General features: G+C 41.5%; 1 protein-coding gene across 4 annotated transcripts; it reads right to left on the bottom strand.

The window, feature by feature from the left end:
• Window positions 1-12,396: 12,396 nt before the first annotated feature.
• SRPX (sushi repeat containing protein X-linked) lies at window positions 12,397-86,229 on the bottom strand. 4 transcript variants are annotated; one of them, XM_023202666.2, is made up of 10 exons: window positions 86,004-86,177; window positions 42,543-42,602; window positions 37,967-38,158; window positions 35,383-35,559; window positions 28,244-28,370; window positions 24,103-24,224; window positions 23,182-23,361; window positions 19,971-20,104; window positions 17,489-17,610; window positions 12,401-12,953 (listed from the first exon to the last, which is right to left on the bottom strand). In XM_023202666.2, the coding sequence occupies exons 1-10, from the start codon at window positions 86,095-86,097 to the stop codon at window positions 12,770-12,772; spliced, it is 1,392 nt and encodes a 463-aa protein (XP_023058434.1). In that variant the 5' UTR covers window positions 86,098-86,177; the 3' UTR covers window positions 12,401-12,769. The 4 variants fall into 4 exon arrangements, with proteins under 4 accessions (XP_023058437.1, XP_023058436.1, XP_023058435.1 ...); XM_023202669.1 differs by lacking the exon at window positions 17,489-17,610 and having other exon boundaries at window positions 12,397-12,953; window positions 86,004-86,229; XM_023202668.1 differs by lacking the exon at window positions 35,383-35,559 and having other exon boundaries at window positions 12,397-12,953; window positions 86,004-86,229.
• Window positions 86,230-128,459: the final 42,230 nt, after the last annotated feature.

The following is a 128,459-nucleotide window of genomic DNA, read 5'->3' as shown; positions in this document are numbered from 1 at the left end:
TCTGGCATTAATACAGCAGTCACAGGTCAGAAAATTTTCTTAAAGGACTACATAATAAATAGTTCAGATGTCCCTTGTCCTGAGAACATGAGATTTTTATTCAAACAAAAGAAAAGAGTAGATGCTGAGAGTAAAAGGGATGAACTGAGATGGGACACAGAATTTTCCTATTATCTACTTCAGAAGTCAGCAAACTACAGCCCACAGGCTGGTCATCTGTTTTTGCAAGTTAAAATTTAATTGGAATGTAGCCATACGTAATCTTTTACATATTGTTTATGGCTGCTTTTGTGGTACAGTGGCAGAGATGAGTGGTTGTGACAAAGACCACATGGTCCATAAAGCCTGAACTATTTATTATCTAACCCTTTAAGAAAATTTTCGATCTGTGACTGCTGTATTATTGCCAGGTAATATTAGTTCCATTATATTCCCACATGAGACATAAAGCTTTAGTTACCATTAATTACCTTAACATAAGATAGCTATGTTCCTCTGCCACAGCTCCTCTCCTGTGACCTCTCCTAAAATTATACCTACAGTTCACCCTAGGTTCTAGTATTCACTGCCTCCCCTTGCCCTTCAGGCCTATGGTAGAAAATGTCCCCTAATGCTGGTAACTTTGAAGTCCTTCAACACCACTTATTGAGTTCCTTTTACCATGCCCACACCATTATAGATAATCCTTTCAATCTGTCCTCCTCAATTCCCATTTGAGTCTGTCATGTTTCCCACCAGGACCTTAACTGAGAAGGATGTCGTTAATTGTAAGACACTGTCCATTTCAGAGATGTTAAAATGTGAACAGAAAATGTGCACCTTAGGATCAATGAATTATGCTAATTGGCAATATACTCCTGGGGAATGAATGAACGAGTGATCAGCATTCACAGGACAGTTCATCTCAAAGACCAACATAGTGTAGTGGTGTGATAGATTATGCATTTTTCAGAAATCAGCATCAATATTTCTTCTTCCTAAGTACCTAGATGCTCTTTCTCAGGCTTGATTCTGGTGACTAACAAGAAAGCCATGGCCTTGCCCGGAACTCCTAGTTGTTACACTAGGGTCAAAACATTAAAATGCTATTTAGGCATTCCATTCTTATGAAATGAGATAATTCCAAAGCAAATGCTAGCAACATGGGTACAATCCTGTTTTCTGCAAAGCAGGACAGGTTACTGTTGTTTTTGACCCTTCACAAACCTATTTCAGAGCTTTCTGCAAGAAGAGAATGATGCACCAATTTGGGAACACATCAGATTCCTCTGGGGTTGCAGTTTATTCACATTCCCTGCCCTAGGGACAACCACCACATACTCTGGCCAAGATAGAATATTAATAGACATCGGTTTTTCTTATCACTTTTATTTCTAAGATATTATTTAGTCTAGGCTCACTGTCTACAACTCACCAATCCTTTAGCAAAACTGCCAATCAAAACTGCATGGGCTCTCGACTAGTAATGACTGAGACTACTCAGTCTGGAATAAAAGCTACTGTGGCTTTGGAAAAGTACATTGCATTTTCCTTCCTAATTTCTAATTTACTAATTGGTCTCTATAGAGACAAAGGAACAAGTGTCTCACCTCTGGCCCTCCTCTAGGGAAATGCTACTCAAGGTGCTGGCCCATGATAAGACAGGGAGCTTGCATCAGAATGTAAATCAGTGTGTGGCTTCCTTCATGGAAAGTTTTGCAATCAAAAACATCAACTGAACTAAATAACAAATTTGTTGACATTGTTGATTTCCAGTCTTGGGCAAACTCCTTATCTCCTTGTGAACAAGTAATAAATGGTGCAGGGACCAGCAACTAATACAAGGACCACATTCTGAGGAGCATTGCTCTAGAGGGTCTTGGAACTCAGTCCCTTCACAAAGTTCACCTTCTAAATTGTTGCCACTTGTTGAGAAATAAAACTATTTCTTCTCTTTCTGGTTTTTCAAGAGAGAGAGAAGTAACTTCTCTTTCCAAGCCTGGAAGTTCATGCTTAGTCTCAGAAAGCATCAGAAATCCACTTAGCCTGCCCAAGAGTCAAGTGGAATAGCATGAAACTAAGCGACACATTGGAAGATGCTCAAGAGAGAAAGATTCAGATTTGATCTGTGACCAGATAATGGCATTTCAGTTCCATTTGAAATCAATGTGTTAGTCTCACAGCACTGCTGCCTAAGCACAGCACCATCCTTCACAGAAACTTGTTTCTGATGTAGAGAGAGACAATACAACATTTCAAACATGATGCAGAGAAATTAAACTTTCTTCAAGCTCCAATGCAGCCATAGAGCAAACAGAAAAACAAACCCTTAAGCTGTTGAGCATCTTCAGAAATGACACCATAGTAACAGAAATGCATCCGTACACTACACATTCATCAGTAAAACTGATTCTGATGAACAAAGCTAGGTGCTTTGCAACATTCTTGTGGCTTTGTCCTAAGGAGAAACAAGTGCCATGTTTTAAATGAGTTAAACATAAGTTTAACTTTGTAATGCAAACACTGAAAACATTGGCTAAAGGCAGAGAAACAATAACAAGTGTTTCTCCAAAGGGGGAGGTGTATTCCCATCATTGGTTATACCTGGCATCTTTCTCACCTCGCCCAAAACGGTGGTTCTCACCCTTGGCTTCACATGAGAATCCCCTTGGAAGCTTTTAAAATCCCTCAAGTCCTGTCTGCACCTAGATCAATTATATCATAATGTCTGGGTGTGGCACCAAATCATCAGTATTTTTTAAAGTTCCCCGAGTAATTCGAATGCATAGCCAAGGTTAAGGCATAAAGTGTATTGAGAGGACTGGTAGGCCAAGGTTGTCATGCTTGCAGTTTTGCTAACAAAGGCACCCGCCTTACTGCAGCAACCCTTAGGAAACAGCTGTACAAGAAGCCCTCAGTGTCCCTTCTTCAGTTACTATAAGTTCCAGCTTTAATACTGTTAACAAGCAAGTAAAGCTGGGAGGAGATGAAATATTTGTGACTTCTTGTGAAGATTAAATGAGAGAATTTGAATGCAGTGTTACAGTTTAGATTTTTTAATTTAATTTTAAGTTCTTGGATACATGTGCAGCACGTGCAGGTTCGTTACATAAGTAAACATGTGCCGTGGTGGTTTGCTGCACCTATCAACCCATCACCTAGGTATTAAACCCTGCATGCATTAGCTATTTATCCCAATGCTCTCCCTCCCCCACAGTTTAGATTCTTGATGAGCCAAAAGGGTCCTACTCATCCCTGCTATTCATTTCTGATTAACTGAGCTAAGGATATAGAACCTATCAAAAGAAAGATGGCTGCAAAGAACAAGAGCAGATGCAGCACACGTGGAGAAATGTTCCCTTAAGTGTGGGGTCTCTACAAGGCACACAGCTATTAGGAACAGTCCCCACAAGACCTACCAGAGTTAAGAAAGATGCCAAATTTTGAGTTTTTTCCATTCCTTTCTATTCCAGGTTCCATCACAGTTCCAGAATTATATTAACAATAGGGGTTCTTCAGTTTAAGGCAGTACAATGTTTGGTCTTCGGGCTCCTGGGTGTCCTAAAACTTTTTCAAGGGGTTAGCAAGGTCAAAACTATCTTCCTTACTTGCTCTTTTCACTGTGCAAAACTGTAGCACTATGGCTATGAATCAAGGCAGTGCATATTTTTATCTTCATGTTTTCTTAGTAAGAAAAGTAAAATACTAGTTTTATTTAAGAATGTCCCCGATGAAGCAGTAAAAAATAATGTTATTAAATCTTGACTCTTAAGTACACGTTTTAAATATTTTCTGTGCCTACCAAAGTACGATGCATTTTTTTTTCAGCATTCTTTTTACTTTAAAGAACAAATAACGAGTTATTCAGGCTTGAGAATTTGGCAGACATTTTTTCAAAATGAACAAAGTGAGCCTGTCACTTCAGGGAAAACAAATGACAGTACTTGTTGCCAATAATAACGTTCAAGCTTTGAAGCAAAAATTAGAATTTTAGAAAACTGGTATCCACCATTGTGACTGTGACAGCTTCCTAATACTTACACACTTTTCTGATAAGATTGGTGATGGCATTAACTAATGTGATATTCCAATATTGTGTAATGAAATTTATCAATCTTTGGAAAAGCTACTTGATTCAGTGAACCAGTGTTTTCTAAGTGACCGATGCATGAGTTACAAAATTGTGCATAGATAAAAGATACATTCAAAGCTCAAGCTAGACCAATGAATTTTAAAGCAATAGAGTACAAAAAGTTTTCATATCACCATTAATCTTTACGGAACTACCACTTGTTGACTTTCGGTGAAGAAAAAAAGTATTCACAGTTATCTAAATAGGCTATTAAAATACTCCTCCCTTTTCCAAATACATATATGTGTGTGCGTGTGTGTATATATGTGTGTGTGTGTGTATATGTGTGTGTGTGTGTGTGTGTGTGTGTGTGTATCTGTGAAGCCAGATTTTCTTCTTATATTTCAATCAAAACAACATATTGCAGGAGACTGAATAGGAAAGCATATATGAGAAACTAGCTATCTTCTATTATGCCAGACTTTGAAGAGACTTGCAAAAATGTAAAATAATGCTGCTCATCTCACTTTTTTGTTTTGCAAAACAAACTTAGGTTTTCTCACAAATATGTTATCTACATCATCATGCAATAAATTTATTTTTTGAAATGCATAGAAATACAATTTTTAAAATTTCTCTGTTTTGATTCCTAGCCTGGTAAATATTGAGAGATGTAACCCACATAAAGAAAAGTACTTTGGAATCCTTCAAAGGTTTGAGAACTGCTGGTTTAAGGCAATTTTTATAGACCTAGGCTGTTCACATTTTTGTTTTTGCAGACAGTTAAATTACTAATTCACCCAGCTTGATATTGTGGAAGCTTGATTTTAGGCTTTGTTGAGGAGGTCTACTTTGATTTAACTTAATCCTGAGCCTTGTTCTTTACTTTTGAAGAGTAGTCTTGGATTTTCGGTGGAAGCTCAACCTGTTCACTGAGCTCCTTTAACTTGAAAGGATTTGACCTCCAAACTATCTCTCCAGCACAAATTAGCTGCTGAGATCACTGCTCAGCTCAGGTCTTTCCCTTCAGCTATTTCGTTTTCCTCCTAGACTTCTTGTAGCCTTACTCTGTGCATGCACAGCTCAGGGGTCAGTAAAAGATTTGAGGGGAATGTATACGCACATTTGGGTTCTCCCTCCCAAATCCCACCCACTGGCTTTCTCCTTTCTCATATCTCCTCCATTTCCACACTCTCTGGTCATCCTGCCTTCATCCTCTGAATCCTCAGCCCAGTAAGAGTACAGCCTTCTGCTTGAGTTTCACATCCAGTACACTAGCAAATGGAAAAGTCTTCAAGGGAAAAGCCAACCAAATGTGCATCTTACCCAATGTGCTTGCATTCTTTCAAGGTCATAGTGCTTTCAGTCTCTGCCTGCTTTTGATTGAGTGTTAATGAGTTCCAGTAACTTCTCTTTCTATATTTTGTCCAGAGTTATAATTGTCATCAGCAGAGAGGTTAGTGTGATATGGGATAGTCTGCCATTAAATGAAATTTAATTCCTGTCTCTTCCCATTTTGAACTAAGATTAGCAAGGCCACGTTCTCATCTGTGGGGTGACAGCAGAGCCATACCAGATCCTTGAACAATATATCCTCCTCCATCTGTGCAGTGTTCTATAAAATCTATTTCCCCACAATCCACTCAGTAAGTCTGGCTTAATATCCTCTTGCTGGGGTGGTTCTGATGTTAGGCCTAAGGCCATCATAACACATCCAATTGTCTCACAATCTTTTTTTTGACAGGGTCTCATTCTGTCACCCAAGCTGGAATTCAGTGGCGTGATCGCAGCTCACTGCAGTCTTAGCCTCCCAGGCTCGAGTGATCCTCTCACCTCAGCCTTTCAAGCATCTGGGACCACAGTTGTGTGCCTCCACACCCAGATAATTTTTAAACATTTTTTATAGAGACAGGGTCCTGCTATGTTGGCCCAGGCTGGTCTTGATTTCCTGGGCTCAAGCAAACCTCCCACCTTGACCTCCCAAAGTGCTGTGATTACAGGTGTGAGCCACCACACCTGCCAATTGTCTTACAATCTAGTAAAATCAGTGTGTTGAAGACATATCTGCACTCCCATGTTTATTGTGGCATTATTCACAATAGCCAAGATAAGAAACCAAATGAAGAGTCCATCAAAAGATGAAATTTTTTAAAATGTTACATCTGAGAATATTCTTGCCTTTTGACAACAGCAACAGGCTCTTTTTGAGTTTCCCTGCCCCACACATAGAGCCAAATACTCTCTAGGAAGTCCTGTCTCCTTGTGGAGTTCAGGATGATTCCTGTGTAACCTATGCTAGACCCTTCAAGGCAGGAAGAACCAGGCCCAGCCTCCACCATAAGGTCAGTTCTGGCCATGGTCGGGGCTGGACCTGACTCTTCCTGTCTTGGTGTCTAAGATAGGTTACCCAGGAATCACAAGGAATGTCAGTTATGGCACTAAAACAATTGTCCTCTGAAAATGGGAACCTCAAGGCCTATCAAGTTCATCCATGTCTCTGATGTCTATAATCCTCCAGTTACAGACATGAGCTATCTCCCTCACTGGTCTTGTTGTTGTCTCATTCTCATACTGCTCTGAGTGTCTCCCAGCTCAACTCTCTTCCAGACTTTGATGCCTCTGAACTATTGCCACACACACACACACACACACACACACACACACACACATACACATTTCATAGTAAAGTGACCTTTTGTCTTAGTCCATTTGTGTTGCTATAAAGGAATAGGTGAGGCTGGGTAATTTATAAAGAAAAGAGGTTTACTTGGTTCATGGTCCTGCAGACTGTACAAGAAGCATACAGCTAGCATCTGCTTCTGATGAGGGCCTCATGCTGCTTCCACTCATGGAGGAAGGTAAAGGGGACTTGGTATGTACAGAGAATACATGGAAAGACAGGAAGCAAGGGAGAGGGGAGTGCAGTTGGAGGCTCTTTTTGATGACAAGTTCTCAGGGGAATTCTCACAGGAACTAACAGAGGAACAACTCACTCCTTACTGCCAGGATGGCACCAAGCCATTCAGGAGGGATGTGTCCCTATGACCCAAACATCTCGCATTAGACCCCACTTTCAACACTGGGAATCAAATATCAACATGAGATTTAGAGGAGTCATATATCCAAACCATAGCACCTTCCTATAGCTTTAGTATCTTTTCAAAATATTCTTGAGTAAATGCTTGTTTTCCTCTTTGTCTCTTTTCTTACAGCAGGTTGCTCTTTCATACTCTAATATCTCTTGGTTGAGAGGTAATGTCAACATCTGCTCAATTCCCCACAGCTCCTTCTAAATTGATCATTCTTTCCTAATCTGAGCAAAAAACCTTCTCTGAGAATCCTGCCATCTACCGTATCACTTTCCATCATGCTCTCCTTACAGTCACCTATCTATACACAGTTATCTCCTCCACTGTATATATCCTTGGAATTTGACTCTCACTTATCTCCTTTGCCTTAACTCTTGCCAGTATCCACATCACCCATATGGATAATTTATTCAACTTCCAAACATCACAATTTCAATATTTTCTTTCTCTCTTCCAAATCTCTCATATCTTTATACTGATTATATTCACTCTTAAACCACATTAGGATCATTAGCCTTTCCCTATATTCTTTGAATATGTCAGTGCCACTACTGTTTTTTTGTTTTGTTTTGTTTTTGTTGAGATGGAGTCTCGCTCTGTCTCCCAGGCTGGAGTGCAGTGGCGCAATCTCGGCTCACTGAAAGCTCCACCTCCCGGGTCCACGCCGTTCTCCTGCCTCAGCCTCCTGAGTTTCTTTTTAGACTAATTCTTGTCCTTGTGTGTAATCGCACAATCCATTTTGTCAATACTACAATCAACTCCCTCCCCTTGTCCTGCCACCATACCTTTGTCACAACCATCTACCCCTAGATTAGTCTTTCAGTATGCCTTCTCTCTTCCTCAATCTGTGTGACTAAGCATTGCTGAAGAAAAATGGTCAGTTGTACTGAATGATTTTATCATGACTTATAAGATATGTCTTCAAGAGGTGCTTGATATTACTATTAACTGTGGAATTGCAAGGAAGAGAAGTCCAAGAAATCCAGTGTTTCAAGACTACATTTTTAATTTTATTGTCTGTATCATTCAGGACTTAATTACAGAGAATAGAGTCATTGCAAGCTAGTTCAAAGAGAAAGGATTTTGTTCTTATCTAGAGTGGAAGGCTAAAGAAATAGACTTTATGCTGACTTTCCATAAAAAAGTCCCTAAACCACCTGGGACTCCCAAGGGAGCTGCTAAGAAGCTGTAAAATTGGGAATTTTCCTACCAATTTGGGAAGCCACAATTATATTTGTTTGTTCTAGAACTACTCCATGTTTTCTACCATAAAGAAGCCATGTCCCTCATTATTAAAATGTCAAAAAAATAAAAGATGTTAATGAGGATGTAGAGAGAAAGGAATCCTTATACATTGTTGGTGGAATTGTAAATTAGTCCAACCTGTATGGAAAACAATATGGAGATTTCTCAAAGAACTAAAAATAGAACTACCATTTGATCCAGCAATCCCACCCCTGCGTATATACCCAAAGGAAAAGAAATCATTATACAAAAAGACACTTGCACTTGTATGTTTACAGCTGCACTATTCACAAGAGCAAAGATATGGAATCAATCTAAGTGTGCATCAACAGATGATTGGATAGAGAAAATGTGATCCCCCCCGCCCACACACACACAAATGGAATACTACTCAGCCATAACAAAAATAATGAAATCATGTCCTTTGCAGCAACATAGATGGAACTGGAGGCCATTAAGTAAACTAACTCAGAAACAGAAAGTCAAATACTATATGTTCTCATAAGTGGGAGCTAAATAATGTGTACACATGGACATAGAGTGTGGAATAATAGTAGAGTTTCAGAAGGGTAAGGGTGTGTGGGGATGAGAAATGAGAAATTACTTAATGGATATCATGTGTACAGTATTTGGGTGATAATGATACCAAAAGCCTAGACTTCACCCCTATGCAATGTATCCATGTCACAAAATTTCACTTGTACCCTCTAAATTTATACCAATAAATAAATAAATAGCCATGTCCCCAGTTAAGAAGTTGTCAGCAGCTATGGGAACCAGCAGAAGCTAGCCTTCAAAATAGGTCCCAGTGATCTTTATCGCTTAGTATCCATCCTATTGTGTTGTCCTCTTCCCCACTGAATAGGGCTGATCTGTTGGATCAACAGGATACTGCGGAAGTAACAGTGTGTGTCTTTTGAGACTATGTCATAAAAGATGTTGTCTCTTCCACTTTGCTTTTTCTTGGATCACTTCTACCAGAGGACGCCAAGTACCATGTTATGAGAACATTCCTGCAACGCTCTGCAGAGAAATCCATGTGGAGACAAACAGAGATCTCTTCCAACAACCAGAACCAACTTACCAGTCATGTGAGTGAGCCACCATAGAAGCAGATCCTCCAGCCCCATTCAATCCTTTGACTGCAGTCCCAGCCAAGACATGACAGCAATCTCAAGAGACTCCAAACCAGAATAGGCCAGCTAAGTTGTTCCCAAATCCCTGACCCACAGAAATTGTGAGAGATAATATGTTTGTTGTTTTAAGACACTGATTTTTTTTACTGCAGGAATAGTATAGGTATCAACATCCTGAGCATTAATCTTTGCTTCAGTGTGCACTGCCTTTCCTCTCCTTCATTGCCCACGCCAATGATCTAAGCTCAGGAGTTGAGAGTTTGTAGAGGTAAATCTGCAAAAAAAAAGTTATCTGTGAATGGATTACACAGACTCTTCCACCTTCTAGTTCATCCTTCACTACTAGATTTCTAATAACAGTTCCTATTGGACTAACCTCCCACAGACAACAACTATATCTGGATATATATATATATTTGTGTGTGTGTGTGTGTGTGTATACACTACAATCTGCCCTTAGGCAAAAATTTTTAAAATACATTTATATAATGTATGTATGTGTGTATATATTATATATAAATAGATAGGTATATATTTTTGTATGCACACACTACCTGAAGACATTGGAGAGAGGCCAAAAAGCAGACAGATACCGGAGTGCAGTCATCACTTGGAAGGCAAATAAACTTGATTAATCATCAGTTTTTTTAAAAAAATTTTGCCTAAGGGCAGGTTGTAGTATGCACCATGCTGCAGTTGAAGGTAGAGGAGGCTTAAATGAAGACAGAAAGTCTGCAGTCTTACTGGCTTAACAAACCTGAGGAGACAGGAAGGGCAACCATAGCAACTGAAGAGTGAGAAGCAAAATCTCAGAAGGGAGAGAGTCTGACAAGGGGAGCCCTAAATTCTGTATGTAGGCTGCCTAAATTTCTGATTGATCACCGAACCATACATGTGCAGACTAGGAGTGGAGGCAGATTCCAAGCAGTCCAACTAAGTTTAAAAGAACTGAACTGAGATTTCAGCTGTTATCTACTGGAGACAGTTTTCCATTTGAGTTCAGCCCATTTAACTGCCTCCCTCTTCCCTACACACACACACACACACACACGCACGCGCGCACACATGCATGGTAGAAGTTCTGCAGTACCAAACTGTGAGCAAGCAGAACTAGGAATTGTGTTTTTGTTTGTTTGTTTTTATGAGGTCCAAAAGGTGCATAGAAAAGTTCTGCAAGATTTCCAGTGGGAAACTGGTTCTCTGGAGAAAGGCTATTAATTAATCTTTAGAAATGTCCCCAAATTTTGATGCAGGGTATTTATTTTTAAAATACCATAGTGCATTCATTGATCTTCAAATAGTCTGTTGATCTTATTGGGAAAAGTGCTTGCAATATTCCAAGTCATCAGGTAAATTGGTTTGAAGAAATCCAAGTAGTTCCTTAAATGTCAGCTCATCTTCAAGGCTTGAACCTTTCAGGATATGGGGCAAAGGGCACAGGCTGACTTGTCAAAGACAAGAGAGCTTTAACACAGGTAGAGGCAGATATATGCTTGCTTAATTGCGACAAATGACCTCTTGAACTTTTCTTTTTTCCTTTTATTTCCATAAGTTTTTGGAGAATATGTGGTTATTTGGTTACACGAGTAAGTTATTTAGTGGTGATTTGTGAGATTTTGGTGCACCCATCACCTGAGCAGTGTATACTGAACCCAATTTGTAGTCTTTTATCCCTCACCCTCTTCCCACCCCTCTTGAACTTTTCATGGTTTCCAATTGCTCACTATTTGACATTCCTCTATGAGCCATGCCATGACGTTTCTGATATATCTGAAGAAAACAGAAGTCAAAAAGTGGCTTCTAGTATGCTTTGTGAACAAAATCAAGCTTGTAAATAGAGTGTAAACCTATTGGCAGTTCAGCAATCGCCCTGCCTAATATTTTTTAAAAAAGAAATTGTTAAATCTGCTTTCTGTGTTAAATCTCTGTATGTTAGAATTTATCTATTGTTTCTATAAGGTCCAAAAGGTACACAGAAAACTTCTGCAAGATTTTCAGTGGGAAATATCATTCACTTAGTTATTTTGCTTAGGAATAGATTGTGAACCAAACTGATCTTCTGAAAATGGAGGAAAAACTTCAAGGTTTGCATGGGAGAATTGAGGAGTCTGGCTACTGGTTAAAAACCAATATGTGATTTTTTCAGGCCTGACCATAGGTGATGACAAACACTTTACCTGGCAGGCTTCACCGGAAAAGCTGCCCTCCACATACCAGACTTGGTGCATAACCAGTCATATGGCAGTCTCTGTGGGGTGTTGCAGTCAAAGACTCAGACCCCCTGGCCAATCACACTGTTTCATATATTTACATTCCTAGCCCTGTGCTGTCATTTCTAGGCCCTTTATCTGAGGCCTTGGGCAAGAGGTCTTCAGGTTCCTCTGCTGAGATCTTATGGGGTAAGGAAAAGGGGAAAAATTTGAAGATACTTTCCTTCTTTCTGCCTCAGTACCCAGGACTTTTCCACTCCTACCCCACCACATGACTCCAGGGTCCGTAAAACTGCCAGAGCCTTTTGTTCGGCGCTCCCTCAATAGAAAGATGATCCCACATCTGTGCTGCTCCACTTGAATCTTGACCAGTGTGCTGTCCCACAGGGGAAAATGGAACAGTGAAGTTGATGCCTCCTCTGGTTTTAAACTCTTGCTTGTTCCATCACTGTGACTGAAGGCTTAACTCTTTCATTTTCAGCTTGTGGCTTTAATTGGCTACTTGAACACCCAACAGCTCAGCTCTCTCCCAGCTCAGCAGAGCTCCTTAAAAGACTAATTAAATTTTTTTCCATTCTTAAAACACCACTAAGAATCACAACCCTGAAACCACTGACCACACTGAACAAGTATGGCTGGTGCTTGATAAACAAAGTGAGTTCTACTAAATTTGCTCCAAAACATTTTATTAATAAAAGTCTTATTTAAAAAACAAAATAGAAAAGAGTTAGGTATCACATTGAATAACATGTTGATAGCCCGTGTATGGTTATGGGTTCTAATTGCTCTACAAAATCAACCGGCCATGATGGAGTAAAGAAAGTTAGAAAGAGTAAATACAGCCATATAAGTTTTTTGAAACACTTCCAAGTACAAAAAGCAGCATGCTAATTTTTAAGTGCAAAGAAAGCTCATAATAAAATAGACTTTAAAAATTACAAATAAAAATCTGTACATCAAGGATATTTTTAAGGCTTTCCCATGTGCATGTCACTATGTAGACAATGAAGAGGAACTGCCAAGAGAGGAACCATCATGTCAGGTGTTACAGGTCTGGCCCATTTCGGCTTGTAGGACCATCTCTTCTTTTCTCAAGGGAAAAGTGTCAATCAGGTTGAACAGAGCCACAGGCATCACCAGGGAGACATAGCGCTCTTTGTCCATGCCATGCTTATCCACTAGCACCATACTGAAGGAGTAGAGTGGGATTCGCAGCAACAGCCTGCGGCAGACAAAGAAAAGAGGAGACTAAGTCAAACCGTGACTCCCAAGGGTCCTGGTGGGTCAACCAGAGCCCTACTGTGACCGTGTGCAGAGAAAGCTTTGATACCATGAAGGACTGAATCATCCTTTAGACCCTGTCTACTCAAACTGTGACCCTTGGACCAGCAGCATCACATGAGAACTTGCTAGAAATGGAGACTCACATGCCCCACCCCAAACCTACTGAATTACTATCTGCATTATTATCAAGATCCCCAGATGACTGGTATGTATATGAGAGTTTGAAAAGCACTGCTTTAGTTTTAGATTATAGTCAGGAAGACTTCCGGCCTACAATGGTGCCATATACCAACATTTGGTACAAGGTGCATACAAGGCTAACAGATTTTTTTTTCATTAAATTGGAATCAACCCCAAGTTTGGAATCAACCCCAAGCCCACATTTGCTGACTAGTGTTGCATGACCACATACACACTAGGACTAAGTCAGTGATCATGAACAGGGGTGATTTTGCTCCCCACTCCCAGGGGAAATTTGGCCATGTCTGGAGATATTTTTGGTTGTCACAGTGGAGAGTGAAGATGTGACTGGCATTTAGTGGGTAGAGGCCAGGAATGCTGCTAAACATCCTGCAATGCACAGCCAACTCTCCCCGCCAAACAAAGAATTATCTATCCCCATATAGCAATAGTGCCAAGGCTGAAAATCTCTGGGCTAGGTAAAGCTGATTGACATAATTTCCCAGCATGATAGTTCTGGCCTATTCAGTGGCCAGCTCAGGACTGCAGAGTTATAAGGGATTGAGCTTGGTCTATACCCCATGTATTCTGACTTGGTTAATCATAATTTGTACCCCAAATAATTCCAAAAAAGAATATGAAGTGGTTTCAAGTGTCTGGTGTTCTTTCTGCTCTACCACGCTAGAATTTAAACTAAAAAATATGATTTTCGTATCAACACAAACATATTTAGATGAGAATAGCTAGAGAAAGCAAACAAACAGATAAGTTGAGCCCAATGAACAAATGAGCCCACTCACGCTCTTCTCCAGATTTTTTTTTTTTTTCAGTTTAGATATTTTGAGATTGTGTATGAGGCAGAATATACACTGCCATCTGGATTTAAAGTGAAATACGTTTTCCTCATACAAACAGATCAAGGTTAAAAAATCATTACATAAAACACAAACTACATTCTTCTGCCTTTTAAGAGGGAGTTTCAAGGAAGAAGGGAATAATTTGTATCTTATCCCAGTGGGGAGCTAAATCGCAAATTCACTCCCAGTGACTAGAAATGAAAAAAAGAGGACATGACAATGCCTCCGCCAGGTTTCCTGCAGTGCTGAGAGGGGAGCTCAGAAGTAGATGACTGCAAAGTGCATTAATGAGTTCCGAACACGCGAATATAGGCTGCAACGTAAGGTGTGAATGAAGAGATAAAATGCTCTGCATCTTTAAGAGGAAGGGTATTGAGTTTACTTTTGGGAGCATGGAGGAGTTCTGGCACAGGGAGCTCTCAGGAAACAGAGGAATAGGGAATATGGTGGCTGATGCCTGTGGGAAAGGGTGACCAATAAGAAATTGGAGCATTCATTTTTTTTTTATAGTGCTTGTGAGACTAGGATGGGAACCCCCCGCCCCCACACCACCACCACGGTGCCACCATCTGCTACCACACACATTCCTGTGTAAGTCTTGTGCCTTGACTGACACAGAATGTAAAGGGGGAAAACTGTCATGGGAAGAGCTGAGTGGTTGGATCAGCAGGCTAGCAGCAGCCACAGGAATGCATCCCACTAGGGCCGAAAGACCACAGAAATCTTGGGGATGAATGATCAAACACCACACAAAATCGGGGATGAGGTGTGATGCCGACAGTATGTCTGAGCTACATACGTGTCTGTCGTCAGATTGGAAGGAGTTCTTCCTGGAAAATCTTCCAGGGAACACTGTAGACTCAAAGAATAATGTGGGTATAGAAATTATGGCTTTCTTGGTCCCTGTCTTCCTTGAGATTGCTGGAAAATTCCTCTGGAAAGCATGAATCAGATCATACCTCCAGATAAAAAAGAAATGAGGGCAAGAAAGAAGGCAGGTGGTGACCCTGCCACCCCAGGGACCCAGTCTCTTCTTTCTGTTGACTCCCTTCAAGGGTTTTATCATGGCCTCAGTGCTATTTGAAAATAGTCTTATAGCCAGACAAAAGAATTTTTAGATTATGCAGGCATTATGCTTTTCCTTCTCCTCTTTCGCTTCCTATTCTTTGCCTAAACCATCTTTTTTCCTCTGCACTAGACTCCAAGGTGTCTAAAAAAACCTTTCCAATTCAAAGGGAAAAAGTTCTTCCAAGCTCTTTGTTTCTCACTGATATGTCTGATAACACAGGCAGGCCGGCCTGACACAGAATCCATTAGGTAATGCACCTGAGTGATCATTTCTGCATGACATTTACCTGGACTATCATCCAGCTGCAAAATAGAGATTGGCCCTTTTCTTGAAGGCTGCTGGGCAAAAGTTCTATTTCAAAACTGTAAAGCCTTTGGTAAAAAACTAGGCCAGTGGTCCTCACCATGTGATCTCTTGGGAGCTCATTAGAAATGCATATTATTGGGTATAACCAGAGACCTACTGAATCAGAAACACAGTTTACAGCCTACAGTGTAGACTCCAGCAATACGTATTTTAACAGGCCCTCCAGGAGATTCTGATGGAGGCTAAAAGTTTGAGAACCACCATATAATGTATTTAAAATCATCTTCTGCCTATAGAAGTCTATGGTAGCCCCAACATACACAATCTGAATGGCAAGTATTTTTTAATCGCATTTTTCTGTTCTTCAAGTAGATTCAACAGTTTAAAAACACATCAAGATTTTATGAAGATGACACACATACAGACACATTCAATCCAAAACCCATTCAGAAAATTCTGCAACAAGTTTTAAAAAATCATTGACACAGGATATGAGCAAGTAGTACTAAATAAGCAACAGCTTCATAAAACCTACTTTGAAAATATTCACCATAAATATTTAGATATCAACACAACTCTCTGTCTTAAGTTTTGTACAGTTCAACTTGAAGTATTTATACACGAACTGTAAATATACAATATACTTTTAAAAGCTGTTATCAACTCTGGAAATAGTAAGGCTGTTTCAATGAAATTTTGAGTCATTTACTCCACTTAGCGCCAACATGGTGCCAGGTACCGTGCTAGGTACCGAGTAGCAAACATTTGAAAGCTCTGCTACTGATGTGCTACTGAAGTCGGTATGGGGAGGTGCTACATGCAAATGCAGTAAAATATAACAAAAACAAAAGCATATGAGTGTACCCAGCCTTCTCCATTCATCAGCCGACTAAAGAGAACTCATGAATCCTCTTATTTCAAGTTGAACGGTACAAAACTTAAGACAGAGTTGTGTTGATATCTAAATATTTATGGTGAATATTCTCAAAGTAGGTTTTATGAAGCTGTTGCTTATTTAGTACTACTTGCTCATATCCTGTGTCAATGATTTTTTAAAACTTGTTGCAGAATTTTCTGAATGGGTTTTGAAAAGGCTGGGTGAGAAAGGAAGATTTTAAGGAGTTTTGCTTTAGTCTAATTATCCATTTCACAGTGGTCAAGAGATGCAAGTAGAAATTTGGGCTATTCTGAAACTATCTTTTGGTTGTTGAATTCTGCTTCTTTAATACATCATTATTCAGAGACTAAAATCCACGGCTCCAACTTTGTAAGGGTTATGAAAGTAAAATATAATTGTTAAAATAGAGGTATGAACAAGTGTTCTGGAAGAATGGAGAAAAAAGAGACCAAGCCTGGAAAGACTAATTGGATGCGTGCTCTTCTAGTAAGACCAAGGATTGCTTAATTCTTTTTTTCAGGTCCTCCTCTCTTAGCCATCCTTCCTCCACCAACCACACACACACACACACACACACACACACACACTCACACACACACACACGTGCACGAAGCAAAAACGGTTGGTTGGAGGGGGTAAGAAAGAAAACACTGGGCCGGGCACGGTGGCTCAAGCCTGTAATCCCAGCACTTTGGGAGGCCGAGACGGGCAGATCACAAGGTCAGGAGATCGAGACCATCCTGGCTAACACGGTGAAACCCCGTCTCTACTAAAAAATACAAAAAAACTAGCTGGGCGAGGTGGCGGGCGCCTGTAGTCCCAGCTACTTGGGAGGCTGACGCAGGAGAATGGCGTGAACCCGGGAGGCGGAGCTTGCAGTGAGCTGAGATCCGGCCACTGCACTCCAGCCTGGGCGACAGAGCGAGACTCCGTCTCAAAAAACAAACAAACAAAAAAAGAAAACACTGGTAATTACCCATTGCACAATTTATTTGAACAAACAGCAACATGCTGATTAGCATGGTTATAACACTCCCAGAATAAAAGCAATTAAACATTGAAGGCTGCCTGAACTCCATCCTGAATAGAAAGAAACCAGTGAACCTAATCAGTTAAAAGTGCATTCATAGGGGATAAGATTTAAGAACAGAAATTTCCCCTACCTGAGCTGCAGCGCTAGGGCTGGAGGCATAATCTTTGCTCCTATCCTGCCAATGAGAGTCGGGAACACACCCACCAGCTCCACCACGGTGATGTGTCGAAGATCAAGGCCACACTGTGCTTGCTGGGAAAAAGAAAACCCAACGGGAGATATGAGCGTGGCTAAAAAAGACATCCTTATCAAACTAGAAACCGACAGAAGTAGCACTGGCCTGTCTCTGGAAGTTTATTTGCTCACTCTGAACTGTACTGAAAACAGATGAGAAATTGGGGTTAAGCTAGTGGCTATAAAACCTAAATACCTTTCCTAGAGGAATCCTTCCGATATGGCTTGACAGTGGGATTTTGAAAACCTAAGCAAAAGGGCAGTCTATGTATTTCCAGACAGAGTGAGACCTTGAGTGAGTCAAATTTCCTAAAGAGTGTCCAAGACCACCCCAGAGGATTCTAACTTTTTCTTTGCAGGAGAGAAGACTACTCTATTTCCAGAGTCCACTTCTCTGCCCTGTTTCCACTCTCCACACTCCCCTGCCCTATGCCCTCCACACCCAATCCCAGGGGAAAAGAGGATACAAGGTTCCAAGCCTCTAAGCTGGCTCTTGCCAAGAACCTTGGGAATGTGGCCCAGTCAACCACGTGTCAGCAGGGCTCATCAGGAATGGCAATGGCAATAAAAATAAAAAATACCAAAAAAGTAATGTAAGACAAATTAGATGAATTTGGCTAAATGGGAAAAGAAATTTTGAGGTCTTGAAAGATGAAAACATCAAATACGTTTTACCAAAATTCCACTGAAATGTCCCTGCATAAGGTTACAGAACTGGTTGAAAAGCTTAAAAAGTTAGAAATAGGCTTTTGTATTACTCTCACTGAAATGCCTAAGTCAACCAAACCTTTCTTTGAAGGCTCTGGTTAAAATGCAAATGTAAGTATATTTGGAAGAGGAGGTCACACCAAAACATCTTGATATTAAATATCTTATCCAACCAGTTGTTAAGTTAGCAAGTGTCTGAAGGGATGACGGCAATCTTTCTCTGTAAAGGGCCAGAGAGTATTTCAGGCTTGGCAAGGTTGGATGGCCTCTGTCCTAATCACTTCACTCCATCATTGTAGTGCACAAGTAGTTATAGATCATGCACAAATGAATTAGTGTGACTGTGTCCAATAAAAGTTAATTTACCAAAACTAGCCAGGGGTCACCATAGTTTGCTGACACAGAGGAAAAGCAAGTTGTTTGGCTTAATTCATTTTCCTATGGAATAAGAACAGATGAGGAAATGTATGATCATGGAATATAGCCTGCAATGCCAATTTCCCACAAAAGAGAGAAGTATAAGCTTGTCTTTTCTGAAGAGCAGGCCCCTGGCTTGGACAAGGAGATACAAGGGGAGGTAAGCTGGTGGGGACCGGGGGTAAAGATGCAATGAATTTGGTTACTATTAAGGGAGCTCACAAAAATCTTATATGGCTCTTCAGAGTTCACAGGCAATTCTTCAAGTATGTGGGAAGAGTGAAAAGAGAATTCTTATTATACATTTTGTTAATGCTGACATGAGAAGTAAATTGTAGCCCTTGATTAAATCAAGACTGTTTTAAGCACTTAGTTCTATCCACTGTAACAAATGAATAAAATATTCTCAAAAACAGTGTGCAGCACTGTATCCATGGCACAGCATACATCCTGCCTCTTTAGTATTCAGTGAAGTTGGCCACTCTTTTGCAAACCAGCTTCAGGACAAAAGCAAGCAACTTCTAGTTTGATCCTTATAGTTTCTAGTCATCCTTCCCCACACACCCAAGATGCTGGTTGCTCATTTAGTAGCTACAAAATTTACATAGTTGAGAAGGACATATTTCCCAGAAAAGTGCCCATCAAACTTTAGAGTGCTTAGGAATCATCTGGAGATTTTGTTAAAAGTGTAGATTCTGACACAGTAGGTCTGGGAGGGGCCCTGAGAATTGGCATGTCTATCAAGCTCCCAGGTGATGCTGATGCTGCTGGTCCAGTCCATGGATCACATGTTGAGAACCAATGTGCTAAAAAAAAGGGCTGTCACCCTCTGAGAGTCAAAGAAATTCCCTGGGGAAAAATGTGGGGACCGAGGGCTCCTGGATTCCTTTCATCTCTTGGGCCAGCCTTTTGGGCAGGCAGCTAATTGATTGCTTTCAGCCAGGCATATCCTGAACAGGTTCAGCAAAGACAATTGTTCTGTGGCTAGGCCTGGACAGTATGTCAATTAGACTTATTGGTGAAGACAGGCAAACCTCATTAGTTGGAAAACGATTGGGTTAACTCTAAGGAGTCAATGTTAATCAGGTTACGGCCCAGAACCAGAAATGAATGGTGGTAGCTCTAAAGTGCCAGTTCCTGAAACTCACTGTAAGTGGATTAGGCACTGAATCTGGTCTTTGCTTTTAGTGAAATGGCTGGGCCCTTCCTGTTAAAGGTCTCCCTGCCACCTCGGCCCTGCCTCGAGGACTCACCTGCAGCATTCCCAGCTGGAGCCGGTAAAGGAGGTTTCGGGCTGTGGGTGTGGACACAATGAGGAGTCTCCTTTTCTCATAAAACTGATCCAGAAGTGCAGCTGCCGTTCTGACACCCACATTGACGTTCATGGCTGTAATCAGAAATGGCCACATGAGTCAGAAACCTTCTACTTGTTCTGGCTCAACAGAGCCTATGATGACACACAGGACCATTTGTGTAAGAAGTAAACCCTAAGATAAGGATTCAAGTGTAAGTAGTTTATTTGGGAGGCGGTCCCAAGAAGCACTTGTGGAGGAGTGAGGAAGTATATTCATTTCCTCTTACTGCTGTAACAAATCACCGTAAACCTAGTGACTTAACATAATACAAACTTATTTTAGATACTGCAGGTCAGGATCGAAAAGATCCTAGCCTCACGGAGCTAAAATTAAGGTGTTGGCAGGGCTATGCTCCCATGGAGGTTCTAGGGGAGAATCTGATTTCTTGTCTTTTTCAGTATCGAGAGGCCACCTTCATTCCTTGGCTAGTAGTCCCTTCCCCCATCTTCAAAGACAGCACTGTAATATCTTCAAATCTCTCTTCTCTCTGATCTCTCCTTCCATCATCTCTTCCTATGACTCTGACAGCAGTTCTGCCTCCTTTATATAAGAAGGCTTGTGATTATATTGGGCCCACTGGGTATTCCAGGATACTCTTCCCATCTCAAAATCCTTAACTTAATTACATCTGTAAAGTCCCTTTTTTCATGTAAGGTAACATATTCTCAGGTTCTGGGGATTAGGATGTGGACATCTTTGGTGGACCATTATTCTGCTTATGTCAGGAAGTGAGACAGTGAAGGAAAGAAAACAATACCAGTTGGTTATCAAGCAAGTTGTTGCTGTGGGCATTTGGAACTCACTCCCACTGGGGAACCCTAGAAGATGATATACAACATACCTCCAGAATTAACCCACTGGAGGGAACTGGAGTATTTATACAATTGCTCCATCATTGTTGAGGGCTGCTTCTAGGGCACTAGCTCTCCATCACTTCAGGCTGGCTCTGTGCATGGGCTGACGGTGCTTTCATAGCCAGGGAAGAAACGCTCTCAGACAGAGAGACCCACTTAATTGCAGTAAGTAGCCTTTTGAACATAGATGCGAATGTGAAAGGCATATGGGCCAAGCACCATAGTATCTTCTGGGGAAAGGGGTGCAGAGAGGCAGAAGTGTAAGAGAATGGGCAATGGCCAGGCTGGCTTTGGAATGGCTCAGAATCTCTGAAGTCTACCTCCTTGGTGCAGAAGGGACAAAGCAATGTGGGGCACAAAGGCCACAGAGCAAGCAACACAGGCATAGAGGGCATGGGACAAGGCAGTTTTATAATAGGTCTTCCCTTTAAGCAAATAAATGACAACTAATTCTAGCTGTTCAAGGTCAATGAAGGATGTTATATAGATAGGCAAACAAAAGGCTTAGCTCCAAAGAAGAAATAATATGAGAGTAACTAGTAGACGCCATGCATGATTTATAATCTTGGTTTTCATATTTCACATTTTAGGTTTGCATTGAAGTATTTGTTCATTCACACATTAATTCATTCAGCCATTATATACTGAGTGCCTGCCATGTGCCAAGCTCTACACTAGGTACTAGGATGTCACACTGAGTGATACACAGTTCCTGCCCTCTTTCCTGCCCTCTTCCCTGCCCCAGGGGCTCAGAGTCTAGGATAGCTCCGGTCAAGAGAAATACAATGTAAGCCACTATGTTTAATCTTAAATTTTCTAGTTGCCTCATTAAAAAAGTGTAAAGAGACTGGGCGCAGTGGCTCACACCTGTAATCTCAGCACTTTGGGAGGCCGAGGTGGGCAGATCATGAGGTCAGGAGATCAAGAACATCCTGGCTAACACGGTGAAACCCCACCTTTACTAAAAATACAAAAAATTAGCCAGGTGTGGTGGCACGCACCTGTAGTCCCAGCTACTCAGGAGGCTGGGGCAGGAGAATCACTTGAACCCAGGAGGTGGAGGTTGCAGTGAGCCAAGATCGCACCACTGCACTCTAGCCTGGGCGACAGAGTGACATTCCAGCTCAAACAAACAAATAAAAGGAAAAGTATAAAGTGACAGGTAGAAATGATTTTATGTTTTATTTAACCCAATATATCCAAAATATTTCATTTCAACATGTAATCAATATAAAAAATTAAGATACTTTACATTCTTTTTCACACTAAGATTTTGAAATTGGTATATATTTTACACTTATAGCATATCTCAATTCAGAATAGCCTCATTTCAAGTGCTTAGTAGCCACATATAGCTAGTGGCTACCATGTTGGACCACATAGGTCTAGCAGCCTGTTAGACGCCACACCCCAGGCCTTAATGCCAACATGGTGGGCATGAAGTCCTTAGGTAGGGAGTCTATAATAGGTGTGTTCTTTCTACTTTAACACATGAAATTGAAGAATCTCAGGCATTTAGCTGATGGTATGTATGTCTCGCTGTCACTTAACTCTAAATGGGGGCTTCAATTAAAAGAAAGGGATAAAGATGAAAGGGTACCAGGAAATGAGAAAAAGAGAAGTCTACAAACAAGAGATACATCCATAATTTTCTGGCTAGCCCAAGTTTCAGACTCATTACCCACCCAATTTTTGTTCATCAGGAATAAGAGCTGGCATAAGGCTTTACCTGTACCAGGCACTGCTCTATTCCACTGTTCCACAGATGACCTAATTTAATCCTTACAACAACTCAAGAGGTAGATGAGGTATTATTTTCTTCATTTTACATAGGAGGAAAGATTCCAAATGCCCAAGGTCTATGTGACTTTCATGCCAGTGATGCGAAGCAGGTATGATATTGTCTCTACATGACAGTGTACTGGCTTTAGAAACAAGATCCTTACATTTCTAGAACAAAGGAAACTACAGCAAATTTTGCTGATTCATAATGTCACCAAAGGCTGGCCCTAGGTTCCTACCTTGAGCTTCTTCCTTAGAGGACATGAAAGGGAAATTCGAGGATAGGCAGAAGCAAGATGGATAGCAGATGAGATGAGCTGCAGCAGGGATCTAGGGACCATGTTCATCCACTCAGATAAAGAGGGATGGCCATGAACTTCTCAAAGTCTATGAAGGGAAACCTCTCTTGCACTGGAATCAAGAACCAAGGGGTTTACAGGTTCTGCTGCAGGCTGGAGGGGCTGCATACATACCTGCACAGGTGGGCTCTGTGCCAGACCAAGCCAGGTTGGATTGACATACTCGGGCAGGGCTACCCTGGAGCTCATAGCCGCCGATGCAGGAGAACTCACAGGTGGCTCCATAATTATCCCCATCGCTGGAGCACTTCATGTAACCATTCTCTGGGGCATTGAGTTTGCCACAGCGTTTGACTGTAGGGACACAAGTCCAGAGGGGTCTCAGTGCTGAGCTCCCATCCACAGAGTAAGCAGAAAAGGTGAGGATGCAGAGGCATCAGTTTTGCAATCAGGCTTCTACATCAGCCTGTGAAATGAGTGAGGGAGGAGGGATGACTATTTGGTCAGTGGGTGAGCCTTGCAATGGTCACCCATCCATACCAATGAGACCACTGATATCAACTGGTTTAGCTCCTAGTGTTATAGATGAGGAAGTGAAGTCCAGAAGAGTAAGGAGTAAAGATGGTTAGCAATTAGTTGCCCAAACCATCAGGCATAAAATAATCCTTAAAAACATTTTCTTTCATACCAATGGTTCTAGAACACTAAGAACATGTTCTCTTGGTGGCCCAAATTAGGGGGCTCCTATTCACCCTAGTTGTAGATGGACTCACAGGCTTTAGCTGGTCACCTAAGCTCAGGGATGGAAAAATTATTGAATAATATTCTTCCGGGACAGTCAGCTATGGGCTCCTGTAAGACTAGTCCTGGGAACTCCTTAAATAATCTGGCAACACTGACGCCCATCCATATGTGTATCATGAAATTCAGGCATTAAGATAGGGCACTTCCCCAAGCCTCATTAGAGGCTAATCTAAAGCTGGCAAGTCTCCCACTACAGTAGGCACTTGAGAGAGTTCTGGCTTGAGGACCTGCTTCCCTTTGCTCTTCTAAAAGGGGCGGGGAGGGGGGGCGGACAATAAGCAGTATTCTTACCTCTTACTTTAACTCGAAATTTGCAAGTGCCCTTATTCTCAGCTCTGTCATAGACTGTGTACTGGATCTTGTGGTCTCCTTCTGGAAAGTTGGAGCCTGGGGGGAGGCCTTTTAGAATGACACTTAGAGAAAAAAAAAAAATCAGAAACAGGAAAGATGACATTATGGATCTGACAAGCAAGCGATGACCCCCCACTCTTTACAGGACATGGAGAGACTGAGGGGCAACAATTAGACTAGTTTAAGTAGAACAAAAATTTCTTGAAGAATAGAATCTCCTAAGCTTTAGTCTGTTTTAGAAGAGCAGTTTGTGACCAGAAAATGGAAGACCCAAACTACTGGGAAGCTTAGACTTTTTTCCGGCTGTAGGGTAGAATGGTATGGAAGTGGGTAGAGAGGGGAGGGAGGATGAAAAATATAGGGCTCAAGTCTCTTCCTTCAATCTCACTCTTGTTCCAGGTGGGACCTGAATTGCCTCACTGTTGGGAAGACAAGGGAATTTTCTGTGAGGAAAATCATTAGAGAATATAGTCCAAGCAGTCACTGGCAATTTGGGCCTACAGGGTGTACTAGAACTTTCTCTGTTCTTTCTATCTGGGACTGTGGAGACCTAAAGGCAAGTTCTCTGTGATTCCTTGGTTATCCTGATAACAATAATAATGACTAAAAGTGTTCTTTGCACTTACATAAATCTTACATGTTAGGCATGGTTCTAGGCATTTTGCATATATTTATTTAATCCTCCTCATTTAATCCAACAACCCTATTAGGTAGGTAGTATTATCTCTATTTCACAGATGAGGAAACTGAGGCACAAAAAGGCTAAAGAATTTGCCCAAGGTCACACAGCTAGGGTGACTTCATCTTTTTTCTTGGCTGCCTAATGAGAACACCAATAAGTATAGCATGATCAAAATTCATGTTCTGTTTTTCAATATACATACAAATTCCCCATCTCCCTACAGTTCAAGGAATGATGAGAATACGTGCCAATAATGAACATGTGGTATTATCATTGTCACCATTGAGGAAAGCCTTACATGTAGGTGGGTGAGGTGGCTGTTTACCAGGTATGAGAGAGGGGTCGTGGGAAAATTTTGAGACATGCTGCTGTTGGCTTTAGATGCTTTAAGGTCTTTAGAATGCACAACTTAAATTCAGATAAACCTGAGAGGAGTGATACTTCAAATATGAGTAGACGTAACCTCTCTGAGACTTTGTTTCACCGGTGGCATGCAAACAGCAGAAGGAGTAAATAAGGGAACTCACAAGAAGCACTTATCTCAGAGTTTGACACTAGAACCTTCTCCCTCACAAGGGAGCTATAGAGCAGTGGCTTGGATAGGAAATGGTGGAAGGGGTCATAGGAGAAATGCCAGGGCAGCAAGGAGCCCAAGTGAGAGCTGTAAAGGGAACAAGACAGCCTTCTCTGAACTCCGCATCCTGTTGGAGTGCATTCCCATCGCATCCCTGTAAACCTTTCTGGCCTCTGGGCTGTAGAACCCTGGAAGCAGACAGCTGCTTTGAACAAAGGGACAGGAGAGTACTGAGATGCTGTTTTAAAATGTAACAATCCTGCCAGGTGCAGTGGCTCATAAATGTAATCCCAGCACTTTGGGAGGCCGAGGCGGGCAGATCACCTGAGGTCAGGAGTGCAAGACCAGCCTGGCCAACATGGCAAAAACCCATCTCTACTAAAAATACAAAAATTAGCAGGGTATGGTGGTACACACCTGTAATCCCAGCTACTCAGGAGGCTGAGGCAGGAGAATCGCTTGAACCTGGGGGGTGGAGGTTGCCGTGAGCCGAGATCATGCCACTGCGCTCCAGCCTGAGCGACAGAGTGAGTGAGACTCTGTCTCAAAAAATTAAAAAATCAAATAAAATGTAACACTCCTAACCATATTACACAAGTTACCCACAAAAACAACAAAGTGAATATTCTCACAAAGCTTGTAGACAAATAGAGTCATCTGATGGCTTGATGTTTTGTGTTTATTACACAGGGTTTCAACAGCAGTCAGAGTTGCAAAAATCTAAAAACCTACTATGTGGTAGGGGCTGGGACAGGCATTGTGCTAGACCCTGAAGAGTCAAAGGTAAATAAAACCCAATCCCTGATTATGTCAACTTACTTTTCAATTCTGATTGCCTACATTTTCTCCAAAGGGATTCATGGGATGTGTATGTGATAGTGAATACTTTTGTAATGGTCAAACTTTATCTTTGAGAAGTTACAATGGGAGAGCATAACGAGTAGTATTACTTAAGCTAGATGAGGCACTGGGGGAAGATGATTGGAATGTAGGAACAAAATGTCCTGCCTCCTCTCACTAGAAAATGTACTGTTATTGCCTAATCATTGTGTAAAAATGTTTTGTCATGCACAGCCTGGGTTGATAGGATTCTAGAAAGTCTTTTCTTGCTTTATGGATCACCAGGAGATAAATTAGAGGTATCCTTTTATCTACAGATGAAAACTCAGTGGGAAGCTCTAATATGCCTGTAAACTTTAAGGCACAGATATGAACAAGCTAACATGAAGTGGTGGTCTCCAGGGAATATGAAGGCCAACCAAACAGTTGCAGGGATACAGGTCCAAATGCTAGGTTAGAACAGCACATAGCTAACCCTCACAAAGGGATCCACCCATTTTTAAAAGCTTCTTAACAGTGCCTCTCATTGTGGTTGGTAAAATAAACATACCAACAAAAAGCAACTCAGATATATGTCAAACTATGAATGAAATTGGTCCAGGAGAATGGGGTAGAGGTGGGGAAGAAAGCAGAAGATACCTTCCCTTTTTTCTCTTTTTTTTTTTTTTTTTTTTTGAGACGGAGTCTCACTCTGTCGCCCAGGCTGGAGTGCAGTGCAGTGGCCGGATCTCAGCTCACTACAAGCTCCGCCTCCCGGGTTTACGCCACTCTCCTGCCTCAGCCTCCCGAGTAGCTGGGACTACAGGCACCCGCCACCACGCCCGGCTAATTTTTTTTTTTTGTATTCTTAGTAGAGACGGGGTTTCACCGTGTTAGCCAGGACGGTCTCGATCTCCTGACCTCGTGATTCGCCCACCTCGGCCTCCCAAAGTGCTGGGATTACAGGCTTGAGCCACTGCGCTCGGCCGACACCTTCCCTTTTTTTAAATAAGCATCTGTAAGCGTCTGATATGGTCAGGAGTTTTAAAACTAAATTAAAAAGCTTTGAAAGAGATAAATACAGCCAAAAAACAAGGGGTGAAAAAGTTTCTGCACTAAACTGTACTCACAGAGCACAAGAGCGGCAGCCTCTGGCCCCACCTGGGACACACAGATGGCTTCCCAGTGCAGGTAATGGCCTGGGGGCATGAGTAGGGTCTGCCTGGGCAGGCAATGCGGGTTACTCTATCCCTAAATTAACCAACTGGCTTCCTCTTTCCCCTTCTGTTCCTCTTCCCTTCTCACCACCCCTTCTTTTAAATTTTTTTTTATTTTTAATTTTTGTGAGTATGTAGTAGGTATATGTATTTATGGGGTACACGAGATTTTTAAAAATTTTTTTGAGATGGCGTCTCACTCTGTCACCCAGGCTGGAGCACGGTGGCACAATCTTGGCTCACTGTAACCTCAGCTTCACGGGTTCAAGTGGTTCTCCTGCCTCAGCCTCCCGAGTAGCTGGGATTACAGGTGTCACCACACCTGCCTAATTTTTGTATTTTTAGTAGAGACAGGGTTTCACCATGTTGGCCAGGCTGGTCTCAAACTCCTGACCTCAGGTGATCCACCTGCCTCGTCCTCACAAAGTGCTGGGATTACAGGCATGAGCCACCACACCCAGCCAAGATGCTTTGATACAGGCATGCAATGCATAATAATCGCATCATTCACCACCCCTTATTTATCTTTTTTCCTTCAGTAAGGATTTACTGAGTGCTAACTACGTGCTAGACACAGTTCTGGGCATTAAGGACATAGCAGTGAACATATTATAATAGAGACAGGCAATCAACAAATACATAGGTGACATATATAGTATATTAGGTAGTGACCATGGGGACCACATCTGAAAGCATAAACAGACCAGCATATATACACTCCCCTACTCTGGGTAGCAAACATCTCACATAAAAGAGACAACATCATTTTATCTGCCAAGTTTCACTTACTCAGTAAGAATGCCATCTGCTGTGTCTCTTCCTTCGGGTGTCTCCCAGGACACCCGGACTGTCAGTTTGTTGGGTTCTGCAATGCGTTCTTTCACACTTGGGCACTTGATTCTAGGAGGTTCCATATCTGAAAATATAGCCAAAACATTCTCATCATCATCAAGAAATATCTAGTCAAACTAGGGTTCAACACCCAAAGTTTAAAATACCAAAGCTTCTGGGTATTCTCCACTTTCAAAGAGTTTGTTCACCCTATATATTCCCCTTTTCTCCCTTCATAATGCTTTTACTCTCCTGCTAAGTTTTGAAGATTGTTTAAATATTCACATGTGCAGGACTAAACCTGCAATCAACTGGCCTTGCGAGGTGTCCTGTGGGTAATTCATTAGCTACAGCCTTTCCTCCCCATGCTTCCGAACTCTGCCTACTGATGGCCACGTGGCAGTTACTCAGCTGAAACTAGAAGTCATTTGGTTTTAGTGAGTACTTCCTGCTTTGAGGACAGCATCATGGAATATTAGAGAAAGGCACTCTAGCTATCATCTAGTCAGATTCAATTCAAGGCAATAAATTTTTCATGAGTACCAATCTCATCCAAGGCTTCATTCCAACTGCTGGGGTTGGGGGTGCACAAAGGCAAGAGAATCATGTGCTCCTGACATTTCAGGGAATTTGCCATGTATTGGGGGGATTACATTACCACACATGAAATATAACATGAGGTAGAAAATGGCAATGCCCTAGGCAAGGTAAAAGTGAATGCTATGGAGGTATAGAGGAGCCGCCCAATTTTCTCATTTTACAGATGTGCTAACTGAGGCTCAAAGAAATTCAGTGATTTATTTAAGACCACACATGTAGATAATGGCACTGTGAATTATAATCTAAGTCAGGGCACTTGTCACCAGAACAAGTTCTCTCTCTCTTTCTGCTATCTATTATCAACATATTGTTTAATATCTTAAAATAGGCAATGGTCTGTCTGGGTCCATTCTCGCCTTGAACTGCTACTGAACTACACTTATGGTTTTGTGCTCTGGGACAGCAGTTTTACTGTGGCTCTGGACCTCCAAAAGCCTCCCAAATTTCTTCAAGTAGTTTCTCTATGTGGTAACAGGAATTCTGCCTCGATAGTCATAACAAGGATGGGTGGTTAATGAGGGCTCAAAGTAAATGAGATGTCAACTCTACACTGGGTTGTATTTCATCTCATAGCTGAAGTGAAATCACAGGAGGAAGTTCAAATTTCCGCAAATTCTACTTAATGTTTCTGAACAGGTAGAGAATGTATTTAAAGAGGGCATAGCAAATTAAGGACATTCAGCTTCACGTTACTTTACATATCAACTGATAAGTATTAAGTGCTATTACGGCCTTAATGAAAGTTAAATGTCCTTTTGATTCTGAATGACAGATGTCTTTGAGAGACTAAATGCACGAAGCAAAATTCTTTATATACTTTCTCCTGTGTCTTGTCTAATAATTTCTCATTTTATTTAGGGTAAGAAGTTATGAATAACTTATTAAACAATTTCGCCTTCAGCTATCCAAATTCATTTTCATTCTATGTCATGCTTCAGTGGGGTGTGAACTTAACAGCTTTAATGCACCAATCCTAAATTGAATAACCACCACATTTTGTTGAATCTAAGTCACTCCTAATTGTGAAATGCATCCATATTTCGGGGATATTAAAAGGTAGAAAAAATATGCTTCTCAGAATTGATAAAATAAAGTATACAAATACTATGATGAAATGGAAGATGCCTTAAATGCATTCAAGATGTCTATTCTCAGTTGCTAAGTTTTTTGAAAAATAATTTAATTTTTTACTATGATAGGTGAGAGAAGACAAACTTATAATTCAGATGAACATTTCACAGAAAGACAAGTATTTAATGACTGCCCCCTGCTGGTCAAATATAGCTGGCAATTACATTATAGAAAGTATATTTATTAGCATATAGATTTCACTGTAAAATTACATTGTGTTACCATATTTTCTTGGAGCAGCATGGTCAGAGTGAAAAGCAACTTAGTCTCTGTCAGGTAAACTAAATGTCTGGGTGATACATTGTTGTTTGTTTTCTGTATCTAGATGTACTAACAGTGTAAGCACACAGGCTCCAAGATAGGTTATCTGGGTGAAGAATCTCAGAGTTTCCCAAAGCCAGCTTATCTCTAGCTAATAATGATCAGCTGAACTGGCCAAGCTTTTCAGAAACAGTGTTCTTCCAAAGAAGAAACAAGAAGAAATAAATCATTACAAATAATAACTAATGTTGGAGGAATCCTTCCTACATGCCCACCCCATGCTAAGTATCTTCCCTATATTAATTTACTGAATTTGCACAACCATCCATTAGACTAAGCAGTGTTATTAGCGTCCCCATTTATAGATTGGGAAGAAGCATTTCCTCTCTTTTGGAATTTCTTTGTGGTCTGGGATTTTTAAATGCCATTACATATTTTGAAGTTATTTTAATAAACCAAACCCTTTTGTGTGTCTGCCTGCTGCTGACCTAGTGTTTTCCGCCAACCTTTGCACACATACGATTTTGTGATGGCCTGTCATAGCTTCCCCATGAACCCTTGAAGAGCCTCCACAGGACTTGATCCTGACACATTCTCAAGCAGCTGCCTTCTCTCTCAGCTGATGAGACCAGCTGGTCTGCCCTTCAGCTGATGCCCCAGAGACCTAAGTCTGTTATTACCCAGATTTGGCCCCGATAGCATTTTATAAGTTATACATTTCCATGAATGAAAGGAACAAAGTTACTATAGAAACATAATTACTATTCCCTGTTGAATTAGGATGCCTGCAATTTATAAAAATCTTGAAACCTTCAGTGAAAATTCTGGCCTCTGTGCTCTGCCTTATTCATTGAAGACATCTGACAAACGGTCTCCCTTCTCTGTGCTCTAGTTTTCTCTGTGCATATAAAATATGAGAAACAAATATATTGCATTGTTATCAACTACTATTTATCTAAGAAGCTGGATTTTTTTTTTTTTTTTTTGAGACAGGGTCTCACTCTGTCACCCAGACTGGAGTGCAGTGGCACAATATCAACTCACTGCAGCCTTGACCCCCCAGACTCATGTGATCCTTCCGTTTCAGCCTCCCAAGTAGCTGGGATTACAGGCATGCACCACCATGCCTGGCTAATTTTTTTTATTATTTATTTATTTATTTTTTTATTTATTCACTTATTTTTGTAGAGACAAGGTTTTGCCATGTTGCCTAGGCTAGTCTTGAACTCCTGGGCTCAAGCAATCTGCCTGCCTTAGCCTCCCAAAGTGCTGGGATGACAGGTGTGAGCCACCAGCACCCAGCTGAAGCTGAACTATTTACTTGGAAATCCTTGACACATCTAACCAGGTAGGTAGTGGAAAGAAGGAAGAGGTTCAAAAGGACAATGTCTTGGCCAACAGATAACAATAAAATGCAAGGGAAGCGACCCTGTGCCAGTTCCAGACCCAGGCCCTCAAAGAATCTGGTGCCTTCTGCTTTCACTATGTTAAAAGTCAGCTGCCATCTAAAGAAGTCCAATTGACTGGAGAGGCCATGTAGTCAGGATGAGAAATTATAAATGAGAGAGAGAGAGAGAGAGAGAAAGAGAGTCAGCCAGACCCCAGTCAGTACAACTTTTCCCAACTGAGGTACCAGACCTGTGAGTGAAGCCATCTTGAATCCTCCAGCTCCACTTGGTCACCTCAGCCATTACCACACACAGCAGAGATAAGCTGTCCCCACAAAGCTCTGCCCAACTTTCCAACCCATAGAATCTTTGAGCAATAACATAGTTGTTTGGAACCACTAAGTTTTGGGTGGTCTGTTGTGCAGCAACAGATCACTGATGCAAATATAAAATAGTTTGAGTTTGGTGACAGAGAAAGAAAGAGTTCTTTTCAAGGGGGCATAGGAAGCGAGTGACTGCCAAATTCAGAACAAATCTGGCCATTGAAAAGTCACCCAGTTGTTTGCTTCCCCCAGCCAGAGTGTAATCTCTGTGGATGGCTCTGGGAAGTGGTTTCCTCTGTTTGGCACCATACAAAAATCCAGAGAACTTTCCAAAACAGACAAAAGAGGCAAGACGGGAGGCAATGAAATCCACATTTAAAAGTCATGATCATAGCCGGGTGTGGTGGCTCATGCCTGTAGCCCCAGTTACTCAGGAGGCTGATGTGGGAGGATCACTTGAGCCCGGGAGTTCAAGACCAGCCTGGACGACATAGCAAGAGGCTAGCCTGGGCAACATAATGAGACCTCATCTCTAAAAGTCAACATCTTCACAAGAAAGAAGCCCAAATAAAAATTCATTGGTGATACATTTATATTAGAGAGGGCCACTAAAAGTTGACCTGTTCTGTTCGTACTAACAAATCATGTAAGGGAAAAAGTGAATCCGTATCTCAATCAATCAAGTTGCTTTGACACTGAAACTAGCCTCTGAAAGTTTGCAAAAGAATGTGTACTTGTCAACCCAGGAAGAATTTAGCACAATTTAACATCATTTGCAACAATGCATGGATACATTTATTCTTAGCCCTACTGATGTTTGCATCAACTGAACAACGCAATGCAGCCCAGCAATAATGCAATGATCCCATTCCTATGGGTCATTGGGTAAACCAGCTGTGAGACAGCTGGGACACGAGACACGTATGCCATCAATTTCCATATATTACATCTCTGAAATTTTTTATTCCAGGATTTCATTTGTGTTAATAAATCTCCACCTATTCTACTGTGTAGAAAACAAAAAAATAAGGGAGCATATATATTTATTAGAAAATATGTTTTCCTCGATAGAGAATTAGAACTTAAATGTGTTGTCTGGTTACTTTATTACAATCCGTTCAGCGGGGCAAAAAGGAAAGTTTGTACATTGTCTTTTGTTAAAGCAATTTTAAATGGATACTCTCTGCATGTCAAAAGACCTTTGCTGGTTTTTCATTGTCCATGGTTTTTAAAGTATCTTTAATTTGTTTTCTTCCTGTTTTGGCCTAGGAAGAAGTGTTGGTCTAAAGGAGAGATCATGTGTCTACTCAAAATATGGTCACTACATGAGGACTTGTGATTCCAAGTATCCATTGTTCTATCTAAATGCCAACATAACCAAAAATAACTGAAAATGGAAAGAAAGAAAAATATCCCCCCAAAACAATAGTGGTTACATTCTAAGGTTTATTTTCTTCCAGATCAATGGATGTTGTGGCTCTTCAAAGAGTTTACCCTCCTGCAATTTGCAGTATTTTTTTTCCTCCTACATTGACTTATTTTTATCTATATCTGTTTCTGAAATAACCATGAATTTCAGCCCATTGCCAGAGTATGGTCGGTGTAAGAGAATTAATTTTAACTTGTGGCACCTTCAAATTAGCCAGACCACAGAACTGACCACCTCAGAGTCAAAAGTAAGCCCAGTCTTCTCTCTTCCCTCGCAGGCTAGAAGAGAACTGGGACAACTTTCTCACCACTCAGCATAGCTCTGGCCAAGACTGTTGAAGGCTGTGTGGAAATCTGGGAACTACTTAGCCACTATGTGTCAGCTCCTAAAATAGGTTGAAGTTCTGAGTTACACTCAAGGACCCCCTACTCCTGCCAACACAAAAACAAATTTATTAAACTATTTTAATATATTAAAGCCAAAAAAATAAATGATACCCCTAGAATAAAATCCACTGGGGACAAACCTCAGCTTGTTTGTCATGAAAATCAAAGAAAGAACTGCCTGCTTGCTTTGCCCATTTCTCTCTGTTTTCCGGGGAGCTCTAGGCTCTCTTGTGGATCGCTCTACCCCTTTTTGTCACTCCTACCTAATTGCATGTATAATCCTCCTTCTCCCAAATATGCCTGAACCTTGTCCTGACAAACTGTAATATGAATCTCCTGAATTCGGGGTTCATTCTCTCTCCCTCTGGGAAGGTTCCAGGCCCATCTGGTCCAGCTTAAGACATGCTGTTGCTTTTTTAGAACAATCAGCATTTTCTTTCCATTGTTGCACACAATCTGGAAATTTCAACAGTATGAGCCCTAGAGTACTCTGCCAAAGCTTGCTTAGCAGAAAGATTTTAGAGCTTCTCTCCTCCCACCATCACCTCTGCCCCTTCCAATATGAGGGAGTAGATTCCATTTTCTTTTTGGTTTGTTTTGAAGAGCTATGCACATACCAAATCACAGGGAGGACACTGAAAGCAACATCTGTGAGGTGCCCCCTGTGGGCAGTGTTACTGGCAGTTACTGAATAAAATCCAAGGATTCTGCTAAACATCCTGCAAACAAAAAAACAGGGCTCCACAACGAAGAATTATTTGGCCCCAAATGTCCATCATGCTGAGGTTCAGAAACTTTGCCCTAAAGCATCGTTTAGCCGAATCCTAGGCCCTACCCCAGACCTGCTGAATTTAAATCTGCATTTTTCCCAAGGTCCCTGGAGGACTTCGCTGCACAGTAAAGTTTGAGAAGCAGTGCCTTAGGTCAGTGGCTCTTTATTTGAGTGCTTCACAATCCCTGGAATGCTCATTAAGAAACAAAGTGCTGGGTCGGACCCCTAAAGTTTCTGACTCAGCAGGTGGTAGGGGTGGGTTGGTGAAAATTTGCATTTCTAAACAGTTCCCAGGGGATGCTACTGCTGCTTCTGCTCCCAGGACCACACCATGGGAACCACTCACTGCCCAACAAACCCAGAGGCAAAATATCCAAATCCCTTCCAGCTGAACAAATTGAGTGCTTACTGACCACCAGAGTCAATGACAAAGGAAGTACACTGGGGCTGAAAGACACATAGATGTTCTCTACTGGACTGTCCCTATAGTGTCAATAACTTTGCTCAGGCCCCCGAACTAAAATCGGCAGGTGTATGCCACATCTCTGCCAGCCTGTAGTTGCCTCAATAGCAAACCAAGAAAAAGACAAAAGTCAGATGGAAACCATCCGCTATGAAGTCAGCTCCAGGATAAACACTGAGGTTAGATCTAGGGCTGAGCCAGAGAACCAGTGATGCTACTGAAAGCAAAGTTGCATGCTTAGGCCTTACAGGAGGAATAGTGATGCTCCCTTTACAATCCACGATACGAACACCCCCTGCTCCTCCCAAAGCAAGTGCCTCTTGAGGGCTGTGGCATTTTCTTACCCACACAGGAGGCTGGCCGACCGCTCCAGGCCTTGTTGTCCATACATGTAACGGTCCGCTCCCCTTTCAACGTGTATCCTGGTGAACAGTAATACTCACAGCGGGAGTTAAAGTAGGCACCATCTATACACTTAAACCCTCCATTTGCTGGCATGGCAAGGGTAGGACATCGCTTTTCTGAAAATGAGAAAAATCAGATATTCAGCATTTCTTAGTTTTGTCTATAGAGCTTCGTTTCAGAGTCTAGAAACTGAAAGCATGGGATGAAAAGTTAATTTAAATATAACAAGGCCGGGTGCAGTGGCTCACGCCTGTAATCCCAGCACTTTGGGAGGACGAGGCAGGTGGATCACCTGAGTTCGGGAGTTCGAGACCAGCCTGACCAACATGGAGAAACCCCATCTCTACTAAAAGTACAAAATTAGCCAGGCATGGTGGTGCGTGCCTGTAATCCCAGCTACCCGGGAGGCTGAGGCAGGAGGATGGCTTGAACCCAGGAGGCGGAGGTTGCGGCATGCCGAGATTGCGCCATAGAACTCCAGCCTGGGCAACAAGAACAAAACTCTGTCTAAATAAATAAATAAATAAAATGGAATTTAAGAAACAACAGATGGTTTTATGTCACACAGAAGAGACAAAGTTTCATATCACACTGGCTTGGGTTGGCAACACAGCTAAGCCACTATCTTAGGTTGAGCTTCCCAGAAGCTGATTCTGAGATACAGATTTATGTGCATGAGGTTTAGTAAGAAAGTGTTCCCAGGGAGACTAGTGAGGGGGTGAGGAAAGGAGAACAGGGAAGGGGAGAAAGCCAGGCAACATGAGATCTCAGGCAAAGTCAGCAGCAGCCTGATCCCACAGGGAAGCTCTGGAGTGTGAATGACAGCTCATTCTGCCCTGCCCCCAGGCAAGGAAGCTGGGCTTTCAGAATTCTTTACCAGTCAGTCATTGGGCAGCTACAGGCTGCTCGCAGGAGATGCTCTCTCTTGTGAAAAGAGAACTAGAGTGAGAGAGAGAGACAGAGAGAGAGCGGGAGCAGTCGTCTGAAGGAGCAGTCTTCTGAATAGGTTGAAGTTGCAAGTCTTTAAGAGCAAAGTACTCAGAAGCTGGGTACTGGATACACACAACTAGGAAAAGGCATTGAGGAGATCTGGGTAGAGCAGATTGTCCACTACAGTCACCCAGTTGCAGAGTTTGCATAGTCTTGATGACATGGCTGCAGCCTTGAAACCTCGGTTTCCCCGATAATGAAATTAACATAATGGCACCCATATTGATAGTGTTACTGTAAAAATCGAATGTATGTGAAATTCTTGGCAAACCATAAGTGCTCAAAAAGTGGTGGCTGTTTTGAATACCAAAGACATCTAAAGTGTGCTTCAACAATGCTGTACCGCTTGCAGTTTTCCAAATGAGGTATGACTTGTCATGAAGCTAAAAGCCAGCCCCTGAAACGCTGCTCCTCTAATCTTCTCCCCTGAGGCACACTCACTTTCATAAATAAGCATCACTTCTTCTGTGACTCTTTCCTGCCTCCCTCAGCCCTACTCCTTGGAAGAACACTTTTTTTTTTTTTTTTTTAAGAGACGGAGTCTCCCTCTGTCACCCAGGTTGGAGTGCAGTGGCGCCATCTCGGCTCACTACAACCTCCGCCTCCCGGGTTCTAGCAATTCTCCTTTCTCAGCCTCCTGAGTAGCTGGGATTATAGGCCCATGCCGCTACACCCGGCTAATTTTATGTATTTTAGTAGAGACAGAGTTTCACCGTGTTGCTCAGGCTGGTCTCGAACTCCTGAATTCAGGCAACCCACCCGCCTCAGCCTCCCAAAGTGCTGAGATTCCAGGCATGAGTCACCACGCCCGGCCGGGAGAGCACTTCTTTAATCTGCTACTGACTTAGTACCCTTCTTGTACTTTTTTTTTTTTCTTTTTTTTTTTTGAGACAGAGTCTCACTCTGTCGCCCAGGCTGGAGTGCAGTGACTGGATCTCAGCTCACTGCAAGCTCCGCCTCCTGGGTTCACACCATTCTCCTGCCTCAGCCTCCTGAGTAGCTGGGACTACAGGCGCCCGCCACCTCGCCCGGCTAGTTTTTTGTATTTTTTAGTAGAGACAGGGTTTCACCACGTTAGCCAGGATGGTTTCAATCTCCTGACCTCGCGATCCGCCCGTCTCGGCCTCCCAAAGTGCTGGAATTACAGGCTTGAGTCACCGCACCCGGCTCCTTCTTGTACTTATCTCTCAGTTGACACCTCTGCCTTGCTAGAGCCTCTTCATGGCAGGACCCATGTGTGTCTTATTTGTTTCTAAATCCCCAACACCTCTTCAGGATCCAGCACTAACTGAACAAATGTAACTCATTTTCTGAACAATGATCTTCTCTCCCCTTTTCTCAAACAGCTGATCATATCATCCTCTCTGAGAGGAGCCATCTCACTTCCACCATATCTTTAGAATCCCCCTGTTGTCCCCCTGCTCATAAAAAGAATTTTCCTCATCAATGTTCGGTGAAAATCCTCAGTCTTGGAGCAAAAGAACGTTGGCTCTGGTCATCCCTGAGGACCCAACACAGAGCTGGCCTACTTACGTTTGCAGATGACCTTGTCAGACCATCGTTTGTTTGACTGGCAGATCAGTAGCGAAGAGCCATGCAGCTCGTAGCCCTTCTGGCAGCGAATGTCACACCTGGTTCCCAGGGCTGTTTTGTAGTATCCTCCTTGAGGGGCCCTGCAGTACACATCCCCATACTTCACCTTGATGGGGGAGCACCACGGGGTATCTACAAGTAGCAGAAACAAAAGAGGAGATAAATACGAGTAGCAGAAACAAAAGAGGAGATAAATACGAAATGACACTTTCAGAAAATGTGTCCCCTTACTCTCACTGTCCCAGGCTGGCTACATTCCAAATTGTGGACCTTCAATTAGTGCCCCATGTTTTCTTAGGTGTCTCTGGGTAGGGAGGTTATAATCATGGGACTAAGTGTCGGATATATCTGAACATGAATCTGAGTTCCTCTATAACTAACTGTGTGATCTTAGACAAGTTAGCTAACCTCTCTGAATCAATAACTACATTTATGCCACAGTGCTGTTATAAGGACTAAATAAAAATTGCATATCAAGCAGCTAGCCCAGTGCCTAGCACATAGTGTATGTTCAATAAATGCTTGTTCTTTTTTAGTATTTCCCTTAACTAGATACACAAGATTTTTTATTTTTATTTTTTTAGATAAATAATTCTTTCAAGAGCAATTGATGTCATACATAGTGGCGGGGATTCAATAATTGGTTAATTTGCATTTCTTCTAAGCTGTATGCACATTCTCTCTAAAATGTTGTAATACTGGCATTAATCTAAATGATGCTACAATTTCCAGGTTTTTGCAATAATATATAAATTTGGCCTAAAGTCAAAGAACAATTGCTCTCCATAGGGAAGTGTCCCCAGTTATGCCCCATTTAGGTAACAGGGTGACACCCTCCCCAGATGACAAAGTTGCAGGTGTTTTGATTTTGGTCTCATAGTTGCCCAAAGCACAGCTAGGATGAAATGAATAAATCAGAACCTGCCTGCTGTGCTTTTGAAATGTTATCTTTGAGATCCACAAAATATAAGGGCAACACTAACTCCTTGGTGGATAAGTTCCTACAGTAGCCACTACCCCAATGTCCCACAGTCGATGGGGAACAGTGAGGAGTTCACTAAAGTCTGCCAGGCTCTCAATGCCATGAGTAGGAGCCACTTCCCTGCAGCTGCCTGGCTCATCACTCCACCCAGCACCTGAGCTGTCAGTGAGTGAGGTAAGACCGCCATCATGTGGCCAGGAAGGAGGACAGACCCTGTTTTACTTTCCCAGGAATTCTCTTCTGAGGATATGCCTCCAACTGCCTCTCAGTTACAAAAACCAACAGTTCTGGACACGTCTTATGCATAGACCACTGTGTTACTTTTGCCTTCACATTTCCTTCGGCTAATACTTTCTCTTTTTTTTTTTTTCTTTTTTAGAAACAGGGTCTCACTCTGTCACCCAGACTGGAGTGTGGTGGCATGATCATTGCTCACTGCAGTCTCGGCCTCCTAGGCTCAAGTGATCCTCCTGTCTCAGCTTCCCAAGTAGCTGGAACTACAGACACGCACCACCGTGCCTGGCCTGGGTAATACTTTCATCATATAATGTTTTGCAGACAGCTGCAAGTGAGTCCTAAACTCAAGACTCAAGTAATCTTCCCTGGACTTTCTAGGTAAAAGTGATGTCCTGAAGGCTTAACTAGAGCTGATTAAATTTGACCGTGTGGATATAAACTTGCAGGAGCTCACACAAGGCCTAAAGAACTTCCTTGAATAAAGTTTCCTTCCTCTAAGGGTTTACAGATATAATCTGTATGTACTACACATATTTGTGATATACAGTACTCCCCCTTTGCCCACGGGGGATATTGGATACCTGAAGCCTTAGATAGTACTCAACGCTATATATACTCGTTTTTTTTCTTATACAAATATACCTATGATGAAGTTTAATTTATAAATTAGACATGGTAAAAGATTAACAACAACTAATAATAATATAGAACAATTATAACAATATGCTATAATGAAAGTTATGTGAATGTACTGTCTCTCTCTCAAAATATCTAATATTTTTGGGCTGAGGTTGACTGAAGGTAAGTGGAACCTTGGAAAGTGAAACCGCAGATAAGGGAGAACTACTGTATGTATATATATGACCTGCTTATACATACATCACAAATTCACTCAATCAGTATGAATATATGATGGTATTCCAAGCAAAATAATCAAAAGCCATGATTGCCACATACCAGGAGCATCGTAAATGTTGGTTACATTTAATTTTCTTTCCTATTTTACTTTAATTCAAAAACACTTTGTGCTGGACACTGTGCAGGGGCCTCAGGATCTAAAACTAAACCCTCAGTTAATAATGGCTTGCCTCTAGTTTTTAAAATTAAAAAAACTTGGCCAGGTGCGGTGGCTCAAGCCTATAATCCCAGCACTTTGGGAAGCCAAGGTGGGTGGATCACCTGAGGTTAGGAGTTCGAGACCAGCCTGGCCAACATAGTGAAACCCCCGTCTCTACTAAAAATACAAAATTAGCTGGGCGTGGTGGCGTGTGCCTGTAGTCCTAGCTACTCGGGAGGCTGAGGTAGGAGAATTGCTTGAACCTGGGAGGCGGAGGTTACAGCGAGCCGAGATCGCACCACTGCACTACAGCCTGGGTGACAGGGTGAGACTCCATCTCAAAAAATAATAATAATAATAAATAAAACTTAAATTTTACTATATAAAGTGTACAACATGATGTTTTGATATGCTTATACATGCTGAAATGATTGCTACCAGTAAGCAATTTAACTGACAATAGAAACAATGCCCCAAGAAAATTTATTCTTAAACATTCAGGGTAAGTTCTAGGGCAAGCACACATTTTGGCCATCTGGTCTACCTGTCACAGTTGCAATGCTGTGAGGTGAGGATGGACGTGAAAAACAATGACCTGAGGGTACTAGGCAACCCCTGCTGTAGATGTGAAGGGTCATCTGTGTATGCATGTGTTTCAGGAAGATTTTTCAACAAGGGACTCAAAGAAAAAAAAAAGTCTAAATCCATAGTTAAGAAGTTTTGTGAATTAGAACATTTCTTTACCACAAACATCTGATTAACATATTGGTGCTTTGCTTGATTGGTTAATTTCTGAGGCTATGAAGATAGAAACTATAGGTAGGAATGAGTATTTGCATTCAGATGTCACAAACAAATGTGGTAGGTGGTGGGAAGCACACCTGGACATGGGTGCGGGGGATTCAATATTTGAATATTCAATATTCAATTGATATTCAATATATATCAATTATATTGGAAGTATTGTTGACTTGTATAGAAAACAACTGAAGGACATCTCCAGCCAAAAGCTGTCCAGTCCTACCCTGATTCTCCTGTATCTGAGACACATCACAACAAACAAGGGCCACGTCCTCATCCCAGGAATTAGGAAAAATTTCCAGGGCAAAATGCCACAGTGGAACTTTGTTCATCTTTTTTTTTTTTTTTTTTTTTTTTTTTCAAATTCTTCCTCCACTGTACGAGGAACTAGATTCAGAGCGAACGCATCTCTAAATTTACCTTCATTTCTCCCAGGTTTCCCTAAACTTCAGAGAAATGTTTCACCAGTAGAAATATTTGTGGACCTACTTACCTGAGTCTGCATAGAAGGTTCTTGTTTAGGCTTTTTATACCTGCTGGGGAGTGGATTGCTGCGAATATGTAGAGATGGAGTTCTTTATCATTAAGTTAAGTTTCATTTGAGCAACATACTTTAACATACCGTTTCAGGAGCCATGCTGGGCTCAGAAAGAGCACGATGAAATGAGCTTATGAAAATCAAGTTTTCTCATTCCCCATTCATCTTAGTACATTATCAGCACTTGGTCCAGATTTGACCTTGGGTGGTTTACTCTGGATGATTCTGGCTGTAATGTGTGAATTAGGCAGAACTCATGGCTTGATTTTCACTTTCATCAGCTACAGCTGCCTTTGCAGAAGTGAGGACAGTAAAGAAACTTATGAGAATAAAATGACCATTGGGATGCTGAAAGACAGCATTTCAGAGATTTCCAACGCATTTTGTTTTATTTCCTTTTTTAAAAAAGGGAGTAGCCGGGCGCGGTGGCTCAAGCCTGTAATCCCAGCACTTTGGGAGGCCAAGACGGGCGGATCACGAGGTCAGGAGATCGAGACCATCCTGGCTAACACAGTGAAACCCCGTCTCTACTAAAAAATACAAAAAATTAGCCGGGCGATGTGGCGGCGCCTGTAGTCCCAGCTACTCGGGAGGCTGAGGCAGGAGAATGGCGTAAACCCGGGAGGCGGAGCTTGCAGTGAGCTGAGATCCGGCCACTGCACTCCAGCCTGGGCGACAGAGTGAGACTCTGTCTCAAAAAAAATAAATAAATAATAAAAAAATAAATAAAAATAAAAAAGGGAGTATACATATATTTTTTTTTTAAATACTTTTTCCTTGATAGATAATTAGAACTTAAATGTGTTGTCTGGTCACTTTATTACAATCTGTTCCGCAGGGCAAAAAGGAAAGTTCTCCTGGCATCAGCAGGTCCTCATTAGCACACAAGCAAAGCATTCACCTTTATATCTAGGGTGTGAATACCCGACTTCATCGTCTTCTAGTGGTGAGTCTCCCGATCCTACAATAAAAAAGAACAGAAACTGCAGCAAGAAAAGCCACATAGTATGGATGCATATTTCAAAGCATTGCTTGGCCACAGACCATGCAGGAGATGCTATTAGAATGCAGAGCCAAGAGTAAAAGCTTCTGTGGCCATTCATGAAGGAACAAACAGGGGATCTCTCAGAGTAAAACTGGCTGAGCTGAGATTGCCAAAAACCAATCAAAATGAGCCTCAAACTGTTTTGGAATCACCATATGCCAAGTGAAATTCTGGAAGAGGGAAATAGAGTCAACTTCACTCTGAGAAGATGCCAATGTATATGAATCTCATGCCAGGGGAGATGCAATAAAATGTGTGCATCAGACACAGTCCACAGCTTCCCCAGCAGTCAAAGAAAACCCAGTAGAACTGGGTGTTTATGGTACCTGAAAACAGGTCCATCTTGTGAAATAAATTTAAATGGAAGATAAGGAGGTAAATCAAATGTCTTATCTTAATGACAAAAGAAACACAAAATTGCTTCTACATACAGTATTTGTAGGAATTGAGATCTGAAATAGACTGTGTGCTTATTTAGAACTTCTCATGAAGGTATGGCTTAAGTAAAATTTCTTTTTTATTATTCTTTTTTTTTTTTTTTTTTTGAGAGAGACAGAGTCTCGCTCTGTTGCTAGGCTGGAGTGCAATGGCGTGATCCCGGCCCACCGCAACCTCCGCCGCTTGGGTTCAAGCGATTCTCCTGCCTCAGCCTCCTGAGTAGCTGGGATTACAGGCACGTGCCACCATGCCTGGCTAATTTTGCATTTTTAGTAGAGACAGGGTTTCTCCATGTTGGTCAGGCCGGTCTGGAACTCCCGGCCTCAGATGATCTGCCTGCCTCGGCCTCACAAAGTGCTGGGATTACAGGCATGAGCCACCATGCCCAGCCAGTAAAATTTCTTCATGAGTGTTGCTACCAATAAAAACCACAGCCTCAGAGAGAACGTCTGTGTATTATTTTAATTTAACTCATTTGCAAGTTGGAGCTGAATGGTTTTTAGAATATTAAATATTGAATTCCAGTGAGCAGTAAATCCTTAATCCTTGAAGTAGTAGCAGGTGCCAAACTTCAAAACTGTAATCTTAAATTCAGAGAACTTCCCTCCAGACTTCACAGTCTATTCAACGACTAGAGTTAGCTCTATCTTGGTCACGCATTTAGCTGTAGTTACCTGCCACCACTCCACTGTGAGGTTATTCAAATCCCCATGCAGCTAATGAGTAACGGTCCCTGTTCCACTTGTGTTCTGGATGAGAGATGTAGAGTGTGGAATCTGAAAGTGGGGAGGAGATGAGGGCTGGCCTGTGTCCATTAGGAAAAGACCCACAACTACACAAGCCCAGTTCTGTGTTCTCCTTTGCTGCAGATTTCCTCACCTTGTCTCTGCACACCCAGACGTGTACCAAATTACAAACTATTCATTATTGCATATTAAAAAAAATGAGCACTGGAGCCAGGCACAGTGGCTCATGCCTGTAATCTCAGAAACTAGGGAGGCTGAGGTAGGAGAATTACTTGAGCCCAGGAGTTCAAAAAACAGCCTGGATAACACAGGGAGAACCTATCTCAAAAACAAAACAAAACAAAACAAAACAAAAAACCATGAAAACCAGGAAACCTAACAACATGAATCAAAAGCCTATGCTCAAACCCTTTGATCAAGTCATTCCACTTTTAGGAATCTACCCAAGGAAATAGTTGAACTGCATGTCTGCATGTGAACCTTCAATCATTCCAATTAAAAAAAGAGAGAGAGAGAAAAAACAAACAAACAAAAAACCAGATACATGAGAAGCAAACTTCCCCACCCCCCCGCCCAGCCCTCCAACACACATATACACACACACATACATTTTGCCCTCAGTTGTCATCCTGGTTAACTTGTCTACAGCATTTACAGCATTTACTATGAACGACTACCCATTCATTTCATGAAGCTCTCTTCTGCAGTGGCTTCCAAATGACGACAGTCTCCCGATTTTCTTCCTCCTTTCTAAACAGACTCTCTGGACAGCACATCTAGATCAGCCTGCCATTTGGACATAAGCATTTCCCAGGAATCCAGTATTGGTCCTTTACACATCTCCAGACTATTTTTCTGGACCATCTCACTCCCATACTTGCCTCAAACCATTCCTCATGTACTGATGACAAATCCATTGTTTCTAGCCTTGAACTGTCTCCTTAAAAGGCAGTCTAGAATCTTCAACTGTTGTCTGCGTATCTCCATACTCACACTCAACCTGCTCAAAACCAGATTCCTTTTCTTATCACCAAATCTGTGCATCCTCCAGTGTTTCCCATTTCAGCAAATAACCATCTTCCAGCTAGTCTGCCACATGGAAAATCTCAGCCGTTTTTTCTTCTATCTTCTTCATCTACCACATTCTAAGATAGGAATTAACTTAAATATCCAACTACAAGAAATGGTCATATTATGATCCATTCATAACATAATAATGTTCATTTTGAAGAGGTTTCTTAACATGGGAAAATATTATAGACTGCTGAATGAATAAAGAATGAAGCATAACCCCCAAAATGCAAAAATGCATTAAGAAAGATTTTAAAAGATGGCAAAGCTCATTTGTGAGAACAACAATATGGATGAATAAAACTAAAATAATATTGTAAGCAAAGTTGGTCCCAGAAGACTATATACTATATATATGATTCCCTTTTTATAAAGTTCAAAAACTTCTAACACTAAATTGTTGGGAAATATAAAGATACATATGGTAATTTTTAACAAAGCAAGGAGATCTCTTACCCTTTCCTAACCCTCTATTCTTGAACAATTGAGTTCTAAGACCTTTAGAGCAAGGCAGACATCTGTACCAGAAAGGATAGGGAGGCATGGTAGGCCAGAACAGGATGTCAGAGCCCAAACAGGGCACAGAGGGAAAACAGGGGAGAAGAGAGAATGCACATGGGCGGATAGCCCAGCAGGAGAATCACAGATGAATAAGATAAGGAGGGCTTTCACATGGGTAAGGCGGAAGAAAGCCTGGCATTGGGTTGAAAAGTACGATTTCTAGATTCCCTTATCCCTAGGTTGTGAAAGGGTCTACTTTTAGTGATTTGGAAGGAATCAAAGGGAAGGAACTCTTTTCTGCAGTTGTTCATGCAGAAAATAGGCTTCAGCAGATGTGAGTGTTATCAACTCTGCCCACTGTCCCCTCATCAGTTTTGTGTGGTAGGGAAGATGGTGATGTTGGCAGTGGTGATATTCACGGCAGCAACAGTTTCCTAGCCTGAGTGATAAGAGGAGTTTCTGGCACCTGGACTGAAGTCATGGTGCCATTTGACCTTTAATGCAGACTTCTTGACTTCCATTGCTCCAGCCCTTCCAATTTTGTGAGTACCTTATTTCCTGCATTAAATGTTTTTTTGTGTAAAATACCTAGAGAGGATTCTGTTTCCTATACTAAACTTAAGAGATATTTAAGCAAATCCAATTAAGAAATGAATACACGGTTTTATAGTTTTCTCTTAGTAACTGCACACTACCCTAACACAGGGCACACTGCTTTCTACTCACAAGACTTTTGTAGATAAGAGAGGGAACTTTTATGTGAACATAGATGAGTAAGGAGGAAAAAAGGAAAAAAAAAACCTGCTAAAGTCAAACTTACTCTTTTTCTGAATTGGTCTATCTACTAAGCTAAATGCAATCTGATTTCTGTGCAACTGAATTCACATGGGAAAGGAAATAACACACACTAAGTGCCTTTGATATGTGTACTATGCTAGGCAATTTCTATGCACTGTCTCATTAAATCTATACAATAACATTGGCCAGTTGGTACTATTTTAGATTTATCAATAGGGAAACCAAGTCTCTAAGGTCTTTAACTACTTGTCCAAGGTTATGCAGCCAGTAAGCGTTAAATCAGGGATTCAAATCCTGTCTGCCTGGCCTTCAAATCTGTCATTCTTTTTTCACTAGGCCTTACTGCCTTCTGCTCCTACAGTTTCAAAGAAATGAGATAGCTGGCTTTGGGATCACTGATAGGCAAACAGCAAATGGCTTCTTCAGTAGTGTGAGAACAAGTATACCAAGAGTGGGTCCCACAGAAGCAAAATGAAGAATCCATGTGTAGCAGAAGCTGCTGGTTGCCTGTCCAGCAGCCATTCTCCCCTTCCTTCTTACTAAAAGATCACAGGTTGTGTTCAGCAGCAATGTGTCCCTCCCCAAAAGATGAACCACGATGACTCTAAGTCAAAAAATTAATTCCCCTTTGCCAGGAATTGCTCCAGGGATAAGCGTGTAACCCAGTATTGGACAATGGCAAGTAAAACGAAGTCTGTTTAGGGGTGGGGGGAGGGAGCTTATGGGAAAGATTTTTCTTCCTGATAAAAGAGAAAACTGCACAAGGAGAAGACTTTTCCCTCTTTTCTCCCTTTCAGCTTTGGAGGCTACTGTGTAAGGATAAACGTCTGAAGCTGGAGCAGCCATTTTGCAACCACAAGGTAAGATGTCACAGGACTAAAGATTTTCAGTTGAGGATGGCAAAGTGGATAGATAAAAACAACCTGGGATCTTGGATGACCTCACTAGACTACAACATCAACCTAGACGTCTTACCTCCACAATTCTTGTTAGGTCAACAATAAATATCCTTTCAATTTAAGCCACTGTGAGTTGCATTGTTACTTGCAACTGTATGCATCTAAACTGGTCCACAAATGAATAAAAACTTTCCTGCGTATTCTTGATACACACACACACACACACACACACACACACACACACACACACATATATATATATATATATTTGAGACAGGGCCTCGCTGGAATGCCAAGGCTGGAATGCAGTGGTGTGATCCCAGCTTACTGCAGCCTCCATCTCCTGAGTCCAAGAGATTCTCGTGCCTCAGCCCCCTGAGTAGCTGGGATTACAAGTATGCACCACCATGCTCAGCTAGTTTTTTTATTTTTACTAGAGACAGGGTTTCACCATGTTGGCCAGGCTGGTCTCGAACTCCCGACCTCAAGTGATCTGCCCGCCTCAGCCTTCCAAAGTGCTGGGATTACAGGCGTGAACCACTGCTCTTGGCCTTGATAGATGTTTTTTAAGTGAAAAGAAAATAAATGGATATTAGCTGCCACTCTCAGAAAATTTCCAGTTTATTTTCAGCCTGAGCTCATATATTAACTTCTATAAAAATATGATGGGCCTGGCGTGGTGGCTCAAGCCTGTAATCCCAGCACTTTGGGAGGCCGAGACGGGAGGATCACGCAGTCAGGAGAGCGAGACCATCCTGGCTAACACGGTGAAACCCCGTCTCTACTAAAAAATACAAAAAACTAGCCGGGCGAGGTGGCGGGCGCCTGTAGTCCCAGCTACTCCGGAGGCTGAGGCAGGAGAATGGCGTAAACCCGGGAGGCGGAGCTTGCAGTGAGCTGAGATCCGGCCACTGCACTCCAGCCTGGGCGACAGAGCGAGACTCCGTCTCAAAAAAAAAAAAAAAAAAAAAAAAAAAAAAAAAAATATGATGACTAGTCTGCAAAATAGACACCCTGAAAGATACAATAAGTTCAGAGACAGACTCACTTATGTTCAGTAGACTGTACTTACTAAAGCAGCAGAGATTTATGTACATTGGGGAAAGATTTTCCCCACCATTAAAATTTTTCAAAAGGAAAGAAAATAGAGAAAAAAGTTGGGGAGGAGGGGAGAAAGGAGGTTTCCTAGTAAACTTTTCTTTATTTACAAAAGGCTGTCCCTCTAGAATTCTGCTAATTGAGGTTTTATTATGACATAACTATTAATCAGTCTACATATGGTTCGGATTACCACTCTGGAAAGAATGCTTCAGTGCTTCTTCCACACAAATACAAATTGTACGTTGGCTCAGAAATCAGAAACTCAGAGCCATGTAGGATTCTGTCTCTCAGCCATACCTGGAGCCAACTGCATTTATAATTCTGCTCTCCTTGCAAAAACTTTCTCTAATTCAACAGATTTTCAAAGAAATAGCCACTCTTTTTTTTCCAAAGTTCAAAGAAGGATCTTCCTGGCCTACGGAATCCCACCCATTCATTCTGAATGTCCAGGTAGATAAGATCATTGAGGCACCAAAGTCACTCTTAAGTAACACTTATTATATGTATTGAAATTACATCAGGAGTCTAGATTTTTGAAGGCTACTAGAATGTTCCTGCTATCACACCATAAGGTTTCTCACTGTAAGGTGGGGATGTGGTAGAGATTTAAGACTAATGGAAAACTTTGCAAATTTGCTAAAACTACGTATTTCTTTATCGATTATAATACCTGATCCAAATTGGTAGATTTGCTGGCTCTGTATTATATTTTTAGCTCAAAGTGTTGGGTTTCTTAGTCATTTTGAAGACAGTTCTTCATTCTTTATATTTTGTTTCTCCCCTCATCATTATTCTAAATGTAATTTTAATATTGTCAGAAAGAAGCATATTTAATAGTAAATTGCACCATCAATTTTATACTGAAAGTCAATGGGAAAATAAAATTCACTTTGCAGCAAGGTTTCTTAACCTGAGGATCATGGCCTACTACAGAATTAATGAAAGGGCTTTGGAGGTCCCACGAACCCCTTGTAATTGAACATGTTTTTTGGTACACGCTTTTGATACATGTCTTTTGGTAGTACTAGCATCCTTTTTCTAGGAGAAAAAGATGCTAGCTTTCAGTAGATTTTAATAAATGTTAAGAGCCATGATCTTACAGCATTCTTTATTGTTAAGCATGTTAGAATATTTACTGAAGAAGCATGTGGTGTCTTTCTTTTTGATATTTAACTCATTTTAGTGTGGGGGAGAGAGAAGCAAATATGATTTTAAAAAGGATAAATGCTTATCATACTGGTTTCCTCTAGATTAGTGCTGTCCAATGGAACTTTCTGCAATGATGGAAATATTCTTTATCTGTACTGTCAAATAGGGCAGCCACTAGCCCCATGTGGTTATTAAGCATTTAAAATGTGGCTAGTAAAATAAGAGAAGTGAATGTTTTTATTTCATTTAATTTTAGTTAATTTACATTTACATTTAAATAGCCACATGTGGTTAATAGCTACCATACTGGATAGCACAGTCCTAGACCTAACTTTTTAAAAGTATTCTGTAGAGATAAATCATGTCTATAAATTGCTCAGTGGTGGGAACCATGTCTAATTTACCTTGTATACCCAGCGTATGATTCAGAATTGGTAGAAATGTTGGAGAAAAGGAGAAAAATCTGCCTTAAGTTTCTTGCGACACATAAACTGTGGCCTCATGCTTATAATTTTGGATGGTTTTATTCTAATCAGTCCAGCTTCAGTATATAAATTTAAACTGTGACAATACTGCAGATTTGGATGTTTGGAAAATGGCATTTTGTACTACTGGAAGCCATAGGGTGTTTGTTTGTGGGAGCCAGATGATTTAGTGCTAACAAATGATCTGCCAACGGATTACAGAGCAGCTGTGGTACAGAACAGAGGACATTTGAATAGCTTCTGAACAAAGATCAAATCCAAGGCACTGCCGGAAAAACATGATTTAAAGATGAAGGCAAAAATATGGCTGTAAAATCGTTTGTTAAATCATGGTAGTGCCTTAGAGTACCTTCAGTCTTACAAAAGGCCCTTTAAGATCTCAAGATCCTCTCAATTAAACAACAGAGAAGGCCGGGCGCAGTGGCTCAAGCCTGTAATCCCAGCACTCTGGGAGGCCGAGATGGGCGGATCACGAGGTCAGGAGATCGAGACCATCCTGGCTAACTCAGTGAAACCCCATCTCTACTAAAAATACAAAAAACTAGCCAGGCGAGGTGGCGGGCGCCTGTAGTCCCAGCTACTCGGGAGGCTGAGGCAGGAGAATGGTGTGAACCCGGGAGGCGGAGCTGGCAGTGAGCTGAGATCAGCCCGTGCGACAGAGGAAGACTCCGTCTCAAAAAAAAAGAAAAAGAAAAAAAAAAACAACAGAGAAGAGTCTATGTCTATGAGATTTGTTAGGTGGCTAACAGAGTGAATTTTTGTCTAATAGAGTGAACTCTAAGAAGATTCACAGGAGACCCACAAAATTCTTAAAAGAGTTATATATGCTGAAATATCACTAGCTTGACTTAGGAGGGCAGAGACATTATAGAACAAGCAGAGGCCTTTGATCTCCTAAAATTATACTGACAGAAAGCAGGCCCAGTGAATTGCTTAGCTGTGAATAGGTGCTATCTTTCTAAACAAAAGGGGAGTGAGTATATTTTGCATGTTGGGGGGAAATAATCACTGGGTGCCAGAGGGTAGACTCTGATATGCAGCTTCTAAGATGGCCCCCAGTTATCCCTATCCCCTGGCATTCATAACCTTTTGTAACTCCCCACTTTAAGTGTGGAATGAATTTATTAACTTGCTTCTAATGAATACAATTTGGTAGAAGGGACACCATATCTCTTCTGAGGTCAAGTTATAAAAAGACTGTGGTTTCCATCTTGAATATTGTCTCATGCTCTCTCTCTTGGATCACTCATTCTGGGTCAAGTTAGCTGCCAAGTCATGAGGGAGCCCTGTGGAGAGGTCCATGTGTTGAGGGACCAAAAGCCTGCCAACAATCACATAAGTAAGGTTATAAGAAGATCTCCCCAGCTACACACACACATAACACCCACAAGTCGAGCCTTCAGATGAAACTGCAGGCCAAGCCAATAACTTGCTGGCAACCTCATGAGAGACCTTGAGTCAGCTAACAACAACTTGCTTGCAACCTCACGAGAGACCTTGAGCCAGCTAAACCATGCCCAGATCCTGACTTCTAAAAATTCTGAAATAATAAACAGTATTTGTTTTTAAAACAAAAGGAGGAAAAGCTGTAGGAAGAGTAGAAAGTACAAAAGGAGGAAGGGCATTTGCCTTCAAGTCAGAAGATTCTGATGTACCTCTCAGCCTTGGTTTAATAGCCTTCTCTTAGGTCACTATGGCAGATACTGCTTATTCCTCAATCAGATTCCCTCTACTCAGGCTGGTGTGCCCATCTCCTAGCTGCTGGGAGCCTTTGACTGCAAATAACTCACAGTTGCCCTCTTCTCCAGAGAATTGTCCTCAGCTGATAGGAGCCACTTCATCCTCCCCATCTGTTTCCTGGAGGCAACCAATGTTTGACGGATATGGAGAAACATGAAGCCAGACTTCTAGCCTCCAAAGATGAGGTGGAAGTACAGCCTTGCAGTACTTATGTTTGTAAGCACCCTATGGTGCTAGACTTTACCTGAGACTCTATCCTTGCTTAGCTCTTTCTTGCTTCCCTTCCTCAATTACAGGTTTTTTTCCTGAGAGTACTCCCTCAACAAATCATAAGCTTTGCTTCTAGGAAACCAAGCTAAGAGAGCCACTGAGTCTCTCTAAGCCTCAAATACCCCAATTAGGCATGCCTCAACAGGGTTGCCATAAATTAAATGGCATAATATATATGTTTTAGTTTTACAAGTTTCTAATTTGAGGGTTCATAATCACATTTTCTATTTAATTCTGTGAGTATAAACTGAAGGCCTCCACAACCCTGAGCTGCTGTGTAAATGAGTTTCTTGAAAAAATGTAAAAATATGACAAACTTATATCTAGCATGATATACTTTTTAAAGTTTAAGCATGAAGCATAGTCAAGAATCTCAGTGCTTCCAAAGTTTTCTGTGTTTTTAAAAATTCCTCTAACAATCCTGTATGATTTGTGATTTAGAAAATCTTTCATACACATATGTATATATATTCATCTTAATAACCACCAAGAAAATCCATATAGTCCATCTTTTTCAGTAAAATAAACTGTTGTCAAGTTTAGTCTATGAATTCAGATGATCCAGATAATAAAATTTGCTTTAGGAAAAAGTGATTTTTAGGCTCAAGACATGACCATAGTTTATACTCTGAGGCAGGAAAAATCCTGTGGTTCCCTATATGCCTTTATGACTTAAAAACATTTACAAAATGGGGGCTCACCAAAAGTTATTTTATTGCTGAGAGGTGCTATTGCCGGGTCTCTTGTATTCTTGAAGCTCTTGTTAACATAGGTGAGTGTACAAACATTTCTAGTGACAGAAATGGGCTAACAAAAGGGCCTGTCCATAGCTTGTGTGGACACAGGTACAGTGGTAACCCTTCTCTCCTCCACAGCTAAATCTGCAGGAGCTGCTTTTCTGGAAAGTCCTAATTTATAGGGATTTTTGAAGAAGCCTAGAAGTCAGTTCTGCATGCCTGACTAGCAGGCAAGATCCACTCTGTTATACCTTGGCAAAGTTTCAACAGAGGAGAGATGTCCAGGAGATGTGTGTAAAGGTGTGTATATTTGAAGGAGTAGAGCAGAGCAGAAACTTTAGCTTTTCAGAGCACCAGCTTCCACCCCAAGATGAAGGCTCAGAACAAGTACACAGAGAGCCAGAATCTGTAAATGAGACATTCTTCCTTGGATTCCTTACTTCTCTAAATAAGTGGCAGATTAACAGATAAAAGCCCAAGGGTAAGAAAAGAGGGGAAATACACAGAGGAAGATCCTTGTTCCAAATGGAACAAAGGGATCCAGAAAGATTAGTCTAAACCTTTTGTTAATCATGGGGAATAAACTGAAGAAAATGTTTATTACCAGTGCTTTTCTTGGGGCAGAAAATTCAACAGAATGTTCAGATGAAACAAGTTTATAGGACATATCAGACATTCACCTTACCAAATCCCTGTCTTTACTACCATCGTAAGTGCCTAAGCGATACCAACAATCAACTAAGAATCGTATGTTTCAAACTGTTGACCCCATTTAGTAGGACATGACTAGTATTTTTGTAGTGAAATAAAATTGAAAATGTCAGGGTGCACTGCACATAGAAAGAATAAACCTTACTTTGTACAATTTTTGTTTTTATATAGGTGTATGTATGGTAGGGTGTCCCCAGTTTGCATAGCACAGTCCCATTTTATGCCTGCTGTCCCAGCATTACTTTTTCCGCTTTACTGGGCTACAGTGGACAAAATTATATATATTTAAGGTTTCCAACATGATGTTTTGAAATACGTATCCATTGTGATATAATCACCATAATCAAACTAATTAACATATCCATCACCTCACATGGTTACCATCTAACATTATTATTAATAGCGTTCTCTTTCACACTCAAAACCTTCCTGATTTGTACAATAAATACTATATTCACTCTAACAATAGTTCACAGTAGAATATATTTTTTCCTGTGGGTCTTGTCAAAAGTATTAGAAAAACAGTGATTTAAATACTTTGAAAACCTACATTTGTTAAGTTAATTCTATTTCCTCCCTCAGAATGAAGGAATCTGAAAATCTGAGAAAGCCTTTGGGGGATTGGTGGTGGAAGTCTACTTTTCTCCGATTTGTTCAGGGCATAGATGTTGTGTCCCACGAAACAGCAAGCAGATACTGAGTTTCCTCAACTGCTCATGGCCATCCTCTCTGGTAGGATGTAATCATAAAAGCCTTGGGATTAAGCTCCAGTGCCATCCTGATTTGGGAAGCCACTTTTCTTTCCTGAGCCTCAGTTTGCTCATCTGTAAAATGGGGCAGCAGTAGTGTGTAGAAGGGCATAGTACATGTTTTCAAATTATGTTCCCCTAGTACACTCCCATCCTCAATCTCTAGCTGGAACAACAGCAGTCAAGCAAATCAAATTGCCCTCCTCCTTCTCCACCTGGCAATAAACAAATCACCATGGCACATCATTTAAAAAATCTGCCCGGCTCTTTCATTTCCATTGCCTCTTTAAGTCCGCAGTGCAACCTTCTGAGGCAAGTATCATTCAGTGACTAGAATGTAAACCTGGGGAGAGCAACAACTCTTTGCCACTTTGTTTATGATTGTATTATCAGCTCAGAGAATGAAGTGATTATCAGTTATATGAGAACAAGGACTGAACATTTCTGATCCTAAATCTCATGCAATTTCACAACTCCTTGTTTCTGTCTTCACGACTCAGAAACCTACCTGAAAGCCCTTCCCCTCCTCTCAGTTCCTTTCTCGTGTTTAAAGCTATTTCAAAGCCTAGCTCTCCCAGTTTAGCTTTCCTAACCACTCCATTCACATCGATGCACTCTGTTCACATTTTTAAATTAGCACTGATTTTATGTTGCTTTGGATTTTCAGAAGTCATTTCAAGTTCTTTCTTCCCAGCTAGACATCAAACTCTTCAGGGAATACAGTCAGGGTTTGTTTCCCCTTACTGCCCCTGTGAAACTAACAAAGGCTCTCAAAAGTTTTCTTCCCCTTGAGACTTTAGTCTACACGTTACTGATATGCTCAAGCTGTTCCATCAGTATCAAAATGAGACATCCATCTCCCTCAGTGAAGGCTGTACTTACAGAAACAGATACTGTATTTAAGCCACAAAAAAGCTGCCCAAATAAAGCTGTGACTGGTACGTCGTTCTTGGCAGTAACCCAGCAGTATAATTTACAAAATTCTGGCACATCATGGCAAAACTGAGAATAACTGAATTCAGAAAAGACAGAGTCTAAGAAAATAAAATAACATCACCACAGTGTGTACTGATAATTGTAGGCAGTAAACTTTTAATTGCCAGCTGTAGATTGATATTTTAATATAGTACATTAAATGGCAGAAAGAGAGAGAGAACAGAGTGTGAAGAAAGATATTTCCAGAAAACAGCACTGAAACACTGAAATGAACATCATAAGAATGCTTGGAAGTGACAGGCTGCAGTCTGCTCAGCGGAAACCTAAGGCTTCTTCCTTATAAAACATTCTCTGGTTCCCCAACAGGGAATAGAACACGAGCACCCAAGAACAAAAGCCTGGACTTTACTTGAAGTCTTTTACAGATGGCTATTTTGGCCAGTTCTGCCTGTGGTGGAAGGTAGAATCATTTCTTTTCTGGGTAGCTTCTCTCTTGAAAGCACCCATTTTTCCATTCGGTGCCTTTGAACTGATAGTCACACAGTGGCTGTTGTCAGTTATTATCTTCTCTGGGAGATTCAAGCTCTAGTGGGAAAATGAAGGTGCAACTAAGCTGATGGCAATTCTAGTTTTCAAAATGGTCATCTGCAGGCTTTTGGCAATACCTGTTGTGTGAGGCTAAACCCCAGCACACAATGCCTGGTGCTAGCACTTCCTAGGTGTGATGGACATCTATTATGTTCCTCTCAAAGAAACAAGACCCTTTCTTTGGGAAAACTGCATTATTCCTCATGACACCTATGTGATTCTAGTAGAGGTGAGTTTATCTTATCCCTTGACTACAGGAGCAATCATATGAACCAATTACATGAACCAATGAGAATCTTGGAAGGATTTTTTCTCTGGTGGTAAATGAGGAAGAGGTGAGCCCTGAAGCTGCCAATGACAAAGATTAAGTCTCATACAGAATGCTAATTCGAGAGAATGAAACCATCAAAGAAAAGTGGAGACAAAACAGAGAAAGTTAGAGAGAAAGAGAGATCCCACAATATTTGAGCCCTTGGTTCCAGTATTGCTTGGCCCCACCAGCATACCTCTGCCTAACATAAAATGATAAGCCCATCCTTTCTTCAAAGCTTTTTTGAAACTGGTTTCTGTCATGTGCCATCAAGAGTCCTGACTTAAAGAGCAGACCATCAATTTACATTTGAATGAAATAAATGACTAAAACATACAGCATGACATCTGGTTTGGGATAAGAAATCAGTCTCGGCGTATCATTTCCAATTCCCTATTTCAAAACAATACTGTAGCTCAGACTTACCACATTAAAATTAAATTAAAACATTAGTGAGCCATTCCATAAATTTAGTAGGACCAGCTTTATTTGCAATAAAATACATTAGATTAGAATAGGGGAAAGTGGTAGATACTCATAATACACCATACATAGTAAAAATGAGCATTGTTTCATGACACTTTTGTTTCAATTATACACAGACACACACACAATACACACACACACACATACATATATAATATATATATTTTTTATTAACTCTAAAACACTATTTTTACATTTTAATTTCCCTGAACCCAAGATGAGCTCTATAATAAACGGAATGGCATAGTTTAATTGGTATCATTTTTCTTTTTTAGTGATACCTAAAATAATGGTGACTGATGACTGATAGAGTTTTGGATTTGATGACATACTGTGTGCATAGTATAGTGTGTTTTGGATTGTGATATAAAATATATTTATTACTGCAGGTAGGAATCAAAAGACTTTGAAAACAATTGTATTACACAACTTATCTAGAACTCCCAAGGTGATAATCAGAATAATCTTTGCTGTACGTATCAGTTAAGTCATTTATCTACTCTCATATTTACATAATGCCTTAACACTCTAGTTTTATACAGGGTTCTCCAAATGGCTTCCTTCTCATTGTGGAAATTTCCTGATCCTCATGGGGAAACCTCAGGCAGCAGAACAGGCAAGTGGAGATAATATGTTGCATGGATAGGCATCTGGTGCTATCCAACGAATACCACATTTAGCCCACTGTCCAGCTAAAGAGAGCCCCACAAAGAGGCACAGGGTGGCTTGTAACCCTGCCAAAGTATCAGGGCACTGATGACAGGGGAGTCATGTGGCCTCTCACCTATGGATGGCAGCGTCCCCAAAGTGCATTTATAAATCAGTTGCTCATAATTTGAAATTGGTTTTTCCTTGGAAACAACATTATCAGTGGTGATCAGGTCCCCTAGAGAATCCATAAGAGCTGTTTTAAGCCATAATGTAGTCAAGCTCTAGATGTCCCTGGGGGGATGGCTCAGGGTGCAATAAATGGGGAGGCCACTCTCCTCCCTCTTATGCCTGCTGCCCCCTGCCCTGAAACACAGCATTCAGGTTCATTCTACTTCTTGTACAATCATCCTGCTACTTTTCAGTCTCGAGCTGCTGACCCAGAGTCTAACAAAGAGGCTAATATGGATATGGATATTTATATGTGTGTCCTGTTTTCTGTTAATGAGAGTGCTGTGATCCAAGATTTTGAAGCTCAGAAATTCCAGATGCAAACACAAATTACCATTTTATTTCTTGGCTGCTCTTAAGGATGCTGCAACTTGTCAATACAGGAGCCTGCAGGCATGTTGGCCCCTTCCCAGTCCCTTGCTGGAGAAGGGCCTGCAGTGACAGGCTCCCTTGTCCTTCCCCCAGGACCAAGGAAGGCTGTCTGCAGGGAGGGGACTGGAGGGACTGGTGAAGTCCTCATTTGCAGGGATGAGGCCAGTTCTCAGAAACCATGGGCCAGTGAAAAAGGCAATATGTGCCCTAAAGGGAACTTTGACAAAAATTGAGTCTTTCTGAGCAATTTTCCAGCATCCTGGTGTACAGATGAAAGTCCAGGGTAAGAAGGAAATAAAAGGTAAATTAAATGAAGTAGCAACTATTTCTCCAGCCTCTTACCATGCAGGAGCAGCTTTGTACAGCACCATCTTATCTGGTGTTATTGGCCAAGGTAGACACCAATGAGTCCTAACACAGTCCTTACAGTCCTAGCTTGTAAGAGAGAAGAAATACCTACTGTTTAGTTAACAGACACTACCTCAGGCACTGCCTTGAGCGATTTACATGAATTATTTAATTCAATCAAGGTACTCACATGAATTCACATGAAACTTATCAAAAAAAGGGGGGGGGGGAATGTACAAACACACTATTTTGCAGCCCTAACAACAACTGTCAGTAATTGTTTTGTTAGTATGGGTCTTTTAATGTTTTTCCATGTGTAGTAGTCAAGTCACATTCAAATTTTACACAGCACAATCAAACTGGGTATGGGATCTTCATCATCGTTAAGGCTGAATTAGGGAAGTTAGGACAGGGCATTTTTAGAGCACGAACGCCAATGCTTCCTAGAAGTTTCCCCCTTCAGTGAAATTCTGAGCAAGGAATTGTAAATGAAAAATTAAAGCAGACAGCAAATGGGAAACACTCTAGGCAGGTTTTTTCTCTCCTCCCTTGATGAACACAAAAAAAAATTTTCTCAAATGTTTGCAAATGGCAACTTTTTGTCTTATTGTAAAATCTTGAACAAGTGGTGGGTCAGCCATCTCCACTGAGAATTTTCTAGTTTGTGAATCTGAAGAGGATAGTTTGAGGAGGTACATATGTCCTTAAAACATCAAATTACAGATTGCTCTAGCATAATATCATGAAATACATTTGAAAGTAACTAAAGGTTGAAAATGGAATCAATTTCAAAGTCAAGCAATTAGGATCCTATTTCAGGCAGTATGGTGAGCCATGTAGCCTGGCTGTGCTTACATGAAAATCAATGAAAAAAATCCACTTTTAGCTTGCAAGAAAGTAAGAAATACTGTGAAGGCAGGATCATGATTAGGTACCAGATATTAAGGCTCACCTTTTATTCTGAGGACAACTGCCAAAACTAAGCTTTAATTTCCATGGACTGGTGAGACCTTGGATACAGAAGACAAACTCCAGGGACTATTCATTCAAGATCATCAGTTTTAGAGGAGACTGCCTACATCCCCTCACCCTCACCTCCTACACAAAGCTGATATACCAACAGCCTATACTCTCAGTGTAAAGAGTGAAATAAATCCATCCCGTGTATAGGGACTGCAAAGAAAAGTTCTCATCTTGTATCCTGGCACTGAGTGAAAGAAGGAAAATTCTTCCCCTGAGAATTAATAGCCATATTATTATTACTATTATATTATTACTAAAATATCACTAACAATAATTAAAACCACAGTGATACCATTTCCTACTCATCAGTTTGGAAGAACTCTAAAAATATAACAAGATCAGGCCGGGCGCGGTGGCTCAAGCCTGTAATCCCAGCACTTTGGGTGGCCGAGATGGGCGGATCACGAGGTCAGGACATTGAGACCATCCTGGCTAACACGGTGAAACCCCGTCTCTACTAAAAAATACAAAAAACTAGCCGGGCGAGGTGGCGGGCGCCTGTAGTCCCAGCTACTCAGGAGGCTGAGGCAGGAGAATGGCGTAAACCCGGGAGGCGGAGCTTGCAGCGAGCTGAGATCCGGCCACTGCACTCCAGCCGGGGTGACAGAACGAGACTCCGTCTCAAAATATATATATATATATATAACAAGATCAAGTGTTAACAAGGATGTTGAGCAATGGAAATACACATTGGTGCTAGACGTTTAGATTGGTATAACTTCCTTAGTAAATAATTTGGCATTATTGAACAAAGTCAAAGATATGTATGCATATTATCCAGCAATTCAACTCCTAGGTACTTAGTCTAGAGAAATTCCTGCACATTGTTCAAGGGAGATAGAGAATAATCTTCCCAACAGCACTGTTTACAAGAACATAAAACTAGCAACAGCCCAAAATGCACATCAAGAGTAGCATGGATAAATGATGGCATATTTACACAATGGGATCTTACAAGGCAACGTGAATGAAAAAACACAACTGCATGTAACAACATGAGCAACTCTTAAGAATCTAATGTTAAGTGAAAAAAAAGCAAGCAAGTTGTATAAGAATATATTCAGCATGTGTCCATTTATACACAAGTCAAAAGCATGTAAATGTAAATGATGTTTTTGTTTTGTTTTGTTTTGTTTTGTTTTCGAGATGGAGTCTTGCTCTGTCACCCAGGCTGGAGTGCAGTGGCACAATCTTGGCTCACTGCAACATACACCTCCTGGGTTCAAGCAATTCTCCTGCCTCAGCCTCCTGAGTAGCTGGGATTACAAGCATGTGCCACCACTCCCAGCTAATTTCTGTATTTTTAGTACAGATGGAGTTTCACCATGTTAACCAGGGTGTTCTTGAACTCCTGACTTCAGGTGATCTGCCTGCCTCGGCCTCCCAAAGTGCTGGAATTACAGGCATTAGCCACCGCACCCAGCCATAAATAATGTATTTTTAGGGACAAAAACATATTCAGTAATACTACAAAGAAAATGATAGGAATGATAAATACAAAATTTAGGACATTGGTTACCTCTGAGGAGATAGGGAAAGGAAAAGAATCCAGAGGAAAGAATTGCAAGGACTACAGGGTAACGATTTTGCTCTTTTCTTGGTAAGTTCTTATTAAACTGGCTGGTAAGTAGAGGTGTTTGTGTTTTGTTTTGTTTGTTTACCATATCCATATTATGTAAATATTCTTTTGTTCTACTCATTGCTTAATTTAAAAATTTTCAAGCAGAGCAATTAAAATATATTTGATGCAAAAAGCTTGTTAGGTTTGTTTCTCATTTGTTTGCAATGATAAGAACATGTTTATCCGAGAAGTTCTTAAAAATTACCATTTGGGTCTCCAACTAAAAGATATGCTTTGCCAATAAAATTAGAGAGTCTTAGATCTGGAAATACTCTTGGAAGATAATCTGATGCAGGCACCAGCCTCACGTACTGAGAGTGTCCCAGTGAAAACTCAAAAGTTTGGAGACAGCCTTCCCAGCCTACTCCCAAGCTGTTCTCAACATTTCACTTTTAGGAAAGTTGAAATTTCTTCCTTAAAGTCCACCTAAATATCTTTCTTGCTTTAATATTATATGTGGAAAAAAGTCACAGCTTAGGAAGAGGGGCTCAAGAGTAATGAGACCCCAGCTGGCAATTTTACCTGAGCTCAAATTTCCAGATATCCAGGGAAACTACATCCCAGGGCCTTAAAGAATATAAAGGGTGGACAGTGAAATTATTTTTCATAATCACTGAAAAATTAAGGGAAACCAAAGAAGTGTCAAAGACTGTGGATAGACAGTTTTCAAACCAGTAAAAATATGGAGTATGGAAACTGTAGACACGAAAAGTTTCAATTTTATCCTAAGTGTTATTTTAGTACAGATTATTAACAAAAAAAAAAAAAAGGAAGAATTTTTTAGAATAGCATTGGAATCAGCATTGGTTCAAAAAGAGCAAATCAGGCCAAAGTAACCTCATTTCTTTGGTTTACCCAAGAGAATGCCTCCTCTAGTAAACCTAGTTTACATAAAGGTCCATTTAGAGAAATACTGATTTATGAATTGTATTCACAGAAAGCAACTACTTTTCACTTTTTTGAATATAATCCACAGAAAATGTTTCATTTTGTGACTCAGTACACACATACATTTATATGATCGAAAAATAAGTTTCATGGAACAATCTTTAAGGCATGATGCCCTCTCATATTTGCTATTCTATTACATTTTAGTTTTTAAAAAGTGCTGATCATGACCACTACAAGAATTTCACAACCCATTAACAGGTAACCTCCTCTCAGGAGATGTGCTGTAGGGCTCTGTGTCATTCTACCAGTGAAGGAAGAATTAAGAGGAATAAATCTGGAGAAAATAACCAAGCTGGAGACGACAAGATCTTAGCTTTGTTTCTCCCAAAGCAGAGTCTAAAACAAGGACTTGGGTGCTGTTGGAAGGTGATCCCAGGAAGCACAGTGAGAAAGTAGGGGAAATGAGAAAGGAAAAGGGGAAGAGCCCATAAAGATATACTAATGAGCAGGTTACTTCTGGGGGCAACCTGGATTCATTCCCACTGAGGAGCCTCTGAGGAAACACAACCCAGGGACACGAAAGATCAGGTATTTACCCACAGACTCCTGTCCTTTTTGGCTAAGAGCTGGTGGGGTGTTACGTCTCCTACTCTACCAGAAATTCTTGCTGAGCGAGCTCCCACAGGACTGGAGAAAATCCAAAGGTAAAGCCTCTAAGACATGTGAACATCTAAGGTGAGAAACTGTCAGTATGTTTGAGAACTGTCTACCTCAGCTGCAGATGAATCCAGAGATGGGATGAGGGGAGATGGCACAGGGCATCAACAATGTTGGCTACAGATGGGCAAAACCAACAGATGACGAAATCATAGGCCATAGCTAGTTTGAAACCTACAAGGAAGAATTTAATAGAGATTATAAACGTGAAGTCTTGTATTTCTCTCCCTACACTAAGCTGTACACCCAGCAAGCGGGGAGACCTTCCCTGGCAGGTTTGGGAAAGAGCAGCCAGCTAGCTGTCCACATTGTGAGCCAGCAGGTGAAATAGTTTCTTAAAAAAGAGCAACACTGGCCTGTAAGAGGACAGAGGCTAAACCAAAGAAGTCTGGCTTATCCTGGACTGAAGCAACCACACTGGAATAACAGACCATTTGGGCCAATTCTTTTTTTTTCTTTTCTTTTTTTGGACATGTTATAATTGTACATATTTATGGAATACAGAGTGATATTTTGATATGTGCATACAATGCATAATGATTAAATTGGGGTAATTTACATATCTATCACCTCAAATATTTATCACTTGGGGCCACACTTTGAGAAGGACACAGAAATGCCAGAAGATGCTAGAAAGGAAAAACAAAAATGACCAACAGAGGCTAGCTTTCAGAGCAAATAAATAAGTAAACAAATAAATAAAAAGTTTGTTGAATGGTGAATAAACTTTAGATTTGTAGCCTGAAGAAAATGAGACTAAAAGGAAATAGAATCCTTGTGTTCTGATTTCTCAATGGCCATCCCATGGATAAAAATGGAGAGAGACTTACTTTGTGCAGTACCAAAAGTGAGAAATAAGGACAATGGCTATATGTTACGTAGAGCTGATTTTAGTCTAGTGTGAGGCAGGGTATTCTAAGACTTCAAGACCATCTTGAGATTCCATCAAAGCTTACTGAAGCTGGAAGTGTTCCCACGAGGCCAAAGGATGCTGGCAAGAGGGGTGAGATGAGGGAAGTAGGGTGGGGCTCTATGGCCCTTTCCAAGATTAAGATTCTATGATTCTGTGAAATTGTAGTACCAAATAATGTCTTGCATACAGACTCAGGATCAACTTTTATGCTATGAAAAAACAACCTTTGGGGAGGCAGTGGTGTACAGAAAGGTGGAGGACAGGACAAAATAAGACCCTAAAGTAAGAGAGAGAAATAATAAAAAGACAGAGTGATGAACGCTCACAAAAGATCATTTCTTTATCTCTGGAGAGGAGAGAAGGATCTACGGCTTTCAATCCACTGCCAATTACAAACTTAGGTTTCTGCCTTTTCCCCTGCTGTAAAAGAAAGGTGAGGAGGGGGAAGAGAGAAGCCTCAGAGAATACCAATTTCATGTGTCTCCGATTCAATTCAAAGAAAGAAAAGCAGGAGGTTTCACTGCTGTCATTTAGAAAATAAGCTCCAGACTATTTATCACACATATTGTTGGAGATTTGGAGCACAGATGTGCAGGGAAATGATGAATCCAGATATGCCCTGGCTTGTTAGGAACACTCACAGTGACTATCAAACAAGCAAGCACCCTGGGGTGGGGGCTAAGATCACTGCATGATCACCGCTACGATTCTGGGCTGTAAGCAAATGCTTCTTTTGAAGTAGGATTCTACAACACTGATGGTACAAACATTAGGCAGGCGCCAGGAAGAAAAAGTATACTGGAGAGCAGAATAAAAGAATGTTAAGAGGAAAATTAATTTTTAAGCTGGATGAGAAAGGTGACTCGTTGCATAATAAAGGACATTAATAGCATATTAAGTTCTGGGGCCCAAGCAAAACTCAGGGATAATGCCATAAGCCGCTTGTAATAAATATTTTATTTTTTTAAAAGTATACAATTCAATGAATTGTTATAAACTGAACACACCCATGTAAGAGAACTCAGATCAAGAAACAGAACATGATCAGAAATCTGCCACTATCCTGACTTGCATAGGTTGGTGCAAAAGTAATTGTGGGTTTTTTTTCCATTGCCATTGGCAAAAACCACAATTACTTTTGCGACAACCTAATAACATCACAAGTTGGTTTTCTTTCATATACTTATAAGGTATTAAAAACATTTGTGAGTGAATTAAAAACTTAGTGTGATATTTCTGAGGTGAGACTCTGAGAACAGCACAGAGTCTTTCTAGAAGACCAGGAGTAAAATAATGGAGTGAGATGCTAAGAATCCTCATCTAGCTCTGCTACTAGCTAGCCATGTGACTTTGGCCAGTCCCATCACCACCCAGGAGCCTTAGTTTCTTCCTGTTTAAACATGGAGTTGGTATATTCTATTAACTACTTTTGAAATTAAGATGCAGGCATTGCATCTGAGGGAAAGACTTGATTTCTAGAGCGTGAGCAGGATACAGAAGAGGAGGGAGATGAGATTGACAAAATAACAGAGTGGCTGGGAAATAAAAAAGGACAAAAGATCTTGGATACCAGGTTTGGATGCCCTAATTGAAAGCAGAATGGCTTGTAGACTTCAGTCCTGATTTATATTACTGAAGTGTTTTTATGACTTAATGATGAATTACATGTCAACACTGTTTATTCAAAAGAGAAGACTTCAAAAGAGCCTATTAATTTGGAGGATTTGGCTTTCGTTGATGTTTTGAACAGAACGTAGATGTTAACACAAATGTTTTCCAATCCTTAACTTTATTGCAATTAAGCTGAAGTCAATTTCAGATGTCTGCTCAAAATAAGAATGTGTGGCTGGTTCATCTGTGATTAGAAATAGCTTGGATAGAATAGGAAGCTGAGCCAAACACCTGAGCTATGGCCACCTTTCATGTGACTTGTGTGGCTCATGGGTCTGCTGCAGAATGTGGAATCACTTGTCTCTACTGGGAAATAAGCCACATAATTCCTCACAATTCACTCTTTTGTAGATGACTGGATATCATTTCACTTTTTAAGGCTGTTTAATGTTTGATGATACCAATACAAGGGCCAAAATAAAGGCAATTTAATGAAAAGTTTAACAATAGCCTCATCTGGGTGAAAGATCATCCCTTACTGAATCTCCCTCCACTCCACAATTTCCATTCCTCAGACTACAAGCAGGATTGCTCGTTCACTTTTCAAATAAGCCATCTAATAAAGCAGAAGAAGGACACTGTCCTAGTCTACCATCTGTTGTTAAAATACCACAGAGAGGCAATTAATAAGGAGGAGAAGTCTATTCAGCTCACAGTTCTGGAGGCTGAGAAGCCCCAGAACATGGCACTAGTATCTGGTGAGGCCTTAATGCGGCATAATCTCATGACAGAAGGACAGAAGAGAGTACATGAGACAGAAGGGGAAAGAGGGGGCAAACTCCTCCTTTTTATCAGGAACCCATTCTCGAGATAACTACCAACCCACTCCTGCTATAATGGCATTAATCCATTCATGAAGGCAGAGCCCTAATGGCCCAATCACCTCTTAAAGGTCCCACCTCTTAATACTGTTATTATAGCAATTAAATCTCAACATGACTTTTGGAGGGGACAAACATTCAAACCACAGTAAACATATAGCATTTGATGCATAATCATTCTGCATTGTTAGGTTTCTTTCATTATTAACATATTTATTGATATTAGCTCATTTTAAAAAGGCTTTCAAAAATGAGCTAATGTCAATAAATATGTTTTTGGATGGGACTAGATTTACTTAAAGGAACAAACGTAACATATTTGTTCCTGGTACAAATATATCATCCCTCTGAACTTTCACAGTGACTCTATAAGACTATTACTCCCCACTTTTTAGATCGTGATTTTTTCTTCTCTCATCTTAGTAGATATATCTTTAGAAAACAAAGTGTTTTCCAATGATAAACAATCCAATCCTTTCTCTAAATTGTAATGACTATAAAACCTCACCCAAAAGACTTTTCACCATCTGCAACGAAGTCAAAAGTTATTTATCCAGGTCTAACAATATACTAGGCATCATGGTGAAGAAAAAGTAGAAAATAAAGAAAAGAAGAAACAAAGGGGGAAAGAAGGAAGGGAGGAAGAAAATTACCTATTTGACTACCATGAAAAGGATAATGTAATGTCAAAAAAAATAGGTCACAATATTCCAATTCTGGGTAAGACATAGTAATCGTACTTCACCCTGTCTTTCCTACTGAATGCAGCTGAAAAACCTGAACAAGGTGCATCTGAACAGCTATTTGATGACTGTGAAAAAGTAAACATTAGCAGGCAGACTAAGAATTTGGGGTAACACTGAATTGGTGTTACTTTGGTATCCCAGGACTAGACTAAAATCAGCCCAAACACAGAAGTAGGACACTGGGTACAGAGAGAGTTCCAGGAGAAGCCCTCTATCTCTGACTCTAAGAGTGCAAAAGAAGACCTGTAATACTTCAGAGAGAATGAAGAAAATTCCCTGGTTTTCTTTTAATGCTTCAGAGAGAATGAAGAAAATTCCCTGGTTTTCTTTTATGTTCATTTTCTCCATTATCTCATGACCCAGCCCCCATATAATCCTGTGGTGACAGTGGGCAGGAGTGACAGCAGTGGCAACTATAGCATTTGCATAGCAAACTCTAGATACCTAAAACTCTGGGAATTAGGAATTTTTCTCTCTAGAAAAGATGTGGTCTTAAGAGGGTAGGAAGATGCCCTATGACTTTTTGTCTTTCTTAGTCTTCCCCTTGCTCAATAAACTTTTTTTTCAATCTTCTTTTTAATCTTGGTTTTTTCAGGAAGCTGTGGGACAATATCAAAATGTTTAACATTTCAGTCAATAGAGTTCAAAAAGGAGAGGAGAGAGAGTACAGTGGGATAAAACAGTTCTCAGAGGGGAATTTATAGCATCAGATGCTTATATCAGAAAAAGGAAAAGGCCTCAAAACAATACCTTAAGCTTCCACTTTAAGAAACTAAAGAACAAAACAAACCCAAAGCATGCAGCAGGACATAATAAAAATAATAAAGGCAAAAGCTGAAATTAATGAAACAACACAATAGAAACAAATCAATCAAACCAAAAGCTGTTTTTCTGAAAATATTCATATCGTTGACAAAACTCAAGCAAGATTGACAAAGAAAAACAAAGAAAATAAACAAATTACCAATATTAGGAATGAAACAGAGGGTATCATGGCAGACACTATATATATAAATCTACACATAAGTTTGACAGCTTAGATGAAATGAACCAATTCTTCAAAAAGCACAATCAATCAAAATTCACTCAAGGTGAATAGATAATCTTCCTGAAAATAAATCTCCAGGCACAGTGATTTCACTGGTGAATTCTATCAAATATTTTTAAAAGAATTCTACAGAATGTCTTCCACAAAATTGAAGTGGAGAACACATGTCCCAACTCATTTTACAAGGCTAGCATTACTCTGATGCCAAAACCAGACCACGACTTTACATGAAAATAAAGCTACAGGACAATATCAGTCATGAACACAGATGTAAAAATTCCCAATAAAGTATTACCAAATAAAACACAACACTACATAAAAAGAATAATATGCTAACACCAAATGGTACATATCCTGACAATGGAAGCCTAGCTTAATATTCAAAAATCAATTAATCAATGCAACCCACGACATTAACAGACTAAAGAAAATCCAGATGATCATATCAATTAATACAGAAAAGGAATTTAACAAAATTTAACATCCATTCGTGATTAAAAAAAAAAAAAAAAAAAAAAAAACTTACAGCAATCTAGGAAGAGAAGAGAATGTCTTCAACCTGATGAAAGGGATCTACAGCCACAATTAACATTATACTTCACGGTGAAAGACTGAAATGCTTTCCCCCTAAGATTGGGAACAACACAACACCCAGTCTCACTACCCTATTCAGCACTATACAGGTAGTCCTAACCAGTGCAATAAGACAAGAAAGAAAAGATACAAAGATTGGAAAGGAAGAAATAAACCTGTCCCTGGCCAGGCCCGGTAGCTCACGCCTGTAATCCCAGCACTTTGGGAGGCTGAGGAGAGTGGATCCCCTGAGGTAAGAAGTTCGAGACCAGCCTGGCCAATGTGGTGAAACCATGTCTTTACTAAAAATACAGAAATTAGCCAGGTATGGTGGTGTGCGCCTGTAGTTCCAGCTACTCAGGAGGCTGAGGTGGGAGAATCACTGGAACCCAGGAGGCGGAGGTGGCAGTGTGCTGAGATTGCACCACTGCACTCCAGCCTGGGCAATAGAAGGAGAAGGAGAAGGAAAAGGAGAAGGAGAAGGGAGAAAAGAGAGAGAGAGAGAAAGAAAGAAGGAAAGAAAGAAGGAAGGAAAGGAGGAAGGAAAGAAAGAAGGAAAAGAAGGAAAGGAAGGAAAGAAAGAAAGGAAAAGAAAATAAACCTGTCCCTATTCACAGATGACATGATTGTCTATGTAGAAAATCTCAAAGAATCAACAAAACAACACTTGAGGGTAGCGATATCACAAGATACAAAGTCAAACCACAAAAATCAATTGCATTTCTATATACTTGCAATTAACTATTAGAGAGTAAAATTTAAAAAATAAAAATATTTCCAGTAGTCCCAGAAAATGAAATACTTACAAATCTAACAAAACATGTATGGAATCTATATACTGAAAACTAAACAATGTTTGTGAAAGAAATCAACTAAGACCTAAATAAATGGAGACATGTACAGTGTTCATGGATTGAAAGATTCAAATATTAAAGATATCAATTCTCCCCCAAAGTGATCAGCAGATGTGACATAATTGCCATCAGAATACTAGCAAGGTTTTGCAGATATAAATAAGCTGATCCTAAAATTTATATGAAATTTATAGCCAAAACAATTTTGGAAAAGAAGAATAAAGTTAGAGGAATCACACTACCCAATTTTAAGACATATTACAAAACTACAGTAATCAAGACAGTATTGGTATTAGTGAAGAAATAAGCACATAAACCAATGGATCAGAATAAAGAATCCAGAAACAGATCTGCACAAAAATTTCCAATTAATTTTTGAAAAGGGTACGAAAGCAATTCAGTACAGTTTATTACATGGCAAGTACACCTCAAGTATAAAGTCGTTTTTAAAAACCCTGTGGGTTCTTCTCACAATTTTTTCTTATTCCAGAAATTTCAGGAATGTTGAATGCATGAAGAGGGGCCTTTGGGATTCACAAAAGTGGGAAATTGTTTGGCACATTGCAGCTGTTCATCCAAGCTTTTTTTTCTCCCTAAATTTAGAAACTAGATGGAAACTGTTCTGTTACTTACTTCTCATGTAATCAGTATCCTTATTAAACACTCAGCATTGAATTTAACATTAGGTCCTGAGAAAAAACAATGTATGATAATGTGTAGCAATACATTTCAAACTTTACCATTGCTTACAAATGAATTCAAAGAAAAAATCAAAGTCAAAGTACATTTCTTGCATATCGATAGTACCAAGGAAGACTAAAAGCCCCTTGTTATAGGCTCAAATGATGCAAGTTCCTTGAAATGAAAGGACATCAGGACACTTGAGGGCAGAACAAGTAGGCAGTGGGAGATTTTTTTAGGGAGGCCTAAAAACCAGCCTGGCTTGGAAAAGCATGGTAGGAGACACCCACGTCCACTTGAGCTTACAGTAAATGATCTGCCTCAAATTGCCAGTGGCCAGTGGTTACTTAACGGCCATGGCTAGCAATTTGTGGGTGTCTGTCACATAAAGTCCAGTGAGAGAGACAGAGAAAATGGCTAGTCAGCCCTCTCCAAGGAGCAGAAATGTGTGCAAGTTGTTTTGTGGGAGGTATAACCATACCTTACATTTGCACTGTATATTACAAATCACTTCCCTAAAAGAGCAAGTGGTTTTGTTCACAGTTGGCAGACGAAAGCAGAAGTTAAGTTGCGTGAGTTTAATCCAAATAACAGGTGGATAATAATATCGAACATCTTTGGTTTAAGTATCTGTTCAAATATTTTGTCTGTTTTAAAAATTAGGTGGCTTGTTTTCTTGTTGTTGAGTGTAGAGAATTCTTTATATGTTTATTTTTACTCTCTTAGTGGGGTCTTTGGATGAGAAGTTTTTAATTTGAATAAAGTAAAATGTATCAGTTACACCTTTTATAGACCATGGTTTTTGGTGTCATATTCAAGAAATCTTTGCCTAACTCAAGTTCACAAAGATTTTCTCCCATGTTGTCATCAAGAAGTTTCATATTTATAGGCTTTATATTTAGGTCTATGTTCTATTTTGAGTTCATTTTTGTTTAATAAAGTCTTTGCCTTTGATAGAAGGAAGAGAGAGAAGTCTGAGATAGTTAGGGAGGGAGGTCGTGCTAATATCAATAAGCATTGGAAAATGAGCCTTTGATATTCCCAGGGATGCTGATCTACTCACTTCTATGAACTTTCAATGAATCTGTATATGCCACATTCTGTAGCTAAACAGCCTAATACACTTAGCTAGCAACCTGGGGTCCAGCATTTAATCAGAAGGCACCCAGCAAACATCCTGGAAAACTAAACGCCCATCTCCTATATGCCCTCACAAACCAGCTCTGTAGTGGATTGCCTGTATAGTGGCCACTGACAATTCCTCCCACCCCGCACATGCATATAAGAGGTAGACTCCATCCACTACCACTACCATCCCAAATATGGGCCTGCCTTGTGATTTTCTTTGATGAATAGAATGTAACAGAAGTGATGCTGTGACAGTTCTGGATCTATGCCTTAAGTGTCCTGGTAGCTTTGGCTTTTGTCCACTGGGAGGCCAGCTGCATGTAATGACAGCTTCCTGCTAGAGAGTAAGGCAACATGGGGAGATGGAAAAGAGCTAAACTATGCAGACTGCACAGAGGCAGAGAGAGGGACCAGCATTCCAGCGATTTCAGTCATCCCAGATGAAGTGTCAGACACAGACACATGAGTGGAACCATCCTAGATCCTCTAGACTCAGATGAGTCACCCCAGACAACATCATGTGAATCAGAGATGAGCCGTCCCCCAAAGTCCTGCCCAAACTGCAGCATCATGAGTAAATACATAGTTGTCACTTATTTAAACCACTGAGTTTGGAGTGGTTCCTTATGCATCAAAAGATAAGTGAAACAACCTCCAAGTGTCCATCATAGAAGCCTTCTTTACAGTTCATTCAGTGACCTAGGGAGCTCTATTCAGCAGCAGTCAATTCAGCAGTACAAAGAACTCTGGACCAAAAACCAACATCCTGGATTAAGTTCCAGCTTAGCCATTGTCTGAGTTCCCCCAAAAGCATACTCTAAGACAAAGTACAAGTAGTTCATTTGGGAAGCAATCCCATAAAGCATAGTGATGGACTAGAGCAGAGACAGAGAAGGGAAGAAAGACAATAAGCATACTGCTCACTGGGCAACTGCTGAGTCACTGTTGTGGGCAATTGGGGCTCCATCCTACAGGAGACTCTTCCTCCTTCTCTGGCATCCAAACACTGCCTTTATATAACTTCTTTCCCCATTGAGGCTACTCTGAAATGTTCATTTTAACTTTATTTCATCCAGAAATAAACGGCAGTAGAATGGCTGCCTGGTGAGAGAATGATCCCTGCCAGACATGAGCTGCCAGAGACAGCCTTGCTTTCTGCAGCTGTTTCATCAGAGACAGTATTAGACAATATTCCATCCTCTTATTCAAACTCTTCTGTGCAGACCCCAAAAGGAAGACCCCAGGGAGAGTCCATGGCACCCATAATCCCCAGGCACTCTGCCTTTAATTAGCCAAGACAATTAAAACAGCATGTGGCTTGTGAAATATCAATTGTGGTCCCACTTTAGAGAGCCAACAAAAATAAACTGAAAAGAAAGGCTTTATAAATGAAGGCATTACTCTGGTCCAAGGGAAAAATAATATTTTTCCAATTTAGTCTCTTTCTATTGTTTAATACTATGAAGGGCCAAAGTGTGTCCCTGCCCATTGCCCAGAGATGGGAGAGAGGAGAAACAGAAAAAAGACAAGCACCTAAATCTGAGGAGGTCAGCCCAGAGCAGGGGACCTCAATAAATGCCAAGTCCTGTTCTCACCAAGGGGCATTTGCAAAGCTCTGTAGCCTGACTGTCCCCAGTCAACACAGACAGACAAAAAGAGGGCTAGCCTTTAAAGTAAAACCAGAGAGTGGAACAATAGCAATTTGTGATGTGGCATGTGGTCCTTCAAATGCTTAACTCTCCTCTATAGAGATCAAATGGGACACAGAGAAAATCCAAGAAAGGAAAGGAGGATGCAGTAAGACTTTCAGCAGAAGACTCCAGACCAAGACACTGGCAGAGGCCACATGGCCTCAGAGAGCTATGAGCATGGGAGGGAGACACTGAGCTGGAGAAGAGCTCTCTCTTGCATCAAGTTCACATTTGAGGGTTATCAAATTGCCTCTGTTCCCTGGCAAAGGAGATGATTCCATTCCTTTACAATTTGGTTCAGAAGGCAAAAACAAATCAAGAACCCATCCATCCACATCAGCTCTTGAGGCTTCACCTCCATTTATTTTATTTTATTTTATTTTTTTTCGAGACAGGGTCTCGCTCTGTCGCCCAGGCTGGAGTGCAGTGGCGCAATCTCAGCTCACTGCAAGCTCTGCCTCCCGGGTTTACACAATTCTCCTGCCTCAGCCTCCCGAGTAGCTGGGACTACAGGCGCCCGCCATCTCGCCCGGCTAGTTTTTTGTATTTTTTAGTAGAGACGGGGTTTCACCGTGTAGGCCAGGATGGTCTTGATCTCCTGACCTGGTGATCCACCCGTCTCGGCCTCCCAAAGTGCTGGGATTACAGGCTTGAGCCACCGCGCCCGGCCTCACCTCCATTTAAATAAAGACAGAGTAAAGATCTAGGCAAGACTATTTCAAAGGTCTACCCAATGTTCTGAACACCTGCCTGATAGAACAGTCTGCAAACTTTTAAAGCAGTGTTTTTCAATGTGGGCGCTATGGGCATTCTGAGGGAGTCAATTCTTTATTGTGCAGGCCTGGCCTTCTCTATCACTTTGACAACCCAAATCACTACCATGTATTTCCAAAGTCCCCATAGGCAAAGGCATGGAAATCTAACAAAGACATCTTAAATCCATTTATGCCCCATCCACACATACATTTGTGGGTATTTTTTTCTTTATAATTGAGGTAAACGTATATAGTAAAGTGCACAAATCTTAAGTGTATACAACTCAATACATTCTATGTATGTGCATACCCATGAGACCTCCCAACCCAGATGAAGATATAGAATACTGCTGGCACCCTTGAAGACCCCCTTGTGGCCCCTCCCAGTGGCTACCCTGTAAAGACAACTGCTATTCTGACTTGTAACACCATGGACTAGTTTTGCACATTGTTGTTGAACTTTGTATAAATGGAATTGCCATGTGTACTCTTCTGTGTCTGGTTTATTTGATTGAACATTATGTCTGTGTTGTTGTTACATGTAGCAATACGTTATTTTTTTACCTTTTTTGTTTAAGAATCATAAGCATAGAAAACTGTCCAGAAGCTTATATCAAACTACTGAGTGGCAACTTCAGAAAAAGAGAATGGAATCAAGAGGAAAATGGAGGGTGGGCCTGCTTTCAACTTTTTATGCCTCTATTTGAATATTTTCATAATGAGCATGTTTTACTTTTATAATTTTATTTTAAAGAAAGGGACTCACTCCATCACCCAGTCTGCAGTGCAGTGCATGATCACGGCTCACTGTAGCCTTGACCACCTGGATTCAAGCGATCCTCCCACCTCAGCCCCTGAGTAGCCGGAACTACAGGTGAGTGCCACCACACCTGACTAATTTCTTTTCTTTCTTTCTTTTTCTTTTTTTTTAGAGAGATAGCGTCTCACTATGTTGCCCAGGCTGGTCTTGAACTCCTGGGCTCAAGCGATCCTCTCACCTAGGCCTCTCAAAATGCTGGGATTACAGGCATGAGTCACTGTGCTCGGCCTGTAATTTTTTTTTTTTTTTTTTTTTTGCAAAAAATTTTGGAAAAAAAGTGGCCAGCCTATAATTTTTGAAAACTTTGTTAAAATACATTCATCAGAGGATACTTTCAGCTCATCTGCAATACCAAATGGGCCATTTCATAGATATGTGTAACATTCAGACCACCAAGCCAAGAAAAGTAAACTACAGTATCTATTTTCTGCCCACCAAAAATGTATAGAAATGGAAGTTGTCAGTTGTCTCATCTATTTTCACTGAAAATCAAGGTCTGCATAGCTTTCTCAACCTTCATTCCTCTCCTCAGCGGCCAACCCATGGAGGAAATAGAATAACTTAGTGCTTTCTCCCAACTCACCCTCAAGCCTCACTATCACTGAGAATTTCAAACTAAGTGACAACACAGCAGTTACATATCCTCACAGAGTAAACACCAAAAAGTGTTCAAACACAGGCCCATGGCTGTGACACCACTAGCCCTGGAAGGCAAAGGAAGAAGGTCTGGAATGAGAGGGAGTGAGCTGAGCTTTGAGAAGGAAGGCCCAGCCTCCTCATGCTGAGAGCCACAGCTTCCCTCCTATCTGAATGTGTCCTGAGGCTTCCCATGGAGAAAAGGGTCACTCGCTCAAATGAGAGCCATTTGGACTTGGCTGGCCTGTAAAGATGAGTTTGGAATTTGCATGAGAAAATTTTACAGAAGAGAGTATTCTGAAAGGAAGCAACGTGAAGAGAAGAGAGAAACACCCCAAGGGCTGTCCCCAGCTTTCTTTATATTTTAATACAAAAAAAAAAACACATTTTAAACAACATATGTTTATAATACCCAAAAGTTGGTGGCTTTCAACTCAAAAAAACTTCCTTTAACCAAAACACAATTACTAGAGAGACAGATGTGGGACAGATGATGCTACCCAAAGGTTGGGTTTTTTTTTTCTTCCCTACTTCTACCTCCCCAAGCCTGCAGTAGTCACTGCCGCCAGTAAATGCTTCAGGAAATTCAATGTCATGTTCCCAAATGTCTTGTCCTGAAACCAAAAACACAGTGTTAATTGAAATCAACAAATGTGAAACACTAGGCTAGTGAGATGTTCGGAGAAAACCATTTGGAAATGTCCACACCAGCGGTTCTCACACTTGAGTGAATATAAGAATCACTTGGAGGATCTGCTAAAACACAGATGACTAGGCCCACTTCCCACATACCCAGCTTGTGACTCAGTAGCTCCGGGGTGTGGTCTGAGAATGTATATATCTACTAAGTTCCCAGGAGATGCTGCAGCTGTTACTGCTGGTCTACAGACCCCACTTTGAGATTCTGTGGTCCTCACTATTCCTCCTTGTCCTCTCTCAGAGAGTAACAAGGTACACTAGCATATCAATGACCCTGAGCAGTCCTGCAATAAAGAAACCTATTTAACCCAGCCTTTTGGAACTAAATTACAATGCATCCTGCTTCCCATACACCATTTCTGAATGTCTCTGGGAAGCGGTGCTTCATGGAAGGAAGTAGGAGAAGGTGGAGGGCTATGGGCCATACTACATACCAAGATACTGGCAGGGCAGCACATCTGGAGACTGCTGTCTAGAAATCCAAGAAGCATTAAGAAATCTGTCAGCAGGTAGCAAAAGCCAGTCCACCTCCAGCCTCAGATTAGGACACTGGATCTTAGCCAAGAATTGGCAAGAATAAAACAGGAACCTAGCTTTTAGAGCATCTAAGATATCAGGAGATTACCAAACTTCAAACCTTAAGAATGGTTCCAACCCAGCTATGTGTCAGATAAATTAACCATATACAAGGCTAGTTATAGCATGCTGGCCTGGACCTCCAAGATGAGTCCCAAGTTGAGCCTCATGGTGGGGAAGAAGTAGCCCCAAACACCCAGGAATCTTGTTAAAAGGTAGGTGCTTATTTCATATCTATGATGGTATTCAAGATTCTACATTTCTATAAAGCTCCCAGGTGAGGCTGGTTATCAAACCACACTTTGAGTAAGGCCTTGGATTAGGGGTTCAGCCAACATTTTCTGTAAAGGAAAACATTTCAGCTTTATAAGCCATATGGACTCTGTCACAACTACTCAACTGCCATTGTATCACCAAGTAGCCATAGACAAATACTCAAAGGAATGAACATGGCTGTGTTTCAATAATATCAAAATTTGAATTTTATATCATTTTCATGTGTCACAAAACATTATTATTCTTCTGATTTTTTTTTTCAATCAGTTTAAAATGTTAAAACCATTCTTAGCTCAACTAATCATATAAAAACTGGCAGTGAGCCATCTTTGGACTGCCTGGATTTTGTTTGCAGACCCTCACCCTAGATTACTGGTCCCTAACCTAGATCTACCAAATCAAAATACACAGATTTTGATTTGCGTATCAAAATATGGGCCAGGGAAACCATATTTCATCAGACTCCCCAGGTGATCCTAACTCAGCCTGTACAAATACCATTGCTGGCCAGGCACAGTGGCTCATGCCTGTAATCCCAATACTTTGGGAGTCCGAAGAGGGTGGATCACGAGGTTAGGAGTTTGAGACCAGCCTGGCCAAAATGGTGAAACCCTGTCTGTACTAAAAATACAAAAATTAGCTGGGAGTAGTGGTTCAAACCTGTAATCCCAGCTACTCGGGAGGCCGAGGCAGGAGAATCGCTTGAACCTTGGCTGTGGAGGTTGCAGTGAGCCGAGATCATGTCACTGCATTCCAGCCTGGGTGACAGAGTAAGACTCCGTCAAAAAAAAAAGCAAAAAAAAAAAAAAAAAAAAAGGAAAAGAAAAGAAAAGAGAAAAAAAAATACCATTGCTGGGTTGGAAACTACTACTTACCCAACTGCCTGAAAAGGTGAGAGACCCCCTTTCAGTGCTGTTAACAGTTCAGTCTTCTGACATCCCCAATTCATGGAGCTTGAGGGGCTTACTATGAGGGGCTGGGTGTTTTCCTCACTAACCCACTGGTCTCACTCTCACTCATCTCCCAAGGTGCTGCCTCCCCGCTAACCCCAGTGGCACTGATTTCTGGTATGAAGATAAAAAGTCCCTGTGTCTTTAAGAGCTGATCAGTTCCAGAAATTCTCAGCCCCAGGAGTCTTGGCAGAGTGGCAGGAGCAGTCCTGATCACACTAGCCTGGTTTTCTTGACAGCTAAAGTTATTCATAAGGTATTAATACATCTTAGCTGCAGGGAAAAGCCATGCAAGGCCCCTGTTACCAATCAGCCTGAAGATGTGCTTTGCTGCTGCTCAAGGCTAAGCCAGGCAGGGGCTGTATTCCTGGCAGAAAGATTCAAAAAGAGATGAAGTTAAGGGGGGTTGCATTTGTTTTTGAGTTAGAGAAGGGAGGAAAAACCTAACCTACAGGCTGTACATGCTTATCTCAGGAATGTTGGGGACTTAGGAAAGGAAGGCCAGAGGATTCAGTGATGAAGGCAAAGCCAACAGGAAATGGGAGAGGAGGGGAAGTGAGCCATTGTGTGGTAGTTATAAACAGGCAAGCCACCCTGTCTTGGCCAAGAGCTGCTTCCTAAATTTCATCGTGTAGAAGAATCATTGGAAGGATCTTGTTAAAATGAAGATGCTGATTCAGTAGGTCTTGAGTTTGGGCCTGAGCTTCTGCATTTTTAACGTGCTGCCACGTGACCCAAGAGTTCACCACAGATGCTGCTTGCATGCAAGCACAGCTTTTTGTTTTGTTCTCCTTTTACAGAGTTACAAGCTCTAAAAGAATATGGGGTCCATAGCTTGTCCCACTTGGGGTTAAGCTACCGACATCCAGGACTACCTAGATATAGTTCAGGGAGTTCCCTGCACTACAGCACCCACCATCACACCCTCACAAAGAGCAAGTGGGGTCTCATCTCAAATCTAGCCTGCCCTCCACTCTCCAAGTCTCGAATCCTTGGACTCAAGGCCTCAAGTCCTTGAGTCTTGGGCCAGCCTCTATCCTTTTCTTGCCCAAAGTCTGTCTCTTGACCAAGCCCTGTGTCCACAGATCTACATGTGCCCAGATGGGGGCCTCTTTTTCTAATTCACTCCAAGGTGCTTTATGCACTAGTGGTGGCCCTGCAGCCAGCATTGAGAGGTGGTCAGGCACCATGGGCTGACTCTGGCCAGTACATGCCACAGTTGAACCTTGAAAACACTATACTAAGTGAAAGAAGCCAAACACAAAAGGATAAATACTGTGTAATTCCATTTCTATGGAAGGTCAAGTGTAGGCAAATATATAGAGGCAGAAAATAGATTAGTGGTTGCCCAAGGATGGGGGATTGGGAAATGATGGCTAAGGGGTTTGAAGTTTATTTGGGGAACAATGAAAACATTCTAAAATTGGTTGTGGTGATGAATGCACAACTCTGTGAATATGCTAAGACCACTGAGTCATACAGTTTAAATGAATGAGGTATGGTATGTGAATTGTATCTCAATAAAACTGTTATTAATGTAATCACAAATCAGTTGAGGAGCTCAAAGCAAGTGGTATAGAGAGGAAGCATTTGGGACTCTGACAACCTCAAAAGAGGGCAAGAACTGACATTGGGGCAGCAACTTCTCAGAACTCTTGAAGAACATCCAAACAGCTCTAGATATGAGATGCTGAGAGTACAGCCAAGTGTCAATATAAAGAATAGCTCTGAGATACACCCTGGACAGGGGCTCAGTGAACAACGCTGTATTCGTCCATTTTCACACTGCTATAAAGAAATACCTGAGACTGGGTAATTTATAAAGAAAAGAGGTTTAATTGGATCACAGTTCTGCAGGTTGTACAGGAAGTATAGCGGCTTCTACCTCTGAGGAGGCCTCAGGAAACTTACAATCAAGGCAGAAGGTGAAGGAGAAGCAGGCATGTCTTACATGGCCAGAGCAGGAGCAAGAGAGATGGAGGAGGTGCTACACACTTTCAAAACAACGAGATATTATGATAAGTTACCATTGCAAAAATAACACCAAAGGGGATGGTGCTAAACCATTCATGAGAAATCCACCCCCCGTGATCCAGTCACCTCTGGCCAGGCCCCACTTCCAGCACTGAAGATTACATTTAAACATGAGATTTGGGTAGGGACACAGATCTAAACCATATCAAATGCTCAGTGCCATTCATTCTTGCCTGCCTATCTCTGGTGCCCCACAGGATGCCTGACATGTAGGGACCACTCAAAAATTGAATTCAATGCATGCCTATGAAGTGAAAGGAATTCTAGCCACTAGATTGAGCTCTACTCCCAATTCTGCTTTTAACTCTCTGTGTGACCCCAGACAAATCCCTTCATTTTGCTGAGCTTCAGAGGCTTCTCCCTAAAATGCAGGGCAAGTTACTGTCTCAGGTATCCTCCTAGTCTGAGGTTCCATGGTTCCATGAATTAGGCAACCCATGCAAGGGAGCCTGGGTGTGGAACAGAGAAACTCCTGCAGAAATCTAGATAAAGACCAAGATACCCACCCACAGGCTCAGAACTGGCCAGAGGCATGCCCCCCAGCAAATATCACTCCACAGATTCACTGAGAGCCTCCCAGAAGTCAGGCTCCCTGCTAGACCATGAGAATACAAAAATGAACAAGATCCCACAACCTACTCATGTGGCTGGGGGCATCCAATCCGTGAATAGGTTATGGTGCAACATAATGACCCTACCCCTTGGAAAGCTGAATTAAAATCTAAATGGAAACAGAATTTCAGGGTCAGAGATTGAAAGTAATTGGAGCCTTGATCTGACTAATACTGAGTCAGTACTAACATGTCTGTCGGAGTTCCTATAAGGAATTGCCACTTTGTGGGCAAAATCTCAGAAGGTGGAGGATGTAGCCACTCCACCACTTCCTCACCACTCCACAATGGGCCTGCCAAACCTTGGCTTAATTCTCACCCTGTGGCCCCAATTTAACTAGTGTTTGTGAACAATCTTGGATCGCTGGGATTGGCAGGGTCATTCAGCTCAGCCACCCACACAATAAGTGGCAGGCGAGGGTCATCCATTAGCAGATCATGGGGTGTAATCAGCATTGAGGAGGTTCTCATTAAGTACAACTGGATGTACATTGCAAACAGCTAGTGATAGCAGGGGAAATGAGCTGCTAGGACATGTGACTACACTACAGGTCACTGTAAGAGTGGGACAGAAGAAATATTGCAATGATATTTCAAGGCCAAGGCAGAAAGTCTGTCCCCAGATTCTATGTTTGGATCTATTACTCAGAAGAAAGTTTGAAAATCATTATGCTCAATTTACAACCCCAAACCTCTGGGATAAGCCAAGCCATTATGTCCAAACCCATTTATCTTCTCCCTGGAGAACAATGTATAAAGAAGTATCCAGTGTGAGCTAAGGATTACGGGTGAGTGAATCATTCAGCTCGGGAATGAGTACTCCAGAGGTTTCTGAGGTCAGAATGTGCCAGACACCCATATGATCCAGGTGCTACCAATTATCATCTGGAAAACTTGGGAGCTCAGCAGTGCGACCAAGGACTTTTCTCTTGCACAAGCTTTTCCTCTAAATCTTTATCTGCAAATCCTGCCCCCAGAGCTCCCTTGAGTTTCTAAGTCTCTTAGAATAATGTCTTAGGGTGATTTGACATCCAAGAGCCTTCGCAATTAACTATGCCCTGATTCATCGCCTGTCCAAAAGGACAAATTTCCTTTGACATTTAGCTATCTTGCAATCCGTTTTCTCAGGAAAGTGTCATCTTGGAAATTCTGGTTAAATCCTACAGGGGATATTTGAAATAGAATGCTTTGATTCTCTGTCACAATTACTTCAATCAATAAATCCACAAATACTGACTAAAGATCCTCCCCCAAGTCACACTGCACTAAGTGGGGCAGGGGGGTACAGCAAGTTACCAGCCCAGGCCTGAAGGCAATTACAATTTACGATTCCATCTGTTTTGCTTGGTGCTGCTTTTTAAGTGAAAATAACTGGAAACTATACACCTGGCTGTAACTGGAAAGGCCACCTGCTCACTGGTTCAATCAAAGTTTACCTACTCTGGTAATTTCATCTTACTCTGTACATTGCTTTTTCTGCCCATTAAGTGCACATTTTCTCATAGAATTCATGAAGATGCTCTAGCAACTGGTGGTTTTGAATCGGGATACAGCCATCTCCCCAGAAAAAGGACACTCACACAGATTTTTGTCTCCAATTTCAAAATATTCTTAGAGAAGCCCACACATTCTCTACTTTCACTTTTCTTGGGCCTTTAGTGCCACCATCTCCGCATCAGCAAGTCTCAGCATCATTCTTCAATAACCAATCCCAGTGTTCCCACATAGCTCCTCTCTGTGCTCCCCGGGCCTGTCAATTCAATTGTATTATAACACTGATTACCTGAAATAACTATGTCTCTATTTCCCCATAAGACAGAAAGCTACGAGAGAGAAGAAATTACATACCTTCTTCACCGTGGTCTCCCAAGCACATAAATGCTTCATCATTCAGTGTTCACTTTGAAAATAAGTCTCTGGGCAGAGTCCAGGTTTTATTAGAAAAGGTAGAAACTGATTCTATGTCAGAACTAAGCCCAAATTTCCCAGAGAAAGATTCAGGCTTAAAAGATCACCCTCCTAAAACAAATGGCCCATAAAAGTTAGCAGTTCAGACATCACACATTAGGAAAGTGTCATCTTGGAAATTCTGGTTAAATCCTACAGGGGAGATTTGAAATAGAATGCTTTGATTTCCTGTCACAATTATTTCAATCAATTAAGAACTGAGGGGCTGGTTTGAGAAACTCCCTATGAATTGGAACTTGGGAGAGGTTATTATTCACACTGCTATTTTGGAAGCGAATCTTTAACCTGGGCATTAATCATAACTTGCCTGCTACAACTTTCATACTATGCTATAGCCTGGCAAAACTAAAACTTCTTCTATTTAAATTCTCTCTTCACTTTCAATTACTAATTTCAGTTGTGTTCTCTGAAAGAGGGATTGATGCAGCACACATATTTGCGTTTACTAAGGAAACCATTCAACCACTTTGGAAAGGCACAGATCAAGGTGGCCAACAAAAATAGTAAGTGCAAACTCCAGCTTGCGGCTGCAGTCAGTCTCTCATCTTACAGCCCCCAACAGAGAAGGTTATTGCTTAAACAGAGAGTGTTCGTAGATTTAAAAGGAACCTCTGTAGCCAGTAAGCCATCGTTTCTATGTACGTAGACTCACGGTGGCACAAAGCCCTGTGTACCTGTGCACATGTTTCCCTCAGCTCCTTTCCTGTCCAATGGCCCATCACTGGAGTTACAGGCACTGTTAATTCATTAAGCATAAATATCCATGTGGCACAAAGTGCTCTGCTAGGCACCATGGGAAATACAAATAAGGGTAAGACACAGCACAGCCCCTGACTTCAAGGGCTTAAAATCTGCAAGAAGAAGAAGAACGCATAAATTATGATAATATACAGTATTATCATATGTGACATATGTGATAAATATAAGAGACCTGAGTGAGACCATGGGTGTTAAAAGGAAGGCAGGTTGCTTCCCATTGGAGTGACCAAGGAAAGGTCTCATCGAAGTGGGGGTTTTGCTGGATGGTGGGCAGAATTTGGACAAATGGCCAGGGGGAAGGATTCCAGGTACAGAAAGCAGCATATGCCAAGAAGGAAAATGTGACTCAGGTTCTATAAGGACAGGATTTTAGGAAACCAGGGGGGAAAGACTGGAAAATTAGGCTAGAAGCAAACTGTCTAGGCCCCTAAACACAACTAAGAACTTTCTTCTTGAGGGAGAACAGGAAGCTGCTGCCCTAAGTTTTTGAGTAGGGGAGTGATGTGATAAAAAACAGTACTAAAGTCAACGGACTTAAAAGACCATTATCTAAAGTGAGAAAGTAAAATGAGCTAGAATTAGGGAGACCAAAAGTGAGAATATTATAGCAATAATCTAAAAGAGAAAAGCAGCACTGGTTATGGTACAAGGACTGATGAGTTGGGAAGATGTGAAGATGCAGCTTTAACAATGGTTTCTGGTGTCTCATTCAGCTCCCAAATCTGTGAAATGAGTAGTAACTAACAAACAACATTGTACTGTACTGAAAGTGTTATCAATGAAGAAAATGCTAGAGAAAAATGATCTGCTCTCCCCAGCATATTTCCTTTTCATTGCAGAGTACTTTTGTCAGCTGATTACACGTTTTAAATCTAGATAGGAATTCCTAGCCTGTTCCCGGTGAGACCTTAATTATAGAACCTGAGCTAGGTGCTCCATTCCTAGTACTTATCTCCAAATGTGGTATTTCAGAAGACTGCTTCAGCTGATGTTGTCTGGTTTGGCTTTTAGCAAACCTCACTTGGTTTTCCTGACTAGTAAAACCACGCTACTTTACCAGTTTTCTCCAGATGTAAGATTCACGAAGCCTTTCTTAGAGGCCATGGTACTCATTCTCCATCTTCAGCCTTGTTTGCAGAAGGAGGCAGAGTGAACCTACAAAATCTCACATGCAAATACAGCTCTAAGAATTACTTTAAGAACAGAATCAAAATTCTCATCTGTTATAAGCATACAAACACAGGCAAACACAAACAACTTTTCTACAAATTTTCCATACACTTCATGTGGGTTTTTATAGACACTGCATCTTTGCTAGGCTGCAAAAAATAGATCAGAGAGTCAGAAAAGCTGCATTAAATTCTAAGATGGTAGAACTCCAGAGACCTTCTAGGAGTGGGAATGAGAGTGATTTACTCTCACTCTGACAGATTTGCTATTCACGTGCAGATGGTTACATAATCGACTTGCTGATGGGGCCCTAGATCTCCATCTTCTTTCAGAAGTTCCAGATTCAGGGCCCTTACTTTCTCTCTTACTGGACATATGATGTCCACTTGCTAAGAGAATGTCTTTGAAATGATCTTTAAAATGTGTCACCCAGCACTTAGAGTGAACTCAGCCGATGTGATTTGCTTTCGGACCCAAGGGCCTAGAGTTTCCCCTCCCCAGCCTTCCAAAGCCTCTGGCTTGGACTGAAATCCCCTCCTCTGGATCTCACAACCTCGGCGGAGCACACTTCCCAAGAGACCCCATTGAGCCATGCCAAAAGGAGGCTCAAGAGGCGTGTTTATCAAGCAGCTCCAATCAGCTTCGGCTCATTTGTGGTCTGAGCAGAGCCAGAGGGCAGGTGAGGAGTCAGTGAAGGTAGTGGCAAGCAGGAACATGGTGGCTAAAAGTTGGGAGCAGCCTGCAGGCTGGCGGAGGGAGCCAGGAAAGCCAGGGATAGGTCCCGAAAGACGGTGGTAGTGAATGCCCAAACTGGCAAACTCATGATTCTGTGGCTGGGCCCTGGTAGCAAGCTATAATATATAAAGGTGGAAGATGAGAGAAAGGAGAGGGGAGGGCAGGGGAGGAGAAGGGAGGGAGGTCGGATGGAAAAGGAGAAGGGGTCCCCAGCTTGAGAAAGGCTCAACAAGAAGTTGAGGTTCCCAGGCAGCTCACAGACACCTCCCAATTCAGTGCGGAAAAGCTGTCTCTAGCTTCTCACCTTATTTGCCTGCTCCCAGAAAGCTGCTTCTGGGGCACTTAATGACTTCATTTTAACCTGATTCCTGCTAAAAGGGGTGGGAGAGGTGGTATGAACACACCATGGGAATGACAGTTGCCTGGCAGTAAGGATAAAATTTCCTTTCCACTTTACCCTGAATCAGTTCCTACAAAGCAGCTGAAAACTTAAGAGTCAGCTCAAAACACAGATGTTCCTGTTTATTAATTTACAAATTTGTTTATTCATTCATTCATTTAGGTGCATGCAGAGAGTTTCCCGCAGCCATCCCTACATCTCCCAAGCACACTGGTAGAAAGATAGGCATCCTCTATCCTTCTATCAGAACTCAGTAGGTTCATTTCTAATACCCCAGATTTAAGCTGCCCACAGTGTTGAACGCAGAGCCAAATATTTGCACGCCCTATAGCCCACGTCACCCACTTTCCCATTAACACTAAATTAAAACGCATCCATGGATTTCCTCTCCATTCCGAGGCAACAGGAGTGCGTGGCACATTGCCCTACTCCCCTGAAGCTCTTCGCTAACTTAAGACTCCAGGGTGAGGAAGTTAGCTGGAGCTTTTTAAAGTGCATCTCCAAAGATAATTTTGCTCACACCAGGAGAGCCCCCAAGAAACACCAGGGCCCCCTTAGATGCCGGAGACCACGCCCAGCAGGAATAAGCCACACCCTCTGCCCAGCAGAGCCTTGCGCGAGTAGCCCTCTTTCCCTGAGGCTAATCAAGTGCATGCCACATGTCACCACTCAGCCGGCGATTCTTCCTCAGAGGCGCAGACTTTCTCTGAATCCCCAGCAGGGGGGGTTAAGAGATTCAGGGGAGGCCCCGCCCGTGCCTTCCACAAAAGTCGCTTTACCGTGGCTCGTGCCCTGCGGCCCCAAGGGGGTAGCCTGGGCCGTGTAGTGGGAGGGCAGAGAGGCTCCTTCCAGGACAAGCTGCCAGCCTCCAGTGAGCAACCATGTGAGAGGCAAAATTCTGGGTGTGAGAAAGTATCAAACTAGTCTGCGGCCAAACTTTCTCTCTGGAAAACTGAAAAGGGTTTGAAAAAGGGAAGCCCGGACGCAGAAGGTGCTCGGGCTCCCGTCGCCGCGAGGGCGCCCCGCGCCTGGAGATGGGACAGTCAGTTCTTCCCGGTGCGTGCCCAGACACCAGCCCCGCTGCGCATCACCCCCACCCTCGGGCCGCGAAAGAGGAGTTCTGCGCAAACAAAGGGCGCCCCCTGCACCTCCCGCTATCCCGAGCGAAGGGTCCCAACGGCGACTCCGGGGGTCTTTGGTGCCCAGCTGAGGAGGCAGCCACGCCTCCGATCCTACCTGGGAAGCTGCGGCTAGGCGGGACGCGCAGCAGCAGCAGCAGCAGAGGCGGCAGCAGCAGCAGTAGCGCGGGCCGGTGTGCGGGGCTCCCCATGGCGAGCGGGCGCGTAGCTCGCCTCGGCAGCGCAGCGCGCTTCCAGGGGGCGGGAGGAGACCGAAGAGACCAAGGGACTGCGTGCTAGCGGGCGGGCGAAGGCCGGGCTGGAAAACTCCTCCTCTCGCCTCTTTTCCTCCCTCCTTCCCGCCTGGGGCCTGCCCTCCTTTCTCCGCCCCCCTGGAACACTGCGCGGTTTGGGGCTCTGACCCACCCACCTCCTCCTTTTGTGCCAGCGCTTTCTGGCCAGAGAGCGCTGGAGACATGCCCCAGCAGAGCGAAATATCCTAGAGTATCCTTCTTTGCTCCAATTTGCGCGCCCCCTCACCCAGAATACACACACGGGTGGCTCAACCGCCTAGAACATCCCAGACGTCTAGAAGGATACCATCTGTGCAGAAGAAAGCTGCGTGAGTCACACGGAAACAGAAGGGGCAACCGAGGGGATTCCGAGTGGCCACACTGCGGCCGGATACTATGGCCACGTTCTCTGGTGTGATCCTCACGACCATGCCCCAAGTTCGCTATTACTATGTCCACTTTCTCCAAGAAGAAACCGACGCTTAGAAACTTGCCCAGATTCACCCCCGTTACTGGCAGAGCAGGGACTGGAACTTAGGTGTGTAGTTCTGCCGACGTCAAAGTCCATACTACAGTTTTTTTGGTTGATTTGTTTCTCTTTTGCAAAGGAATAAATCGAGGACTGGACCGGGTGCGTGCCTGCTGTGCTGCGGTTTAGGATGGGGCTTGAGGTTCTCCTTCCAGGATCAGCTGATGGGAGGGCACAAGGCACAGAAAGTTCTGTCTCACCCACAGCCTTGGGGATCCAGCTGTAGGTTCCTGCAGCCAGATTTCTTCATTTCCTGGGTTGTTCTTAACCACCCCAAAGATACCACGACCAGACTGGAACCTCCTCCCTGTAGCTTGGCATCGCTGGATCCTGGCATCCGGATGGGGTTTCTAGGCTGCCCACAGGACGGATCTGGTTTCTTTGAGGCATTTGAGTAAGCCTCTCATGGTTTTGTTTGTTTGTTTGTTGTTTTGATTGTTTAGTTCTTGTTAAATCAGTAAGGCAATACGCTGCCCCTTTGCTGTCTCAGAAAGATCTTAGCTAAGGCAAATTTTAGTTGGGGTTGCTGCATTAGGTTGTGCAGTTTGTGCACCCTACAAAGGCACCCAGAGGAAGGGGCAAGTGGGAGCCAAAATCCAGATGCCTTTGGGTTCAGGAGCTTTGTGTTTTGGCAGGGGCCACAACCACTGTAGAAGGGCATCTTTCTCTCTGCCACAGTAGTCTGGTCTGATAGCTAGGCTAAGAGCCCTGGGAGCACTCACCTAGAAGTTCTGAATTTGTTTATCCAAAAGGAGTGCTGTTTCCCAATTCTCACAAAAGCCCCAGACTTGAACTTCCATCTTACCCTCTCTAGCACTTGGGGGGACTTCGCTCCATCTCCCCTGGGTTTCTCCACTGCTGCTACCTCTTCAGGGAACCAACCTTTAAATAACCCCCCAGTCACAGGAAAATGGGGGAGGTCTGGCTCTTCTGTGGCCTCCATCAGACCAGACACTCCAGGGAGTCATTCTCAACCTTGTTTACGTGAGTCACCCGGGGAGCTTCATGAGAATACCATATCCAGGCTCTACCTCACACTAATGAAATCAGAATCTTTAGGGATGTGACCTGGAGTTTGACCAGATGCATATTTTTGTCTCTCCCCAATCCCCTAAGCTCTGCGGTACAAGTTTTAGTATAGGATAAAAATTCTAGACCAGGAGTTTCTCAACTTGGGCACTATTGATATTTGGGGCTAGATAATTCTTTCTTGGGGAGGGGGACTGCCCTGCACGATGAGAGATGCATTGATGGCCTCTGTGCAACAGATACCAGTAGCAATCCCCCATTCCCCAGTTGTGACAACCAAAAAATGTCTCCAGACATTGCCAAATGTCCCCCAGGGGAAAAATGCCCCCAGTAGAGAACTACTTCTTTAGGTCCATAAACAAGGGTTAATGTGCACCCCAAATTCCAGGTCCAGGATAGCCTGGCCAGCAGCCTTCCTTTCCTGTGTCACCTCTGAAGCAATGTGTCTTAACCACAACCAGTATACATTCCATTACGGGGCTGAGAAGGAACTTCTAGCTCTCTCCTATCCACTGATTCTTTCTGGATTACAAGAAACACCACACTTACTTTTGAGTTGCTCTCTGGCCTTTGAATGTCCTCACCACAAAGAAATAAATCGGAAATGGATAAGGTGATGGTCACGCAAAATACTGACTTGAGGGCTGGTGCAGTGGCTCATGCCTGTCATCCCAGCACTTTGGGAGGCCAAGGCAGGCAGATCACTTGAGGTCAAGACTTCGAGACCAGCCTGGCCATTATAGTGAAACCCCATCTCTACTAAAAATACAAAAATTAGCTGGGAGTGGAGGCACACACCTGTAGTCCCAGCTACTCGGGAGGCTGAGGCAGGAGAATCACTTGAAACCGGGAGGCAGAGGATGCACAACTCTACTCCAGAATGGAAATTCAAATTCAGAGTAAGACCCTGTCTAAAAAAAAAAAAAAAACTACTGACTTGATTTTTTCTTTTTCTTTTCTTTCTTTCTTTTTTTTTTTTTTTAGACAGGGTCTTACTCTGAATTTGAATTTGTTTATCCAGAAGGGGTGTTGTTTCCTGGCTGGAGTGCAGTGGCACAATCATAGCTCATTGCAGCCTCAAACACCTGTGCTCAAGCAATTCTCCTGCCTTAGCTTCCTGAGTAGCTAGGACTACAGGCATATGCCACCATAGCCGGCTAATTTTTTTTTTTGTAGAGATGGGAGTCCCGTAAATATGTACATTTACAATGTGCCCATTAAAAAATAAGCAAAAATAAAAGACATGAAGAAACATCTCAATATAATGTTTATAGAGCAAAATAACATTTGTTGTTTTCATTGTGCAAGGATATCTTGAAGGATAGATCCAAGCTCAGTTGCCTCTTGTATTAATAAATCAAAATAACCCTTTCATTTTTACCTAACAAAGATAAAGGGGAGAGAACAAGGTGGTATTCTTACCTAGTGGGAATACTAAAAGGAATGCCATTGTTGTCAAAATGTAAAAGGTATATAAATCACGTGGGTTAGAGTAATAGGGAACACAATTAGATGTAATATTGGGAAACCATTATTTTTCCTTGACAAGCTTGAAGTACTCGATATAAACCTTGGGAAGAACTAATATGAACATGAAAAAATAAAATAAGAGCCTGGAATGAGAAAAAAAAGTCCCTTGCTCTCTTTGCTACCCTGTAGAGAAAATTCCAATGGGACTTCTATTTTTCTTATTATTTTTATTTCAGTTTTCTCTCTGCTAGAAGAGATGAGGGTAGAGGTAAGGTAGAGGAAGAGATTGTCAATTCATTCTAATCCCACAATATCTTGAAAGACAATCAGATAGTTAAATAGATTCATAATCTGTCAAATAACTTATGGGTTAATGAGTTGATGAAAACAAAGAGAAGTCACTCAGGGAGTGCCACAGAGCTATGACACCATTCCTATCCTGCTTGATGTTACTATTTATGAACTAGAAAAAGATATTTTTGGCAAAGGACATGAAGATAGGACGGCAAGAAACAGGTTCCAAACATCTCTCTAGGCAGGCATGCTGTATTGAAACATTAAAAGACAGCAAAGAGGCCGGGCGCGGTGGCTCAAGCCTGTAATCCCAGCACTTTGGGAGGCCGAGACGGGCGGATCACGAGGTCAGGAGATCGAGACCATCCTGGCTAACATGGTGAAACCCCGTCTCTACTAAAAAAACACAAAAAACTAGCCGGGCAAGGTGGTGGGCGCCTGTAGTCCCAGCTACTCGGGAGGCTGAGGCAGGAGAATGGAGTAAACCCGGGAGGCGGAGCTTGCCGTGAGCTGAGATCCGGCCACTGCACTCCAGCCTGGGCGACAGAGCGAGACTCCATCTCAAAAAATAAATAAATAAATAAATAAATAAATAAATAAATAAATAAATAAAAGACAGCAAAGATAAAAATGATGTCCTATGTTAGATCTCAAAAACCAATCACACATGAAGAATCTAAGAATCCCTAGAAAACCAGGTAGTCTCCCCACTCCATCAGGCTCATCTGTGCAAAGAAGTGCATATAAGGTGTTGATTCAGCATTGCTCATAGTAACAAAAGGTTGGCGACATTTTTGTAAATGTAAATATCCATTAATGGGGAATTATTTTATTAATTATGCATACCTATGTAACGGAATACTACATAGCCATTAAAAAGAATGAACAAGATGCATATGCATCGATAGGAAAGGTACTCTCAGATATTTTGTTTAATGAAATAAGAAGCAAAATAATACACATATCTTGCTACCATTTGTGGTATGGGGAAGGCATGATACTATATCAGGGCATGGGGAAGTAAGAGTAGGAGAAATAATTTTGTATTACTATACAATCCTTTGTACTGTTTAGATGTGTAAACATGTGATGATATTTCTTATTTAAATTAAACAAATCATTGAAAATGTTTTCTTTAAAAAAAAGAATCACACTGATACAGCGTAGGGGTTGCCAGTAGTGGCTTCACAGCTCAACCTACGACAGCGCAATCTATTTGCCCATAAGCTAAGTCTCCAAGGCACCTCAGGTGCATGTCTTGTCATCTGAAGCATTCCTGCAAAGTACCAGAGGTGAGAAGAAGAGAACACAGACGTCAAAGTCTGGCAGGAGGAGGGAGGTATCTTTCCATTCTGTGCAGTGTTGAGGAGGTTGTAGTCAACAAAACAGTCTTGTCCCCTGAGTCAGAGCAGAATGAGCCCTAGGAGAGAAGGAAGGAAAAGGATTCTCAAGAGTCACCTCCCTGCCCCCAACTTTCTTCCTTGAGCTTGTCAACTCAGAGACAACATCAAAAGAGACCCTGGCAGCCATCTATGTACTGCAGGACAGGTATTTTCTGAGAAAGAATGAAAGCCCTGTTATGCCCCTCCCATTTTCCCATGCCTCCTCATTCTCCCAGCACTCTCAAGCTATTGCCAGAAAAGGGATCCCCAAGAATGGGTTCTTGGATCTTGAGCAGGAAAGAGTTAAAGGCAAGTTGCAGAGTACAGTGAGAAGAGACAATTTATTAAAAGCTACTCAGTTACAGATTAGGGTGTCCTCAGAAATCAAGAGGAGGAATGCCTCATCTTTGTTTTTAAGTTTTCTTGTTTATGAGTCTTATCTATGTAAAAGCTAAGCTAAGTTATGTCTACATGTGGGTGGGCTGAAAGTATGACAAAATTTGTGACTTCATTGATTTAAATAAAACCATCCTTGGCACTTAGGATGCCAAGGATAAATACATCATAAATAAATACATCATAATTGGCATAAATCCATCAAAGCAAATTTATAAATACATCAAAGCATAAATAAATACATTATAATTGGCATAAGTACATTAAAGCATAACTATAATGAACTTGAAATCATGTACTGTTATGGATATTGGGACATAGAGACACTCTGTTGCTGTAGGAATGTGTCCTTACAGATATCATTAAGCTGTTTCCTTAAATGTAAACATCTTATGACCACGGGCCATGACTGGCAAGGAATGTGCCTTGTTAGTCTCAAGGTGGAGGTTAACTTAAAATGGCGTTAGTCTGGCTCTCCTGCTGTACTTCTGCTTTCCTAATAAACCCAGTTCTTTTCTTTCTGTATCCTTTCACAGTAAAGTGATGGAAGTTTAAGGGGAAATGTGGTGGCTCACTGTTCCTTGGGAAATGGGTTGCCAGTAGAGTAAAAGTCAAGGAGATATTTAGGAGTGCTTCATTCTAAGGCATTTCTTCTCAAACTACCTGTGGTAAAGGACTTTTTTTTTTTTTTTTTTTTTTAAATGTCCAATCTGTCGTTGATCCATACTTTGGTAAAATCAGTAAAGATGACTAAGTAGAAAAATGAAAGAGAAAACAAGTCAAAGACATACAAAAGTTCAAGGTTCTATTATTAGATTCCACAAACCTAATATTTGTAAATAATAACAATAATTTGTAAAATTATTTCTTCTTTCTTTTTTCTTTTTTTTTTTCTTTTTTTTTTTTGAGATGAAGTCTCGCTCTATTGCCCAGGCTGGAGTGCAATGGCGCAATCTCAGCTCATTGCAACCTCTGCCTTCCAGGTTCAAGCGATTCTCCTGCCTCAGCCTCCCAAGAAGCTGGGATTACAGGTGCCTGCCACCACACCTGGCTATTTTTTGTATTTTTAGTAGAGACAGGGTTTCACCATGTTGGCCAGGCTGGTCTTGAACTCCTGACCTCAGATGATCCTCCCGCCTTGGCCTCCCAAAGTCCTGAGATTACAAACATGAGCCACCTTGCCCAGTGGATGTAAAATTATTTTATGAAATTGTTATCATAGTCTCTAAGGTTATACTCTCCATTTCTGTACTTATCTAATTGTGGACCAGTACAAAACAGTTCAGAGAGCAGCACCAGTCCAGGGAACACACTGTGAGTAGCACAGTTATCGTGGATTTCACATAATACATCTGAACAAACGACAATATGTATCAGACTTTTCAAGAATTCAAGAATAGAAGGGCAAGATGATTTGACCTGAGTCTATTGGAATCATGTGAAACAAATGCCAGATGAGTAGGGTGCATTGGGTTGGTGCTTGTGCTCATGCATAGTTATTAAAAATCTAGCTCTGAGAACATATGGACACAGGGAGGAGAACATCACACACCAGGGTCTGTCGGGAGTCGGGGGCGGGCAAGGCGAGGGAGAGAATTAGGACAAATACCTAATGCATGTGGGCCTTTAAACCTAGATGACAGGTTGATAGGTGCAGCAAACCACCATGGCACGTGTACACCTATGTAACAAACCTGCACGTTCTGCACATGTATTTCAGAAATTAAAATAGAAAATAAAAAATGAAAAATCTAGCCATGAGGGGGTTAAAGTAAGAATGTTCAAGGTCAAGATCAAAGAAGATAAAGACAGTCTAAGAATAGTGTCTGTTTACAATCCTTTGGCTTAAAGAGATTTCTTCTTTTTCTAGCGTAAATATTCAGAATGAAACAACACAAGCTCTTGGGGTTGAAAAAAATTCTACAGCACAAGAAAAAGAATATTTTTACTAAAGGTTCAAAGTAAAACAGATCCCTATTATGAAAATAAACTATAAAAATGAAGAGCAATTTTAGAGAATATCTATTTGGTGCTTTCAATAAAAGATTCATGAAAAATTCTTTTTTAAAGTAGGAATAGGTGGTCGTAAAGAGAACTGAGAAATATAAGAATGCAGAAATAAAAATTAAAGTTAATGACTTTCTGTTTTACCTGCATGTACTTGGAAGCCATCATTCCTGCCCTTACAACGAGAAAAATCTGGACACACTGAAAATCAATATCTTTTCTCTGACCCAAAAGAGAACTGAGTTTTCACGGCAAATTGCCACCAACATCATCTGCAAAGACAAAGAAGTCCAGAGAGTCACAGTCAAGCTCTGCTTACCTGGAGCAGAAGACATGTTGGAACCATAAACTTAAATGGCAATTTGGAAAAATTGCTGGAGGCTGAGTGTTGACTAATACGACATTGAAAGACCCATGGGAGCTGAAGTCATAGCTGGGACCCCCACACTGTTGTGGGCTTTACCTCCAAGAACCCTGCCATGTTTTCTTTTTTTTTTTTTTTTTTGTTGAGATGGAGTCTCGCTCTGTCGCCCAGGCGGGAGTGCAGTGGCCGGATCTCAGCTCACTGCAAGCTCCGCCTCCCGGGTTCACGCCATTCTCCTGCCTCAGCCTCCCGAGTAGCTGGGACTACAGGCGCCCGCCACCTCGCCCGGCTAGTTTTTTGTATTTTTTAGTAGAGACGGGGTTTCACCGTGTTAGCCAGGATGGTCTCGATCTCCTGACCTCGTGATCCGCCCGTCTCGGCCTCCCAAAGTGCTGGGATTACAGGCTTGAGCCACCGCGCCCGGCCCTTGCCATGTTTTCATGATGAAGATCCAAGAAAGACCCTTCCTGTGCTGGCAGCCGGAGGGGAAGATTAATCTAATCATTTGAAATATACCCAGAGACTTCTCCATAAAAAAGGACTACTTTACTAAGGCGAATTATTTTACCAGAGGCTTATCCCACCTAGGAGAAGTGCATTTCCTGTACTTCAGCCTCCTTAGCCTTCCTGTCTCACCTAAGAGGGGAAGTTTTAAAAAACTAAGAAATATCTGCGAAGGTCATAGCCCAAGGACACATGCTCATTAAAAGGCTGAGATTTCATCATAGTATTATAGAACACTTTTCCTCCCCACACCCTACCACCACACCAACAGGGCTCCAGCAAATGACAGTGAATTCCAGCTGAAAGAGCAGCAAGATCCAGATTCTCCCTGAGGGGGAGTGTTAAGGAATCCCAAAGTAAAGCAGGGAGACAAAAAAAAAAAAAAAAAAAAAAAAACCACTAGAGGAATGTGAGGCCTCTGGCACCAACTGTGAGTAGAACAGTTATAGTGGATTTAGTCTTTCACATGATGCACATAGCAAACATCAAATACAGCACAAGTTCTAGCCTGCCAGGTCCTTGCAGTTATAGGACTGAAGTTCTGTTTTCTTTTTTTTTTTTGAGATGGAGTCTCGCTCTTTCGCCCAGGCGGGAGTGCAGTGGCCGGATCTCAGCTCACTGCAAGCTCCGCCTCCTGGGTTCACGCCATTCTCCTGCCTCAGCCTCCCGAGTAGCTGGGACTACAGGCGCCCGCCACCTCGCCCAGCTAGTTTTTTGTATTTTTTACTAGAGACGGGGTTTCACCGTGTTAGCCAGGATGGTCTCGATCTCCTGACCTCATGATCCACCCGTCTCGGCCTCCCAAAGTGCTGGGATTACAGGCTTGAGCCACCGCGCCCGGCCCTGAAGTTCTGTTTTCTTAATGAATACTGGTCAGGCACTACTGTCAGCAAATAGATATCACTCCCAGATCCCTTTGACCTGCAGATCCTTCCATGTTAGCAACAGAGAACCTCCCTGGCATCAAATCTCTCTCACACTTTGAATCTCTCTTTGACTTTTTCTTCTACCACCAGCTAGAGAAGACTTCACTTTAGAAGGCCTCGTGATTAAGTTAGGCCCACCCAGAAATTTCTCTACCTCAGGGTCAAGACTAGTAACCTGAATACATCCAGAAATTTTCTCTTGCAATGCAGCCTAACGTAATCATGGGAGTAGCATCAGGAAGTAATGGTCATGGGGGTCATCTCAGAATTCTGCCTGCCAGAGAGTTCAGTAAAGTATATAAATAGAAAATGAACCGGGCGCGGTGGCTCAAGCCTGTAATCCCAGCACTTTGGGAGGCTGAGACGGGCAGATCACGAGGTCAGGAGATCGAGACCATCCTGGCTAAAACGATGAAACCCCGTCTCTACTAAAAAATACAAAAAACTAGCTGGGCGAGGTGGCGGGCGCCTGTAGTCCCAGCTACTCGGGAGGCTGAGGCAGGAGAATGATGTGAACCCGGGAGGCGGAGCTTGCAGTGAGCTGAGATCTGGCCACTGCACTCCAGCCTGGGTGACAGAGCGAGACTCTGTCTCAAAAAAAAAAAAATAGAAAATGTGTGAAGATTAATAGGTTTCTTATGTACCCAAATAACTAAATAAAGGTTTAAGCTATAAAACAAATGTATGATACACCACATGTACATATACACATATCCTAAAAATTGTAACTAAGAGCCATAGAGGAAAGACTTAATTAAATGGGAAGATATGCTATCTTCATGAATGAAGACAGTGAAGGCCATAAAGAGCTTAATCCTTCCAGGGGTAGACATTGATTTGTTTTCCCAGAACTTCATTTGGGGAACTAATATGGTTTTGGAGGAGGCCTACCAACCACAGATACCTCAAACTCTAGTAATGGGTGTGATTGCATGAATGAGGCTGCGTCAGTAATAGAACTTTACTCCCAAGACATTGCAATTAGAGGGATTGGCACAGGTCCCAGGCAGGCCAATAAGACACTTGCTTAGGGAATTTTAAGACAGAAGCTGATTGAGAGAATGCCTCGTATTTTCCTCTTTGGTTGGCCATTGTATGAATTTGACTTAAGAAATGCTAGTTTTGATTGGAGCCCAGAATAAGAGAAGGCTTTTGTCTAGGCTGCTGTGCAGACTGCTCTACTTGGGACATATGACCCAGGAGCTCCAGTGGTGCTTAAAGTGTCAGTGACAGATAAGGATGCATTTTGAAGTCTTTGGCAAGCCCCTGTAAGTGACACAGAACTGGACCCTTAGAATTTTGGAGCTAACCACTGTCATATTCTGCAGATAACTGCTCTCTTTTTCAGAAACAACTTTGGCCTTGCTACTGAGCCTTTGTAGAGACTGGATGCTTAACCATGAGCCACCAACTTACCATGGAACCTGAGCTCCCCATTGTGAGCTTGAGGTTGTTCAACTAGATAAGCCGTAAAGTTGTGTGTGCAAAGAAGCACTCCATTATCAAATGGAAGAGGTGTATATGTGATCAGGCTTGATCAGGCCTTGAAACCACAAGTAAGTTGCATGAACAAGTAACCCAGACTGGGTTCAGTGGCTCACGCCTGTAATCTCAGCACTTTGGGAGGCCGAGGCGGGTCGATCATTTGAGGTCAGGAGTTCGAGACCAGCCTGGCCAATGTGGTGAAACCCCGTCTCAACTAAAAATGCAAAAATTAGCCGGGTGTGGTGGTGGGCGCCTGTAATCCCAGCTACTCGGGAGGTTGAGGTAGGACAATCGCATGAACCCCAGAGGCGGATCTTGCAGTGAGCCGAGATCGTGCCACTGCACTCCAGCCTGGGCGACAGGGCAAAAAACAAACAAACAAACAAACAAAAAAGAAGTAGCCCAAATACTCATGGCCCCTACTTCTGCTATATACTTTTACTTTTCCAACCGGTATGGATGGTCTGATGGGGAGTTCCCTATGACAAATTGATTAAGGAAGAAAAACCTCAGGTTTGGTTTACTGGTGATGCTGCATGACGTGAAGACACTACATGAAAGTAGGTAGTGGTAGCATCTACAGTGCTGCTCTATAATGGCCTTGAGAGACAGGGATGAGGGGAAATTCATCCTCACAGTGGGCAGGATTTTGAGTAGTTTACCTTGATAGTTGAATGGACACTTATACTGAATATGGATTTGCCTTCTTTGTCCACAAAGCTTCTTCCAAAACTACCATCCATAAACTTATCTTATCTACTATCATGATACTAGACAAAGCACTGCTTCCAAACAAAGAACCCACATCACAGCAAATGAAACATGGCAATGGTCCCATGCTCACGGACTTTACTGGTCGTACCATGCTCCCCATCATGCTGAAGCAGCTGGCTTGATAGAAACAGAGTGGCTTTTTGAAAATGCTGTTATGGCCTTTTGAAAACACCTTGCAGGGCTGGGCAATGTCAGATGCTTTGAGTCAGAGTCCACTATATGGTCCTGTTTCTCCCATAGTCAATATTCGTAGATCTGCCAGGTGCAGTGGCTCACGCCTGTAATCCCAGCACTCTGGGAGGCCGAGGCGGGCGGATCACGAGATCAGGAGATCGAGACCATCCTGGCTAACACGGCGAAACCCTGTCTCTACTAAAAATACAAAAAATTAGCCAGGTGTGGTGGCGGGCACCTGTAGTTCCAGCTACACAGGAGGCTGAGGGAGAGAATGACATGAACCTGGGAGGCCGAGCTTGCAGTGAGCCGAGATTGCACCACTGCACTCCAGCCTGGGCAACAAAGCAAGACTCCATCACAAAAATATATATATATTTTTTCATAGATCTAAAAAGCCAGGGGTGAAAATAGGAGTAGCAGCACTCACTATTACCTCTACTAATCCACTAGCAAAATGTTGCTTCCCATCCCTATGTTGTAGGCTCTACTAGTCTAGAGATTGTAGTTCTAAGGGAGGAATACTTTCAAAAGGGGACCTAACATTAATTCCACTGAAATGGAAGATGAGACTGCCGCCTGTCCACTCTGGATACCTTATGCCATTGAATTAACAGGCAGAAAATGAGGTTATTTTCTGGCTAGGATGTTCAGTTCTATCAGGGAAAAATTGTGTGACCAGTAGCAACACAATTGCTACTAGTAACACAATAGGAGTAACAAGCATATATGGAATGCAGGAAATCTTTAAGAGTGCCTCTTAATACTTCCATGTCCTAGATTAAAGTCAACAGAAAACTGTAACAATTCAATTCAGGGAGGACTGCTAATACCCCAGAGCTTTCAAGAATGAAGTTTTGTGTCACTCCACCAAGCAAAGAACTATGACCAGCTGAGGTGCTTGCTGAGGGCAAAAAGAATAGCAATAGATAGAATATGGGGAAAAGGTAGTGATTGATACTAACTATGACCATATGACCACTGCAGAAACAAGGACTATACCAGTTGTAAGTGATTTGTTTTTCTAAGACCAGCCGAGAGGGCACAAAAGAACCAGCGAGTAGGCAAGTGTAGGAGCAAAACTGCAAGTTTATTTTGGTAACCTAAGGTGTGGGGGAGAAGTCTGTCAGCCTCTGGCGAAGGAGGCCGGCAGAGTCCCCCCGTGGGGCTCTCCGACGGAGTTCACACAGTCCCGACGTCCCGACAGGAGTGGGGCTGTGAGAAGGCCACGTGGGACCGTGGCCAAGAGTGGCTTTTCTAGGAGTGGGAGGGCAATAGGCGGGGCACAGGCGTGTCGGGGGGCGTTCGCAGGTGCGACCAGGTAAATCTTGGTCTCTTCAGATTGACATCACCTGGCACATGCCCAGTTGATCTGCACCTTCCCGGGCGCCCGCTGCATTTTTGCGCGTGTGGGAAAAGTTAATGATGAAGAACCCGGAAGTGCGCCCTCCTGCCTCCCTTCGTCCAAACAGTAAGTATTTCTTCCTTATTTTAATATAAATATGTTTTTATATATTAACCAGATATTTTTATTTTTTTCCCTTTCATGGCCCCTTATCATCGTTAACACAAGTTGTCTTAATAATAGTTTACTTTATATCTTAGCACTTAAGTTACAAGCTATAAAAGGATATATGTGAAGCAGCCTAGAAAATAATAAACATCACCCAAGGACAAAAAAAGAAACTTGGGGAAAGGGTTAGCATTTTTTTTTCAGTTGTATGAGAGATAGTTATATCACACTAGGCAGAGGCATGCCTTTCTTATTATCATTATTCAGAGATTAAGTATACTTTAAGGAGACATATATGGATGCCAAGTTGTCTAGGGGTGGATCTTAATGGCTTTGTAATGTTATCAACTTGCCTAGGCTGAGCTACATTTCCCAGAATTCACTCTCTTGTTTGTTTCCAGTTAGGGTTGGCCACATGGGAGACTCTTGGGAGATTTGAAGGCTGGAAGAGAAACAGTGGCCATTATTTCAGCTCACACATGTTATTGTCGATCTGCTGACTCACTTCGTTGGTTTGAGGCAACAGCTGGGCCTGCAACTGCTCTACTTTTGCCCTGATTGCCTTTTGGTTTCTGTGACTCTTAGGCCAGGTATGTGTATCTAGGTCAATGACAAAAAGTCCCACTTCTGCTAGATACCCTTATCACCAAAGTCAGAGGCAATAAGAACTAACATGTATTCCAGTTCTTCCTCATGGGATTCTAGCTTGTGCTTGTTGGTTCCAACCTGTTCTTGATCTCCCCACTTTACCTATGTCTTTCTTTCCCTACTCCCTGCCTCATGGACTTCAAGCTCCATCATCAGAATCAGAGAAAATAACCATACAGAGATGCTTATCCAACTCTCAAAATTGCATGAAGGCTATTCCCCATAACAAATCCATATTGGCTGTATGCAATTCATATCCACTACTGATTCTGCTTCTTTGATTGGTATTGGACGGATACAGGTGAGGAGCCAGTGTGGAGAGAATTGACTTTAACCATGTTAAGATTACAATGCAAGTGAAACAACAATGTAAAGATGTCTAGAGGTAAGATAATTTGGAATTCAGTAGGAAAGATGAGGAGAGAATACAGATTTGAAATGCTTGCATGGAGATAAATGCTAAAGTCACTACAGTGGATAAGATTCTTGGGAACATTGGTGAAAAAGGAAGAAAGGAAAAAAGACGATATACAGTTAGAACAGAGGGGAGTGAAGGAAGCCATAACAAACATCAGCTTCTGGATCTTGATAGGGGACATCTGAATCCCAAGGGGGAAAGGCTTTTACTTTTTGCCAGATAGGACCTGAGGGAATATACACAAGGGAACATGACCCAGGACTAGAAGCAGACTGAAAAATGGAAAGACATGAGGACACATCAGTTACATTTTGTGGCTCAATCTTCTTCCTATGAGGATTGAGCTCCATAACCTTAAAGCCCTCACCGTGGGTTTTAATGGAGCTTGTGAAACTAGGCTTTCTGCCTAACACAGCAACAGAGAAAAACAAGGCCACAACACTTCTGAGGCAGGAATGCTTTAATGTGGTAATGAGGAAACCCTCATTTGTATTCCCGAGGCTATGCATTTGAAAAGGAAACCCCCAATTTGTATCCCTGAGACTATGCATTTGAAAAGGAAAATAACTGTGTGGGACTAGGACTTTTTAACATACAGAGACTATCCTCAGAGATAATGCTTCCATTCAACTATTATGATATTGATTCCCTCAACAAGACCCATTTTAGACCCAATTGGGTCTGCTCAGGGTCCTGCAGAGGTAGTTCTGACCCTTTTAACCTTTATTCTCAATAAGATTTTTGGACTGCCCACTTCAAAGATGGTGCAACTGCCCCCTTGCAGAAGGCTGCATTCATTGAACTGTCTCTCCCTACTCGGTTTTTTTTTTTTTTTTTTTTTTTTTTTTTTTTTGTTACGGGGAGTCTTGTTCTCTCACCCAGGCTGGAGTGCAGTGGCCGGATCTCAGCTCACTGCAAGCTCCGCCTCCCGGGTTCACGCCATTCTCCTGCCTCAGCCTCCCGAGTAGCTGGGACTACAGGCGCCCGCCACCTCACCCGGCTAGTTTTTTGTATTTTTTAGTAGAGACGGGGTTTCACCGTGTTAGCCAGGATGGTCTCGATCTGCTGACCTTGTGATCCTCCCGTCTCGGCCTCCCAAAGTGCTGGGGTTACAGGCGTGAGCCACCGCGCCCGGCCCCTACTCGCTTCTTAATCCTTACTGATTCTGTTGATGCTTTGGCACATCCTGGGGCCTTGGTCTTTTAGAATGCTGATTCATCCAGCAAGCATCTGCTGGAGGTAACAGCCTTGTCACATGTTTCAAGTCAAAGAAGGATGTGTTGGAGGAGAGGGAAAGCTTTCATTTACTCTCTTGTAAGCAATCCAAAGGTCAGCATCACTGCCAGGACTTAGACTGGAAAATTTGTCCTGGAGGCTAGAGAAGGGTTTCCAGCCGCAAGAACAGCTAATGTACATCCCCTGTTGGACTGTGTCCTCTGTCCTCCCCACTGTCTCTGTGTGTGTGCTCACTATAAGCTGCCTCTCCCTGTGGTTGTGCCCATGCCCTTTCTCCTTCTTTTCCTAAAGACCTCTCCTGGATGCTGAGAGTTTCTGGCTCATTGTGAGGTCCTCAGGGAGGCCAAAGCACATGCAGAAACCCTGCTGCTTGGCAACAGCTCTTAAGGCTGTAGCCAAGTACAAAAAAAAATGGCAAAGTTTAGAAACAATGAGTTAATAGTCCTTCCTGGGTTGCATCATTCTGTTAGTGATAACTAATCAAATGCTTCATTTAGTCAAATCCTGTTGGACTTTTTGTTCCAAGTGCTTTCCAAGGATCAGCCTTTCTCTGACCATGGTAAATAGCCAAAGAAAAGTCAATGCATGGAAAGGTTACAAGACTTGCACAGAGACCCATGAGAGTTGAACATGTCCACACTAAATGCAGATTCTGAGCTATCAGCGTTGGGGTTGTACAGTAATATTTTTCATGCAGCTGTTTGAAGCTTTTCCTGCTTTCCTGCTCTGGTTCTTCTCTGTCTCTGCTGGAGTGGGTTCAATTTGTGGTCATCTGGAACACATAAGTTATCAGCACTTTCCCCCATTTGCCTCATGTTCCCTTCTCTCAAAAGGAGAACGTGCAGTGATGTGTCTCTTGAGTATATGATCTGCTATATGAAATCCAATGTTTGGTATATCTTATTCTCAAACGGATGCCATTGCATGATGGTCATGTTATATAGTTTCCTACAACTTTCTTCCTTTCAAAAATGTTGCCTAAACCTTCTACCTCCAATATCCTACTCCAATCTGATGTCTGCCCTCATGACTCCTCTGAAATAACTCTTGCGGTCATGCCCTTCATGTTATTGGCACCTACAGAAATATTTTAGTCTTCATCTTTGCACACCTCTCAGAAACATTCAACACTAATAACCACTTATCACTTCTAGTGGCACTAACAACCTTTAGTTTCCAGGACATGATATTATCCTGCCTCCAACATCTCTGGATGCTTCTCAGTTTCTAGCATCCATCTGTTTCTCAGCAACCATTGAATGTTGGATTCCATGAGAATCTCTATACTGTCTCCCAAGATGATCTTATCCATACTTATAGCTTTAATTGTCAGCTAAACACGGAGAGCCCATAAATCTGTATTTTTAGGTCCTTGTCTGTGTTCTTAACTCTATGTACCTTCTTTTCATTGTTCAAATGCACCTCCAACTCCACATCTACTGAATAAACTCAGGACCTCTACTCTGCAACCTAATTGCCTTCTGTGTCTCTATAGTTGACACCACTGTTCATCCTTGACACTTTTCTTCCACCATGCCCCATCCCATCCAACCCATCCTTAAGTGCTGTTGATTTTCCTGTTTATGGTGCTTGAATCCAGTCATGTCTCTCCATCTTTATCGCCACCCACTTAGCCAGTGCTAGATCCCTTCACTTGTCAACTGGGCTCCCAACAACAGCCTTGTAAGTAGTCCCATGCATCCACTCCTGTCCCTCCTGCAACCTCAGTGTATTCTCTACTTGCTGTAGTAAGAACAAACTGTCACTCACCACCTTAAAACTCTTTGATGAATTACTGGTACTACAGACTAAAGAACAAGATTCTGACTATAACCAAAAAGGCCCTGTTTGATCTGGATCCTGTCTACCTATCCAGCTTTAACTCTGTCCTGCATGCTTCCCCTCACTCTATATTGTGGCCACACTTCTTTCAGTCTGTGTTCTGTTCCTTTCTGCCTCAGGGTTTTTACACATAATATTCCATTTGCTTGCATTTCCTACTCCTTATTCCAGGTAACAGCTCCATATTTTCAGATCTTATCTTAAGTGACTATTCTTCGGGGAAGTTCTCCCTGACTCCCGAGTAGACAAGTTTGTCTACCTGTCTTATGTGCTGTGTATTTTCCGAGACGGCTGTAACAATCAATACCTTCCATCTATTATGCTCTTCTTCCTCTTAAGGTGGCTATGTGACTATGTCAGAAGTGACACTGTGTGACTTCTAAAGCCAGGTCATAAAAGGTAATGCAGCTTTGGCCTGGTCTTTTTTTTGAGATGCTGACTATTGGAAGCCAGCAGCCACACTGGGAGGAAGCAACATGGAGTGGTCATTGAGATCCCAGTCAACAGCTAGCATCAACTGCCGACATGAAAGTGAGGAAGCCTTCAAGGTTACTTCAACCCCAGTCACTGTTGAACTGCAGCTGCATGAAACACCCTAAGTGAGAAATGCCCAGCTGAGCCATGTTAACCCTTAGACCTGTGAGATGTAATAAGAAATAATAGTTGTTGTTTTGAGCCAATAAATTTTGAGATGATTCATTATGAAGTAGCAATAAGTAACTGAAACATGTACTTTATAGCATGTATCTAGTTGAACAACTTGTTTGGAACCATCATAACATTTGTCTATTTTTGTAAAGTATTTAAGTAATATCTATATTCCCAGATAGACTTTAAATCTCTTTGACACAAGAACAGTGTCTGATTTGTTCATCACTGTATTTATAGCACTAGCAAAGAGCACATGGTAGGTACTCAAAAAACACTTTTTGAGTAAATTAATAAATGAATGAGTTCCTATTGTTGGGACAAGTTTTTAAAACTTTCCCATATGAAAGCTTGAATTTTCTCATATGAAAGCTTGAATTACCACTGTAATGCATCGAATTGTGTAACCTCTTAATGCTTATTTGATATGACATTTCTCACTAACAAATGAATGACTCAAAGCATACTGAATGATGATTCACTTTAATTCATCAAACATTTGTTAACCATGTGCAAAGTCACTTTGGGAATACCAAGAGTTATCACAGGGTTTCTGCACTCCAGCTGCTCACACATGGAATGCTTCAAGAATTTACCAGAGACCACTGGCATTTAAGAATTCCACATTTTCTGTTGCTGTGATCTGAATGTTTGTGTTCCCCCCAAATTCATATGTTGAAACACTAACCTTTAAGGTGATGGTATTAAGGGATGAAGCCTTTTGTAGGTAATTTAGATCATGAGAGTAGAGCCCTCATGAATGAAATTAGTGGCCTTATAAAAGAGGCCCTGAAAGAGAACCCTTGCTTCTTTCACCATGTGACAATGTAGCAAGAAGTTGCCATCTATGAATCAGAAACCAAGCCCTCACCAGACACAGAATCTCCTGATGCCTTGATCCTGGACTTCCCTGCCTCCGGAGCTGTGAAAAGTAAATTTCTGTTGTTTATAAAATATCCAGTTTATGGTATTTTGTTATAGCAGTCCTAATGGACTAAGACATGTGTGTTTATTTTTGTGTGTATGAGAAATGACTGAGTAAGTTTTTGTCTGTTCAGTGTTCTTAAAATGATTGAGCTCTGTGTCTTTGTGGCAGTTGTAGTGTGGTCACATCCAGGAATCACTTGACTGTATTGAAATGTGATTAGAGGAAAGGCTAGGAATACATACAGAAATATCTACATATGACATCTTAGTAGTTTTGAAGGAATTTGTGAATGCCGAACATCTGTTGGCTGATACTGTGGGTGGTATGGTAAATGAGAAGTTAAAGTGGACTGCAGGGCTCGGAAAAGCTATTATGGAGGTGGTGAGGCTTAAGGCAGGGTTTGAAGAATGAAAGCAGAGACAGCAATGTAAGATAGAGCGGAATGGTCATGTAGGGGAATAGTGAGAGGCAGCTGGAAAGAAAAATTGGAGCTGAGTTACCTGGATCTTTGATGATCAGGTTAAAACCTACTTGATTCTGAAGCCTAGAACCTATAGGTGAGTGATTCTCCAGGAGAATGCAATACGGCTTCCTGGGTTGTCAAAAACACATGCTTCTGGAGAGCCCAATTTGCACTGTCCTACCTGGGGTTCCCTTCTCCTTCTTTCCTGCTTTTCTAAGATCCCTTCTGTATTGAAACAGTAAACAACAAGCCCTTGTGACTGATGAGCATATGCTGTTTCTCTGGGTGGGTTAGATCAAAAAGAAAATAAAACAAAAATAATGAAATTATGTATAATATGATCTGTGGGTATCCACGGAGATTTTTTTAAAACATAAAATGGATATGAATAAAACAGTCTCGGGGAAGATGACCATCGCAGTGGTTGCAATGAGCAAGAAGAAAAATCTTGAAGCAGGAAGTTGATGCTTCAGACAATGTTGGTTGTCAACTCAACATTCATTGCCTGCTTTTTCAGCCCTTGCAGAGCCCTAGTTTTGATCAGTTCCCCTCCTTGCTCTACAAGAATTAGGGGAGCTTGACCCCGTTCCCAACTCTAGGGGAAAAACTGTACTTGGTGTAAGCCAATCATGACAGTCCTGTTCCCCCTACCAAGAATCAAATTAGGAGTATGCATGTGGCACAGTAGGACACTGAGATGTAAGGGGGGACCTGTGAAAGGTTTCTTCACTTCTTGTTGCATATCAGGTTCTCTGAAAAACAGACTCTGAGAAGGCAATGAACATGTGGGAATTTCATGAGGGAGTGCATTTGAGATTGATGCCTGTGGGAGGAAAGAGAAGACAGCAGGAGTGGGTGAGAGAGACTTTCAGCTGTGATGTAGTTTCAGTGAATGCCTCCACCAGCCCAACAAAGAACTCTAAAGATGGTCCTGCAGAATCGTTCTGAGCTGGGGTGAGGAAGCTGGACCTTTATGTACTGGTGACAAACAGTTGTTGGATATCGGCTGCTCCCAGGAAGGGAAAGTGAATTTCAGCAAGGCAAGTATTTTCAGCAAAGGGCATTTCCAAAAAGGACTGACAGCTGCAGGCTGTCTGCTAAAAACACCTCCAGCAGCTGAGAGAATGCATCTTCAATCCTAAAGAGAAATATAGGTGGCACATTTCAGCATCCACTATACTCCTAAAATAATCACACAGGCAAGAGAAAGTCCCTCTTTGTCCACTGACATTATACATGAATGTATGCCTGCAATGCGACAGCCATTTCACAACCAGACTGAGACTGGAGTCAACACAGGAACATGAGGAGAATGAAGAGGACAACAAGAGAAATAGAACCAGAGCCTGTATCCATGGTGCCTGGAGCCTACCTGGGGTTCTGGACTCCTTCATATAGGTGGCAAAAATGTTGTTACTGTTTGCATCAGTTGAATTAGGCTTTTCTCTTGCTTGAACCCCAAGCATCCTAGCCAAGGATAGATACTTCAGGCAACAGACGAGAAGGCTTGAAAAACATACAAAAAATGGGAAAGAAGGCACAGGTACAAGAAATATTACAAAGAAAACATCAGTAAAACCTAAGGCCTGGCACTATGAGGTACGACGGTGACTTCATTCTTATAATAGTCACAAACTTACTTTTTTTGGAATGGCCAAATGAATTAAATGATGGAATCAATATTCTGGCAAACATTTTAAGTGGTTGATGTGGTCTGTTTGTGTTTTGTGATAGCCCAGAACAAATGGTGCCTCAATTTCCTTCTGGGGAGCTACCTTTCCCTATTGTGAAAAATCTGGTGGAATGGGAAATCCAGATGTCTCCCCATCCAACTATGAAAGCCCAAGAGTTTCAGGAAGTAGCATCCACCTGATTCTTCTTTATTCCCTGATATAGTGTAAGGCAGGCACCTTTTCTTGGCCATCTGGACCTTGATTTAGAAGAAGAGACAGACTAAGTGACAAAATGGTTGTATTTTTTAAAATTTCAATAGCAGCACCCTGACTGTTCCCACAATGCCTATTTCCCAGTGCTCCACCCCTGCCCACTCAAAGCTGCCCCTCTTTTGCCTGCTTCCAAACCTTTTCTTCTGCCTTCCTGTCCACATTGCGTACTCCTGAAATCCTGCTCACATTTCACCAATATCCAGTCTCTCTTTCTTTAATAGTACAACTCCTGAGCTTTAGCTAGGCACATGAATTCCCAGCTCAGGATATTTCACCCTCCCTTGCAATTTGATGTAGTCATAAGACTAAGTTCTGGTCACTGAATGTAAGTAGAAGTAATGTATGCTACTTCCAAGTTATTCCTTGATAATGGAAGGTTCACATGCTATCCTGAGCCTCTCCCTTTAATCTTGGCTGGGAGATGAAAACTGGGCAGCCATCTTGAACCATGAAATGGAAGCATGTTGAGGATTGCAGAGTGGCTTTACTAGCCTTGGATTGCACATTTCTGGACTGTGGTCTGAGAAAGAAACACGTACCCTGAATCAGCCAATCTACAGTGGGTCGCTGTCACAGCATCTTGGCATCTACCCTGAATAACTTAACTTCTAATAAGTTCTTAATTTATGAACAAACGTATCTGACATGCCTAATTAATTAGTATTAATAATGTGAAAATATTAATAAAATTAAAACTTTAGGGGTTTTGTAGTTCAAATATTGGCAGACATGAAATGTTTAAATGATTCCGTAGCCAAGAGAAGCTGTGCAGACACTGGAATATTTATAGAGTAAGACAGTAAGAATCATGGTATTTGTGTTTCCATAACACTGAAGAACCATTTTCACCTTGGATCCAATCTAGAAATTATTTTTTTCCTGCCAAAGCCTAACTTGGATAAAATCCTCTTCTTCACAAATGTGGAGCAGAAGCCATAGGAGGAGAAAACTGAGTTTCCATAGAACAGAGGACAGAGACACAGCACAGAGAATAAGATTTTATTTCCAGAGTTGTACAATAAAAGCAAAGGGATTTTTGTAGAATGTTGGAGGAGATGAACTAGCCTAGTAATATAATTGCTACATCTCAAAACTTTAATTTTTGAGCAATTACTCATGTAGACATAGTTTTCTATATGTTTTCAGAAAGACCCTATGGTGTAGACATTTACTGACCACCAAATATCTATGTGCTTCTCTACATTTTCTAGCCTTCCTGCAATTAGGTAGAACCATATGGCTGGTTCTGGCTGTGAAAAACGTGATATATTATTCCTAGGCTTAAGCATTTAAGAGCTAACATATGTAGTTAAAAGCCTCCCACAAAGAAAATGCCAGGCCCACTTGACTTCACTAGTGAATTCTATCTAACATTTAAGGGAGAAGTCATACCAATTCTCATAAAATCTTAGAGACAATTGAAGAGGAGAGAATATGTTCCTCTGTAGTCTATGAGGCCAGAATTACTCTGATAGCAAAACCAGACAAAGACTACAAAAAAAGAAAACTACAGCCCAGTTTCCCTCTTGAACATAGATGTAAAAATTCTTTAAATTTTAGTAAATTGAATCAAGCAATATATAACATAAAAAGTATAATGTATCACAACCAAGTGGAGTTTATCCTAGGAATACAAAGTAGTTTTAACATTTAAAATTCAATCAATGCAATTTATCACATTAACAGGTCAAAAAAGAAAAACAATATTATCATCTCGATAGATGCAGAGAAAGCATTTGACAAAAATTCAACATCTATTCCTGGTAAAATTTTCCGCAAACTAAGACTAGAAGGAAACTTCCTCAAACCACTAAAGAACATTTCAAAAGAACTGCAGTTAATATCATACTTAATGGTGAAGGTAGAATAATTTTCCCCTAAGGATATCTGCTCTTGCCACTTCTATTCAATATTGTACTGGAAGTTCTAGTCAATGAAATCAGGCAAGAAGAGAAAATAAAAGGTATTCAGATTAGGAAGAAAAAAATAAAACTCTCCATTCAAAGATGGCATGATTGTCTATATAGGAAATCCAGGTTGGGTACAGTGGCTCATGCCTGTAATCCCAGAGCTTTTGGAGGCCAAGGCAGGAGAATCTCTTGAGGCCAGGAGTTCGAGACCAGCCTGGGCAACATGGTGAGACCCTGTCTATTAAAAAAACCCAAATCCAATAGAATTTACAAAAAAGTTGTTAGAACTAATAAGTAAGTTATATATACCATTTACTATACAAGCAATCAGAACTGAAATTTTTAAAATAATGCTATTTGCAATAGCGTTAAAAATATGAGAGATTTATAGACAAATCTGGCAAAAGCTGTGCAAGATCCATGTACTAAAAACATTTAAATATTGAGAAAAATTAAATTTCATGGATCAGAAGACTCAATATTTTTGAGATGTCAAGTCTCCCTGAACTGATCTTTACATTCAACTCAGTCCAAATCAAAATCTCAGGAGGCTTTTGTCATGGAAATTAACAGACAAATTCTAAAATGGGTATTGAAATGCAAAGAACTAGAGCAGCAAAAAAAATACTTTGAAAAAGAAAAATAAATTTGGAGAAATAACACTCCCTGACTTCAAGATTTATTAAAAAGCTATGTTAATGAAGATAATGTGGTGTTGGCATAAAGACAAACAGATCAATGCAACAGAAGAGAAAGTCCAGAAATAGACCCACGCATATAAGATCAATTAATTTCTGACAAAGGTGCCAAGGCAATATAGTGGAAAAAAGATAGTATTATCAACAAAAGATACTGTAACAATCACACATCTATATGCCAATAAAAAGAGCACTTTGATCCATGTCTAGAAGAAAACATACAAGAAAATCTTTGTGATCTTGGACTAGGCAAAGCTTTCCTAGATATGACACCAAAAGCACAATCTATAAAAGAGGAAAATAATGTGAAATGAACTTCATTGAAATGAAAAATGTATGCTCCTCAAATGATGATGTTAACAGAACTAAAAGACAAGCCACAGGTGGAGAGAAAATATTTGTAAATTACATGTCCAGTATATATGAAGAACTCCAAAACCAATCATAAGAATATAAATAAGCCCCCAAAATTTGGAATAGACACTTCACAAAAGTAGATATATGGATGACAAATAAGCACAAAAAGATACTCAACATCATTAGGGAAATTCCAATTAAAATCACAATGTGATATTACTACATACCTATGAGAATGGCTGAAATTTAAAAGGCTGGTTATATATACCAAATGTTGGGGAAAATATGGAGAAACTAAAATTCTCATTCCCTGCTGGTAGGAATATCAAATGGTACAACGACTTGGAAAATAGGCAGTTTCTTTAAAAGTTAACCATACATTTATCATATGAGCCAAATCAGAGTTATGCTGAATGAATGAAGCCAGAACAAAAGGTACATACTGTATATTATTCCAATTCTATACATTCTAGACAAATTAAACTAATGTATAGTGAGAAAACATTAGTGATAGCCTGGGGGAGGGGATGGAGAGGGGCAGAAAGAGAAGTTACAAGGGGGTACAAACAAACTTTTGGGAGTGATTGGTGTGTTCATTATATTGAATGTGGTAATGGTATATATACTTGTTAAAATTTGTCAAACTGTACACTTTAAATATATGCAACTTATTGTATTTCAATTATACTTCAATAAAACCATTTTGTCAAAAGTGCTGTAAGGTAAAGATCAGATTAAGGGTGTAGCCCCCAATATAATCTCTCACTTGTACAACATTACTCAGGAAAAAAAATGTAATTAAGATGATGGCCTTCTCTGCCCTCTTCTAGATTCTTTCATTATTAAAGCAATAGAGAGAGAAAGATGTGGGATTTACAAAACAGCAAAAAATGTGCCAGATCTGTTAATTATGTCCTCAAAAGAACTATGGGTGTGGCTGTTACATGGCATTGACTACAACAGTATTTTAAGAAGTCTAATAAGGCTTTATTAAGTTTATTTTTAAAGTGTCAAATTCAGCGGTTTTAGTATAGTCACAAAGTTGTACAACGAATATTACTAATTCCAGAGCAGTTTCATCAGCCCCAAAAGACACATCATACCTAATTAGCACTCACTTTTCATTCCTTCCTCCTGCTAACCCCTGGAAACTAGTCTACTTTCTGTTTCTATGGATTTGCCTATTTTGGATATTTCTTATACATTGTATTATATAAAATATGGTCTTTTGCATTTGTCTTCTGTCATTTAGCATAATGTTTTTAAGGGTCATCCGTGTTGTAGCATGTGTCACTGCTTCATTCCTTTTTATGGATAAATAATATTCCATTACATAGATGTACCATTTTGATTAATCAGTTTACCCATTGTTAAGTCTAATAAGTTTTTAAGAGTCTTGTGGCTGGGCGTGGTGGCTCACAACTGTAATCCCATCACTTTGGAAGGCAGAGGAGTGTGGATCATTTGAGGTTGGGAGTTCAAGACCAGCCAAGTTAACATGGTGAAACCCTGTCTCTACTAAAAATACAAAAATTAGCTGGGCAGTAGTGGCGCGAGCCTGTAATCCCAGCTACTCGGGAGGCTGAGGCAGGAGAATCGCTTGAGCCTGGGAGGTGGAGGTTGTGGTGAGCCCAGATGGGGTCACTGCACTCCAGTCTGGGCAAGAGAGTGAGACCCTGTCTCACAAAAAAAAAAAAAAAAAAAAAAAAAAATCTTGTACTGCTGGAGAAGCCACAAATCTGGGCAATAACAAATGAAATGAAATAAAATAAGACGACTATTCAAGCCTTAAAATCCTCCAAGGACCTTGAGTATATACAACCTTTATTTAATTAATCAAAACTTTTTTTTATAAAACGAAATAAACCATCTTTGGGTCCCTAGTCTTCTAAAGCCAGCAGACAACACTAGATAGACTGAAGGAGGGCATGTATGTTCTTCAGTAACTACTTTAGTTATTGCAAGAAGTGGAATAGAAAAAGGAGAGCTGCTAGAGGGCAGGCCAGGGACCACCAAGAACAATGGACAAGAGAGTTTCTTCCAGAGAGAAAATCAAGGCCTGATTCAGAATGTTCTTCACTCTCAGGATAGGGGCCTCCACTCACACACAGCAGAGTTTTGGAACTGCTACATCCGGTAACTGCTGTGTGTCTCTTTCTTTCCCTTTCCAAATGAGAGTGCTTATTTCCACCATTATATGTTAGGTGTGTGTTGGAAGGGGAGGCCAGACAATTTGTTGTTTTCATTAGGCTTTTGGACCAAGAAGAAGCAGGACTGGTCCAGAGGTGAAGGCTATCATGCATTGCCCAGAGATGCAGAATTATAAACTATATTAATAGATTACATGGGACTTTGGGTGGCTTCCCTTGGGGAATGGTGGAGGGTATTCTATACATGGGAATGTATTTAGATCAGGAGGAGGTTTCCCTTTGGCTAAAGGCAACTTTCCAGAAGAGGAAGCAGATGTGAGCCACTGGCCAACACTAACAGCAGCTGGGAGATGTATGCACCTGCGTGGTGAAAGTCATCAAGGTGGGGGGCACCAATAGCATCTGCTATAGGGTTAATGGAAGCAAGGGGATATTTGGTAAACAGAAGTGTGGACCGTGGCAGAGGCATTTAGTGCACATTGAATATCCATGTGTTTCCCCACATTTCCAAGCCCTCTTTACAAATAAATGAGGTCATGCGGCCAAAGTGCTTGAAGAAGTAAAATTTGTTACTTTCAAGGCAAAGCATTTAAGAGTCTCCTAGTTCTTCTCTTTTCCTGCCTCAGCAATCATGAAACTCAAATGCTAAGATATCAGCGTCAGCACAGTGGCTCACGCCTGTAATCCCAGCACTTTGGGAGGCCGAGGCGCGTGGATCACCGGAGGTCAGGAGTTCAAGACCAGCCTGGCCAATATGGCCAAACCCGGTCTCTACTAAAAATACAAAAATTAGTCAGATACAGTGGAGCACGCCTGTAATCCCAGCTACTCAGGAGGCTGAGGCAGGAGAATCACTTGAACTTGGGGAGTGGAGGTTGCAGTGTCGCCTGGGCGACAAAGCAAGACTCCGTCTCAAAAAACAAACAAACAAAAACAAAGATGTCAGGGTCTCCATTAGCCTGTGTCGCTATGTGGAACAGAGCTACCCGCAATGCTCACCTTGTTGGCCCACATTTAACTTATATCCTGAGCTCAAAATAAACCTTTGTTGTGTTAAGTCACTTGTTTGGATGTTTATTTGTTATATTTTGAATTGGTTTATCCATTTGAGTTGGATTACGAAAGCAGAGATACTGTAAGTGATACGGAATTTTGAATTTATGGTAAGGATTACATCTTACGGAGTTGCGGAAGCTGGTGAAGAACCATATACAAAGCTGTTGTCCATTGAGTACACAAAGAAGGAAGCAATAGATACAGGGACCTCCTTGAGGGTGAAGGGTGGGAGGAGAGTGAGGGTTGAAAAATTACATATCAGGTACTATTCTCACTACCTGGGTAACAAAATTATCTGTGCACCAAACCCCCAACATGCAATTTACCCACGTAAAAAAATCTGCAGTGTACCCTCTGAACCTAAAATAAAATTGAAAATAAATACATTAATAACTAATCAATAAAATCATAGCCAAAAAAAGAGTTGTGGCCTCTGCATATGATGATGAGTGTGAAGTCACTGTAGGTAGCAGGGCCAGAAGTCAGAAAGAAACGTTGGATATAAAGTGGGAGAAAGCAAGGCCAAACTGGAGCCCATAAGGGCAAACTGGAAACCATCCATTACTGACCATCTCCAGTTTCAATGATGCGCGTGACCTGCAGAAGTTGGCATCTTTTGTCACGGAGCTGCATATGCATCTGGCTCAGAACTTAAAGAAACTGAAGGAGGTCAGGAAGGAGGTAAAGAATCTGTGGGCCCAGCTGTTGTCCCGTATCAACAAAGTGACCCAGCATATCCGCAGTGATATGTACAGCCTGCAGGATTGCCTGGCACCTTACACTGAGCTGCAGAGAATAATGGCTACTACTTCACCCTTACCTTCTACATTCTCATGTGGCCAACCACAAAAGAGAACCACACAGGGAAGGAAATTCTGAGAAACATAGTTCCAAGTTAGCTAAGTTGACCTACAAAACCACTACATGTAGCCTAACGTAATACAGACTCAGAAAAGTGATGCCAGTGTGACACCCAGAACTTGAGTAACACAACAAAGTAAGAAAAAATCAAAATGAAGACAATTATCTCAGCCACACTTGGCTAAAAATATTCATCAATTCATAGAGAAAAAGATTAAAAACTAAATGTAGGAAATCAAATGATTATAGTCAGTGCTGCACACAATTTAAAGTATAGTGATTAAGAGCACAGATTTTGTAAAGTCAAAAATCCATTTACAAGCTGTGTGATATTACACAGTTACTTTTTTTCTCTGTGACTCATTTCTAAATCTATAAAATGGGGATAGTAAAACTTTTCTCATAGGGTTGTTGTGAAGATTAAAAGAGTTAATAAAAATAAAGCCCTTGTAACTGTGTTTGGTGCATAAGTGCTTATTAAATGTTAATATTTTAGTTATTACATACAACCATGCTTTAACTTTATGTAAGATACACACTTACGATGCTCAGTAAATTTCTAGGTTGTCTTTATGAAGTTCCAGGTGAAATGTTTCTCCATGTGTTATGGCAGATAGGTACTTGGAATGGGGACCCCTGCCTGAGAGTTGTAAGCAAGATGCTGTTGTCCAGAAAGGGGAAAATCGAGTCTGTAGTCTCTCTTGCAGAATGCTTCCCTTTCAAAAAGATGTCTGATATAATCTATAGCTCAGTAACATGAATTATTGTCACTTATATATTAAGTTGGTGCAAAAGTAATTGTGGTTTTGCCATTGAAAAGCCGCAATTACTTTTGCACCGACCTTATGTGCATATATGTTTACATGTGTCATTGACATGGGACTTCTGACCTAGAACAGTGATATATTCACATTCTGTGAATAATTCGAGAGAAAGCAGAGACCATCTACTTAAAAAAAGAAACTCTACTAAAATTTTTCCTGTGTCTTCTGTTAAGGCATCCTCTTAGGTAAATAACGCCAGGGTATTCAAGCAAGTACAATTGTGGTTTATCAGACTCAATTCTAGATCTGGTGATAACTTTCCCTCGAACATCTGTATGTATTTGTGTGTATGTGTCTGTGCACGAGAGGCTATTATCAAATCAGAGTTTGTATTAGTAGATGTTCACAGCCAATTTGGTTGATTGCATTTTGTTAACAGGTATGGCTGGGCTTTTCCAATTTCTCTTATAAAAAAGAAAAAAGGTATTCAATGACATGTAAAAACATCATAGAGATAGTTAGGTGTAGTGGCTCACACCTGTAATCCCAGAACTTTGGGAGGCAGAGGCAGGAGGATCACTTGAGGCTAGGAGTTCAAGATCAGCCTGGGCAACATGACAAGATCCTGACTCTACAAAAAAAAATTTTTTTAAAATTAGTGGAGTAAGCTGAGCATGGCGGCATATTCCCATACTCGCAGTTTCTCGGGAGGCTCAGGCAGGAGGATCCCCTGAGCCCGGGAATTTGAGGCTGCAGTGATCTGCTACTGCTTCTTTGCACTCTAGCCTGGGCAACACAGCAAGACCCATCTCTTTAAAAAGTCATAGAGTTGCATTCATTGAGACTTATGTCTGCATTCTTTTCAAGGTCTCTAGGTAGTGAGTGGGCTCTTCCTGATTGTCATGGTTGATTCCATGCCATCAGCCCTCTTGTCTCCAGGGGACCCATATGGAAAAAAGTTACCCACATTCCTCTCTATCTGACCATGCTGTTCAACTTAAACCAGATCAACGTAGATTTTTTTTAAAACTGAAGGATGTGTGGCAAATAATTCTGTTTAATAAGAGAATCCTGATTTTTAGCTAGGCATATTGCTTCTAAGAATAAAGGACTACATTTTCTGGCTTCCCTTGTTGCAGAAATGTGATCAAGTTCTGGCCAATGGGATTTAGTGGAGGTGGTGTGTGCAACCTTTGGGAAGGCTGTTTAAAGGAGCTAAGTGTTTAAAGGAGGGCTTTTTGCTTTTCTTCCTTGTTCTTTCCCAGATGGAATACAGATATAACGGCTGGAGCTCCAGCATCCACCTTGGGATGTGGGATGACCTAAAGGACAGAAGTTGCATGGTAAGAATGGCTGGGCAAAAAGTTGGGATGATCGTAGATTCCTGATGACTTTGTGAAGTTATCATAACAATTGTCATCTGTATACCTATGAGCTTGTTTTGTGCAAGAGAATAAACTATTGTGTTTTTAGCCACTGTATTCAAGTCTCTATTACAACTAGCTGAATACAATACTTAACACAATCAGGAAGTCCTGGAAGGTTTTTAGAAACATTTTCTTTGCCAGAATGGTATCTCCTATGGATCCTCCTTCAGTTCCAAATCTCAGTTTCCCACCTCAGGTTGGTGACAACTGCCCAAATTCAAATGACCATTGAATTCTCCCTCATTCCTTTCTACATGAGGAACTTCACCCTGGGGTTCCTTAAAGCATTAAGCAGTGTCTTTGATTTCAGCCAACAGGCCTGGACAGAGACTAGCTGGTGGCTCCAGCACAATCCTAGTTTTATAAATGATGATAATGTCGATCATCCATTCTAGTTTAGACATCCTATCAGTGACAACTGCAGAGTTGATGGCCCATTTAACTGTGACACCAACTGTGTCATGTCAGTTTAGGCCCTCTGGAAAGCAGATGTCAATATGGAGTTAGATGTACAGGAGATATATTAAGAGTAACACCTGTAAAGGATAAAGAGGAAGGTGAAAACCCATAGATTTTCCAGATATAAGTGGTGGGCTTAGTTTGTAATAGATGGGGAAAGCCTCAGCTTTGCTTGTTCCCTAAGGCTGAGGTCCTGGTTCGAGGTGAATGGTGATTGCAGCCAGATATTTAACGGGAAGAGTCTGGAAGTCAGAGAACCATAGAAGTGCTGAGATAAGCTCTCCATACTTCCCTGGTGGATGGCCAAATTAAACACATGGGAGAGACCCAAAAGATCCTGGGGAAAAGTGAAAGCCAAGGGAAACATGAAAACTGGCTGCAACTTTGAATACATTTTTTAACCACACATAGTTCGGCCAGCATAGGGTAGAAGCCTTACAAGCTGAAACTGTTTCAACACAACCTCAGCCAAATTAATTGGCAATCACTAAGTTATTCAGAGATGGGGGCGATCTTTAGAAAGTTGGGCTGAAATGTTAAAAATAAGGATTGAAAATGTGAGCAGAGACATCAGTGACTACCTACGAGGAGTGAAGTGAGTGAAGGCAGATTCTGCAGTTTAAGTTCAGAAAAGGTGTTAAACACCAAACAAGCAGAATAAACAAAGAAAAAGCCTTCAGAAAAATAAAACAATCGAGAATTATTATAATATATTCTATAAAATATTATCTGAAGTGTTCAATTTTCTTTTTTTCTCTCTCTTTTTTTTAATACTGCTCCTTGCAGAGCAGGGTTACCCTATAGGTAGTGTGCCGAGAGTAGCCTGAAGTGTTCAATTCTAAACTAAAAATTGATAGACATATAAAGAAACTGGAAAGTGTAACCTAAATGCAGAGGGAAAAGTAGTCAATAGGAACTGACTCTGATTGAACTCAATGTTGGATTTAGCAGAGACTGTCTTCAAAGCAGGTATTATAAGTCTGTCAAAGAAATTAAAGAAAACTATGATAAATTAAAAGGAAATATGTTTTTTTGTTTGTTTGTTTGTTTTGTTTTTTGAGACGGAGTCTCGCTCTGTCGCCCAGGCTGGAGTGCAGTGGCGGGATCTCAGCTCACTGCAAGCTCCGCCTCCCGGGTTTACGCCATTCTCCTGCCTCAGCCTCCCGAGTGGCTGGGACTACAGGTGCCCGCCACCTCGCCTGGCTAGTTTTTTGTATTTTTTAGTAGAGACGGGGTTTCACTGTGTTAGCCAGGATGGTCTCGATCTGCTGACCTCGTGATCCGCCCGTCTCGGCCTCCCAAAGTGCTGGGATTACAGGCTTGAGCCACTGCGCCGGGCCCAAAAGGAAATATGTTAATAGTGAGTTAACAAATAGAGAATCTTAATAGTGAAATAAAAAAAATCTAGAGTTAAAAAGCACAATAACTGAAATGATTTTTTTTTTTTGAGACGGAGTCTCGCTCTGTCGCCTGGGCTGGAGTGCAGTGGCCGGATCTCAGCTCACTGCAAGCTCCGCCTCCCGGGTTTATGCCATTCTCCTGCCTTAGCCTCCCGAGTAGCTGGGACTACAGGCGCCCACCACCTCGCCCAGCTAGTTTTTTGTATTTTTTAGTAGAGACGGGGTTTCACCATGTTAGCCAGGATGGTCTCGATCTCCTGACCTCGTAATCTGCCCGTCTCGGCCTCCCAAAGTGCTGGGATTACAGGCTTGAGCCACCGCATCCGGCCTGAAATGAATTTTTTACTTTTTATTTTACTTTAATTTCTGGGACACATGTGCAAAATGTGTGGGTTTGTTACATAGGTATACGTGTGCCATGGTGGTTTGCTGCATCTGTCAACCCATCATCTAGGTTTTAAGCCCTGCATGCATTAGGTATTTGTCCTAATGCTCTCCTTCCCCCACCCCCCAACAGGCCTCTGTGTGTTTTGTTCCCCTCCCTGTGTCCATGTGTTCTCATTGTTCAACTTCCACTTATGAGTGAGAACATGTGGCGTTCGGTTTTCTGTTCCTGTCATAGTTTGCTGAGGATGATGGCTTCTGGCTTCATCCATGTCCCTGCAAAGGACAGGATCTCATTCCTTTTTATGGCTGAAGAGTATTCCATGGTGTATATGTACCACATTTTCTTCATCCAGTCTATCACTGATGGGCATTTGGGTTGGTTCCATGTCTTTGCTCTTGTAAATTGTGCTGTAGTAAACATATGTGTGCATATGTCTTTATAGTAGAATGATTTATATTCCTTTGGGTATATACCCAGTAATGGGATTGCTGGTATTTCTGGTTCTAGATCCTTGAGGAATCACCACTCTGTCTTCCACAATGTAAATTAAGCTAGTTTACATTCCCACCAACAGTGTAAAAGCATTCCTATTTCTCCACAGCCTCACTAGCATCTATTGTTTCTTGACTTTTTAATAATCGCCATTCTGACTGGTGTGAGATCATATGTCATTGTGGTTTTGATTTGCATTTCTCTAATGATCAGTGATGTTGAGCTTTTTTTCATATGTTTGTTGGCTGAATAAATGTCTTCTTTTGAGAAATGTCTGTTCATATCCTTTGCCCACTTTTTGATGGGTTTGTTTGTTTTTCTCGTAAATTTGTTTAAGTTCCTTGTAGATTCTGGATATTAGACCTTTATCAAATGGGTAGATTGCCAAAATTTTCTCCCATTCTGTAGGTTGCTTGTTCACTCTGATGATAGTTTCTTTTGCTGTGTAGAAGTTCTTTAGCTTAATTAGATCCCATTTGTCAATTTTAGATTTTGTTGCAATTGCTTTTGGCATTTTCATCATGAAATCTCTGCCCACACCTATGTCCTGAATGATATTGCCTAGGCTTTCTTCTAGGGTTTTTATGGTTTGGGGTTTTACATTTAAGTCTTTAATTCATCTTGAGTTAATTTTTGTATAAGACATAAGGAAGGGGTCCAGTTTCAGTTTTCTGCATATGGCTAGCCAATTTTCCCAGTATCATTTATTAAATAGGGAATCCTTTCCCCATTGCTTCTTTTTGTCAGGTTTGTTGAAGATCAGATGATTGTAGATGTGTGGTGTTATTTCTGAGGTTTCTGTTCTGTTCCATTGGTCTATATGTCTGTTTTAGTGCCAGGACCATGCTGTTTTGGTTACTGCAGCCTTGTAGTATAGTTTGAAGTTAGGTAGCATGATGCCTCCAGTTTTGTTATTTTTACTTAGGATTATCTTGGCTATATGGGCTCTTTTTTGGTTCCATATGAAATTTAAAGTAGTTTTTTTCTAATTCTGTGAAGAATGTCAACGGTAGTTTGATGGGAATAGCATTGAATCTATAAATTACTTTGGGCAGTATGGCCATTTTCACAATATTCATTCTTCCCATCCACGAGGATGGAAAGTTTTTCCATTTGTTTGTGTCGTCTCTTATTTCCTTGAGCAGTGATTTTTAGTTCTCCTTGAAGAGGTCCTTCACTTCCCTTTTTAGCTGTAGTACTAGGTATTTTATTCTCTTTGTAGCAGTTGCGAATAGTTCATTCATTCATGATTTGGCTCTCTGCTTGTCTATTGTTGGTGTATAAGAATGCTTGTGATTTTTGCACATTGATTTTGTATCCTGAGACTTTGCTAAAGTTGCTTATCAGCTTAAGGATTTTGGGGGCTGAGATGATGGGGTTTTCTAAATATAGAATCATGTTGTTTGCAAATAGGGACAATTTGACTTCCTCTATTCTTATTTAAATATCCTTTCTTTCCTTGCCTCATTGTCCTGGCCAGAACTTCCAATACTATGTTGAATACGAGTGGTGAGAGAGGGCATTCTTGTAATGAAAATTTTAACAAAGTTGTTTAAACTGTCAGTTTGGTCAATTTATTTGAGCCCTATTTTATTTTTTGGCAGCTGTAAAGAGTAAATTACTTAATGACATACTGTTGATCTCTGAAACAGAGATTATTCATAAAAGGCAGAGAAAATAATTATTTTCAAATGTTATTATGTTTCTTTCTAAAAGGTTTTTTGTGATTAACAATCAAGTGTTGAAATATAAGCCAGGCATGGTGGCTCACCCCTGTAATCCCAGCACTTTGGGAGACCGAGGCCAGTGGATAACCTGAGGTCAGGAGTTCAAGACCAGCCTGGCCAACATGGTGAAACCCTGTCTCTACTAAAAATACAAAAAAATTTGCTGAGTGTGGTGGCGGGTGCCTGTAATTCCAGCTACTCGGGAGGATGAGGCAGGAGAATCACTTAAACCTGGGAGGTGAAGGTTGCAGTGAGCCAAGATCCAGATCGTGCCATTGCACCTAGTCTGGGCAAAAAAGAGTAAAACTCTTTCCTAAAAAAAAAAAAAAAAAAAAAAAAAACAAAAACTATTTGCCAACTCCATTGAGTCTTACACAAATACAAGAATAATGTTTCCTGCAGTTGTTTATGGAAGGTTATATTTTTACTCTGGAATTATTATTGATAACATAATTCCTATTATTTTCAGATACTTGGTCACGGCAGGCAGTTGCTTTAAGCAAAGTGTACTATGTTTGCTTTAAAAAAACAAGTTTCTTCAGCTTTTTCAGCTGTGCTCAAATCCAGATAGTTCAGAGGGAGGTCCATGTTTCTCTGTGTTGTTTGGATTTCCATTTCTTTCAACCTTGGCCATTTCATTCCCTTCAAGTTCTCTTTTTAATGTGTCCTATGGTTTACTTAATGTCTAATTTCTTCCAACCCATCACATTTCTCTTTTATGGTTATTTCCCTTGGTATTGGATACCAACCCTGAGGAAAGTGCTCTGCTAGGTCTCAAGAATGCAAAGTTTACATCATGGATGAACTTTAGAGAATAAGTAGCATATAGGCATGTAAATTATACACCCACTGTCTAGTTGACATCAGTTTTATCCGTTTACACATGTACCTTCTTACTTCTTTCTGTATTGCTTCACCCACACACTGTCTGAGCCCTGTGTCTTATATTTTAATCCTTGATGAAAGTAGACTTTGCTGGTTTTATAAATATGAAATCCTCTCACTAAGAAGGCATAATCTTATAGTTCTGACACTGACCCCATGCTGAAGACTGGGGTGCAGTCTTTTGGAGTATTTTCTCTTCTGACTCCTGAAATCACTGACTTGGACATATTTGTGGCCTGAGTAATCCCTTTACTAATGATTGTGAAAAATGACGAAAATATCACCCAATTATGATGCTCTATTTGGGTTTTCAAGAAGAAGGCATAAAATCCCTTGCAAGTCATCTAATCTTGGAAACAAAACTTGCTTTCAAATAAATTCAAACATAGTCTGTTACAGCCTTAGGGAACAAACAGAATGCATTGATTATTCCATTTATTTGATGTTTAGGCCCATCTAAGAAAGTAGTGATAAATTCATGCCTTAGTAAATTGTAGACAATTTCCAGTATTCTGTTTCCTCCTCTACCCACCCCTTCCCACACATACCCACTAAAAATGTTGCTGCCACCACTATCCTAAAAGCCAAAGAATCATTTTTTTGTAGCACTAAAGTGGAGCGTGAAGAATGGGATAAAGGGTATTCCATGTGTATGCCATTTTCTTGGAGTAGTTCTGTGATACCCATCCCATGGCCCACATCCAATTTACTGTGTGTGATAAGACTTAGAGTACACATGTTACGGTTAGGGATAATATTTGTACATACTGTAATAATGAATGTGCACTGCGTGGATTTTTTTGGAGTCCACACTATTATCAGTATGGGAGGTGAAGAGAAAACACATGTGTTTGGATCTTCACCGAATACTCTGGAGAAGAGAAAGAGCTGATGAACAAAACATGGAGAACAAAATCATTCACTCGGGTACAAGAGAAACAATTGGGGTGATGTTGGCAGGTCCTTGTGATCAGAAGCAAGAATGGGGAGGGAGGCTTCTAAAGCCCAAAATATTTTTAAAAGAGAGTTATAGCTATGGCACCAGTCTTTGAATATATAGGAAGACCCAATCCTGGGTTATTAGAGGTCAAATGGAGGAAACTTACTGGGGATGAGAAGGGAAAGGGTCAAAGAGTCTTGCCAAGTTGTGTCATCGTATGAAGCTAGAGTGTACTTATACTAGCAAAAGGGAATTTGGGACTCAGTTAAGCTCTTTTACATATTTTTCTCGTATTCTTAGGACTACACATGTAGTGAATTTTTATAATATTATGTTGTCTCAGCATCATTTTGAATATATTGGACTTTCTCATACCAGAAGCAGGGCTTAGTCACCCTTGACTCAGTTTCCAGTTCTCCATCTCTTCCCTGTTCTTCAATGTGGTCGATCCAGATATGATATCTACCTTATACAGTCACCTGCTGGTGACCACCTCCCTACGGGACAGCTAGATACAACGTACTTGACTGGCCCCATTGACCCCCCACACTCTGCATGGGCCGCACGGATCTGCCACAGTGACCCCTTCTCAGTCACAGCGTGCCTCCATGGAACTCCTGCGTGCCGGCTTTCAACCCACCGAGGAGAACTCCCCATGGGAAAGCGGCCTGGGAATGCTTGGACCCGGATTAAGGCCTAGGCCCACAGGCCCCTCACTCTCTCTGTTGTTCCCCACCTGCTGGCTAAGCATGGATGGCCCAGAGGGTTTCTTCCTTCCTGCTGGCCCTGAGAGGAATCTGTAAGGAAGACGCTGCCTCTGGTATTTCACGCGTTCTGTGGAGCTGCGTGTCTGCGTCTTACCCCACCCGCACACCCGAGCCTAACTTCCTTCCCAGTCGGCGTTCTCCTAGAGAGTGGCTCTCTTGGTAGGAATACACCGGACACAGGTCAGACAAGGGCCACAAGGACATCTGCGACTATAAACAACTTTTTTGTGAGAGGGACACCTGGTCATGAGTTGATCACTTAGGAATGAGGCTGTCTGCCAGGATAAAGAAGTGTCCCGAGGCCCCGTCCCCACTGCAGGGACGCTCGCGCTCCTCCTCTCCACCCCTCGCTGCAGGCTCACGCGGCGAGGGTCATGGTGACCTGGGGGGCGTGGGGCCGGCGAGCTCCGGGAGGTTCGCACCCTTGGGGACTGGGAGCCCAGTTCCCGGACCCAGGCGAGGCCCCCAGCTTATGAATCGCCCGCATCGCCCTGATCCTCAGGGCCGGCGACCCCCAACTTCACGCGACCGTGACCACATCCAGGTCGCCCCCAAAACACAGACACGTCCTTTCTGACCTGATGATTCCACTCCCGTCATCTCAGAGACTGTCCAGCGCCCCTCTCCCTCGGCCTGGGAGCTTGTCATGCCAGTGCAGCAGACAGTCCATGTACACACGCACGTCTGGCCTGGGTACACCTGAGGTCACTTGACCACGTAGAACCCCTCCCCATCTCTTCTGACCCGAGGATTCTCCCACTCGCTCTCCCTGTGACGGTGTCTGGCGGGGGGTAGGGGGGTTGTCCCTTTTCCCCAACCTGGGGACGATGACCTTGGCATTGGGTTCAGCAGAATCCCCTCCCACATACACCAGGCCCCGTCAAACCCCTGTGACCAGTTTCACTACCACCATCTTGGTGAGTGTGTGTCTGACCTCTCCAGAAATGCACATCGACCCCTAGCCAGCCGGACGACTTTGTCACCTGTGCTCAAGTGATGGCTCCCCTTCTCTTCACACCCACCTGACCTGGGGACACCTGAGGCCAATGTGACTCTATCTAGGCCTGCCCCCCAGCCCCCAGCACACATACACCTGCTTTCTGATCAGTCTCACCATATGGGTCCCTGACATCTTGTCATCCTAGATCAGCACCTGCCGCGCTCCACACACGCCTGGCCTGGAAACACTGTGACCACATGTAGTCTCCTGGCTTTTCCCCTGAAGAGCCTGGTCTCTAAATCCTCTGGGCTGGAGGCAATCAGATTTTCAAACCCTGTGAACACCACCCCTGACCCATGATCCTTTTTGTGTCTTTCTTGACCCAGTGAAATGCTCTCAGGTAAAAAAAAAAAAAAAAAAAAAAAAGAGTGGTGTCCCATGAAACGCTGTTTGTAACCTTCCCCTGGAGTTCTGTCAGGGCTGGGCTACAATCTATAGCCACTCCCCAGAGAGATGGCTCAAGACCGAATTAGAGGAAAATCAAAACACATTTACACTTTGGAGAAAACTTGACTGTTTTATGCTGTTTGAATTGTCTTCTAAAAATGAGTTTTAAATTATAAAAAGTATTAAAATAAATATTTCATGTTCCTTCACTCAGTGAATTGTGAAAGCACGTGGATTTACTCCTCACTGGCACATAGAGTAGGTATATTCCATTGTGGTCGTTTCCTTGTTTTTCTGGGATCACAACTAGTTTCCATTGTAGTAAGTTGGGCACATGTCATTGACCGCCAATGGAATGTGGGCAGAGTGATACATGCCACTTTCAGGCCTGGAAAATGCCAAGGCCCAAAGAAAATGTGAAAGCCATGAGATGATAGATGCTAAGGTCCCTGAATGAGCAAAGTCAACTACTCACCCTTAGAGTACTATGATGTGAACAAGAAATAAACATTTATCGTTTAACAACTCATATTTGGAGTGTCGTTGTTATAGCAGTTAAACCCCCAGACTAACACAACCGTGACTTTCAGAGAATATAACCTGGAAATTTCTGCTAATTATTATTAGAAGCTTATTTGTGAGAAATAACATTCTGAAGGTGTATAGCAATTTTTAAGTTCAGATCAGTTATTCTCAATTCTTAGTGTTGTATCAGAATTACCTAGGAAGTTATTTTAAAAGACATATATCCCCAAAGACTAGCCTTGACCTAGTGAATCAGAACTAGATAAGACATAGGCAGTTATATTTGAAAAACTTCCTTGTGTTTTACATATACCCTTGGCTTAGGAACCACTACTCTAAGATAACCCAGATTTTATCTTTAGATGAAGCCAGATTATCTGACCTCATTGTTTTGGGGCCATATAATTTATTTTCCTGGATTGGGTTGTTTTAAAGTATATGTTGATTGTACTTAAAAAAAATTAACATGTAATAACACTGATCTTTTTGTGTAAACAGTTCTACAGTTTTATAAATTTTACACATTTATGGTTTCATGCTTTATCACAAAAATTAGCACACAAACCATTCCATCATTTCAAAACACTGCCTCATAATACCCATTCGAAGTCACACCCTTAACCCCTTGAAACCACTGATCTGTTATCCATTATTAACAGTTTTGTGTTTTCGTGACTCTCATAGAAATGAAATCATACGGTAGGTAAACTGTTGAGATTAGTTTCCTTCACTCAGCATAGTGCTTTTGAGATTTATTCCAGTTGCTGCAGATATCAACAATTTCTTTCTTTTTAAGGCTGAGTAGCATTCCATTATACAGACCTAAGATGTTTGTACATCTTATGTCTAGTTTGCTTTCCAATTACTATTGAAGGATATTTGTGTTGTTTCCTGGTGTTGGAGACTGTGAATAGAGCTTCTATAAAACATTCGAATACAAGTTTTTGTGTGAATCTAAGCTTTCCTTTCTTGAGGGCAGGCTTTTTTAACTTCAGTATTATTAACACTTTGGAACGGAAAAGTCATTTTCAGGGTTATCCTGTGCATTGTAGGATACAGTGTCGCTGGCCTCTACTCACTACATGCCAGTAGCATTCTCCTTACCACTTCCCCACTCCAAGTTGTAACAACCAAATATGTCTCCAGATATTGTCAAATGTCCGCTGGTGTGGGGAGAGGGAAAATCTCCCTGGTTGAGGAATACTGCCTTAAAGGTATTGAAACATCTAATATTACTTTAGTGTGAGACTGCTAGTGACAAGTATCACCTTTTGTATTTAAAATTTTTATTGATACATATTTGTGCATATTTATGAGATACATGTGGTATTTTATTACGTGCTTAGAACGTGTAATGATCAAGTCAGATTTAAGGGATCTATCACCTTAAGTATTTATCATTTCTATGTGTTGGAAACATTTCAAGTACTCTCTTCTAACGATACGGAAATATACAATACATTGTTGTTAATTATATAGTCACCCTACTCTGCTATTGAACATTAAAACTTGTTCTTTCTATCTATATGTTTGTACATCTTATGTCTATATGTTTGTATCCATTAACTAACCTCTCTTCATCCTCATTCCATGCACCTGTCCCAGCCTCTGGTAGCAATCATTCTACTTTCTATCTCTATGAAATCAACATTTTTGTTTCCCACACATGAGTGAGAATATGTGAAATTTGTCTTTCTGTGCCTAGCTTATTTCACTTAATATAATGACCTCCAGTTCTATCCATGTTGCTGCAAATAACAAGATGTCATCCTTTTTGGTGGATGAATAATATTACATTGCGTATATATATATATCACATTTTATCTATTCATCTGTTAATAAACATTTAGGTTGATTTCATATCTTTGCTATTGTAAATAGTGCTACAATAAACATGGGGGTGCAGGTATCCCTTTGAAATGTCATCTTTTGTTTTAAAATGTTTCTGCTACCTACGTTTCTGAAAGAAATTTTCTCTGGATCTGAAATTCTAATTTGGCAGGGTTTTTTTTTTTTTTGACAGGCTCTCACTCTGTCACCCAGGCTGGAGTACAGTGGCATGATCTTGGCTCACTGCAGCCTTGACCTCCCGGGCCCAAGCAATCCTCTCATCTCAGCCTCCCAAGTAGCTGAGACTACAAAAGCACACCACCACACCTGGCTAGTTTTTGTATTTTTTTGTAGAGATGGGCTTTTGCCATGTTGCCCAGGCTGGTCTCAAACTCCTAGGCTCAAGTGATCCTCCTGCTCTGGCCTCCCAAAGTGTTGGGATTACAGGCATGAGCTACCACACCTGACCTGTTTTCTTTCATTATATTAAAAAATAATTACATTACCTTTTGGCTTTCACAGTTTCTGTTGAGAAGTCAGTTATGTCTTCATAGTGCTCCTTTCAATATGCCATTCTTCCTGACAGCTTTAAATATTTTTATGTTTGGTGGTGCTGTGGTCACCTCACAGAGGTGAAATGGATTTCCCCTCAACACAAGATTTACTTATGATGATGTCACATACACATCCAGAAGGTATGAAAATGTTTATTACATACATAATGAGTCTTAGTGGGGAAAGCAGGCATGCACGCATCCTAAGCTGGTCGAAAAACGTCTTGAGAAAATAGAGAAAGAAGACTGGCTTGGGATTTTTACGGTAGTTGAGGGGTGGGGCTGGGATAAACGTTCCCACGTGCAGGCTGAGGCTTGAGTGTTTTGAACTTCTAACTACTATCAAGGGAGGGAGCACCTGGGCTTTCTTATCAGCTTGCCCAGATGTAGGGCAGAGGGAAACAGGGAGGAGTGGGCTTAAAATTTGTCAATGAACATCACCAATGGAGTCACACGGTAGGAGAGGTGTTAAGTAATTTTATTATGAATTAGTGTTGTTTTATATTTTTCTTGCTTGGGGTTTTTAGTGCCTCTTGAGTCTTTGGGCTATGACCTTTCATTTTGAAAAGTTCTCAGAAATTTTTCTTCAACTATTGCTTTTGTTCCATTCTCTCTTCTCTTTTTGGGATTCTAATTACACATATGTTTGACCATGTCATACTACTACAAATAGCTCAACAACTCTCTTTTGTATTTTGCATAATTTTGTCTCTTACATCATATTTTCT

The sequence above is a fragment of the Piliocolobus tephrosceles genome, chromosome 12 (genome assembly GCF_002776525.5).
Source record: "Piliocolobus tephrosceles isolate RC106 chromosome 12, ASM277652v3, whole genome shotgun sequence".
In the NCBI taxonomy this organism is placed as follows: Eukaryota; Metazoa; Chordata; class Mammalia; order Primates; family Cercopithecidae; genus Piliocolobus; species Piliocolobus tephrosceles.
This window is presented reverse-complemented; position numbering and strand designations above follow the sequence as displayed.

Excerpts from the sequence above, each read along its gene's own strand:
- SRPX (XM_023202666.2), bottom strand. The coding sequence starts at position 86,097 with ATGGGGAGCCCCGCACACCGGCCCGCGCTACTGCTGCTGCTGCCGCCT. Across the intron at positions 35,560-37,966 it reads TGACAAGGTCATCTGCAAAC|AAAAGCGATGTCCTACCCTT; the intron begins GTAAGTAGGCCA and ends TCTCATTTTCAG. Across the intron at positions 28,371-35,382 it reads TCGGCCAGCCTCCTGTGTGG|ATATGGAACCTCCTAGAATC; the intron begins GTAAGAAAATGC and ends CTATATTTTCAG.